The following is a 115,198-nucleotide window of genomic DNA, read 5'->3' on the forward strand; positions in this document are numbered from 1 at the left end:
TTATCACAGCAGTAAAATCTTACATACAAATAACATAGCTGCTCTTACACCGGAACAAATACATGTAAACCTAATTTACAAAAACCATGCAAATCATGTAAAAAAAATATATAATAAAATAAATCAACCACAGAACGACTCACAAGAAACCAAAAACAATAAGCAAATCAGAAAACATTAAACAGGGACATATCTTATATATGTAACATTAGAAACTTCTCCTAAAAAATGTTTAAAAGGTTCTACATTATGTGGAAGTGTAATATCATAAAGTTTGGTGTGACCAGTGACATGCGGTGAGGCAGAGCCACACTTGTTTCGATAGAACAAAAAAAAAAAATCAAACAAATGAATGATTTTTCATTAAACTGTGTTATAGTTTCTGGAAGTTTACAATCGTTCTTTAACATTTCTTTCAGTAAAAATCTCTAAATTTTTATGTTACCTTATCGTAAAGAGTGCAGGAAGCTGATATTGGGCTAAATCCAGTGGCGGGCCGTGCGGTTCCCACCTAGGCCTTCAGTGACATCCGACTTCAATGATTACCTCTCAAAATACCATAATTTATGTCACTACATGACCATTGCTGGAGAAATACTATACAGGAACACACTTACGTACTAATGGCCATTGAATCACCACCAACTGTGTATAAAACGGGTTATTTTCTGGCGCATTTAAAAATCACTAAACCCGCATCAACAGTTAAACCATATCTTATGTAGTACTGTCAAAATTAAAACTGAAAAAAACATATTAAACGGGAAAAAATAAAAAATAAATCTGATTTCACAATTAGTAGAACCCATTCGAGCTTCCTGGGTTGGCCGACATCGTCTCACAAGATGGAGTTACTCTTTAAATAGCCTTCCTGAAAATGGCCTTGCAAGAATATGTGTTGTCTTGTCTCATCATAAAAGATGCAGACGAGGCGTGTTGGCTGAGTTCTTAAGGTTTACTCCACAGCGTGCTCATCAAAAACATCCACTTGCCGGCATGGCTACATTCAACCTAAACGGGGCTACGTCGCATGCTCTTCAATATTGTGGCATGCTGGGTAATGAGTCCTTATGTTACTCAGCTCATAACATCACTATATATATCTGCCTTAGGCCATCTAGAAAGCCTTACTGACAACAACTTGTGATCTGATTGGCTATCGCAACTGTCTCTCAAATGTTTATGTCCGTTCACTTACAGTGCACGGACGCCAGCATTGTGGATTTTGAAGGCTTCGGGCAGATTTGGTACAGCATGGCAACATAAACTAGCTGAATTCTGATTGGATAGAAACTCTATAACCCAAAAACAACAGCACTGGAAGGACCATAATATGAAACGAAGAGAAAATGATTTAGGGAAAGTACATTTAAAAATACTTTTATCTTTAATTATGATCATGATTTCTGGTTATGTTAGGCCAGCAGATAAGGCCTTGCTGGCCCTGACGGCACCCTTATCCTTCCTTCCTTAGGCCTTAGTATTCCCCGAGGAACATAAGCCGTCGACGAAAGCCTTCCATCCATTCCGGTCTTGTGCCCTTCGGTCGAGTTGTTGCCATGACAGCCCCTGCTACTTCTCCAGGTTTTTCTTGCTCTCCCTCTGTTTCTTTTTCCCTGTGGGTTCCATGTTAGTGCCTGTTTGGTGATTGATTTATTGGGTTTTCTGAGTGTGTGGCCTATCCAGCTCCACTTCCTTCTCCTGATTTGGTGAGTTCCCACAGGTTGGCATTGGTGATGGTGTCTGGCCAGTAGACTCCTAGGACCCGACGGAGGCAACGGTTTATGAATGTCTGTAATTTAGTGAGTATGCTATTGGTGGTTTTCCATGTTTCTGATCCGTACAGCAGGATGGATTTGACATTTGAGTTAAAGATTTTCAGTTTGGTTTTGAGAGAAATGTTTTTTGCTCTCCAGATTTTGTTTAGTATGTTGAATGATGTTCTTGCTTGCCCTATTCTGGATTTGACATCTTCATCTGCCCCTCCATCTACACTTATTATGCCCCCCCATGTATGTAAATCTGACGGCACACCACTGGCTAAATCCCTTATTGAAAGCCACATGAGCTAATGAAGCAGAAGCCCACCAAATTTTTTTTGCAATTGTTTGGTGACTTTTTTTTTAAATTAAAAATGTCAAATTACAAATTTACCATCTTTTTTCTGGTGTTATTGGAGACTGTACTCGTGTTTGGAGCCTCTTAACGTCTGTGAACTAAAGTGTGCCTGACGAGCAGGAGTGAGTGCTGCTGCGAGCCTCCACCGCACGCAAAACACTCACAGACGCTCACACAAACACTAACTGACGTCACACAAACAGCTCCATCCTAGTCATGCCCGTTGTGTCCTTGGGCAAGACACTTCACCCTTCCTCCTAAAGCAGGGGTGCTCATTACGTCGATTGCGAGCTACCGGTCGATCTCGGAGGGTGTGTCAGTCGATCACCAGCCAGGCATTAAAAAAATAGTCCTAAAAATGAGCGATCATAAATCTTCACTATGACGTCACTTTCGTCACTTGATTGACATTCACGGCACCCGAGGGTCTTCTGAGATGACGCTGGCTGCTGCCAGCTCATTAAAATTACCGACTGGAAGGCGAGAAACACTTTATTTCAACAGACTCTGGCGCCGTACCTGTCGTCAAAACTCCAAAGACCGACTGCACAGTTGCACAGTTGCGCTAACAAAATAAGAGTCTCAGAAAGCTGGCGTGCACAAGCTAGCAAGCTACAGAGTTTGCCGACAATGTATTTCTTGTAAAGTGTATACAAAGGAGTACGGAAGCTGGACAAATAAGATGCCAAAAACCAACCACTTTCATGTGGTATTGGACAGAAAGGAGGACTTTTTTTCTCCTCCATTCGAAAATGTGGACATTGTCAGCACCACTGTCTGATTCCTATCAATGCAAGTCATCAGAATCAGGTAATACACCAACTTATATTCTTGTCTTCATGAAAGAAAGGAATCTATATGTGTTAAACATGCTTGTATTATCTTTAAACACATTTAACTTACGGTATTAACAATATTAGCTATATGTGTTAAACATGCTTGCATTATCTTTAAACACCTTTAACTTGTTAACAATATTAACTATATGTATTAAACATACTTGTATTATCATTAAACACCTTTAATTTTTTAACAATATTAACTATATGTGTTAAACATGCTTGCATTATCATTAAACACCTTTAACTTGTTAACAAAAACATATATTTCATAAATAAGTAAATATAAATTATATATATGAATGAGGTAGATCCCCACGACTTGATCAATTGAAAAGTAGCTCGCCTGCAGAAAAAGTGTGAGCACCCCTGTCCTAAAGGGTCGTGGTTAGGGCCTTGCATGGCAACTCCCGCCATCAGTGTGTGAATGTGTGTGTGAATGTGGAAATAGTGTCAAAGCGCTTTGAGTACCTTGAAGGTAGAAAATCACTATACAAGTATAAGCCATTTACATTTACTAACTGAGGTCACAAAAACACTAATTGAGGATATAGGAGCGCTTGATATGTTCACCCTAACCCACCTAAAGCACAGTATTTGTAATCTCTCCTCATTAAAGTGTTAGTCTCTTCATTTGAGCTATTTATTAATGCTATCAGATTTACCTGTGTGACGTCACACTTCTTAACATAGCTCGATAACACCCCTCCTGTGAACGTTTGTACATATAATATGTATTTTATGTGACTTGTTTATTCTTGCTGCTGGGGTTAGGGGGAGGTGACGATAAGGGTTTAACTTTATGGTCTACTTAACCCAGTGCTTTTTATAGTGCATATTATTGTTGTTATTTTTGTGAACAAATACAAAATCTACTTAATTTCCATAGCCAAATATTTTACTTTCACAATTTGACGATGCTCCTCCACTCAATAAAGTAATTACAAGTGTTTTTTCATGTTAATAATCAAATATAAAGTTAGTAAATGAACGTTTGTACATATAATATGTATTTTATTTGACTTGTTTATTCTTGCTGCTGGGGTTAGGGGGAGGTGACGATAAGGGTTTAACTTTAGGGTCTACTTAACCCAGTGCTTTTTATAGTGCATAATATTGTTGTTATTTTTGTAAACAGAAACAAAATCTATTTGATTTCCATAGCCAACTGTTTTACTCTCATTGACTGATTGAGACTTTTATTAGTAGATTGCCCAGTACAGTACATATTCCGTACAATTGACCACTAAATGGCAACACCCGAATAAGTTTTTCAACTTGTTTAAGTCGGGGGTCCACGATAATCAATTCATGGTACAAATATATACTATCAGCATAATACAGTCATCACACAAGTTAATCATCAGAGTATATACATTGAATTATTTACATTATTTACAATCCGGGAGGTGGGATGTGGAGGGGGTTGGGGCTGGGGGGTTAGGTTTGGTTGATATCAGCACTTCAGTCATCAACAATTATATCATCTGAGAAATGGACATTGAAACAGTGTAGGTCTGACTTCATAGGATATGTACAGTGAGTGCAGAAAGCATAAGAACAAGTATATACATTTGATTATTCGGCTTCCTCCCACCTCCAAAGACATGCACCTGGGGATAAGTTGATTGGCAACACTAAATTGGCCCTAGTGTGTGGATGTGAGTGTGTATGTTGTCTGTCTATCTGTGTTGGCCCTGCGATGAGGTGGCGACTTGTCCAGGGTGTACCCAGCTTTCCGCCCGATTGTAGCTGAGATAGGCTCCAGCGCCCCCCGCGACCCCAAAGGGAATAAGCGGTAGAAAATGGATGGATGGATTTACAATCCGGGGAGGTGGGATGTGGTGGGGGAGGGTGTTAGTCTAGGGTTGTAGTTGCCTGGAGGTGTTCTTTCACAGCAGTTTTGAAGGAGGGTAGAGATGCACTTTCTTTTACACCTGTTGGGAGTGCATTCCATATTGATGTGGCATAGAAGGAGAATGAGCTAAGACCTTTGTTAGATCGGAATCTGGGTTTAACGTGGTTTGTGGAGCTCCCCATGGTGTTGTGGTTATGGCGGTCATTTACGTTCTGGAAGTAGTTTGATATGTACTTCGGTATCAGGGAGGTGTAGCGAATTTTATCGACTAGGCTCAGTGCAAGTTGTTTTACTCTGTCCTCCACCCTGAGCCAGCCCACTTTGTAGAAGTGGGTAGGAGTGAGGTGTGATCTGGGGTGGAGGTCTAGAAGTAACCTGACTAGCTTGTTCTGGGATGTTTGGAGTCTAGATTTGAGGGTTTTGGAGGTGCTAGGGTACCAGGAGGTGCATGCGTAATCAAAAAAGGGTTGAATGAGAGTTCCCGCTAGAATCTTCATGGTGCTTTGCTGACCATAGAGGAGATTCTGTAGAGAAATCTTGTTCGTTGGTTGACATTTTTTATTACATTGGTTGCCATTTTATCACAGGAAAGACTAGCCTCTAGAATGGAACCTAGGTAGGTGACCTCATCTTTCCTGGTGATAACAATGTCACCCACTTTAATAGTGAAGTCACTGCCTTTCTTAAGGTTGATTTTCTTACAATTTGACGATGCTCCTCCACTCAGTAAAGCCATTACAAGTGTTCTTTCATGTCAACAATCAAATGTAAAGTTAGTGAACACGTGAGAGTAAGAAGTAAACAAACCTCTTCTGTGTAACACAACTTGATGTTTCTTGAAAACAGCGTCCAGTAGTTGATGTTGTCGCTCCTTCTCCTCTTTTGTGGGACAAAGTTCCTCCTCGTACTCTGCGATCGTTCTTTCGCACATTTTCACACAATCCACACACACTTGATCTCTGCTTAGCGATGTGTTGATAACTTCCGCGTCTCTTTGTTAGAAGCTAACAAGCTAAGCTAACTAGCAACCTAAGCTAGCACGAGGAGCTTCAAAGTGCCCTTAGACTAATGTATCCGAATATAAACAATTATTAACGACGTGTACTCTATTAAACGACATATATGTGTACATGTACATACAGATTAAGATCAAGTAACATTAATAACCACAATAACGTCTTCTCCATCAAACGCCATCTTGTTTTTTTGTCCCTCCTGTTTTGACGTCTTCGAGGGGCTCTCAAACCTGGAACAAATGTTCACCAGCGTGTGTTTCGCTGGGACATTAATGATTGGTGCACAACTACTTCGCCAAGCCACATAACAAAAAGTCACATTTAGGAGTTGCTTGTTGTAAAAAATTTAAAAAATATATTTGACTCCTCTCTACTAAAAGCGTCTAATGAGGTAATTTAAATGATATATTTTTGCATTATTTCCGTTATTTAACTGAGATGTTGTTCGAAGCTGACGTGCTATCGTTAGCACGCTAAGCAGGCCTATGTAGAAAATGCAAGCGTTATTTTAACAGTTCTGTATGATTATATTGTGTTATTTAATAATTTAAAACTATGTTTTCTTTATTGTACAGTCATGCATACTATTATTAGATATCTGTTGCTAGAAAGGAACATTTTCGTTTCGTAATTTTAGACTGAAGAAGTAACATTGTGTTACACATACATTGTAGTAGTCTACTTTGGTTACTTCAGTGTTTTTCAACCACTGTGCCGCGGCACACTAGTGGGAGATTATGTCATTTTACCTATTTGGGTTAAAAATATTTTTTTTGCAAACCAGTAATTATAGTCTGCAAATGATGTGTTGTTGTTGAGCTCGGCAGAGTAATCGTGTAATACTCTTCCGTACCAGTAGGTGGCAGCCGGTAGCTAATTGCTTTGTAGATGTTGCAAACAGCGGGAGGCTGTGTGCAGGTAAAAAGGTGTCTAATGCTTAAACCAAAAATAAACAAAGGGTGAGTGCCTCTAAGAAAAGGCATTGAAGCTTAGGGAAGGCTATGCAGAACGAAACTACAACTGAACTGGCTACAAAGTAAACAAAAACAGAATGCTGGACGACAGCAAAGACTTACTGCGGAGCAGAGACTGCGTCCACAATGTACATCCGAACATGACATGACAATCTACAATGTCCCCACGAAGAAGGATAAAAACAACTGAAATATTCTTGATTGCTAAAACAAAGTAGATGCGGGTAATATCGCTCAAAGGAAGACATGGAACTGCTACAGGGAAATACAAAAAAAAGAGAAAAAGCCACCAAAATAGGAGCGCAAGACAAGAACTAAAACACTACACACAGGAAAACAGCAAAAAAGTCCAAATAAGTCAGGGGGTGATGTGACAGGTGGTGACAGTACACCTACTTTGAGACAATAGCTATATTGATGAATGCTTGGTTATGCTTTAAAGTCATATCCAACAATTGCGACAACGACTTTTTACTGTCAACTGAGTTTCCTTTTTTAATGATTTCTGCTGGTGGTGTACCTCCGGATTTTTGTCAACGCAAAAATTGTGCCTTGGCTCAAAAAAGGTTGAAAAACACTGGGTTACTTCATTAACATTGAAAATAAATTATACGATTCCTAATAGGCTAACTTTACATTATACCTTTCTCACAATAGACTATGAATAAATATGAACTATTTCGTTTTTTATTACACTTTACATAAAATGTTAAATGGCTAAAAATTGCGTTATTTGCCTTGGCCGACTTCCAAAATATACAGTATTAATCATATATTTGGTTTAGTGCTGCATCAACAGTAAAAACACAAAGGCTTCATTATGTTTCAGTATTAGTCAGCCTCCTTGTTGTGGCCTCCTTTGCAGAACTGTGAGATTGTTCTTAATGCTGAAGTGGAGAAAATGTGAATTTCTTAGAAGTTTTAACATTTCCTACAGTCTGTAGTTAGGATGAGCAGAAAGGCTGTTTTTTGTTTTTGTTATATTGATTACTGTATTGCACACATTTGGTTATTTTTCCCCAAAATGTGTGTCAAGACACATTTTTATTAATTCAATATACTTATTACTTATGGCTATATACCAAAAAGTAACGGTCATGTTTGCACATTTTCATTACTTTGATCACATATAATGGACATTTGATGGCAAGTGATCGATGCTTATTCAGTGAGACAAAAATTGTAATTGAATAAATGTTAAATATGAAAAAGTGCTTCAATATACTGAACACAAATTGAACATGCATCAATAATTGTTTTGTAATAAAATCATGAGGTGCCCAAAGATTCTGCCTGGGGCGGTATAGCTCGGTTGGTAGAGTGGCCGTGCCAGCAACTTGAGGGTTCCAGGTTCGATTCCCGCTTCCGCCATCCTAGTCACTGCCGTTGTGTCCTTGGGCAAGACACTTTACCCACCTGCTCCCAGTGCCACCCACACTGGTTTAAATGTAACTTAGATTTTGGGCTTCACTATGTAAAGCGCTTTGAGTCAGTAGAGAAAAAAGTGCTATATAAATATAATTCACTTCACTTCACACTTCTGTTTGCTTTCTGTTGATTTAAAAATGTTGCTTTCGGAAACGGGAACGGAAAAGCCAACCAATCGCAGCTCTACAGTCCTTGCCACCGTTGACGCAAGGTTAGAGTTTTTTTTAGAGGTTCTCATCAAACTCGGCTGGAAGGTTGGGAGTGGGAAAAGCGAGCTGGCGTCACTTCCACCAACGCTGCAGCACAATGCAACTTGTATATGTGCAGACTGACTTAATGGAGTCATGAAGATATTACAATCCCAGCAGGAAGTTTTCTATATGTTGTAAAAAGATGGTCTGTGCGGCCACTGCTCATCTTGTATCAATAATTACTACAGTTGTAGAAAACAAGATCAATTACACAATCCATTATAATGACTAAATTATGTTAATTCCATGTGTAGAAGAACATTATAACCTCTGTCAGTTCATTTGTAAAATACTATATTTGATGGACTAAATAATATTTGACATGCCTGAGCTAAAGTTTGTTTGTGTTGTCTTGCAAATGTCTAACAGATGAACGGTTGTCAAAAAGAAGGTCCCCTTCAGCAGAGAGGAGGCTCATCTTTGAAGCAGAAGGAGCCACAGCCCCCCTGTGTTAAGGAGGAAGAGGAGGAAGTGTGGATCAGTCAGGAGGGAGAGTGTCTTCTGGGGCAGGAGGAGCCTGATCTCACCAAGTTTCCACTGACTGTTGTCTCTGTGAAGACTGAAGAACATGAAGACAAACCACCGGAGTCCTCACATCTTCATCACAGTCCAAGTAAGCACAACATCCACATATCATCTAATACAATGTTTCTTAACCACTCCTATGGAGGACCGCCCAAAAATATCTGTGTCGAACTCAGTTGTAATAGAATTTTCCACCACTTGTGGCAGTAATGGCAATATCAATCGAACAGAGGGAGTCTGGCGCCAAAGCGCAAAAATTATGACTAAAGTGGTGGAGCTGTATTTTCTTTTGCACCTACATTTTATTGAGAGTTTATTCAAAAAAACATATATTTTTATTTAGTCAGAATGTATTTTAGTACTACATAATTGTATGTACATGTATTTTTCATCAGTTTGTATGAGTCTCTTCTTTTGCAGTAAATGTGATGATATTTGTTTTTGTAATCAGCCTGGCCTCAGCCTTGAAAATACTCGTTGTGATGAACACATGCTTTCATATCATTTATCCTGTTTAACTGTAAGTAGTTATAATTATTAAATATAATTAAAATCGGGTAAGATGACTAATTCGGTGGTAATATTTGAGTGGGCTGCGGGGCCCTGTGTAGTGGAAAAGTTGACCCTGAGGTCAAAAAAGTTAAGAAACCCTGATGTAGATAAAATGTTTGTTACAAATTTTTAATCAAGGGTTTAACATTCTCTCTCAGGATGAAGATGTAAACATGCTTTTCCCCAAATAATATACATTCTTTATTAAAAAGGAATTGCACTTTTTTTTTTTTTATTGTTTTGCCCATTCTTTACAATTTTTATGTGAGACACGTCTTTCTCTTTTATGTGCATTCTAAATAGTAAAAAACTGCTTGTAGAAGGTGGCTAACATTACAGGTAATAGGAGTTCTCTATTGCATCCACAAAGCCCTCTAAAAAACACCCCAAAAGCACCAATAATACTTGGTAAGAGTTTGTGCGAGATTATAAATCATGCCTCACACTTGTATAGTAAAAGGTTGTGACTATAAACCGACACGTTTGTCAAATTCAATTTAAACCCAAAGACATCGCTAGTAAGAAATGGCAAGATGCTCGTTTCATCCATTTTACCAAAGGAGTGAAAATTAAACTGAATTAACCATCTAAACTGAGTTTTGTGCTGAAGGGGGAGAGGTGCAATGTCACTTCCTGGTCAAAAATGTAGGGGTGTGGCTAAAATCTAGAATCAGCCATGCCTCTAAAACTCCTGTGTTTTGGTCGTGACATTAAAACTAGTAACATTATTTTTTTTTAGCATAGTTTTTCAATTTAAAACTTAAACCCATAACACATTTGTCTTTCAACCTCTGTTCAAACTTAATCATAACGATCCTTTAAATTACACCATTGAAGCAAATCTAAAAAGTGATTTAAGTGGTATTTTCATAAATTGAAATTTAGGGGTCAGCATTGGGGACAGCTACGTCTCAATAGAAAGTAGTCTATAAAATGTGATTTAGTATTTATGTATATTATCACTATCTCAATTAATGCTCTGGGTTTAAACAAATCATAACATGATCTCAGTAAAATCCATGTCTGAATTCTTAGTTGTTTTGCTAAACCGTTTTATTTTTAGTAATGGGATAGCACTTGTAATTAATTCGACAGAATGCTCCATATACATACAGCGTGTATACTGTATAAAATATAAATGGAGGTGTTTGGATGTTTTTTTAAGCGCTTTATAGACCGACTCTCATAGGCTCCATTGTAAGCGGACTTTTGTTTACTAGTTAGAATGCATAAACAAGAAATACATATGTGTGCTTGTCTTACATAAGGATTGTGAATAATAGGCAAAAATCCCCCAAAAAGTGCACTTCCCCTTTAAGTAGCTTCTTACGAGTTCTAGACCAACCCTCCGATTCCATACTGTTCTAATTTATGGATTAAGGTGTTATGATTAATTGTGTCAAATGCTTTTGTTAGATCAATAAACACTGCAGCTGCACATTGTTTACCATCTATTGCAATGATGAATGCCATTGATGTTGAAATGTTGGCTCTGTAACTATTGGTTGTCCGCAAGTGTTCCACTTTTACGAATGAATATGTCCAATCTGTTGTTTAACAATTTTTCAATAATTTCCAAAAATTGTTGAAGTAAAGAAATAAATAGGTACAACTTTTGATTTTTTCATTTTGTTTGGGAATTTGCCTGTTTTAAAAGATATGTTGCTGATAAATACACTGTATTGCCAAAAGTATTTGGCCACCCATTACAATGATGAGAAACAGGTGTCCTAATTACTTGTGTATAAAATCAAGCACTTAGACATGGAGACTGTTTCTACAAACATTTGTGAAAGAATGGGCCGCTCTCAGTGATTTCCAGCGTGGAACTGTCATAAGATGCCACCTGTGCAACAAATCCAGTCGTGAAATTTCCTAGCTCCTAAATATTCCAAAGTCAACTTTATTATAAGAAAAATGAAGAGTTTGGGAACAACAGCAACTCAGCCACCAAGCGGTAGGCCACGTAAACTGACAGAGAGGGGTCAGCAGATGCTGAAGCGCACAGTGCAAAGACGTTCTGCACAGTCAGTTGCTACAGAGCTCCAAACTTCATGTGACCTTCCAATTAGCCCACGTACAGTACGCAGAGAGCTTCATGGAATGGGTTTCCATGGCCAAGCAGCTGCATCTAAGCCATACATCACCAAGTCCAATGCAAAGCGTGGGATGCAGTGGTGTAAAGCACCTTGCCACTGGACTCTAGAGCAGTGGAGACGCCTTCTCTGGACTGATGAATCACACTTTTCCATCTGGCAATCTGATGGCCCAATCTGGGTTTGGAGGTTGCCAGGAGAACGCTACATTTCGGACTGCATTGTACCGAGTGTGGAATTTGGTGGAGTAGCAATTTTGGTGTGGGGTTGTTTTTTCAGGAGTTGGGCTTGGCCCCTTAGTTCCAGTGAAAGGAGCTTTGAATGCTCCAGGATACCAAAACATTTTGGACAATTCCATGGGATGGCACTTCGAGTTCATAAGTGAGTAAAGGCAGGTGGCCAAGTAATTTTGGCAATATAGTGTATGTTAAAGGTTCTGAAATGTCTTCAATAACAGTTTTAATTGTTTCCATATCCAATCCGTTACCATCAGTTCAGTTCATATAAAAAGTCTAAATTTGATTTAATTTACAGCAACATAAGCACTGTCTAGTGTTTCGGAGGCACACAGCGTACGGCCAACGATTTCAAAATGGAAGATACCTTTTTATTTGTGGGATCCAACTAAGTTAGTGCATGCAAACATAGTGTTTGTCTCATCTTGACACCTTTAACTCACCAAATACTCGCTCATGGTTCTCAGACCACCCTATGCATGGAAGTTATTTTATTTACACTCAGTGAATGTGTTAAAATACAAGAATGAAAGCCTGCAAACATTAAAAAAAAATGTGTGGGACCTACAAAATTACATGATTTATACATTTTACCATTACGCTGTCCCTTGTTTATATTACATGCACTATATAATAGTTGACATGTCAGAGTTAAAATGTGTTTGTTTTGTTTGTGTTCAGACATCCAACAGCTGATTGGACGTCAGGAAGAACGTGTCCCTCAACCGCAGAAGGAGAGCTTCACTTTAAAGCAGAAGGAGCCACAGCCTCTCCATTTTAAAGAGGAAGAGCCACAACTCCCTCATATTAAAGAGGATAACAGCAAACTGCCCCCTCGTTTAAAAGGGGGTGAGCCAAAGCCTCTTCATGTTAAAAAGGAAGAGTTGGAGCCAAAGCCCCCACATGTTAAAGAGGAAGAGGAGGAAGTGTGGATAAGTCAGGAGGAAGAGTGTCTTCTAGGGCAGGAGGAGGCTGATCTCACCGAGTTTCCACTGACTGTTGTCTCTGTGAAGACTGAAGACCATGAAGTCAAACCACCTGAGTCCTCACAGCTTCATCACAATCCAAGTGAGGAGAACATAGAGGTGGGACCTTCAAGCAGCAGCTCACCAAAACACATGACAACAGAAGCTGATGGAGACCACTGTGGAGGATCACAAGCAGACAAGATCTTAGCTCCGCTATCAGATAGTGACGACACAACATCACACTCTAATGTAAATATGGAATCACACCTGAGAACACACATAGAAGAAAAACCTTTCAGTTGTTCATTTTGCGGTAAAGGATTCATGAACAAAGGTCATATGCATGCACACATGAGAACACACACAGGAGAAAAACCCTTTGGTTGTTCAGTTTGTGCAAAAGGCTTTGTTGTAAAATCTAATTTGACTCGACATATGAAAATACACACAGGAGAAAAACCTTTCAGTTGTTCAGTTTGCTGTAAAACATTCTCTGTCAAAGGTCATATGCAAACACACATGAGTACACACACAGGAGAAAATTATTTCAGTTGTTCAGTGTGTGGTAAAAAATTTGTTTACAAATCTAATATGCTAATACACGCAAGTAAACACGCAGGAGAAAAACCTTTTGCATGTTCAGTGTGCGGTAAAAGTTTCTTTACCAAACATCATATGGAAAGACACAAGACAACACACACAGGTGAAAAACCTTTCAGTTGTTCAGAGTGTGGTAAAAGATTCTCTCACAGAAGTAATATTCAAAGACACAAGAGAAGACACACAGAAGAACAAGCTTTTAGTTGTTCAGTGTGCGCCAAAAGATTCTCTCACAAAAGTAGCATGCAAAGACACATGGGGACACACACAGGAGAAAAACCTTTCAATTGCTCAGTGTGTGCTAAACGATTCTCTCACAAAAGTAGCATGCAAAGACACATGGGAACACACACAGGGGAATAACTGTTCCTATTTGAAAGTCATCCATGAATGAACCTAATAGTCACTGAATGTCTGTTGCAGGGCTTCTCTAAAGTCCAGATTTCGGTCCAGATTTGCCAATTCGCACCCAGCCAGCCCACCTGTTCAAACTATGTGTAATGTCACAGTGACCAGAAATATTAAATATGTGTGTTAAATATAACCTCTGCCTTGTTTTTAAGTACATATATTAAGGCCTACAGTAGGCTACTGTAATTTAATGTTGGTCATTATGGGGTCTCCACATCTGCGGTCCCCTCCAAGGTTTATCATTGTATCCCATTGGGTTGAGTTTTTTCTTGCCCTGATGTGGGATCTGAGCCGAGTGGTGTAAGACTGGAAAGTGCCCTGTTGTGTTAAATATTGTGTAAACAAAGGTGGTTTAGCGCACAAGTCACAATTTCACGTCTTAAATAGATGAATATTTTTTCTGTCATGGGAGAGTCAATTGGACTAAAGTACATCTTCAAGTAGTGGCAGTAATGCACCCTAAGTTGGTTTGCCAACCGCCAATAAAACACAAAAAAGAAGAATGCAAATAAAGTTCTGGGGGGAAAAAATGGACAGGAAGTGTTCTTGCGCACGCGCGGAGCGTGTGTCTGCCAGTACCAATCGTGTTGTGAAACGCAACATAGCAGCGTTTTCTTTAAGTCTGCGTCGATTCCTTCATTTTTGTTTTTTTACTTATTCGAAAAAAAACCTGAACTTTATTAATTGTTCGTGTCAGGACTAACTCAACTCGTCTCCGTGCACTCTGAAGCTTCTCAGGCTTAGCTGCTCGCTAGTTTAGCTCGCTATAGCTATCGTAGCTTGTTAGCCGCTAACAAAGAGACGTGGAAGTTATCAACACATCGCTAAGCAGAGATCAAGTGTGAGTATAAAGTGTTGTGATTGTGTGAAAATGTGTAACAGAGCAACGATGAATCAGTTGGTGAATGAGCGAGAAGGGCCTAGCTGCAGCCGCAAACACTCCCAAGTTGCGCACACAAGCGTGACGACAACTGAAGTTAAGCTGGAGAGACAATATGTAATTCAGAAAACAGAAAAAAAATATTGCTTAAAAGAAGTTAAGACTGCGGTGAGGTTTGGGTTAGTGTGCATATAACATACTTGCCAACCTTGAGACCTCCGATTTCGGGAGATAGGGGTGGGGGGCGTGGTTAAGATATATATATATATATATATATATAAGAAATACTTGACTTTCAGTGAATTCTAGCTATATATGTATATATATATATATTGTATATATATATATAAATAAATAAAATAAATACTTGAATTTCAGTGTTCATTTATTTACACATATACACACACAACACTCATCTACTCATTGTTGAGTTAAGGGTTGAATTGTCCATCCTTGTTCTATTCTCTGTCACTATTTCAGAACACACACATTATACAAATATACATTATAAAATCAATAAGAAAACGGGAGCTCTAATTTGGGAGTCTGAATTAGGATCAGAAGTTCCTACATAAACATTGCGTACTCACGTCGCCATTTTGTATTGATTACTGCAGCTGTGCACTGGATTCATTCACAAATACAAACTACAACTCACAAACACTTTAGAGTTAAACTTACTTAAACTTATAAAGATCACATGGATATTATTCAGTGAGTTGATTCACCAAAACTAACCTGTTATACAGGAGGAAAAAGCACACAGGACGTTTCAATTGTTCACAGACTGGTCGCTCTCATCAGAATGACAAGACACTTCCGGTCTGCAGGTGATAGCATTCAATTGGGAAGAAACGCCCTACTGCCCCCTACTGACCAATGTGAATACTGATAAATGTGTAATGACAGCTCCAAAAACGAATTCAAACCACAAAATAAAATAAATAAATCAACACAAAAATATGACACATTATGGGTGGGTCACATATGCATTTACAGTAGATGGCAGTATTGTCCTGTTTAAAAGTGTCACAACATTGCTGTTTACGGCAGACAAACTGCTTTACGGTAGACGAAAACTTGACTGCTGTTGTTGTGTGTTGTTACCGCACTGGGAGGACGTTAATGAAACTGCCTAACAATAAACCCACATAAGAAACCAAGAACTTGCCCTCCATCATTCTACAGTTATAACGTGATTGGCAGGCATGCTTTATATTGTGGGAAAGCGGACGTGAGAACAGGCTGTCAACACGTCACTCAGGTCCACATGAAGCTGGATGGGGCGTGGCCTCCAGTTCCGCCTGAATTTCGGGAGATTTTCGGGAGAAAATTTGTCCCGGGAGGTTTTCGGGAGAGGCGCTGAATTTCGGGAGTCTCCCGGAAAATCCGGGAGGGTTGGCAAGTATGGCATATAATCAGCCGTAAAAGCAACACAGTCAACAACCGAAATAACAACAACGTTGCATTAGCCATTGATTGATTGAAACTTTTAAGTTAAGTTAAAGTTAAAGTAGCAATGATTGTCACACACACACTAGGTGTGGCGAAATTATTCTCTGCATTTGACCCATCCCCCTTGATCACCCCCTGGGAGGTGAGGGGAGCAGTGGGCAGCAGCGGTGGCCGCGCCCGGGAATCATTTTGGTGATTTAACGCCCAATTCCAACCCTTGATGCTGAGTGCCAAGCAGGGAGGTAATGGGTCCCATTTTTATAGTCTTTGGTATGACTCGGCCGGGGTTTGAACTCACAACCTACCGATCTCAGGACGGACTTTTATTAGTATATTGCACAGTACAGTACATATTCCGTACAAATGACCACTAAATGGTAACACCCGAACAGTGTTGGGTTAGTTACTGAAAACCAGTAACTAGTTACAGTTACTAGTTACTTTATTTCAAAAGTAACTCAGTTACTAACTCAGTTACTTACACCAAAAAGTAATGCGTTACTGTGAAAAGTAACTATTTAGTTACTTCTTTTTTCCCCCTTTTTTTAAGGCTCCCATTAATGCCCTTTTAGCCTTAATTTCAGTACTGTTATTGCACTGGAGAATAATACAATGTGTTGATCAACTTGACATGCATTTGCATCACTGAACTCAGAAAGCAATGTGGTCTACATACAACACACAAAGACAAAGATATGTTTCAAAGGGCCAATTTATTTCAGGCCAGAACAAATTGACAAAACTATTTTAAATAGCTGCAACATAATGGCACTTTAACTTTAACTTTAAGTAGATAGGATCTTTTATCCAAGACACAACTTACATTTAACTAAAATTTTATTTTCTTTGTGCTCGACAAAAGAAAAGTATTGAGAATGTCTCCATGTTAAAAAACTCGACTTCTGGCTTCGCCATGATGTCTTGTTAGTTGTTATGAGAGTAGCGTTTGTGTGTGTGTGGCCCTTTAGATATGACAGCATGTGAGGTGAGTGAGCAGCGACAGTGAGTGCGTGCAGGTGCTCTAGCTTGGTGGATGGCTGCGTCCAATAAAGTCACAAAGTTGCAACAAACCACCGGTCTCGTCATTCACCCTCAGCTGTAAAGACCCACTGCCGGGTAAAGTGAAGGTTGTTAGCCCCGAAGACGTACATAGGCCCTGGAGGAACGTCTCCCCTGCGCTCCTCAACTGCGGTATGGGAGTCCCCCCCGCCCGCACCCACACAAAGCACGCCTTTTCTTTTCCACCGCAGCGCTGCAATAAAACACACTCAGATCTTCTGTTTCTAGCCGATACTACATGAAAAATAACGTAAAATAACGCAGTAACGCATCATGTAGTAACGGTAACTGAGTTACTGAATATAAAAAATAACGCGTTAGATTACTAGTTACCGCCGAAACTAACGGCGTTACAGTAGTCCCAACACTGCACCCGAATACGTTTTTCAACTTGTTTAAGTCGGGGTCCACGTTAATCAACTCATGGATCTTGTTACAAACCAAGTGTCCACTCTCGCCTTGCCATGTCTTTTTTTTATTCAACATAAAAAACAAGACATATTGAACATTTACAGACACATTGAGACTCTTCAATGTATTACAATAATTCAAACAAAAAGGTTAAACAATTGCACTGTGGCCATGTCCCCCCCCCAAAAAAAACAAAAAAAAACTTGATTTAAATCAATCAATCAATCAATGTTTATTTATATAGCCCTAAATCACAAGTGTCTCAAAGGACTGCACAAGCCACAACGACATCCTCGGTTCAGATCCCACATCAGGGCAAGGTTAAACTCAACCCAGTGAGATGACAATGAGAAACCTTGGAGAGGACCGCAGATGTGGGACCATAATAGCTGAATAGACAACCTAACCCCCCTTCCCCCCCTCTAGGGCGACCGGTGCAATGGACGTCGAGTGGATCTAGCATAATATTGTGAAAGTTCAGTCCATAGTGGATCTAACATAATAGTGAGAGTCCAGCAGAGACAGGTCAGCAGCAATGTACAGGCGAGCGGTCCACCCCGGGTCCCGACTCTGGACAGCCAGCACTTCATCCGTGGCCACCGGACCTGTGCCCCCCCCCCCCCCCCCCCCCTCCACGAGGGAAAGGGGGGCAGAGCAGAAAAGAAAAGAAGCGGCAGATCAACTGGTCTAAAAGGGGGTGTCTATTTAAAGGCTAGAGTATACAAATGAGTTTTAAGATGGGACTTAAATGCTTCTACAATAACAATATAATACAAACATTTAACGATTAAAAGAACAATGATCAAGTATTTTGTACATTAAAAGGAGAAGTATGTAAAAATCTGGCCAGAAATGGTACTGCAATCACGGTCAAAATTCTGTAGTCCCCTATCCCTGACGGATGTTGCCAGATATGCAGCTGAATCCAGCTCGATCGACCGGGCTACTCCAAGGAACTTCAAACTTCCACTGCCTCTTACTAGGGCTGATGTTCTGGGACCATAATAGCTGAATAGACACGCATTTTGTCAATAACAAATCTCTAACCAACACATTTTACGAAGAAATTAGGCTATTTTCAGGAAGAGGTACATCATGCCTGCGTACAATATCACAACAAATGGCAATCGTATGGTTATTGTCAGTACTATCAGAAAACAAAGACTAAAACGAACTACAACCAACGCTAGCAATGTTTATACTGGTGAAAATAAGTAGAGCATGCTTAGCATCCTAATGTACGCCCGAATCTAAAGAGGAGACATTTTACCAAGGTATGCCTATAGGCTACTGTTTGAAAAGTTTCAGATTACCATATAATTTGTTACATGTTCGAATGAGGAATTATTTTATCATGTGATTTGGCTGTCTCCATATGTTTCACATTGCCATGATGACAGCCGTGCTAATGTTGGAACCCATTTCCTCAGCGTATCAGCATATTTAGAACGAAATAGGCACTGACACTACCCATATCCACATAGGTTTTATTTGTCGAAAAGATTGTTTGCCTTGTCAGTTCAAATACACATTGACATATAGGCGATTAGCCGTTAGCCTATGTGTCCTTGACCGGGCTAGCATGCTAAGCATTACACTAGGAGCTAAGCACCATCACACTAAGCATTCGTTGCACGAACATACTAGCTTTGTTAGACAAGATCATAGACTGTATTGGACAATATAGTTTACATACAAAATGTCCATTTCCATTTATTACAAGTAATAAGAAAACGTAAATGCCTTACTTACCTATCAAGGAGGAAATTAGCAAGTTTGGCGTCAGATGAAAAAATCTTCTCCGCCTTCAATCCTCTCCATCTTTCAAAGGCATCCCCGATACAAATCCTAGTTTTCTTCCTGGCTTTGTCATGTTGAGAATCGCAACGACGCATTTCAGGTTTACTAAGGTCTGACATGTTTAGTAACTTTACCAGTGGCAGTAGTTAGGCGAAGATGGCAGTGTGTAACTGGCAACCTGGATGTGACACACTCACAGACGTTCTAATTGGTCAAACTGTAGAGAGCGGGACATCGAAATAAAAGCAATGACAATATTTTGGGGATGTAAATCTAATTTTGAAATCAGCATATCCCGGCTGAACTGCTGTTTTCAGTTCAATCAATCAATCAATCAATGTTTATTATATAGCCCTAAATCACACGTGTCTCAAAGGGCTGCACAAGCCACAACGACCTCCTCGGTACAGAGCCCACATAAGGGCAAGGAAAACTCACCCCAGTGGGACGTCGATGTGAATGACTATGAGAAACCTTGGAGAGGACCGCATATGTGGGTAAACACCCCCCCTCTAGGGGAGACCGAATGCAATGGATGTCGAGTGGGTCTAACATAATATTGTGAGAGTCCAGTCCATAGTGGATCCAACATAATAGTAAGAGTCCAGTCCACAGTGGATCTAACACATTTGGAGTTCTAGTCAGTTATAGAGGTATTCGAAAAGAACATGATTTATTAATGCCTTTTGATGACTTGACATGAAATTATTACATATGGCTCTTTCAACAGGAAGTTGTGACACACAAACATAAAGGAGAAACAAATAACAGAAAAAAACAAGAAACAATCATGTGCGAGGGATAGCACTACAATAAAATACAAGCAAATAAAAGTATCTGGCTAGCCTTCTCCTCAGTAGCGCCGACTGTCACTACCACAGACATTATATATATATATAGTGTGGTGTGTTTGTCCCCCTCATAGATTTCAAGCCAGCTCATACAATAACTTGGTTTTCTTTATTGCATTCAAATGCATTGAATTTCTCATGTGACTTAGCAAAATTGGATTTTTCTAAAACATGTGTTTTGTCTTCTTGTGTCCGCAGACGTCAGTGAAGAACATCTTCTCCCTGAGCAGCACGATTGGAGCTACAGGATGGAGCAGGAGGAGCCACAAACCTTCCACGTTAAAGAGGAAGAGGATGAACCACAGCCCTGCTATATTAAAGCGGAAGAGGAGGACCACAACATCGGTCGGGAGGAGTTTGAAGGACTAGAGGATAACCAAGTAATCCGTGTTGTCGTGAAGAGTGAAGATGATGAGGTCAAAGATGAGAGTGAAGAGAAGAGAGTGGTAGAGCCTCCAAGCATCAGCTCAAGACAACACATGACAACAGAAGCTGATGGAGACCACTGTGGAGGATCACAAGCAGACAAGCTCTTAGCGCCAGTATCAGATAGTGACAATGTAAATATGGGCTCACACTTGAGAACACACACAGGAGAAAAAACCTTTGCTTGTTCAGTTTGTGCAAAAGTGTTTCTTAAAAGCTCTCATTTGAATCGACACATGAGGACACACACAGGAGAAAAACCTTTCAGTTGTTCAGTTTGTTGTCAAAGATTCTCCAACAAAAGTAACATGCAATCACACATGAGAACGCACACCGGAGAAAAACCTTTCATTTGCGCAAACTGTGGCAAAATGTTTTCCCAAAGTGGAGCGATGCTGTCACACATGAGACGACACACAGGAGAAAAACCCTTCAGTTGTTCAGTTTGCGATAAAACATTCTCTGACAGAAGTAATATGCAAACACACATGAGAACACACACAGGAGAAAGACATTTCAATTGTTCAGTTTGTGCAAAAGGATTTGTTAGAAACTGTGATTTGACTCAACACATGCGGACGCACACAGGAGAAAAACCTTTTATTTGCTCAAACTGTGGCAAAAGTTTCTCCCGCAAATGTCATATGCAAACACACATGAGAACACACACAAGAAAATAACCTTGCAGATGTTCAGTTTGTGGTAAAAAATAAAAATAACTCAAATAGGTCTTATGGAAACATGAAAATACACTGATGGAAGAAACATTTCAGATCGGTTTGTGCAAAAAGCTTTGTTAGAAATTGTAATTTGACTTGACACTTGGGTTGCCTAAAGATGCAGCGACAAATAATAGGCCTCAATTAATTTCCAGTAGATTTGAGACGTAAAGATGAAAGCTATCAAGCACAAAAAAACTTGTAATTTATCATCCTGTGTCTAATAGTCTGGTTGACAGATTAGTCCAGAACTTCCAAAAGTTCCTGCAGTGGGTGGCATGATTTTGCAAATTTCTGGTTTAGTTACTGAACCATGTCACACGCGACTACCAAGAAAACTTCAACAGAGTTGTTTTTGACAAAGACCGGCCTGTGGTAAAGCCACTAAACACTTCACTCGTCCAACCAAATAGTTGGCCAACTAGTCACAAACCAGAAAAAAATATCAGATTTTTCAGGACTGGTCAGTCAATGCTGATAAAAAACTACAGGGGAGGAGAGAAGTGTTTAAATTGTGTCCTGTAACATATCCTTCCATCTGTCATCTTCCGCTTATTAGGGGTTGTGTCGCGGGGGCAGCAGCCTAAGCATAGAAGCTATGACTTCCCTCTACCCAGATACATTGTCCAAGTATTTAAGGCGTAGTCACTCCGTGTCCTGGGTGACCTCCTACCGGTTGGACGTGCCCTGAATACCTCCCCATGAAGGCGTCCGGGGGGCATTCTGACCATATGCCCAACCCACCGTATCTGGCTCCTCTTGATGTGGAGGAGCAGTGACTTTACTCTAAGCTCCTCCACTATCCCTAAGACGGAAGAACCTAATTTCGGTCGCTTGTACTCGTGGTCTTGTCCTTGTGGTCATAACCTAAAGCGCATTACAATAGGAGAGGATAGGAACGTAGACCGACCGGTAAATTAAGAGCTTTCCCTTCCGGCTCAGCTTCTCCCTTGCCAAGACTGATCGATACAGGGTCCGCATCACTGCAGACGCCGCACCGAGCCACCTGTCGATCTCACGATCCACTCTTCCCTCATTCGTGAACAAGACCCCAAGGTACTTGAACTCCTACCCTTTGGGCAGGATCTTGTGCCCAACCCGGGTTGGCATCGCACCCTTTTCTGGGAAAGAACCATGGACTCAGACTTGGAAGTGCTGATTTTGATAAGCCGGGCAAAATCTTCTGGATGAGGAAAAGAGGTACGTGGAAACCTGGTTGCGCTGACGGAACGTTCGCTGCTAGGTACGTGAGGGACTCGTGGGAGAAATGGAGAGTCGTGTGCCTCTCAGTGCTTTCCGTTGAGGACATAGAAGACTTCTATCTATTTGGAACTGTGTTCGCAGGGCATCTGCTGAGTGGGCTGGGCATTGCTTTGGTGTATCGTCAAATACGCTTGAACCCTTTCAGGGCGATGAACGGCTGAGCAGCACTTTAGATAACAGCAGTCAGCCACCGTAGACCCCCAACCCCCGTTGCAAGTTTTGTGGATTCTGTGTAACATGTTTATGTGTGCTTATGGCTACCAAGTTTTTTTTCTTGGCTTCAGTCTGCGCCCTCTCCCCAAGTGCCCAGTCTAAAACCAACCTTTTTTTACTCAACCATTTGACTGTCTCCCTTTGGATGTCCTGTAGAGAGTGCTTAGAGAGTATGGGGTACCCGACTGCCTGATTGTAGCGGTCTGTTTCCTGTATGATCATTGTCAGAGCTTGGGTCCGCATTGCCAGAAGTAAGTCAGGAATTCTTGCGGGGAGTGCTCTGGGAACATAAAGTATGGACCGTCTGATTGTGGCGGCGTTCTCCCTGTATGTTCGGTGTCAGTTCTTAGACCGTAGGTCGGACCCATTTCCAGTGAGGGTTGGACTCTTGTCAGGGCTGGCTTTTGTCACATATACTGTAACATATCTTGTGTCATAAGGAACATGAATAAAAACTGTTTAACTTCAGAGCAAACTGATACCAACACCGAAGGAACCTGGGACTATAATGATGTTCCAGAAGAGGAAGTGAATAACAGACTGCAGATGATTCTCACAGCTCAGAGGAGACAAATCGAGCTTTGGAAAGCGTTTCATGTTGAGGATGTCAACGTTTGGACTCATAACACTCAAATGATGGTGACATAGTTTGAGATCACATGTGTAAGAATGTAACTATGTTGCCTGAAAGTTTTTTATTTAATTTATCATTGTTTGTTTACAAATGACTGAAATGGTATTAAGTTGACTTTGTGAGAAAAGTAAGAATTAAACGTTTGCAGTTTAATGTTTCGGAAGTGGAAATGTGGTGTTTAATAAGTAAACAAGTATTAATGCTTTAAATATTATGATATTATGATCACTGTCATAAGGAACCGATAAGTTGGTTTATTTCTTCCGGGCTGTGGGTTTTACACATTAATGCCAATAGAGGGCCAAAAGCCAGGGGGAAAGTTGTTCGAAAAGCCAGTGAGAGCAGAAACGGAAAATAAAAGCTGAACTTTGTCAGCATCTTTTTCCTTTGTCATTTTTAACTTGGGATTACTAAAACATAATAGAGAGGGTGGATGCGAAAATGTTTAAAGTGCTTCTAGAATACAAGGATGGACAACTTGTTAGAAACGTAGAGCTGACTGATGTCTTCCTGAAAGTAAAGATGACGTAATGATGTAAAAGTGAAGGTCAAAGAGAACAGGCGCTAAAACTCACAAACACGTACGAACAAAGTTTTAGATGTCATCTTTGTGCCTCTCCACTTTTGTCGGATTTCAAGTGGATTTTCATTCAGTAACTGAGATTCAGAAAGGAGCAAGAGTTGGGTCAGTTAGTGACAGGAAGGAAGTGCAAAGGCAAGAAACATATTTTTTCCATGGGGCTAATATATTTATGCAAATGCAGTAATATTTTAATAATTAAGTACATATTGCCTGCTTTCTTTTCTTAATTCGGCTCGCGGTAGTAGGGATGAGTCATTGAACGAGTTACTGAGAGAACCTGTGAGTCCCGAGTCAGTAAAGAAGGTTGATTCGTTCATGACTCGCCCATCACTAGTGAGCACACACAAAAGTTGTTGAAAATAAGAATAGTTATGAAATAATATTTTGCTGAACAGCTCCAAGGACCAGGTCTTTAGTCAGGGTTCACAGACTTTTGTCCTTCAAGGTCACATGTCAAAGTTGCAGCGCTGCTCTCAATTTGCAAGTACAAACAAGGTCAATATTACAACATGATCTTTAGATACGGCCAGCTCATAAACTCTCAGAAGTAGAGAAGCACACATTTCTTACATTTTCAAGTTAAACTAGCCAACTGGATGATACACAACAGGACGTTCAATGTTTACGATTGTGACAATTGACTGTTTGGAACAAAGTATCGTGACTAATTCCCTATTAACCCACCACAGACCTCAGGAGAATCTTATAAGACATAAAATAATCAATTGTTTGCCGTCTTTGGTCAGAAGGGAAAATGGTGACAGAAACAACCCAATTGTCTTTGTGTGTGTAACCACTTTAGACAAGCAGGCTCCAGACAAGGGGAGTCACACTTTCCAACCTCTTGTGACTGCAGAAGATGGTAAAACACACTCACTACGTTTCCATGCACTAAATTAGTTTGATTTCTCAAATAGTTCGTTTTTTTGTATTTTCACACCGACATGTTAAGTCCCAGTATCCATCCATTCTCTCTAATACGACTGTTGGTCATACACCATGTGTCTCCCGTACACTGGGGGGGCGCTTATTTTCTTTTAGCACGGATTGATTGATTGAAACTTTTATTAGTAGATTGCACAGTACAGTACATATTCCGTACAATTGACCACTAAATGGTAACACCCGAATAAGTTTTTCAACTTGTTTAAGTCGGGGTCCACGTTAATCAATTTATGGTACAAATATATACTATCAGCATAATACAGTCATCACACAAGTTAATCATCAGAGTATATACATTGAATTATTTACAATCTGGGGGGTGGAATGCAGAGGGGGTTGGGGCGGAGGGTTAGGTTGGGTTGCTATCAGCATACTTCAGTCATCAACAATTATATTATCTGAGAAATGGACATTGTAACAGTGTAGGTATCACTTTGTAGGATATGTACAGCGAGCGGTGAACATAGTGAGCTCAGAAAGCATAAGCACAAGTATATACATTTGATTATTTACAATCCGGGGAGGTGGGATGTGGTGGGGAGGGGGGGTTAGGCTAGGGTTGTAGCTGCCTGGAGGTGTTCTTTTAGTGCAGTTTTGAAGGACGATAGAGATGCACTTCTGCGGTCCTCTCCAAGGTTTCTCATTGTAATGTTGTAGCAAATAATATTTCTATTAAATAGGCTTTACTTTGCATTTTAATTAACGTGGGATTATTTTTTGTATTTAGAAATAATAGTACCAACATTTTTTTATTTATTTTTTTCTCCAACATTTGTGGCACTGGCGTGGCGCCCCCTGATGGACGGCGCCCTTAGCATTTGCCTATACGGCCTATGCCACGGGCCGGCCCTGGATGGATGGATGGATATACAAAAGTGTATTATAGACATTATTATTATGAGTTTTATATTACAAATCAATCAGATAGTGTTATGATGCGACTTCAGTGTGAACTCTTCCTCGCCCCGGTCACATAATGGCGAATACTGAGGACGCTTATCATAAACGTCATCATTACTCACCGAAATAGATGGTTAAAAAATAAATAGTTGACAAATTAGCAGAAACAAGCGAAAATAATGTTTAAAGTACTCACGTCAATCAATGTTCCACCGCTGATTGCCAACACGCTCTTCAGAGCAGACCTCGATCGGGCAAATGTTCCCAAAACTGAGGGAGACATCTTCTGTCATTATCTTCTCCGCGGTTCAGAAAATGTTGACTTTTATTGCACAGAATCCTTGAAATTGCCACAAATGCGCCAGTATTGATACGACAAGAATTGAAGCATGTTTACTTTCGGGTTTACTTCCGTGAACACTGCAGGACGTGCAAAGTCATGACGCCATGTCTGTATTCGGGTCAGTTTGCATTCACATTGGAGTCTGGACACATTTTTTTTGTGATGTGAACGACTGCATAAAAAGATCAGATTTGACCAAAAAAAAAATCAGAATTGGACATCCTACCCTGCAGTGTTGTGAACGCACTGAATGTAGCCTTAATGCTGCTGTGGTCTGGATCCACCTTGCTATAATGTTGTGTCGTTCGCGAACGATTCGTTCGAACGAACGAATCTTTTGAGTGAACGTACTGAATCGAATCACTTCATGAACTGATTCGTTCCTTTCTCAGTTCAGTTGAGCTCCGCCGCGACCATGCTGGTATGAGTGGAACTGGCGCATTCTGTGACTCACTGAACCCTCGACGTCGGCGAACGACGCAGCCAGCTACTCATCATGGGGGCGGGGGGAGGGACTGAGCGAACGATTCGTTCACCGCGGACTAACGACATGAATCACTCAGTGAACGACAACGCTCTCTGCTCTGCTTGCCCCAATACCGCGAGTGATTCTCCTCCCGTCGCGGGGATATGTTTCATGCCTTTGGCATCCGTTCTCCATTCATTCTCCAAGCTAACGGCTAATGTTGACTCAAGCCACATGAAAACAAACACACACACGGCCGTCCCTATTATCTCAACACATAAAGTTATGAGAGTAGAGGAGACAGAAAGAAAGTCAGTGCAGGGCAAGGCTGAGCAGCAGCGACGCGAGGGGGAGGGGCGGGGGGTAAAGTGTAGGGCAGGCTGTTTTGAGAAGATTTAAAATAAATATAATAACTAATGTATGTACACATACATAGGCTATTATTTACACAGTTATTGTAACAAAAATAATCGGCTCAGCTCATCCAAATCCAGCCAGCTTGTATTTTTAAATGCAAATCTGGAGTAGGGGCAAGATCGCTTTGGACGAAAATACCTTGAAAGAGAACATAATGTGCAAGAACAATCTTTCCTTTGTTTGACACTTTTGGTGTGTGTGTGTGTGTGTGTGTGTGTGTGTGTGTGTGTGTGTGTGTGTGTTTAGTTTCTTGATTTTTATATTATTTAAGCTATTTATTTTCTTTTTTTATTGCATATTTAAGTTGATATTTCCATTTTTATATTTTTAAATGTAAGCTACAGAAATTTTAGTTTTAATGTTGGCATTTCTGGCACTTGGTTTAATATTTGTTTTGTTTTATTTAAGGTAGCCTATTTATTTTCTTTTTGTTTGCACATTTAAGTTGATATTTTCTTTGTTATATTTTTAAACGTAGGCTACAAACATTTAGATTTTATGTTGGCATTTCTGGCTCTTAATTTATTTGTTTTATTTTGAAGGTATTTATTTTCTTTTTGTTTGCATATTTAAGTTTACATTTTCTTGGCTACAGAGCATTTAGTTTTTATGTTGGCATTTGTTAAGGGTTTCTTAATTTAATATTTGTTTTTGCACTAAACAAACGAGGCCTATTTATTTAACTGTTGATTGCAAGCATTTTAGTAGGCTATTACTATTTTTTTTATTTCCCACTTTTATTTACTTCTTATTTTCATTTCAGTGCAATAAAACATATTTAACAACCAAGACATTTAGTCACACTTTGTTTATTGGACAGGCCGGAAACGCACACACAGTGTTTTTAAAAGTAACAGAATCTCTACTACAGCTGCAATGTCTGTTTGCGAACGTCAAGGGGAGTCTGTCAGGGCAGAGAACGAATTGTTTGAACGAATCAATTTAAGGAACTGATTCTAGTGATTCAGTACAGTCAAAAGAACTGCCGATCCCATCACTACCTTGCTAAGGTAACAGTGAAATCGTGGACTGGAGTTTTAGTCTAGTAATAAGGGCGGTACTGATGGAACGGATTGAATTGGATAATAAGCGCTGACAAAGGGTCTTCGGATGGTTTATAATTAGGGATGTCCGATAATGGCTTTTTGCCGATATTCCGAAATTGACCAAACCCTTAATTACCGATACCGATATCAACCGATACCGATATCAACCAATATATACAGTCGTGAAATTAACACATTATTATACATAATTTGGACAACCAGGTATGGTGAAGATAAGGTCCTTTTAAAAATAAATAAAAAAATAAAATAAGATAAATACATTTAAAAAAAATTCTTGAATAAAAAAGAAAGTAAAACTATATAAAAACAGTTACATAGACTCTAGTAATTAATGAAAATGAGTCAAATTAACTGTTAAAGGTTAGTACTATTAGTGGAACAGCAGCACGCACAATCATGTGTGCTTACGGTCTGTATCCTTTGCAGACTGTATTGATATATATTGATATATAACGTAGGAACCAGAATATTAATAACAGAAAGAAATAACCCTTTTGTGTGAATGATTGTAAATGGGGGAGGAAGGTGTTTTGGGTTGGTGTATTAATTGTAAGTGTATCTTGTGTTTTTTATGTTGATTTAATACAACATTTTTTAAATTTTTTTTTAAACAAAAAAAAACAAAAAAAACGATACCGATAATTTCCGATATTACATTTTAAAGCATTTAGACATCTCTATTTATAATTATGGTGAATAATGACAGGTTATGTTAATTTTTATTTAAACTCATATTCCTGCATATGTCTATTACATTTTGTGTGTTTTTTTTGTAAAAAAAAAAAAAAAAAAGTCACACCAAATTATTTAGGGGGGCTTAAGAATATTATTTCCCCCGACCTATTTATAAAAAAATTAATAGGCCTAACGATGCCAAAGGCAACATGTGCATGGACAACATTTATTTAATGTGATCATAATTCGGATTAGAATGTTACGGTCTACATGGACCCTGAAAAAATGATTACGACGACCATTTTCATGAATCACACCTTACATTGGATTACGTTGTCATGCGCAGTACATATCGTAAACGGAAAGGTGTTATTGTTTGTGCTCTGGCGCCATCTTTGGATGAGTCTGCAAACTGCAGGTGCTGTAGAAGAAGAAGAAGCAGTGACTTCCACCGTAAACAAACATGGCTCTGTGCATTTCTGCTTGTCTGAGTTGTCACTTTATTTATTTATTAATTTTTCATTCAGTTTGCTACTTTTGTTTTGCCTCTCTTTTTGAAAAGAAGCTGATCTGTGCCCTCCATGTTGTAGGAGTCAAACTTTCACATACTCTTAATATCCAATTATTTTAATTATATATCCATCATATAAATATAATATGTGCACATGTACATGTATACGATGTATATACATGGAAATATATATATATATATATATATATATATATATATATATATATATATATACTGTATAAATATATATACTGTATAAATATATATATATATATATATATATATATATATATATATATATATATATATATATATATATATATTAGAGATGCGCGGTTTGCGGGCACAACCGCGGAGTCCGCGGATTATCCGCGAATCGGGCGGATGAAATTTAAAAAATTAGATTTTATCAGCGGGTCGGGTCGGGTCGGGTCGGGAGATTGAAATTTAAAAAAATTAGATTTTAAATAGATTCAGGCGGGTGGCAGTTAAACCAATTCGGAAATATGATGTAGCGGCTAGCTACGGGGTGTTAGCCAATGGCTTTGGCTGGGGGGCGGGACTTCCGGGCAAGTTAGGGAAGTGACGTTGTTGACAGGAAGTGTTAGTTCGAGTTTTGCCGGGGGCGCGTAACAGGGGTCACTCCGCACGCAGTGCGCTCACGAAAGGGGTGGGGCTCACCCTGGTTGATATAGACAGCAGCTAGGACGGTGGCCATGGAAGTTGGAACCCGCTAAGGAGTGTGTAACAACCCACCTGCCGAATCAACTAGCCCTGAAAATGGATGGCGCTGGAGCGTCGGGCCCATATACCCGGCCGTCGCCGGCAGCGAGACGCGCTTGGAGGTGCGCTCAGCGCGGCTCCCATATGATTGCGCACTGGTGTGCGTCTGGGTCGTGACAGCGTGGCACGTGAATGTCTGTGCTGCGTTGGATCAGTCTCCTTTCTTTAACAGGCAAAAGCTTTATAACCTCACTAATGCCTTGCATCGTCTATATTAGATATATAACAACGGGCGGGTGCGGGCGGATGGCGGGCGGATGCAGTTCTGATCAAATGTTAGATCGGGTGGATTGCGGATGGTTGACGACTTTCTGATGCGGTTGCGGATGAAATAATTGCCTATCCGCGCATCTCTAATATATATATATATATATATAGTTACTTTACATGCAATCGTCTTTCAGCCGTCTATCAATTTTTTTTAGCCCAATGCGGCCGCCAAGTCAAAAGGTTTAGACACCCCTTTGATAGAATATACATTCAATGATAGCTAACACGAGCTATCCAAATTGCAATTATTAGCTAACAACACTTAAAGATAATGCCATGCATGTGTTACGTACGTACGTAATTATGGATGAGAAGCCATGAGGGCGAGATATACTGTATAAAATACATTGGAAAGTTGCCGCCCTCTAGGCAATTGTTTAAAGGTTGCAAACAGCCCCTTTAATTCTTCATCTAAACAGGAGGAATACACACATTCCGTCAGTCGGCATTCCAGTGAGAGCAAACATTGTACAGTAAGTGATTTCTTAGTGATTACTGTTTGTTGTCTCTCATGAAGTCTGCCATGATTAGTAGTGTTGTTGAAGGAAATAGTGAACATTGCAATACGCCTGTCAAATTAATGTGCTGCCACATGCTCAACATTTCACCAAAAGATATAAATATTGCATGTTATTATGAATGTTACTACAAACCCCTTTTCCATATGACTTGGGAAATTGTGTTAGATGTAAATATAAACGGAATACAATGATTTGCAAATCATTTTCAACCCATATTCAGTTGAATATGCTACAAAGACAACATATTTGATGTTCAAACTGATAAACTTTTTTTTTTTTCAAATAATCATTAACTTTAGAATTTGATGCCAGCAACACGTGACAAAGAAGTTGGGAAAGGTGGCAATAAATACTGATAAAGTTGAGGAATGCTCATCAAACACTTATTTCACTTATCCCACAAGTGAACAGGCAAATTGGGAACAGGTGGGTGCCATGATTGGGTATAAAAGTAGATTCCATGAAATGCTCAGTCATTCACAAACAAGGATGGGGCGAGGGTCACCACTTTGTCAACAAATGCGTGAGCAAATTGTTGAACAGTTTAAGAAAAACCTTTCTCAACCAGCTATTGCAAGGAATTTAGGGATTTCACCATCTACGGTCCGTAATATCATCAAAGGGTTCAGAGAATCTGGAGAAATCACTGCACGTAAGCAGCTAAGCCCGTGACCTTCAATGCCTCAGGCTGTACTGCATCAACAAGCGACATCAGTGTGTAAAGGATATCACCACATGGGCTCAGGAACACTTCAGAAACCCACTGTCAGTAACTACAGTTGGTCGCTACATCTGTAAGTGCAAGTTAAAACTCTCCTATGCAAGGCGAAAACCGTTTATCAACAACACCCAGAAACGCCGTCGGCTTCGCTGGGCCTGAGCTCATCTAAGATGGACTGATACAAAGTGGAAAATGTTCTGTGGTCTGACGAGTCCACATTTCAAATTGTTTTTGGAAACTGTGGACGTCGTGTCCTCCGGACCAAAGAGGAAAAGAACCATCCGGATTGTTATAGGCGCAAAGTTGAAAAGCCAGCATCTGTGATGGTATGGGGGTGTATTAGTGCCCAAGACATGGGTAACTTACACATCTGTGTAATGCTGAAAGGTACATACAGGTTTTGGAGCAACATATGTTGCCATCCAAGCAACGTTACCATGGACGCCCCTGCTTATTTCAGCAAGACAATGCCAAGCCACGTGTTACATCGACGTGGCTTCATAGTAAAAGAGTGTGGGTACTAGACTGGCCTGCCTGTAGTCCAGACCTGTCTCCCATTGAAAATGTGTGGCGCATTATGAAACCTAAAATACCACAACGGAGACCCCCGGACTGTTGAACAACTTAAGCTGTACATCAAGCAAGAATGGGAAAGAATTCCACCTGAGAAGCTTAAAAAATGTGTCTCCTCAGTTCCCAAACGTTTACTGAGTATTGTTAAAAGGAAAGGCTATGTACCACAGTGGTGAACATGCCCTTTCCCAACTACTTTGGCACGTGTTGCAGCCATGAAATTCTAAGTTAATTATTATTCGCAAAAAAAAAAAAAGTTTATGAGTTTGAACATCAAATATGTTGTCTTTGTAGCATATTCAACTGAATATGGGTTGAAAATGATTTGCAAATCCTTGTATTCCGTTTATATTCACATCTAACACAATTTCCTAACTCATATGGAAACGGGGTTTGTATATTACATATTTATTTACATCATGTATGTAACATATTGGAGGTGTTTGGAAATTTGTAGAGCACTTCATATGCAGAAAGACTCCTATTGACTCCAATGTTTCAGTAGCTGACTTTTATTTATGAGTTAAAATGCAAAAAAATAAAATAAAGAGCAATGTTTTCTTGTCTTACATAACGATTGTGAATGATAGGCAAAATTACCCCCAAAAAGTGCAGTTCCCCTCTAAAGGTTTGACAGTTGATTCCAAATCCTGCAGTTTTATTTACTGCTACTGTTCTCACCAGGACACTTGTGTTCCTTACACTGGTACTTATAAGAGAATCCTTCACCACACACACTGCAATTAAACACTTTTTCACCTGTGTGTGTTCTCATGTGTTTTACACATGCTGATCGGTAACAGAAGCTTTTGTTACAACATGAACAGGAAAATGGTTTTTCACCAGTGTGTTGTCTCATGTGTCTTACAAGTGTTGAGTGGTCAGCAAAGCTTTTGTTGCAGCTTGAACAGGAATATAGTTTTTCACCAGTGTGCGTTCTCATGTGTACTTTCAAACATTTATTTTTTGCAAAACCTTTACCACAGACTGAACATGAAAAAGGTTTTTCACCCGTGTGTATTCTTTTGTGTCTAACAAGTGCTGATTGGTCAGCAAAGTTTTTGTTGCAGCTTGAACAGAAATACGTTTCTTCACAAGTGTGTGTTCTCGTGTGTTTTTTCAAATTACTTTTATGTGTAAAACCTCTACCACAGATTGAACAGGAAAACGGTTTTTCTCCAGTGTGTATTCTTGTGTGCGTTATCAAATGTGCCTTCTGGGAAAATCTTTTACTACAAATTGAGCACATGAATGGTTTGTCTCCAGTGTGTGTTCTCATGTGTACTTTTAAATCAGTATTTTGTGGAAAACTTTTACCACAGATTGAACAGGAAAACGTTTTTTCTCCAGTGTGCATGCTTGTGTGTGCTATCAAATGTACCTTCTGGGAGAATCTTTTACCGCAAACTGAGCACATGAATGATTTTTCACCAGTGTGTATTATCATGTGTACTTTCAAATCAGTATTTCGTATAAAACCTTTAGCACAGATTGAACAGAAAAATGTTTTTTTACCAGTGTGTATTCTTTGGTGTATTGTCAAATTACGACGGTGTTTAAAAGTTTTGTCACAGTGAGAACATGTAAAGTGTGTGTTGTCAGTGTGACATGTCTTATCAGCTTTAGAGTCTTCATCATTAGTGTCAAGAGAGTGTGACGTTGTGTCGTCATTATCTGATAGTGGAGCTAAGATCTTGTCTGCTTGTGATCCTCCACAGTGGTCTCCATCAGCTTCTGTTGTCATGTGTTGACTTGAGCTGCTGCTTGGAGGCTCCACCTCTCTCTTGTCCTCACTTTCATCTTTGACCTCATCATCTTCACTCTTCACAATCACACCAGTTAATGGCATCTTGGTGACATCAACCTCCTCCAGTCCTTCAAGATAGTCGCTGTGTTCCTCTTCTTCCTCTTTAATGTGGGGCGGCTGTGAGTTCTCGTACTCTCTAATATAGGGGGGCCGTGGATCCTCCTGTTCCATCCTGGAGGTCCACTCCGGCTGTTCAGGGAGAAGATGTTTTTCACAGACGTCTGACGGACACAAGAAGGCAAACACATGCTTTAGAAAAGTCCAACTTCTCTCACTCACATGAGACATTGTCCTGCACCAGCATGTGTTCTGATAATGTCATCAGTCACCACGTTGACATTCAAGCTGTCATAACCATACCGTACATCAGGGAATAACAGAAGCAATATAACAAATTATGTAAAAAAAAAAACTAAATAAACAGAGCAGTAAAACCTTACATACAAACGAGACGACTGCTCGTGCACGCAAAGGACATAGTACAGGGGTCGGCAACCCGCGGCTCTTTGATCACTCTGATGCGGCTCAGCAGCTTACTTGCTGAACCCCCCAATTTTCCCGTGAGACTTCCTGATGCGGCTCAGCAGCTTACTTGCTGAACCCCCCAATTTTCCCGTGAGACTTCCGGATTTCAGTGCCTCTCGCAGATAACTCCCGGGATATATATTAACCGATTATCACCCTTACAACTATAATAAGGGCGTGCCATGATGGTACAACATTTGGCGCCCTCTACAGTCTGTATTAACAGCGTGCCAGCCCAACACTTGTTATACAATATACATCTTCTGCTTGCACACGTACGTGACAGCAAAGCATACTTGTTCAACAGCCACACAGGTTACACTGACGGTGGCCATATAAAACAACTTTAACACTCTTACTAATAATGCGCCACAATTTGAACCAAAACCAAACAAGAATGACAAACACATTTCGGGAGAACATCTGCACCTTAACACAACATAAACACAACATAACAAACACCCAGAATCCCATGCAGCCCTGACTCTTCCGGGCTACATTATACACCCCCGCTACCACCAAACCCCGCCACCACCCCAACCCTGCTCCCTCACACATCACCCCCCCCCCCCCTCTCTCTCTGTACGTCGGTTGAGGTGGGCGGGGTTAGGTAGCGGGGGTGTATAATGTATCCCAGAAGAGTTAGGGCTGCATGGGATTCTGGGTATTTGTCCTGTTGTGTTTATGTTGTGTTACGGTGCAGATGTTCTCCCGAAATGTGTTTGTCATTCTTGTTTGGTGTGGGTTCACAGTGTGGCGCATTATTAGTAAGAGTGTTAAAGTTTTTTTTATACCGCCACCGTCAGTGTAACCTGTGTGGTTGTTGAACAAGTATGCTTTGCTGTCACCTACGTGAGCATGCGAAAGCCCATACGACGTGTGGCTGATCAGGCACGCTGTTGGTAGTAGTTGCTAAATGCTGTACCATCACGGTACGCATGACGCTGACAAGCGCCAATCGATCAAAATCCGCGTGCCGCACCAGCTATCAAAATTCCATATAAAGGTGTGGGCAGCGTGTCTAAGACACCTAGTTTATACAACACAAAGCAAAAAAAAAACTTTGTATGCAGTGTTATTTCATTTAAAATTTCAAAATATTTTTGCGGCTCCCATTGTTTTCTTTAATTTGTGAAACTGGTCAAAATGGCTCTTTGACTTGTAAAGGTTGCCGACCCCTGACATAGTAGAACATGAAAAAAAAGTTAAATTTACAAAATTCAGTTCAGGTTTGTTCTTGCTTTTAGAGTCCTGTCTTTTGTGTTGCGTTTATTGACGATGTGCAGGGTGACATCTACTGAATTGAATTATTGCAGTGGTATTCTGTGAGGCCAAGGAGCTGTTTTATTATTTCAATGAGCGCTTTTGATAATTGATATGTAACGGAACCTATACTGTCTGCTATTGGACATAGTGGAGAATCTTTTTTTGTCAATGTTGGGGGTGCCGAAAATTCTTAGGCTGATATTTGCTGTGGATATCAAAACATCTTTTTTATTTTTATTTTTTGCTTTCGACTAATGGTGTGAGGAGAGTCTTGAGCATTTTTTTCTTTTCCTTTGTGTTTACTATCTCATGTGTGTTGTAATCTCTCAGAATTGTTTCCATTTGTTTTTCATATGCATCCGTGTCCATTATTACTGTAGTTCTTCCTTTGTCTGCTGGTATAATGGTGATAGTTTCGTATTTTTGAGTCTAACGATAGCCTGTCTTTCCTTTTCTTTAAAGTTGCATTGTGGGAGTTTTGCCGGTTGGCCACGCCTATAAAAACAGCTGATAGGCAACACGTCACAGTGGTCAGGTGACCCTTTTGAAGAAGACGAAGAGGAAGTTTGAGGTGAACCAGGATTTTACTCTAAATAAGCAGGAGGTGAGGGAAAAGGGTGGAAGTGTGGCATCGGGCTTGGTAGAGAGGTAGAGCTGGGTGTCATCAGCATAGCAGTGAAAGTGGATGTTAAAGGGGAACATTATCACCAGACCTATGTAAGCGTCAATATATACCTTGATGTTGCAGAAAAAAGACCATATATTTTTTTAACCGATTTCCGAACTCTAAATGGGTGAATTTTGGCGAATTAAACGCCTTTCTATTATTCGCTCTCGGAGCGATGACGTCACAACGTGACGTCACATCGGGAAGCAATCCGCCATTTTCTCAAACACATTACAAACACCGAGTCAAATCAGCTCTGTTATTTTCCGTTTTTTCGACTGTTTTCCGTATCTTGGAGACATCATGCCTCGTCGGTGTGTTGTCGGAGGGTGTAACAACACGAACAGGGACGGATTCAAGATGCACCAGTGGCCCAAAGATGCGAAAGTGGCAAGAAATTGGATGAAATTTGTTCAAAATACGAGGGTGTGGGGAAAGCCGACGAAATGGCCAGTCGTTTGTTCCGCACACTTTACCGACGAAAGCTATGCTACAACAGAGATGGCAAGAATGTGTGGATATCCTGCGACACTCAAAGCAGATGCATACAAAGAAATCTGCCGCCAGACCCCCATTGAATCTGCCGGAGTGTGTGAGGGACAAAGGACCTCGGTAGCACGGCAAGCAATGGCGGCAGTTTGTTCCCGCAGACGAGCGAGACGATGCTCACACCGCTTCTACCGTCCCTTATACCACCGAAGATAATCAAGAGAAGAATATCGACCCTAGCTTCCCTGGCCTGCTGACATCAACTCCAAAACTGGACAGATCAGCTTTAAGGAAAAGAGAGCGGATGAAGGTATGTCTACAGTATATATTAATTGATGAAAACTTTATTCATTACTCGCGGTTTTACGTAAATTATTATACATAAACAGTGTTTACCAATAATTTAGCTTATGATGATTTAGCTTATGAATTTAGCTCATAATGGTGCCAGTGATGCCAGAAAAACAGATAGTTAGTTTCAGGGATGAAGGGATGCCATTTTTTCCAGTGAAGATTGATTGCACATGGAAAAATGACAAAAAATAGTTAAAATCTTTTTAATCGGTCACTTCAGCTGTAACTGTAGGCTAGTATGTATCTTACTGGACAAAAACAGCACATTTAAAATGCTGAAATCGTGGAAAAATATATGTTCTTAGCGCGCCTGAAATGGGCTGTCTGCACTCTCAAAGTGCATGTTGTTGCCAAATGTATTTCATATGCTGTAAACCTAGTTCATAGTTGTTAGTTTCTTTTAATGCCAAACAAACACACACCAATCGTTGGTTAGATCGTCCTCGCTTTCTCCCGTGTCGCTGGCTGTCGTGTCGTTTTCGTCGGTTTCGCTTGCATTCGGTTCAAACCGATATGGCTCAATAGCTTCAGTTTCTTCTTCAATTTCGTTTTCGCTACCTGCCTCCACACTACAACCATCCGTTTCAATACATGCGTAATCTGTTGAATCGCTTAAGCCGCTGAAATCCGAGTCTGAATCCGAGCTAATGTCGCTATAGCTTGCTGTTCTATGCGCCATGTTTGTTTGTATTGGCATCACTATGTGACGTCACAGGAAAATGGACGGGTGTATATAACGATGGTTAAAATCAGGCACTTTGAAGCTTTTTTTAGGGATATTGCGTGATGGGTAAAATTTTGAAAAAAACTTCGAAAAATAAAATAAGCCACTGGGAACTGATTTTTAATGGTTTTAACCATTCTGAAATTGTGATAATGTTCCCCTTTAAATTTACAAAAGATATGGCCAAGGGGGGAGGTAAGTGATGAAGAGAAGGGGGTACAAGACAGATCCCTGTTGTGACTGCGGAATGTTCGGATTTAAAGGATTTGATCTGTAGGAACAGTGTTGATGATGCCAATGGACAAGAGTCTATTGAGGAGGATCGGATTAAAACAAACAAAAAAAAACTGATTCATAACGGCGGTGTCCCCGCACGTCAACAAAAAATGGTTCAAACCGAGGTTTTTTTTTTGTCCACCTGTTATCAGATGTCTGAGTTGGATCAGTAATTATATCACTAATCGTTTCATTCTGACACAATTTGCGTTGTTCATTTAGCATTTGCTGTATTGTAAGATCTGAATTGTCACGCTCTGCATTGGCAAATATAGCAGCATTGCTCATTGAGCTCTTATGTTACGTGAATGTGGAGATAAAAAGCAGGTATATCTACACCTTTAGTCATAACTGTGGTCCCTGAATGAACATGTGTTACAAACACTGTATTAGATGATATGTGGATGTTGTGCCTACTTGAACTGTGATGAAGCTGTGAGGACTCAGGTGGTTTGTCTTCATGGTCTTCAGTCTTCACAGAGACAACAGTCAGTGGAAACTTGGTGAGATCAGCCTCCTCCTGCCCTAGAGGAGACTCTACCTCCTGACTGATCCACACTTCCTCTTCTTCTTTAAAGTGGGATGGCTGTGGCTCCTCCTCTTCCTGTTTTACATTAAGGCGATGTGGATCTTCCTCCTTAATGTGGGGGGGCTGCTGGACATCTGTTGGGTAAATAAGTAAATAAGATTAAGCAAGAATATAAATAGTTTTTGACTGACACTGTTAACCCAATGAGATTAGTTGTCTTCTTGTGTGTGTTGTGTTAAATGTGTGTAACTAAACAACTAATAAAAACATGGGAAATAGTTTATTTTGTCCCAGAAATAAGTGATTTTAGGGACTAGCCAGCATAGTTTAAAACATTCCTAAAAGACAAATCAGAAGTAAGTGAGTAACCATTTTTTTTTTCTGTATACATGTTTGTCTAATACACCTAAGCCTTATTTCTAACTTTAACATTGCAATGGTATAGTCCTCACCATTAGTTAAATATCATGGAAATAAAATAAAATTCTCAAAAATGCTTAAAAACATTCCTAACATGTTTTTGTCATACAGTCAAGTTTATCGTCTAAGTGATTTTCTTGGCTGGGCCAAAAGAAACTCTTACAAATCATGTTTTACTAAGTGGTGTTTTTATGGAGTATGTCCATTTAGAGCACAGCTCCCACATTCACTTGGAGACCATCTACGACACGCTGAAGGAAAGTCATTCACCTTTATGTTCTTTTCATAAATCAACTGTTGACTACTTTGCTTATTGAAAAATGATTGACAATAAATGTTTACTTTCACTTATTGATGCATGTAGGTCAGAATCAGGAAGTGAAATTCGCCATGAAACTATGAATTATATTGATTACAATGTCAAATATATTTGGTGACTGTGTGAGTTTTGTGTAAACATGTTGATACAAACAGAGGAACATCAACCTCTCATAAATACTGTGTAAAAACAAGCAGTCCATCATATTCACTGCCTTTTTGGCAGAATAGGAACGCTTTAAGAAATGGCTTACAGTCTGCCAGAAGGAGATAAACACAATGAATACATGTTGAAGAGGTTCATTTATCCTACTGATGTGTATTAATTAGGGATGTCCGATAATGGCTTTTTGCCAATATCCGATATTCCGATATTGTACAACTCTTTAATTACCGATACCAATATCAACCGATACCGATATCAACCGATATATACAGTCGTGGAATTAACATATTATTATGCCTAATTTGGACAACCAGGTATGGTGAAGATAAGGTACTTTTAAACATTTTTAATAAAATAAGATAAATAAATTGAAAACATTTTCTTGAATAAAAAAGAAAGTAAAACAATATAAAAACAGTTACATAGAAACTAGTAATTAATGAAAATTAGTCATATTAACTGTTAAAGGTTAGTACTATTAGTGGACTAGCAGCACGCACAATCATGTGTGCTTACGGACTGTATCCCTTGCAGACTGTATTGATATATATTGATATATAATGTAGGAACCAGAATATTAATAACAGAAAGAAACAACCCTTTTGTGTGAATGAGTGTAAATGGGGGAGGGAGGTTTTTTGGGTTGGTGCACTAATTGTAAGTGTATCTTGTGTTTTTTATGTTGATTTAATTTAAAAAATAATAAAAAAAAAAAAATAAATAAAAAAACGATACCGATAATAAAAAAACGATACAGATAATTTCCGATATTACATTTTAACGCATTTATCGACATCTCTAATATTTATAAATGGTTAATTTATATAGGCTAGTAAGGTAAAGTTTTGTACCTGACAAGTCTCGGCTACCTTGCTTCTGCAGCCTTCATCAGTGGTGTCACGTTTGGTAAACATCCAGACGACAGGTGGCGCCCCGCCCTACCCCCCGGTGCACACCAGGTGTTATAAGGATTTTTCCATTCCACCTGAGGTGGTGGAATGGAAAAATCCATATAACACATCACAGACGACATCACGCTAACATCACGTGACACCTCTGATGAAGGCTGCAGAAGCAAGGTAGCCGAAACTTGTCCGGTACAAAACTTTACCTTACTAGCCTATATAAATTATCCATCCATCCATTTTCTACCGCTTGTTCGGGGTCGCGGGGGGTCGCTGGAGCCTATCTCAGATGCATTCGGGCAGAAGGCGGGGTACACCCTGGACAAGTCGCCACCTCATCGCAAGGCCAACACAGATAGACAGACAACATTCACACTCACATTCACACACTAGGGCCAATTTTAGTGTTGCCAATCAACCTTTCCCCAGGTGCATGTTTTTGGAGGTGGGAGGAAGCCAGAGTACCTGGAGGGAACCCACGCAGTCACAGGGAGAACATGCAAACTCCACACAGAAAGATCCAGAGCCCGGGATTGAACTCAGGACCTTCGTATTGTGAAGCAGACACACTAACCCCTCTACCACCATGCTGCCCCCCTATACAAATTAACCATTTATAAATACACAATGAATACACCGTGAGAGCGTTGGACAACTGGACCGAAATAAGTGATTTAAAGTTGGGTCACGGCAAGTTCATGGACTGTGTGAAGTGAAGTGAATTATATTTATATAGCGCTTTTCTCTAGTGACTCAAAGTGCTTTTCATTGTGGAAACAAATATCTAAGTTACATTTTTAAACCAGTGTGGGTGGCACTGGGAGCAGGTGGGTAAAGTGTCTTGCCCAAGGACACAACGGCAGTGACTAGGCTGGCGGAAGCAGGGATCGAACCTGCAACCCTGAAGTTGCTGGCACGGCCGCTCTACCAACCAAACCTGGACTGTTTGGTTTGTCTTAAAATACATTTCGCCTCTAATCAGAGTAGGCTTAATCAATTCAGGCTCATAGATTTAGATTGGTCGGATTGACTTGAATAAAAACACAAAGAGTCCGCCGGCGCGCATGAGCCGGTCCGCGGCCCTTCCGCATTCAGTGGAAATTCGGGGCATTTCAAGACAATTCACCTTCCTACAGACAACATATTTGATAATAGTGTTAATAATCAAATATAAAGTTAGTAAACATGTGAGAGTACACAACATCCTGAAGGACAGATACCACCCAGCACATGGCTTCTTCAACCTGCTACCCTCTGGAAGAAGGTATAGATCGATTCGCGCCAGGACTACCAGAATGTCTCACAGTCTGTATCCCCAGGCTGTGAGACTGCTAAATGAACAGCCTGCCCCTTTGCTGCCCCGGACCATCTTATTACCTTACTCTTCACCACCTCAATAATTGTGCTCTGGACATTGCATTACTGCAACATCAACGTAACACCCATGGTTTGCCCTGCGCGAAACCATTGATAGTATAGCACCGCTAAAACAAAAAAGGGCCCCTAAAAGGCGCACCCCATGGTTTACAGAAGAAACTAGAGCTCATAAATTATCATGTAGAAAGTTGGAACGCAAATGGCGCGCAATTAAGCTTGAGGTTTTCCACCAAGCATGGAGTGATAGTTTAATATCGTATAAACGCATGCTTACCTTAGCTAAAGCTAAATATTACTCAAATCTCATCCGCCTCAACAAAAACGACCCTAAATTTTTGTTTAGTACAGTAGCATCGCTAACCCAACAAGGGACTCCTCTCAATAGCTCCACCCACTCGGCAGATGACTTTATGAATTTATTTAATAAGAAAATTGAACTCATTAGAAAGGAGATTAAAGACAACGCATCCCAGCTACAACTGGGTTCTATTAACACAGATACAAGTGTATATACGACGGATACTGCAATACAAAATAGTCTCTCTCTTTTTGATGAAATAACATTAGAGGAACTATTACGGCGTGTAAGTGGGATAAAACAAACAACATGTTTACTTGACCCACTTCCTGGGAAACTTATCAAGGAGCTTTTTGTATTATTAGGTCCATCAAACGTATCACTTTCCTCCGGCACTGTTCCCCTAGCATTCAAGAAAGCGGTTATTCATCCTCTGCTCAAAAGACCTAACCTCAATCCTGACCTCATGGTAAACTACCGACCGGTGTCCCACCTTCCCTTTATTTTGAAAATCCTCGAAAAAATTGCCGCACAGCAGCTAAATGAACACTTAGTGTCTAACAATCTCTGTGAACCTTTTCAATCCGATTTCAGGGAAAATCACTCTACGGAGACAGCCCTCGCAAAAATGACTAATGATCTACTGCTAATGATGGATTCTGATGCGTCATCTATGTTGCTGCTTCTTGATCTTAGCGCTGCTTTCGATACCGTCGATCATAATATTTTATTAGAGCGTATCAAAACACGTATTGGTATGTCAGACTTAGCCTTGTCGTGGTTTAACTCTTATCTTACTGACAGGATGCAGTGCGTCTCCCTTAATAATGTGACCTCGGACTATGTTAAGGTAACGTGCGGAGCTCCTCAGGGTTCGGTTCTTGGCCCTGCACTCTTTAGTATTTACATGCTGCCGCTAGGTGACATCATACGCAAATACGGTGTTAGCTTTCACTGTTATGCTGATGACACCCAACTCTACATGCCCCTAAAGCTGACCAACACGCCGGATTGTAGTCAGCTGGAGGCGTGTCTTAATGAAATTAAACACTGGATGTCTGCTAACTTCTTGCAACTCAACGCCAAGAAAACGGAAATGCTGATTATCGGTCCTGCTAAACACCAACATTTATTTAATAATACCTGTTAGAGCCATTTACTGTTTCTGTCCGTCAAATGTATGACGTCATTAAAGGGGTTGGCTCAAGGCCAAGTTCCAGTCTACTTAGGGAGGGGCTGGGATCTTGCTCAGGTGTTGCTGAGTGGAGGCGCAACAGTTTTTGACTGTGCCAGGCTATGATTTGTTTGTTCCCGTTTATTTTCCGTTTTTGTTACCAAGTGAGTTTGATTTACGTGACTGTATATTAATAAATATGTGTGTTAAACATGGACACAATTCTGGACATCAATTATTAGCCAGCTGCACACGTCTAAACTAGCTTCAGTTATATTCGGCAACCAGTAGCAGTAATAGTATAGGACTTTACCGCTACACTTAGTCAAAAACTGCCTCATCGGAACGCGAGTTGTTGATTGGGAAGCAACAAGCTACGAGGCTCGTTTTGGAAGAGGAACGCACGGGCCGCTGTCAGCGTTTGTTTGGTGATCGGCGGCGGAGGAAACGGATCGGCGAAGCGGCGGAGACCTTCTGCAATCAAGCTCTGCATCGACAGCTACGAGTCCCACTGGAGAGCTACAGGGTCGCTCATTGGGGACAGCAGCCAGCAGCAGCAGCAGATCATCCCACCGAGCCAAGCCTCGCGCATGCGTGCTGTGCGTAAAGGAGGACGCGGAGCAGCGTTGACTTGAGCCCGTCCTACACCTGTGTGGTATGTTTTAGCGGCGCGCCGACATAAACAAAAACAAAACGGCCATTGTTAAAATGTGTGCACACAAATATTGAAAAAATCCAATGCATTGGTGACTATTTGACTTGACTTGCGCGCGGTTCGAAAAACTTTGACTTTTCCAAATGGAGGAGGAGGGAGCACAAATGTGCGCTGACGAACATAAAAAGCCACAGGAGGACAATGTGGCTGAACGTGACAATGTTGGGCAAGGGGTTGAAGGGAAAAAACGTGTGGTAAAAATGGCACCCAAAGCTCTAGGTCACAAAATTGAAAGTTTGCAGGGGGAAAGAAAATCAAAGTTGCAAAGACTATCAACGCTGAAAGAGGGGGCCATTGCCCTGTTAAATGACGAAACACGTTCACATGAGCTAAGGGAGGAATTTAGCAGGTTTATGGGTTTTTATCATGAAACCAGAAAAGTGCACAAAACTTTGTTGTCTCTGTTGCCAGATGATGAGTGTACTAAACATGAGACATGGTACAAAGTAAAAATGTTGAATTTTGATGGTTTTATTGACAAGGTTGACAGGTTGATGTATTCTCAAAATGATGAAGTTGAAAATGATGGTTCTGCTGTTGATGGTTTTGAAAATGAAAGTGTACAACCCCATGACAGCATTTCAAATGTTCAATCCAATGTCTTATCAAAGCTCAATAATTCCACAGCCTCAAACAAAAGCAAAATGTCTTCCACTTCTTCTGCTCGCATAATAGCACAGGCAGATAAGGCAGCACTTATTGCCCGTGCTATTGCTTTAAAAGACATTCATGCATTGGAGGCGCAGGCAGCAGCTCTAAAGAGGAGACAAGATGAGCACGCAGCAGCTCTAAAGAGGAGACAAGATGAGCAGGCAGCAGCTCTAAAGAGGGAACAGGAGGAACAAACAGAGGCCTTAAGGAGGAAAAGGGAGCAAATGGAGTTGGATGCTGAAATAGCAGCCCACAATGCTAAATTGTCTGTCCTCCATGAAGCCAGTGTTTCTGGCAGGAGCAAAAAGTCTGATGAAATGGAGTCCTATTATAGGCAAGGGACAACATTGAGAAAAGTGCCTGTACAACAACTTCATCAGTCTGTTAAAGCTGCTCCTTCAGAGCTTCACACAGCCAAGAATGCCCCAAACAAGGTTCATTCACACCCTCAACCAAACAAAACACTTCGCTCATCAACTTTGGATCCTGTGGAAAACCAATCAAGGCAACATTTACCTCAAGCAGCTCAATCATTTCAAGGCAATAACACAATACCAGGTGAATTCCACACTATATTACAAAGGCAAAATGAAATGATGGCACTCCTGGTTCAAGCACAAACCTCCCAATTACTTCCACACAGACACATTCCGGTTTTTGAAGGTGACCCATTGCAGTTTCAGGCTTTCATAAAAGCATTTGAGCATTGTGTAGAGGCAAAAACCAATGATTGTGGTGACTGCTTATATTATCTGGAGCAGTTTACCAAAGGACAGCCGAGAGATTTGGTGCGCAGTTGCCTCTATATGCCTACAGAGAGAGGCTATGCTACAGCAAAATGCCTACTAAGGGAACACTTCGGAAATCCTTCAAAAATAACAGCAGCCTACCTGGACAAAATCATGGTTTGGCCAAACATCAAATCTGAGGATGTAAAAAATCTCCAAGCTTTTGCACTCTACTTGCGAGAATGCTCCAATGCGATGGAAGAGCTGCAATACTTGGACGAGCTCAATATTCCAGCTAGCATGAAGATGCTCATACAAAAGCTTCCTTACAAATTAAGGGACCAGTGGAGAGGAAAAGCAGCTGACATTGTTGACACACAAAAGCGACGTGCTTGTTTCATAGACATTGTGAAATTTATTGAACAGCAGGTCAGAATTGCTTCAGATCCTGTCTTTGGTGACATTCAGGACATTCCTCAAAAATAAAACAATAACCAAACCCAAGCCTATGCATCAAAGAAAATCACAGTTCAGAAGAAGCAGTTTCGCAACTCAGGTGGCAGTTGCCACTGAACCTAAATCGGATACACACCTGGATAAGTTTGTTAACAGAGGCATCTACTTCTCCAAGACAAACTCTATTTCCTGTCTTTATTGTAAAAGAGAACATGCATTGGAGCACTGTCCAATACTGGGAAAGAAGGCGCACAGGGAAAAGCTGAACTTTTTAAAAGAAAAAGGCTTGTGTTTTGGTTGCCTGTGCACAGGGCACCTGAGCAAGAGTTGCGACAGGCGCATCACTTGCTCTTACTGCAACAAGACACATCCCGAAGTGCTACATATTGAAAGGAGGCATCTGGAAAGTGGAGGAAATAGCCATCTGCCAAAAATAGAAGCAAAGATTTGCACTACATCATCAACTTGTGGCCATACAGGGGCTGGCAACTATGGAATTTTACCTATCCTGCCCGTTCAAGTGAAGTGCTCAAAGGGCAGCAAGATAGTCCAGACATACGCTTTCCTAGATCCAGGAAGCACAGGGACCTTCTGTTCTGAACAACTACTGAACAGGCTGAATACAGAAGGCCGAAGAACAAGAGTCCACTTGCGCACCATGGGGCACAGTAAGGCGGTCCCTGGCAGCGTTGTAAATGGCCTGAAAATCTCTAATCTTGCTGGCAGTAAGTTTTTTGAGCTTCCCGATATGTTCACTCAAATGCAGATGCCTGTGGGTACTAACAATCTGATCAGTGAAGCAGAGCTAGATAAGTGGCCTTACCTCAAAGGCATCAAAATCCCTCGACTAACTGCCAACGTGGATCTGTTAATTGGTACTAACGCTTCCAAGTTAATGGAACCATGGGAGGTGATTAACAGCCATGGAGACGGACCCTATGCTGTCAGAACCCTACTGGGGTGGGTAATTAATGGGCCAATACAAGGCAACAACCAGCATAATGGGAGCCCCACAGTTACTGTTAACCACACCATCGTTAACAGGTTGGAGGAACCGCTTACCAACCAGAGCATTGGCGGAACACGATCAGCCCAAAAGTCCTATGAGTGGACTCAAAGCTTCCGCATTGAAAAAGAGGAGCAAGAAAAGCTTTGCAGTGGGAGAAAAAACTTGCTTTGGAAAAGGAGAGGCAGGAGAGAACATGGCTTGGCCAAAAAGCAGGAAGAGCGAGAGCAAGCTCTGGCCAGAGAGAGATCTCTAGAGCTAGAAAGACAAAGAGGCTTGGAGCAAGCACTTCTCCAGCAGCAACACGAGGAGAAGGAAAAGAGAGAAATGGAAAAAGCAAGACTCAAAGTTTGGAAGCAGAAAGAAAAAAAGGATCTGTACTCAAAGAGAAGATGGAGGCAGAGTCTATATCGCTGACCTTTTTTGGAAAAGGTGGATTCGCGAGTATTTACCGTTGCTACAAGAGCGACAAACGTGGACAAATGAAAAAGGATGCTTCAGCACCAAGAGGAAGTTGGATACTTAGAAGAATACTGGTAACCTTTCCTGATAGGAAAGGCCTTGTACGCTCAGTCTGCAAACCAAAACGAGCATAATCGAAAGACCAATAACGATATGCCTTCTATGTGAAGGTATGGAGTAAAATAATTGCATTATTGCAAAAGGGAACATGAAAACCAAAGAAAAAAGGTTTTGTTTTGGTGTTATGGCTCTATTTGTATGTATTTATTTTTAATTCAATTGCTCTGTTCATCACGCCAGTAGCAATTAGGGGCTGGTGTGTTAGAGCCATTTACTGTTTTTGTCCGTCAAATGTATGACGTCATTAAAGGGGTTGGCTCAAGGCCAAGTTCCAGTCTACTTAGGGAGGGGCTGGGATCTTGCTCAGGTGTTGCTGAGTGGAGGCGCAACAGTTTTTGACTGTGCCAGGCTATGATTTGTTTGTTCCCGTTTATTTTCCGTTTTTGTTACCAAGTGAGTTTGATTTACGTGACTGTATATTAATAAATATGTGTGTTAAACATGGACACAATTCTGGACATCAATTATTAGCCAGCTGCACACGTCTAAACTAGCTTCAGTTATATTCGGCAACCAGTAGCAGTAATAGTATAGGACTTTACCGCTACAATACCACCTTAACATTTGACAACCAAACAATTACACAAGGCGACTCAGTAAAGAATCTGGGTATTATCTTCGACCCAACTCTCTCGTTTGAGTCACACATTAAGAGTGTTACTAAAACGGCCTTCTTTCATCTCCGTAATATCGCTAAAATTCGTTCTATTTTATCCACTAGCGACGCTGAGATCATTATTCATACGTTCGTTACGTCTCGTCTCGACTACTGTAACGTATTATTTTCGGGTCTCCCTATGTCTAGCATTAAAAGATTACAATTGGTACAAAATGCGGCTGCTAGACTTTTGACAAGAACAAGAAAGTTTGATCATATTACGCCTATACTGGCTCACCTGCACTGGCTTCCTGTGCACTTAAGATGCGACTTTAAGGTTTTACTACTTACGTATAAAATACTACACGGTCTAGCTCCGTCCTATCTTGTTGATTGTATTGTACCATATGTCCCGGCAAGAAATCTGCGTTCAAAGAACTCCGGCTTATTAGTGATTCCCAGAGCCCCAAAAAAGTCTGTGGGCTATAGAGCGTTTTGTATTCGAGCTCCAGTACTATGGAATGCCCTCCCGGTAACAGTTAGAGATGCTACCTCAGTAGAAGCATTTAAGTCCCATCTTAAAACTCATTTGTATACTCTAGCCTTTAAATAGACCCCCCTTTTAGACCAATTGATCTGCCGTTTCTTTTCTTTTCTCCTCTGCTCCCCTCTCCCTTGTGGAGGGGGGGGGGGGGGGGGGGGGGGGGGGGAGAGACACAGGTCCGGTGGCCATGGATGAAGTGCTGGCTGTCCAGAGTCGGGACCCGGGGTGGACCGCTCGCCTGTGCATCGGTTGGGAACATCTCTGCGCTGCTGACTCGTCTCCGCTCGGGATGGTGTCCTGCTGGCCCCACTATGGACTGGACTCTTACTATTATGTTGGATCCACTATGGACTGGACTCTCAAAATATTATGTCAGACCCACTCGACATCCATTGCATTCGGTCTCCCCTAGAGGGGGGGGGGGGGGGGTTACCCACAAATGCGGTCCTCTCCAAGGTTTCTCATAGTCATTCACATCGACGTCCCACTGGAGTGAGTTTTTCCTTGCCCTTATGTGGGCTCTGTACCGAGGATGTCGTTGTGGCTTGTGCAGCCCTTTGAGACACTTGTGATTTAGGGCTATACAAATAAACATTGATTGACATTGATTGATCAGACATCTGACTGTTCCCACCCCCACGTCCCTCTTATCGCGATCTTCCTGCCAATGCTACAATGCTATAATGTAAACTATTGTCAACCTGCACATCAATGCAGTTTCTATGCCGCTGGACAAAGCTCAAACAAAATCTTGTTGTTCATGTATGACTTAAGTGTTATTATGACAATGACAATAAAGGAATTGATTGATTGATTGATTGAGAGTAAGAAGTAAACAAACCGGTTCTGTGTAACACAACTTGATGTTTCTTGAAAACAGCGTCCAGTAGTTGATGTTGTCGCTCCTTCTCCTCTGGACGAAGTTCCTCCTCGTACTCTGCTATCGTTCTTTCGCACATGTTCACACAATCACAACACTTTACACTCACACTTGATCTCTGCTTAGCGATGCATTGATAACTTCCACGTCTCTCTGATAGCAGCTAACAAGCTAAACTAACTAGCACGCTAGGATAGACTACGAAGCTTCAAAGTTCACTGAGACGAGTCAGGATTATCCTGACATGACGAATTAATCGATTGTAGTTTTTCATACGATAAACAACTAAATAAAAATGTAGAAATTAAAGATTAACGCAGACTAAAACCAAAATGCACTGTATGCTGTCAGAAGACCCGATAAATCCACGCATGCGCAACATGGGACTTCCGGTCAACTTTTTTTTTTTCTTTCTCTTTACCAGACATTTATTTGCATATAAACATGTATATATCATATATAACATATCAGTGCAATCACTGTACAAAATGGGAGCAATATTAAAGCATACATACGAGAAAAAGAGGACAATATATGAGAATGTTTTAAGCCTTTGAATGAGATTCACAAAGAGTAGGACGTTTCCTTATATTTCTTTTAAGACAAAAATAATACATATAAATGGTGTCTTGTACAGGTACTTATCACCGTTTACACTATGATTTTTTTTTTTTTAATTAAGACCTCTACAAGCTCTGCAGGTCAGTTCTGTGTCTCATATGTTTACAATTCTTCATCTCTCCTCTCAATTGCGTGTCTTCATTCCATTTATTGAAAGTCATAACAAGAGCGAGCAGAACAAACGTTTTTAATAAGTTAGTCTTCTGAAGAGATGAAAAAAATGACATGAACTTATGATGATCTGGGCTGCACGGTGGCCTATAACAGGCCTGGGCAATTATTTTGACTCGGGGGGCCAAATTTAGAGGTAAAAAAATGTGTCTGGGGGCCGGTACATCTGATTTTTAGAAACACTAATCCGAAACCTCACAATAATGTCTGATTTGAATGCGAAAAACGTTATGACAGACCGCCTTTAAAAACGGAATGGAATTTTAATTTTTTTTACTGAATGAGACACCCAGAATGTACATGAAAATAAAGAATGTGGGTTTTACAATATTAACTATGAACAATAAAATACTGAATATTGACAACATATGAACGTCACACAACCTCTCGATTGACAATGCAACAAAAAATGCAACATACACAGCGAAATCTGAACGTGAAAAAAACTAAAAAAAAACCACCTACAATCTGATACATCACTAAGCTTTGGAACTTTGTTGTAAACATCTCCTTCCGCGTCTGTCCCTGACACCCGCATTTCAGGCTGGCCGCTCTGGAAACACTCTGTGGAAACGCTCCCCACCCACACTGCTTGGTGCCTCATCTGAGCTGCTGTGACTTAGATGACCATAGTAACTAGTACATCATGCAAAAGTGCAGATTGCAACCATTTAAATAACTTCACACAGGTGGCTGACACCCATTTTTGGGCCTCCCAAAAATATCTCTTTCTCCGCTGTGGTCTGTATGGTACTGAGCTGTAACACACTTTTCCACCACTTGTGGCAGTAATGGCAATATGAAACAAACAGAAGAAGTCTGGAGCTAAAGTTTCTTAAGCGCAAAAATTATGACTAAAGTGGTGAAGCTGTATTTTTATTTAAACTTTAATTTTGACAGTTTACTTAAGAAGGATTTGTTATTAATTCAGTTTATTTATTTTAGGACAACATACTTATATGCACATTTATTTTGTCAGTTATTTGAGTCCCTTCTTAAATTTGGTTAGTACCTTTTTTTAGTACCGGGTAAGTTCCTGTTAAAGTTTCTGAGGTGGAAACGAGCCTATTAGTTGTCAATGCAGTGAAATGTTAGTCGATAGGTGTCCCACAAGGTTCTGTTTTAGGTCCACTTCTTTTCTCTGTTTTCAATCAATCAATCAAAGATGATCAATTTAGCCTTAATCACAGGTGCCTCGAAGGGCTGCACAAACCACAATGACATCATTGGTCTGACATCCTAGTCACGTCTGTTGTGTCCTTGGGCAAGACACTTCACCCTTGCTCCTGATGGCTGCTGGTTAGCGCCTTGCATGGCAGCTCCCGCCATCAGTGTGTGAATGTGTGTGTGAATGGGTGAATGTGGAAATACTGTCAAAGCGCTTTGAGTACCTTGAAGGTAGAAAAGCGCTATACAAGTATAACCCATTTATCATTTATTATAACCCACATCCTGGGTGCCCGGCTGCAATGGATGCCAAGTGGGGACAGTTAATGCAAATTATTATGATTAAATAATTGTGTGAATGCATATGGTTTTCTACACCAAAATTCATCTATTTATTAAACTTCTTCAACTTCTTCTTCTTCTCCAGATTTTGGCGTGCTCTACCTTCCACATTTTTCACCCGATTCAAACCGTTCCTACTTCAAACTGTTCAGTCTATTCAGGAATTGCGGGCTTTCCCTTGACCAATTCCAAAAATTCCCAGATTTCCCAGAATTCCAGGTTTTCCGGGACATTTTTCCCATTCAAAATGAATTGGCCATATTTTAGACTTCTGTCATCTCCACATTTTTCAACCGATTCAAATCATTCCACCTTTAACACATTACACCATCCTGGAAATTTAAACTCCTTTTTTTTTCAAGTTACAAAAATTCCAGGATTTTCCAGAATTCTTGGTTTTCCAAAGCCTTATTTCCACCCTTTTTTCTGGCAACTACTCCTTTCACATTTTTCAATGCATTCCACTGTCCAAACATTCCTCTTAATCAGGACAAAAAACAATGTTGTTTTTTGAACTGGAAAAATTCCCGGTTTTCCCGAAATTCCAGGAATTTCGTAATACCATTTCCCAATTTAACATGTTACTACTTCAACATTTCTTGACGGATTTGGAAAAATTCCAAGACCAACCATTTCAACTCATTCAGAGTTTTTTTTTTTTACAATTGTTAAGATTGATCTGCGCTCTTACTCTGTGTGGCTTTATTGTGTAGGTTGGCCGTTATAGCGCATGTTCCCCACTTGGGGCGCTCTGCTGTGTTGTGTGTTGTGTTCAAGAAGAAGAAGAATAATAAAGTCTCCTCGTGTGAGAGGACGTTGATCAGACTCGATGAAAGTGTCATTCTTGTGCACGCCCAAAGAACTCCACGAAGCTCAAACACCTTAACAGGTTATGGTGCCCAGGAACCCCAGAGATTCCAGCCAACTCAAGCAAACAAGGCCAGGTAGCGTTGAGTCGACGCACGGACAGAGAAGCCAAGAAAGTTTGCAGGTGTGGACTTGAGCTAACAGAGGAGAACTGCTTGACCAAGGATAAAGGTATTGCAAACGTGAAGTATTACACGGAGCATAAAAGTGACTTTAGCCAATAAAGTAGCGTGTACCCTCGAAGAAGAAGTAACCGCGGTAAAGTTTGCGCTAATTAGCATAGCATAGTGCTAAAGTGCGGAGCTTAAACAAATATGGCGGCTCGTATTACTGGAGCAGTATCCCCGCAACTGTACTTTGATGGATCCGAAAGCAAGTATGACCTTTGGGAAGCAAGATTTTTGGGACACTTACATATTTTAAAGTTGAAAGACACTGTTCTAAATGAACCAGTAGGAGAAGAGCAAGCAGCAGCGGACAGAATAAAGAATCCAGACTGCTATGCAGAGCTTATCAGGTTGATCGATGATAAAAGCTTGTCTTTAATCAGACATGATGCTGCATACGATGGCAGGAAAGCACTGAAAATACTGAGGGACCATTACTCAGGAAAAAGCAAGCCACGAATAATCAACCTGTACACGTCCTTGACAAAACTACGGAACGCAGACAGAGAGTCAACTACGGACTACATCATCAGAGCAGAAAACCTGATTACAGCACTTTGTGATGCCGGTGAGACTCTCAGTGATAGTCTGATCATAGCCATGATTCTTGGAGGCCTACCTGACTCTTACAAGCCATTAGCTGTACATGTAACGCAAAATGAAGACAATGTGACATTTACAGATTTCAAAAGAAGATTACGTATTTACGAAGAGTCAGAGAAAATTAGTACTGCTGAGCCAACAGACAATGTGATGAAAACGTTCACAAAACAGGATAGAAATATCCAGAAGAAGTACACCAGCAGCACTAAAAGTAGAAGTGAAGATGGAGATCTGACATGTTTCAAATGTGGATTAAAAGGACACAGAGCAAGAATGTGTATCCGAAAAGTGTGGTGCAACTTTTGTAAGAGCAACACACACCAAGAAACCATATGCAAAAAGAAAGATAAACGAGACAATGTCAGAAAGGTTACTGATGAACAATCCAGTGATTACCTCTTCAAAGCAGCACAAGAAGAAAGTGAGTCAGCACCCAAAATAAAGATGAAAGGCATTATGGTGGATGCAGGAGCGACATCCCACATTGTAAATGATGTAAATAACTTTACAAGCTTTGACAACACTTTTCAACCAGAGACTCATTCAGTGGAACTAGCTGATGGGACAAGATGCAGTGGAATGGCCCAAGGAAGAGGAACAGCAACGATACATCTAGTGGACAGCGATGGACGACAGCACAGGGCACAACTACGAAATGCTCTGTACATGCCCTCATATCCCCACAACATCTTTTCAGTGGCGAGAGCAGCCGACAGAGGAGCAACCATAACTTTCAAGAAAGGAGAGAGCCACATGATCACTAAAGATGGTAACAGATTTAACATAAACGAAAATGAGAAGCTATATTATCTACCAACTGTTGATGCAAATGAAGATCAGTGTAAAGTTTGTCATGACGTACAAACATGGCACGAGATTCTAGGGCACTGCAACTATGATGATGTAATCAAACTCCAAACTGTGGTCAAAGGTATGGTAATTAAGGGAAATGTTGTTAAGCCAGATCAGATGTGTGAATTATGTACAAAAGGCAAGTTTACCCAAACGAGAAATAGGGAGCTAGATGCTAAAGCAAATAAACCCCTGGAGTTAATCCATACAGACCTAGCAGGGCCAATGAAAACTGAGAGCATAGAAGGACACAAATACGCACAATGTTTCACAGATGACTATTCAGGTGCTGTATTAGTATATTTTCTTAAGTCAAAAAGTGATGCAGTAGCTGCAACAGAAAAGTTCTTAGCAGATGTAGCACCCTATGGAGATGTGAAGTGTATACATTCAGACAACGGCACTGAGTTTACAAACAGAGAGTTCCAAATGTTACTAACAAAGAACAAAATAAGACATGAGACGTCAGCGCCTTATTCGCCACACCAAAATGGCACAGCAGAGAGAGAATGGCGAACACTGTTTGACATGGCTAGATGCTTACTGATAGAAAGCAAACTACCAAACTATTTGTGGAACTATGCCATTCAAACAGCAGCTCATGTTAGAAACAGGTGTTACAATAGACGGACAAAGAAAACAGCATATGAGTTACTTACAGGAAAAGTACCAAATGTGTCACAAATGCAAAAGTTTGGGTCTACATGTTTTAGTTACAAACAAGAAAAAGGAAAACTAGACTCCAAAAGTGAGCAGGGCATTTTCATAGGATATGATAAAAACAGCCCAGCCTTCCTTGTATATTATCCAGAAATGGAAAAGGTCCAAAAGATCAGATTGGTGAGATTTGCAACCAAAACAAGTGTAGAGAGAGAGACACAAACTTTGGAGCCATACGCAGGACATGAAATTGGCAACAGAGACAATGCAGTCTGTGACAGTGACCAGAAGGATGAGGACAGAGTTCAACCTGAAAACAGAACTGAGGATTTAAATGAGCAGGAAGATGTGGAACAGTCAGCGGCAAATGCCGAAACAGAAATCAGAAAGAATCCATTCAGGATAAAACAAAAGCCAGTTTAGTTACAAGATTTTGAGACTGATGATTCATTGGACAAATTACAAACATGCGTTGATTTCTGTTATCGAGCAGTTTGTGACATTCCAGAAACTTATCAGGAAGCCGTGTTATCATCCAAGTCAATGCACTGGAAAAACGCCATGGATGAGGAGATGAACTCACTAGTGGAAAATGACACATTCCAGTTGACTGACTTACCACCAGGTAAGCGAGCTTTAAAAGCAAAGTGGGTTTATGCACTCAAAACAGACACAGATGGATCTAATAAATATAAGGCGAGATTTGTTGCCAAAGGATACGACCAGAAAGTAGGAACTGATTACGAAGAGACGTTTTCACCGACAGCTGACATATTAAGTGTAAGAATTCTCATGCAGAAGGCGGCACAGGAGGACCTAATCTTACATCAGATGGACGTGAAGACCGCGTATCTGCACGCACCCATAGACTGTGAAATCTATTTAGAACAACCACAAGGATACGAGAAAAACTCTAACACTGGTGAAAAACTGGTATGTAAACTGAACAAATCATTGTATGGACTCAAACAGTCGGGCAGAAACTGGAATACAGTGTTACACACCCATTTATGTGAAAATGACTTTGTGCAAAATGAAGCAGATCATTGTGTGTACACAAGAGAAAAATATGGTCAAAAGGTAATACTTATTATTTGGGTAGATGACCTTATTTTAGCTGCTTCAAGTGAAAAATCAATGCAGGATGTAAAAAGAATGTTAACTCAGAGATTCAAAATGAAGGATTTGGGAATCCTAAAACATTTCTTAGGAATAGACTTTGAACAAACAAATGGACTAGTCAAAATGTCACAAGAGAGATATGTGAAAAGGGTTTTACAAAGGTTTGATATGGAAAATTGTAAACCAAGAGAAACTCCTTGTGAACCAAAACTTGATTACGCAGAAAATGCTGAAAAGTTGAAACAACCAAGACAGTACAGAGAAGCAGTGGGAAGTTTAATTTACTTATCAACATGCACTCGACCTGACATAAGCTTTGTTGTGAGTAAACTATCTCAACACTTTAATGAACCTACTATGGAACATTGGAATACAGTGAAACATGTATTCAGATACCTAAAAGGTACATCAGAACAAGGACTTAACTTCAAGAAGAATGTAACTGAAAGACTCGGTCTGACAGTTTACTGTGATGCAAGTTGGGCATCAAATGAAACAGACAGACGTAGCACATCAGGCTATTGTGCAACTTTGTGTGAAGGCAGTTCATTCATTTCATGGAAGATGTTCTTGAAATATTGTTTAAAAATTGGTTTAACACAGTGAGCTAATAGCGAGTGGGGGTGTTAAGATTGATCTGCGCTCTTACTCTGTGTGGCTTTATTGTGTAGGTTGGCCGTTATAGCGCATGTTCCCCACTTGGGGCGCTCTGCTGTGTTGTGTGTTGTGTTCAAGAAGAAGAAGAATAATAAAGTCTCCTCGTGTGAGAGGACGTTGATCAGACTCGATGAAAGTGTCATTCTTGTGCACGCCCAAAGAACTCCACGAAGCTCAAACACCTTAACAACAATTTTCAAAAAAATTCCAGATTTTCCCGAAATTCCCAAATTTTTTGGAGATACCCATTGAAATCAATGGGACATTTTTCAAAGTTCCACAACTCCCACATTTTTCATCTGATTCAAACTGTTCCAACTTCAAAATATTCAGCCTGTTTTGGAATTGTGTGCTCTACTTCAACAATTCGAAAAAAATTCCAGGATTTCAGTCAACTTCAGCATTGGAGCATTCAATGTCAATAAAACAGAAGAAATATGGTTCAACCCCCCCTCACCTCAGTACCCCATCATCACACATCATCATCACACAAACACACTTTTAAATACCTGGGAGTAACCTTGGACAATAAACTCACCTTTGATCAGCAAACCACGGACATTCAAAAAAGAAGTCAACAAAGACTGTCAGCCATCCGTACACTTAAAGGACTATACGTTGCACCTCACCTCCTGTTATTACTGTACCAAAGCATCGTTCAACCATCCTTCTGTACTGTTTCACATGTTTTTTCACTATGCTTTCTGTAACCAACCGGACCAAACTCACACACATTACAAACATAGCAGCTAAAATCATCGGCCTACCCACACTCAACATCTCAGATCTAAACCACAGGTCCATCATTCGACTGGCAAACACAATAGTCCAGGATATGACTCACCCACTACACCAATACATCATCCCACTACCATCAGGGCGCAGGTACAGAACAATCAAATTCCGGAGGGCCCACCTCGGGAAAAGCCTTATCCCTGCAACTATAGCCGCCCTAAACAGCAGGCCCGGCCGACCTGTCTGACAAGCTTGTAAATGTGTTGGTCATGTATGATGTCTTTTTGTTATTTTTGTTCGTGATGTGTAATGTCTATTGTTTAAATGTACGGCAGTGAAAATGAATTTCCCCAACGGGGACCAATAAATCTAAATCTAAAAAAAAAAAATTCACACGTAATTCCTTCAGGAATTGCCTCATCTACTGAATAAATGAATTCATGATTTACCTCAAATGGGACTGTGCAGTGGCAGATCTTTGACAATGAATCAAGAGATAGGTTTGTTCAATTGGCACTTATATATCAATCAATCAATCAATCTTTATTTATATAGCCCTAAATCACAAGTGTCTCAAAGGGCTGCACAAGCCACAACAACATTCTCGGTACAGAGCCCACATAAGGGCAAGGAAAAACTCACCCCAGTGGGACGTCGATGTGAATGACTATGAGAAACCTTGGAGAGGACCGCATATGTGGGTAACCCCCCCTCCCCTCTAGGGGAGACCAAATGCAATGGATGTCGAGTGGGTCTGACATAATATTGTGAGAGTCCAGTCCATAGTGGATCCAACATAATAGTAAGAGTCCAGTCCATAGTGGGGCCAGCAGGACACCATCCCGAGCGGAGACGAGTCAGCAGCGCAGAGATGTTCCCAACCGATGCACAGGCGAGCGGTCCACCCCGGGTCCCGACTCTGGACAGCCAGCACTTCATCCATGGCCACCGAACCTGTGTCCCCCCTCCACAAGGGACAGGGGGGAGCAGAGGAGAAAATAAAATAAACGGCAGATCAACTGGTCAAAAAAAGGGGGGCTATTTAAAGGCTAGAGTATACAAATGAGTTTTAAGATGGGACTTAAATGCTTCTACTGAGGTAGCATCTCTAATTGTTACCGGGAGGGCATTCCATAGTACTGGAGCCCGAATACAAAACGCTCTATAGCCCGCAGACTTTTTTTGGGCTCTGGGAATCACTAATAAGCCTCACTAATAATCTCTCTCGTTTTCCATGTATTAAACTTGTGTATGTGACTAATACAAGCAAGCATCTGTGCAAGAATGACACATATTAGTGTTAATGATAAGACATGAGATCAACTTGTTTAATGTTTAACTGCTTCATGCTTTATGCAAACAGACTCTTTAGTATCGCTTATTAGACACAAGAGCCTCCTGAATGTTCACCTTTGGGTTCTGGGTGTTATCCCAGTGACTGCACCCAGGAGCTGATAAGCTAAGAGACAAAATCGATACGGGGAAATCACCACTCACCACTCGGCAGCTATGAGTGAAGAAATGGAGGCAGGCGATGAGACAGACTGGACGCAGTTGGAACCCAAGGACTCGGTCAAAATCTTCTTGACTGTCTTGTACAGTCTTCTTCTGGTCACAGGAATCCTGGGCAATTGTGTCACCATCCGAGTGACACAAGTGCTGAAGCGAAACGGTTACCTGCAGAAGAATGTGACCGACCACATGGTCAGCCTGGCTTGCTCGGACTTGTTGGTGCTCCTCGTCGGAATGCCAGTGGAGCTCTACAGCGCCATCTGGTTCCCCTTTACGTCGGCGTCAGGCGACGCCGCATGTAAGATCTACAACTTTGTTTTCGAGGCTTGCAGTTATGCTACCATCCTCAATGTGGCCACTCTTAGCTTTGAGCGCTACGTGGCCATCTGTCACCCTTTTCATTTCAAAGCCTTGGGCTGCAAACGTACGTCGGCCCTCATCGCCTTCGCCTGGCTGGCGTCGGTACTCGTGGCACTGCCGTTGCTGGTTGCTACGGGAACACAAGGCCACATTCCTTTTTTGGCAGACACGCCTGTCCAGAACTTGACTTTCTGCACAAACCTGAGGGAACGCTGGTTGATGTACCAAGTCAGCATATTTGTGGCTTTTATCGTCTACATGCTGGTTTTGGTCTGCGTGGCCTTCATGTGTCGTGCAATGATCCTGGTTCTACGGGGACACCCAGGTTCTTTAGATAACGGAATCCCAAGATCGTCGAAGCATGAAAGCTCGAAGGTCAAGATAGCCAGGAAGCAGAGCATTATTTTCCTTGGTAGGTTCCAGCTTTTAAATAAATGTATTATTATTTTTATTGCAGTGATTTATATACACAGTATATAAATATATATACAGAACATTTTCCATTTTATTTATCAAATGTACAATATTCTGTATTGTCTCAAGAAGCTAGAAGGAGCTCAGTTGCGTTCTTCTTTTCCGCAAATTGTCTGCTAGTTTATGCAATATTTTTTTTATTTAAGTCAGCTCTTTTGAAAATGTCTGATGAATCTTTTAATGACATATTCGTGTCCCATCTGGACCATCTTTATCCGTGCTTGGTTTGGCAACGCTGAAATAGACAACTCAGCAAAAAAGATGTACGTACATTTTAAAGCATGACGTCAGTAAGGGCGCGCTCAGTCGCCGTTTGAACGCAGCATTGGCAGTCCGGAGACTGGAAGGAGTAGTCCACGTAGTAGTAGTAGTAGTAGTAGTAGTAGTAGTAGTAGCAGTAGATGTATTGATGGCAGCACTTGTGGAATGTTTTCACCTGTCCACAAACAATATTGTAGGATTATTATTGTTGATGATTGTCACTTTATTTAATGTTCATTATTCCCACGTAGTAGTAGTGGGTTTGTGCGTGCTTGCCTGCGTGTGTGTGTGTGTGTGTGTGTGTGTGTGTGTGTGTGTGTGTGTGTGTGTGTGTGTGTGTGTGTGTGTGTGTGTGTGTGTGTGTGTGTGTGTAATTTCAGACACAAAGGTTGGTCTTATGTTATGTTTGCAGTTAGAGAAGTTAATGATTGATCATTTCAGCACTAACTTGTAATCGTTTAGATCAGAGGTTCTTTACCCTTTTCACCTCAGGGCCCGCTCAAATAATAACACTGAATTATTAATCCCACTCTGGATTTTACTGCTATTCAATAATTCTATCCAACCTATTTAGGGCCTGATTGACTAAAGGTTGGCTTCACGGTGGCAGAGGGGTTAGTGCATCTGCCTCACAATACGAAGGTCCTGAGTAGTCTTGGGTTCAATCCCGGGCTCGGGATCTTTCTGTGTGGAGTTTGCATGTCCTCCCCGTGACTGCGTGGGTTCCCTCCGGGTACTCCGGCTTCCTCCCACTTCCAAAGACATGCACCTGGGGATAAGTTGATTGGCAACACTAAATTGGCCTTAGTGTGTGGATGTGAGTGTGAATGTTGTCTGTCTATCTGTGTTGGCCCTGCGATGAGGTGGCGACTTGTCCAGGGTGTACCCCGCCTTCCGCCCGATTGTAGCTGAGATAGGCTCCAGCACCCCCCGCGACCCCAAAGGGAATAAGCGGTAGAAATGGATGGATGGATGGATGACTAAAGGTTTGCGCATACTAAAACTTGTGCTAACCTGATAGCACACACTGAGCTGATCTACTAAAGTTAAAGTTAAAGTTAGACTTAAAGTCCCAACGATAGTCACACACACACTAGGTGTAGTGAAATTATCCTCTGCATTTGACCAATCCTGGGAGGTGAGGGGAGCAGTGAGCAGCAGCGGTGGCCGCGCTCGGGAATCATTTTGGTGATTTAACCCCCAATTCCAACCCTTGATGCTGAGTGCCAAGCAGGGAGGCAACGGGTCCCATTTTTATAGTCTTTGGTATGACTCGGCCGGGATTTGAACTCACGACGTCCCAGTCTCAGGGCGAACACTCTAACCACACGGGGTGTGCTGAGTGGATTGTGTCTCTTAAAGGAGCTGAATAAGGAGCGCAATCCTTTGCATCTCTGTCTTTATTAACACGCAAAATATATGCTGATCATCAAAAACGCCCACAAAAGGCCCTTTTCCATCGCAGGAACTTTTACAGGAAATTTCCCATTTACCCAGGTAAATAAAGTTCCCCCTGTGTTTCCACCAAAAACTACCCGGGTAGATTTAGTTCTTCAGGAACTTTTCGGAGTTCTTTCCAGCTAGGTGGGATTTCTAGAAGGTTCCTGGAACGTTATCGGGGGGTGCCCTGTGTTGTCGAACGCTGATTGGTTGAACAACTTTGGGGGCGTTTCTAAATCGTATTTTTCAAAAGCACAAACTTTTGACTTGCAGGAACTTTTGTGGGACATCTTTATGCTGAAGAACGCTGATCAGTGGAACTATCTTGCAGTGTTTTTACTCAGCTGTACTTTAAACTATATGCAGTTTATTTTTGTTTATTATTTTTACAAACTTCATTTCGATACACGAAGCTACGAGAAGTGAACAGACTCTTTTAAACGTATTTACGAAGGAGTATGAAGCCGGACTCAAAGCAACGATCTCAGCTGCTTACTACTCTGACTTTGTTGGATTAATGTGAAATAAAGGAGACAGCACACACGTGGAACGAAGGTAAATAACATTAAAATTCCAGCTATTTACTTTATTACATGTTGTAAAAGTAGTCAGTGACACTCCATATGTGTAATTATTAACCTCAACTCGAGTGAACAGAATGCCAATGCTAACAAGCAAACGCCAAAGTTGATGTGTTTGTGTTGTCGGCGTGAGATAAACACTGACATTTATTATTTATATATTGTTATTTACAGATAAACACTGACATTTATTATTTATATATTGTTTTTACAGATAAACACTGACATTTATTATTTATATATTGTTCTTTACAGATAAACACTGACATTTATTATTTATATATTGTTATTTACAGATAAACACTGACATTTATTATTTACATATTGTTATTTACAGATAAACACTGACTAATATTATTTATATATTGTTATTTACAGATAAACACTGATATTTATTATTTATATACTGTTATTTACAGATAAACACTGACATTTATTATTTATATATTGTTATTTACAGATAAATACTGACATTTATTATTTATATATTGTTATTTACAGATAAACACTGACATTTATTATTTACATATTGTTATTTACAGATAAACACTGACATTTATTATTTATATATTGTTATTTACAGATAAACACTGATATTTATTATTTATATACAGTTATTTACAGATAAACACTGACATTTATTATTTATATATCGTTATTTACAGATAAACACTGACATTTATTATTTATATATTGTTATTTACAGATAAACACTGACATTTATTATTTATATATTGTTATTTACAGATAAACACTGACATTTATTATGTATATATTATTTACAGATAAACACTGACATTTATTATATATATATATATATATATATATATATATTGTTATTTACAGATAAACACTGACATTTATTATTTATATATTGTTATTTACAGATAAACACTGACATTTATTATTTATATATTGTTATTTACAGATAAACACTGACATTTATTATTTATATATTGTTATTTAGATAAACACTGACATTTATTATTTATATATTGTTATTTACAGATAACCACTGACATTTATTATTTATATATTGTTATTTACAGATAAACACTGACATTTATTATGTCTATATTATTTACGGATAAACACTGACATTTATTATATATATTGTTATTTACAGATAAACACTGACATTTATTATTTATATATTGTTATTTACAGATAAACACTGACATTTACTATGTATATATTGTTATTTACAGATAAACACTGACATTTATTATATATATTGTTATTTACAGATAAACACTGACATTTATTATGTATATTTTATTTACAGATAAACACTGACATGGATTATTTATATATTGTTTCCAGATAAACACTGACATGTATTATTTATATATTGTTATTTACAGATCATCACTGACATCTATTATTTATATACTGTTATTTACAGATAAACACTGACATTTATTATTTATATATTGTTATTTACAGATCATCACTGACATCTATTATTTATATATTGTTATTTACAGATAAACACTGACATCTATTATTTATATATTGTTATTTACATATCATCACTGACATCTATTATTTATATATTGTTATTTACAGATAAACACTGACATCTATTATTTATATATTGTTATTTACAGAGAAACACTGACATTTATTTTTATATATATTGTTATTTAGAGATATACACTGACATCTATTATTTATATATTATTATTTACAGTAGAAATGGACCAAAGGGAATCACCTGACCCTCATGAATTCATAATTTACTCAGAGAATGACTTTCTGACTGTTGGACATTGCGGTTAAAAGCCTGACTTTTTATGAACAATTCGGTACACTTTATTTTATAAATCATATTGTTTTGTATATTTTTGCTTTGTATTTCATTTACTTTTTAGTAAAATAAGTGTGACCTAATATTGTGTGTTTATTTACATGGTATCAGTGTAGGAATATAGTAAACCACTCCTCCATACGTCATCAGCCTGATTCGTATAAACTACCTGAACTGTGAAATGCGCTGGGAACACAAACCACACACTTCTACAGGAACCTTTAGATCCAGGAACTAGAGCTTCTCAGGAACTAGAGGTTCCAGAAACCTTTTGAACTTTTGGTGGAAAAGGGCCTAATACTTGGCGGGGAGAAGACGCAAAAATAATTATTTAGCATGCGCAGTGTGATTTATCAACACTTATCAACGTTTTGCAAGAAATACTTTGCATTTTATTTAGCTTGTGGGAAAAGGACACGCAAACTGACACAGACGCACACGGCTGTGAGAAAAGAGGTGCTCGCCCTGCACAGACAGACCGACGACAATTCTCTGTCCTACGTGTGTGTGTCAACATATTTGACTGACAGAAATACAAATATTAGACATATCGTCTATTCAGCAATTTCCTTTTATAATTATATAGCTGCTAAATGACTTAAGGGACTGATTCAATTGAATTCAATTGATGCGTTTTGGTATCTGCTGGCTTTTTTTTTTAACTAATGTTTTTTTTATTCAGGAAATATGTTACTGTAACATATCCGCATACATGAAAAGTAGTTTGTTATAGTGCATTTTCTTGCGTTTGAGTCCTTCCAGACGCACAAACGTGCTGGTGATGCAATCCACAGCTTGGCGCACTGTATAAAGCGTCAGTGTGTTTGTGTTGTCTAGACCAGTGTTTTTCAACCACTGTGCCGCAGCACACTAGTGTGCCGTGAGATACAGTCTGGTGTGCCGTGGGAGATTATGTAATTTCACCTATTTGGGTTAAAAATATTTTTTGCAAACCAGTAATTATAGTCTGCAAAATGATGTGTTGTTTTTGAGTGGTCGGTGCTGTCTAGAGCTCGGCAGAGTAACCGTGTATACTCTTCCATATCAGTAGGTGGCAGCCGGTAGCTAATTGCTTTGTAGATGTCGGAAACAGCGGGAGTTAACGTGCAAGTCAAAAGGTGTCTAATGCTTAAACCAAAAACAAACAAAAGGTGAGTGCCCCTAAGAAAAGGCATTGAAGCTTAGGGAAGGTTATGCAGAACCAAACTAAGACTGAACTGGCTACAAAGTAAACAAAAACAGAATGCTGGACGACAGCAAAGACTTACTGTGGAGCAAAAACGGCGTCCACGATGTACATCTGAACATGACATGACAATCAACAATGTCTCCACAAAGAAGGATAAAAACAACTGAAATATTATTGATTGTTAAAACAAAGTAGATGCAGGAAAAATCGCTCAAAGGAAGACATGAAACTGCTACAGGAAAATACCAAAAAAAGAGAAAAGCCACCAATATAGGAGCACAAGACAAGAACTAAAACACTACACACAGGAAAACAGCAAAAAACTCAAAATAAGTCAGGGCGTGATGTGACAGGTGGTGACAGTACACCTACTTTGAGACAAGAGCTATATTGATGCATGCTTGGTTATAGTTTAAAGTCATATCCAACAATTGCGACAACAACTTTTTACTGTCAACTGAGTTGAGTTTTTTAATGATTTGTGCTGGTGGTGTGCCACCGGATTTTTTCAACGCAAAAAAATGTGCCTTGGCTCAAAAAAGGTTGAAAAACCCTGGTTTAGACTGCGACTGAGAAAAGGTGTTACAGATTACAGATGTGTGCTGCTGGTTCAATACCTGGCACACAGGTAGGAGCATGTTGACACGATTGTGCAGAAAATTATCATCTCCGTGGTAAAAGCAAAAGTATAGTACACGCAAAATCATCATTTAAATAGGGCGATCTGCACCACTTTTCACACACACGCAGTCTTAATAGATCACACGCGACACGCTCACTAATAGTACATGCCATTTCATTTTTTGCATACGTTGTTTTGCATGTGGTATTTGGAGCTTAGTTAATCAAACCCTTAGAGTTGTAGTAGCTCTTTACTAGTGCAAGTGGCAGCCACCACACACACACACACACACACATGCACGCACACGCACGCACACAAGAGACCTCCGAAAAATGCCTACCTCTTTAGGACCACCCTTTCTAGATATATAAACTATGCAAATATGTAAAAGGTAAGCTTTCAGTAATTTTTGTTTTCGTTTTTTTTGTTTGTAATTGGTTTTTAATCTTCATTATTTACTTCAACTTATTACAGTAGGTCTCTATAAACATATTTATTTTTATATTTTTTAATTAATAAGGGGTGCAGATTTCAATTTCTTGCACACACTTGTTATTAGATATGTTGGCCAGACAAGAAGCACTTCAAATTTTTACCCACACTTGTTATTTCATATGTTGACCAGAGGGGTGCACTTTTGAAAAATCCCTCATTTTGGGACCACCCTAATTTTGATAGAATTTACCACCAGGGGTGCAAATGAGACATTCTCTATTAGATGCAATGGTTTTCTGTATTGGGACCATGATTTATGTCCTGACTTGTTCACCGATCGTCATATGGAAGGTACTTTTCCTTGTTGATGTCTCAAGAAGGGTAGAAATACAAGAACACACACACACACGCACGCACACAATCACACACACCTTTTAGGGGTTCACTTGTGCACATTTTCTCTGGTAAAATTCCACTGACGGAAGGACAAACAGGTGGATGGATGGATCAAAGCTTAATTGTCGTTGAAAATATATGAAAGGAAATTGAGGTTCTCTCAAAGAATGTGTTTAAAAAGTAATAAGTTACTAAAACACTGGCAATAAATCTCAATGTTTGAATACAATGTATACTATGGGTCTCATGTACTAAATATCTTACTGACCTGATCACTGACGTACAACAGCGCACCTGTCAGTTAAACATACACAGTTATGTTAAAAACGCATTTTGGATCTAAGAAAATTGCATGAATCTTTATACATGAATAATGCCACTGTTATTTAATCACATGCGTTAACTCATATACTCGATTATAAATATGTGTATAAATGTATGTATGTATGTATATTGTACATACAATCACAATTCACTGCACTCTGAAATGACCCCTGATTTGACCTCTTGTCTATTGAAAAATGTATTTTTACTGACTGAGTCTAGTGTATTTCTGTCACCTTTTGAAAAGTGTTTCATGTGGGTTTCTCTTGTCTTTCTGACCCTTTAGGTTTGATTGTTGGCTCCCTGATGGTGTGTTGGTTCCCCAATCAAATCCGTCGTCTTATGATGGCCGCCGTTCCTAAATCCCGCTGGACTGCAGCCTACTTTTGGAGCTACGTCACCCTCCACCCGGTGGCCGACACCTTCTTTTATCTCAGCTCAGTCCTCAACCCGTTCCTGTACAACGTGTCCTCCAGGCAGTTCAGGGACGTCTTTGTCCAGGTGTTGCGGTGCCGCCTTACGGTCCAACACGTCAACAAGCGGACCTTGAATTACTCCGGCGTGGCTTCAGCAAGCTCCCTCTAGCCTCTGCTGCTCAAGTCCTTGCGTCGCAGTCAGAAGATCTGCTGCACTTTAGCAAAAGGTTCCTCTCAGGACCAAAGTGGCTCAGGGATGCGTTTGGATGGTCTGACAGTCCCAAAGGAGGCTCTCACAACAAAGACATGTTAAAAACAAGAACTATGTAAATACTAAACGACTTTATTCATGTAGAATTCAGTGTTAATTAATTTTGAGAGCCTTGACAAAAAACTACTTTCTAATTTTAGTCTTTTAAATTGTTTTAGTCGACTAAATTCCTCGATATTTTAGTCAACGATATTTACAGTAAATTGTCGCCCAAAATATAAAGTATTTTGCATATTTGAAGTAGCCTTGAAACCACTTTTATTAAAGTTATTGCAGGGCATCTCAAAAACTAACTTCACCAGAATTGTATCAATAAGTACATTTCTCACTAACCTCAATGTTATTATTTTAGATTAAATTAAGCATTTTTTTTTAAAATGCTGAATACTATAGGACTAAAATTGTCATATCAAGAAACAAACTAGTTTTGTTCTATGTTGTATACAGCAACCAGTGGCGTGTATAAATATATATATATATATATATATATATATATATATATATATATATATATAGTATTTCCCCCAGAAAATTTGTTAGTTAAGGTGGTGTCTCTCCAGGGGGAAGGGGGTGGGTGGGTGTAAGGAACAGCGTAACTCGGCCTGTCGCCATCACGTCTCCATCTCATCGCTGCCACCACAGCCTGGGGGGAATAGACTACAGACTGCGGTGAAGTAGGCCGGCTTCGTCGTGTGAGGAAGCCTACAATTTTTGGCTGTGTTTTCCGCTCCATACGCTGAATGCCGATATACTATAATAATGCTTATTATATCAAGTATCAGAGACAGCTTCAGGAAACTCTTCATTTAACATAATGTCCTTTTTTGCTGCTTCAACACAGCTCAATCAACACAGAAAAAGGTAAAGTGAAATAACTTAGTTGTTAACTGTAGGTCAATAATGCTTGTCTTTCTCTCAGACACACACACACACATGCACACACACGCACCCAATGCACAGTGAGCTAACGTTACGCTAAAAGCTAATTAGCCTTCACCTCAAGGACTGCGAGCGAGCTTAACTGCCGCTTATGTTTCTAGAACGTCAACGGGCTCATAGTGATGTTACTAGTAGTTGACTGGGAGGTGTTTATTATAATTTGGGGAGAGTCCGCTGTCTTATGCTTACCTGCTAAACACCTTTCTGCTAACCCCACCACAAGAGCACTGACTCCATAACAAAAACAACAATATGATTAGGTTATATATACATGCGTATATCCTACATAAACAATGTATGAATACATTAGATATCTATATATCTTAGGGACCTATAGACTCTATCTCTGTTGCTGAAGAAACAGAGAGTTTATTCTGTCTTGACACTTTGTATTGATATTTTGTATTACATTCTTCCCTTAAATTATGCTAAAGATTGATACACAAACAAAATAAACATTTTCATGAAGTAATTTACTTTAAACATATGCAGTCTTAGCCACTTACTAAAATAAAACATCAGGTCAATATAAAATGCTAAAGTTATCAACACATTACAAAACAATAAATACACTTTTTTGACGAATACAAAAGCAATTTTTCAACATGAAACTTGTTGATTTCTATGTAAGATCAAATGTTCAAAAGAGACCCATCATAAAAAACATTTTGCATCATAACATAAAGTGATGATGAATAAAGAAGCAATCACTTCTAGTAGGCTCCAGTGCACAAAGCTGCAATTATCAATCAATCAAAGTTGACTTATATACTCGTTAATCACAAGTGTCTCAAAGGGCTGCACAAACCACAACGACATCCGATCCCAGATCCCACATCAGGGCAAGAAAAAAGCTTTTGCTGCATTCCAGTTACCTCGAAAGTTGGAGCTGGGAAAGACGTCACAGCCGAGTTGAAAATCAAGATGACCACATCCACGAAAGGTATTTTTGCGCTCGCATTATCTGAATATAAACAATTTATGGAAAATTATGGACACTTTCTACAACTTTCAAGCACGGTGGATGAGGAGGAAACGGAAGCTATTGCTAGCGACTGGCAGCGTATAAATCACCTGAAATAAATGTAGTTTACACTGCAGTGACGTTACAAGATAAATCAATCGAATATGGATGGTTTACTGCAACAAAAACTCATCAGAAGTGCCAATATAGGATATTATAGAAGCTAAGCAGCCAACTTTAAAACAAACTCGGGGGTGGTGAGAATGCTCCGACTTTCCCAGTTAAAAATCTGACCTCGAGGGGCGTTCCAGTTAAAATTCCGACGAGGAGCTCGGAAATTCCAATTCCCCAGTACAGATGAGACACACCATATGTGTTTTGTTAACTAATCATAGCATTTTGGATGGCTAACATGAGCTATCATTGTTTATACATTAGATCTTAATAACAACATGACTGCAATTTTCAAGTTGCTTCTCTTGGATTGCTTTTGTGTATGTGTTTTATTATTTATCATTATTAGGTAATTGGGAAAAAAATATGCATTTGATAAATATATATATTATGTTAAACCACTAATGGTGGTGTTCTTGATATATTACTTGGTTAGAAACATTTTACTTTGAGGAAGTCTTAAATCGCTGAGAATCATCATTAAAAACAATGAATATAAAATAGAAAAATATATTACTGATTTATTTTTAATGAGTACTTCATAGTAACTTGAAAGTGTTATGTCATTCATAGCATAAACTGGGCTGGCTAATCTAAACCTAAATCCAGACTTTAGAGAAGCACTCCAATAGACCTGTAGTCACTATTGGGTCCATTCAAAGAGGACTTCCAAATAAGAAAAGTTATTTTCCTTTGTGTGTTCCCATGTGTGTTTGCATGTTACTACTGTCAGAAAATCTTTTATTACACACTGAACAACTGAAAGGTTTTTCTCCGGTGTGTATTCTCATGTGTCTTTGCATGCTACTATTGACAGAGAATCTTTTCGCGCACACTGAACAACTGAAAGGTTTTTCTCCGGTGTGTCCTCTCATGTGTGTTTGCATGTTACTTTTAGTAGAGAATTTTTTATCACAAACTGAACAACTGAATGGTTTTTCTCCCGTGTGCGTTCTCATGTGTATTTCCATACTATATTTGTAAGAAACTCTCCTACCACAAACTGAACAACTGAAAGGTTTTTCTCCGGTATGTTTTCTCATGTGTATTTGCAAACAATATTTGTGAGAAAATAATCTACCGCAAACAGAACAACTGAAACGTTTTTCTCCAGTGTGTTTTCTCATGTGCATGTGCATACTATATTTGTGAGTAAATCTCCTACCGCAAACTGAACAACTAAAACGTTTTTCTATTGTGCGCGTTTCCATGTTCGTAGTCAAGTCATTGTTTCTGATAAAGCCTTTTGCCCAAACTGAACAACTATAGTGGGTTTGCACATTATGTGTGTCTTTAACTCTTTTACCACGAACTGAACAACGGAAAGGTTTTTTGCCTGTGTGTGTTCTCATGTGTTTTTGCATTTTACGTTTTTCAGAAAATATTTTATTGCAAACTGAACAACTGAAAGATTTTTCTCCTTTGTGTGTTCTCATATGTCTAGTCAAATTAGAATTTACAACAAACCTTTTTGCACAAACCGAACAACCAAAGGGTTTTTCTCCTGTGTGTGTTCTTATGTGTATTTGCATTTTACTTTTGGAGGAAAATATTTTACCACAAAATGAACAACTGAAAGGTTTTTCTCCTGTGTGTGTTCTCACGTGTAATTCCATATTTACATCAACGTCTGATGTTATGTCGTCACTATCTGATAGTGGAGCTAAGAGCTTGTCTGCTTGTGATCCTCCACAGTGGTCTCCATCAGCTTCTGTTGTCATGTCTTGTCTTGAGCTGCTGCTTGAAGGTTCCATCTCTCTCTTCTCCTCACTTGGACTGTGATGAAGCTGTGAGGACTCAGGTGTTTTGTCTTCATGGTCTTCAGTCTTCACAGAGACAACAGTCAGTGGAAACTTGGTGAGATCAGCCTCCTCTTGCCCTAGAACACACTCTTCCTTCTGACTAATCCACACTTCCATCTCTTCCTCTTTATAATGAGGGGGCTGTGGTTCTTCATCTTTCTCTTTAAAGTTAGGGGCATGTGGCTCCTCCTCTTCCTCTTTAACACATACAGGCTGGGACTCCTTGTCCTCTTTATCATGAGGGAGCAGTGACTTCTTCTCTTTAATTTGAGGCGACTGTGGCTCCTCGAGGTGCTGTGGAGCCTTCTGCTCCAAAGTGAAGCCCCCCCCCTGCGGTTGAGGCACACTATCTTCTTGACATCCAATCAGCTGGTGAACATCTGTAGAACAAAACAGCGAAACAAACACATTTTAACTCAGACATGTCAAATAATAAGAGGGACAGTGTGATGTTCAAATATATAACTTATTTCATCTTGTGAGTCAAAGTAAGGCACTTTTTACTTCACGTTATTTGTATCGGTTAAAGCAAATCAACAACAGAGCATTTTCTTCATTGTGTATAATGTATAAGAACAAAGCCTGACGAAGGACAATACTTTGAACTCACCAAATAAAATGGTACTCAGACCAGACCCTGCAGGGAAGTTTATTTTGTTACATTCAGTGAAAGTGTTCAAATACAAGAATCAAACACCATCGCCTGAAACCCAGATGTGCTTCTAGGTCACATGATTGCAACCCAGCGATTATGTTTATACAGAACTTTTTTCTCTAGAGACTCAAAGAGCTTTACATAGTGAAACCCATTATCTACATTTGAGCTACAATTAAACCAGTGTGAGTGGCACTGGGAGAAGGGTTAAAGTGTCTTGCCCAAGGACACAACGGCAGTGACTCGGATGGGGGGAAGCTGGAATCGAACCTGAAACCCTTAAGTTGCTGGTATGGCCGCTCTACTAACTGAGCCACAACAGCCTCATTTCTAATTGTAAATGATTCCATATATGAAAACCCTTATATGATAAACATATTTGTTTAACATTTGTTCATAGTCATACCTTTGCTTTTGAGTACACTTCAATCCCTCTTAGTTCATATTTACTAGTTCACTTCTGAAACATCTTCTGGAAGCATATTATTATTTACTTTATACACCATTTGAGCAGTTGTGTTTTATACAAGATCATTTACTTTTAAAATGTGTGACTTTATGAATCATTTGTTGGGTCTTGATAATCAATTCCATTAATGATTTGTATTACTGTCTTTTTGTAGTATGAATATTGTTTTGTGATTGTTTATATGTATGTCCCCAGACCTTTACAAAGTAGGTAATGTATGCTTCAACTAAAGTTGGTTACAATAAATGCAGTTAATATTTGTTATGGTTGTATTTTGTTCTATTTAATATTTTGTTGTGTTCTTTATATGATTTTGATTTTAGCTTTACTTCAATAACTCATTTTACTTTTACTCTTTTAATTTCAATTTTATCCATCATAATTTGTGTTTTACATTTTTGCAATATACAAATATGATATATTTAGTTTTATTGAAGTTTAGTGACAGTAAATTAATGTCAGCCATCTTTTTATGGTCAAGTTCTCTCTGGATAAAATAAGATGAGAGCTAAATCAAGCAGTATTGAAGATTAAGAATGGAAGGTTATTATATACATAATTATATATAATTACACTCGGTGGCGACAATTAAAGACCACTTTCATCCAGTTCATTTGAGCAAAAGAAATGAGGAAAGTGAAATGCTTATTGATTGTAATCACTGCGCTATGTGTATGTGCTTTTACTCTTATTTAATGTGAAAAACATGTAGAGTACAGTATGAGATTGCACAGGGTTAGGATTATTGCCAGTGTTTTCAATTACTTTCTTGCAAAAACTACAAAATTTACATTACATATTTTCATTAATCAGATATTACTTTAGATTCTTGGTGACACGCGCAGACAGAAAAGGTGCAATTTTGAAGCAAGGTTTTGTCAGGCCGAGTGTTACTGAGAGTGGAATTACCACGTTTGCTCACACAAGATACTGTTGTTGTTGGATCTCTCGGCCTCCCGCATAATCTTTACTTCCGACACTCGTCTTTTTTCTGGGTCGTGGGGAAACTGTTGCAAATGTTTCACGCAATTTTGGCGAGCGGAGCATCCCCATGCCACACAACATGGAATGTTTACTTGGCAAAAAACTCTTCAATTCAAAGAGATGTCGAGTAAGGAAGTGCAGTGTAAGCTTAGCAGTGTCTTCAACGTGGTCTCCAATGTGGCGCGCCGTAGTCACGTGAGGGCTTTTGACAAATCATTCAGGAGATTGACCATACCCTCTCAATATACGGATCTGGTGAAAGTTGGAAAAAGACTTGTCTGCCTGCACTCACACTCGTGTTGGCGTAGAAGCCAAGAACAATGGACTAACCATTAATAAAAGTTCATGTTTTAGCAGTAATTTAGTTGTCAGAAGTATTTGGTACTCAAGTAAGTTATCAGTAATTTTATGACATATAACGGCCAAAATTATCGCGTTTCCTGTGTTGGGAGAGTAAGAAGTTGTGGTATTCGGAAGGACTTAAGAGTAAAGCCGCTACATTGAGAGGAGTCAGATGGGGTGGTTCGGGAATCTGGTCCGAATGCCCCCAGGACGCCACTCCTTGAGAAGATGTTTAGGGCACGTCCAACCGGTAGGAGGCCACAGGGAAGACCGTGGGTCTCACAATCACTCTTTTCACTAAGGGAGCCCCGCCCCCTAAAGCAGGAAAAGCGATCATAACATTACTGATAACTTATTTGAGTACCAAATACTTCTGACAACTACGTTACTGCTAAAACGTTTATTCAAGTAAAGTGACGATAAGTCCATTGGTCTTGGCTTCAACGCCAACACCAATGTGTTGTGAGGACGGCGGAAAAGATCATCAGGACTCCTCTTCCTCCTATCCATGAAATCGCAAAAAGCCGCTGCCTGACCAGGGCTCAGAATATCTGCGGAGACTCCTCCCACCCCCACCAAGGACAGTTTTCACTGCTGGACTCTAGAAAGAGGTTCCGCAGCCTCCGAGGTTCTGTAACAGCTTCTTCCCTCAGGCCATAAGACTCTTGAACGCATCATAATAATCCCCTCAATTACCCCAAAAACGGATTAACTTGCTGGAATATAAAGACAATATAACATACATCCATAAACGTGGATGCATATGCAAAAGTGCAATATATTTATCTGTACAGTAATCAATGTATTTATATCTGCACCTTATTGCTCTTTTATCCTGCACTACAACGAGCTAAAGCAACAAAATTTCGGTCTTATCTGTACTGTAAAGTTCAAATTTGAATGACAATAAAAGGAAGTCTAAGTCTAACACGAGTGTGAGTGCAGGCAGACAAGTCTTTTTACAACTACGAATCGCTGCACGGACAAACAAATCTTACACGGCAGAAATCACGTATAAAAAGACAGCCAATCAGGCTTCCTGCTTCACACAAATCTGATTACAGACACACACATTTTTTAAAACACACGCACACAACTCTTGAGTACGGACACACAGATTGTATTACGCACACACAACTCTTGCAAAAGTCACATGTAAAAATACAATATGTACAATCAAAGTTTCCTGGTTCACACAAATTTGAATACAGACACACATTTTTACACACACACACACACACATAAAAATAAGGACAAATATATTTTTACCCACATATAAATCATAAATCGTAATACAGACAGACAACTTAAAACACACGGCTCTTATTACACACACACATTGAGATACAGACACACACATTAGTACACCGACACGTGAAGAACAAAGATGCGCAGATTGAGAGATCCGTTTGCAAATACTTTTGCTATAATCATAATTCCATATTCCACAGCCAAGCAGGCTAAACTGTCAATCATGGACGCCAAAATGTGACAGAAAAGCAGCGACTAAACTGGATTGCTTAACGAGCAGATCAGAAATAAAACAAAACATGAATAATTTTTTGTTACTACTATACTCGGCTCACACGTACAATTTTTCCAGTTTTTGAATATTTTGAAAATTCCAATCATCCAGAGATGTTTGGTCATGTAACCTAAGCCCCCATAACCACTTATATATTGTCTCTATATCATTATTATAGTTAGCTATACCATTGGTTTTATTTTTAAGTCATCTAACCACTAATAGTTTTTTAGCCATGTGACCAAGAACCCCAAAACCACGTTCATATTATTGTTGTTGTTATTTTATTTTTATTTTTTTGCAATGTTATACTCAGCTTATGTATTGGTTTTTCCAGTTTGTGATTTTTTTTTTGTATTTTCATTTATTTATTATAATCGTCAATAGCATTTTAGTCATGTGACCGAGAACCCCAAAACCACTGATACACTTGTCAGCTACGATATTCTCTTATGTTATGTGAATGTGGAGTAAAAAGCAAGTATATCTCCACCTTTAGTCATAACTGTGAACATCTGTTACAAACATTGTATTGGATGATATATGGATGTTATGCTTACTTTGAGTGTGATGAAGATGTGAGGACTCAGGTGGTTTGTCTCCATGGTCTTCAGTCTTCACAGAGACAACAGTCAGTGGAAACTTGGTGAGATCAGCCTCCTCCTGCCCTAGAAGACACCCTCTCTCCTGACTGAGCCACACTTCCTCCTCTTCCTCTTTAATGTGGGATGGCTCTGCCTCCTCCTCTTTTACACAAGGGGGATGTAAATATTCCTCTTCAATGTGGGGGGGCTGCTGGATGTCTGTTGGTTAAATAAGTACAGATTAGAAGTAGTTTTTGACTGAAACTGCTGGCACAATGAGATTTGTGTTCTCGTGTGTTGTGATAAAGGTGTGTGATTAAACAACCAATAAAACATGGAAAATAGTTTATTTTGTCCTAGCCACTAAAATGAGTTCAAAAGCAGTCCAGTAAATAAAAAATAAAAAATAAAAACGGGCTGAGAAATATGGGGGGCGGGCAGCATTGATCAAAACATTTCTAAAAGACAAATCTGAACTTTTTAATCCTCCGGTGTAAAGTGATTAACCATTTGTTTTCTGTATACATGTCGGCCTATTACACCTGAGCATTATCTATACCCTTAAATGGGAACATTATCACAATTTCAGAAGGGTTAAAACCATTAAAAATCAGTTCCCAGTGGCTTATTTTATTTTTCGAAGTTTTTTTCAAAATTTTACCCATCACGCAATATCCCTAAAAAAAGCTTTAAAGTGCCTGATTTTAACCATCGTTATATACACCCGTCCATTTTCCTGTGACGTCACACAGTGATGCCAATACAAACAAACATGGCGCATAGAACAGCAAGCTATAGCGACATTAGCTCGGATTCAGACTCGGATTTCAGCGGCTTAAGCGATTCAACAGATTACGCATGTATTGAAACGGATGGTTGTAGTGTGGAGGCAGGTAGCGAAAACGAAATTGAAGAAGAAACTGAAGCTATTGAGCCATATCGGTTTGAACCGTATGCAAGCGAAACCGACAAAAACGACACGACAGCCAGCGACACGGGAGAAAGCGAGGACGAATTCGGCGATCGCCTTCTAACCAACGATTGGTATGTGTTTGTTTGGCATTAAAGGAAACTAACAACTATGAACTCGGTTTACAGCATATGAAATACATTTGGCAACAACATGCACTTTGAGAGTGCAGACAGCCCAGTTTTCATCAATTAATATATTCTGTAGACATACCCTCATCCGCTCTCTTTTCCTGAAAGCTGATCTGTCCAGTCCAGTTGGAAATGCATCTGCTTTGAGTGTCGCAGGATATCCACACATTCTTGCCATCTCTGTCGTAGCATAGCTTTCGTCGGTAAAGTGTGCGGAACAAACGTCCAATTTCTTGCCACTTTCGCATCTTTGGGCCACTGGTGCAACTTGAATCCGTCCCTGTTCGTGTTGTTACACCCTCCGACAACACACCGACGAGGCATGATGTCTCCAAGGTACGGAAAACAGTCGAAAAAACGGAAAATAACAGAGCTGATTTGACTCGGTGTTTGTAATGTGTTTGAGAAAATGGCGGATTGCTTCCCGATGTGACGTCACAACGTGACGTCATCGCTCCCAGAGCGAATAATAGAAAGGCGTTTAATTCGCCAAAATTCACCCATTTAGAGTTCGAAAATCGTTTAAAAAATATATGGTCTTTTTTCTGCAACATCAAGGTATATATTGACGCTTACATAGGTCTGGTGATAATGTTCCCCTTTAACCTTGTAAAGGTATAGTCCTAACCATATGTTAAATATCATGGATATAAAAAAACATTGTCACTAAAGTATTCACAATATGTTTTTGTCATCAATTAAAAATATTTTTTTCTCTTTTTAGGGATTTTGTAAGCCATATTGATTACAATGTCAAATGTATTTTTTGTGTAAACATGTTGATACACATTGTTACAAACTGAGAGGAACATCAACCTCTCATAAATATTGTTTCTGAAACAGTCTACTTTTCATGATTAATATAAAAACAAAGCCGTGCATCATCCTCACAAGACAATTCACCTTCCTAAAAACAATATAGTTAAGAATAGTGTTAATAATCAAATATAAAGTGAGTAAACACGTGAGAGTAAGAAGTAAACAAACCTGTTCTGTGTAACACGACTTGATGTTTCTTGAAAACAGCGTCCAATAGTTGATGTTGTCGCTCCTTCTCCTCTTTTGTTGGACAACGTTCCTCCTCGTACTCTGCTATCGTTCTTTCGCACATTTTCACACAATCACACTCACACTTGATCTCTGCTTAGCGATGTGTTGATAACTTCCGCCTCTCTTTGTTAGCAGCTAACAAGCTAAACTAACTAGCAAGCTAAGCTAGCACGAACATCGACAAAGTGCGCTCAGACTAATGTATCTGAATACAAACCATTCATATTTACATATTTAATCTATTACACGACATGTGTGTGCATGTACGTACTGATTAAGAACCCAGTATTACAATAACCATATAATAAGACCTCTTCTCCGTCAAACGCCATCTTGTTTTTCCTCGTCTTTGTTTAGTTCACGCGCAGTGTTGTCAGATCTCGCGAGAGAAACAACAACCAACATTTTCTTCTTTCTTTTCTTTTCTTGATTTTCGTGTTATGCAAAATGACGATTAAAGTATCGGTTCATATCCGGAACACTGGCATTAAACGTACAACGGTGTGGCTCGGCGAAGTAAGTGTGCATCAATTATTAATGTCCCAGTGAAACACACGTTGGCCAACATTCATTCCAGGTTTGAGAGCGTTTGAGACCTCGTAGACGCCAAAACAGGAGGAAGAAAAAACAAGATGGTGTTTGATGGAGAAGACGTTATTGTGGTTATTAACGTTACTTAAAATAGTCAGTGCATACATGTACACATATATGTCGTTTAATATAGTACACTTCGTTAATATTTGTTTATATCCGGATACATTAGTCTGAGAGCACTTCTCGTGCTAGCCTGCTAGCTAGCTTAGCTTAGCTTAGCTCGTTAGCTGCTAACAAAGAGAGGCGGAAGTTATCAACACGTCGCTAAGCAAAGATCAAGTGTGAGTGTAAAGTGTTGTGATTGTGTGAAAATGTGCGAAAGAACGATCGCAGAGTACGAGGAGGAACTTTGTCCAACAAAAGAGGAGAAGGAGCTACTGGACGCTGTTATCAAGAAACATCACATTGTTTTACACAGAACAGGTTTGTTTACTTCTTACTCTCACATGTTTACTAATTTTATATTTTATTGTTAACAGTATTCTTAAATATGTTGTTTTTAGGAAGGTGAATTGTGTTATGAGGATGATGTACTGCTTTGTTTTTATATTGTTCATAAAAATGAGACAGTTTCAGACACACAATATTATTGAAAGGTTGATGTTCCTCTCAGTTTGTAACAATTTGTATCAACATGTTTACACAAAACTCACACACTCACCAAATATATTTGACATTGTAATCAATAGATTTTATAGTTTCATGGCTAATGTCACTTCCTGATTCTGACCTACATGCATCAATAGGTAAAATCATCTTTCAATAAGCAAAGTAGTCAACAGTCGATTTATGAAAACAACATAAAGGTGACTGACTTTCCTTCAGCGTGTTGTAGATGGTCTCCAAGTGAATGTGCTCTAAAGAGGAATTGTTGATGGACATACTCCATAAAAACACCACTTACTAAAATATGTTTTGTAAGAGTTCCTTTTGGCCCAGCCACAAAATGACCATAAAGAAAATTATTTTATAAGATGATAAAAACATAGAATGACTGTGATTGATTGAGACTTTTATTAGTAGATTGCACAGTACAGTACATATTCCGTACAATTGACCACTAAATGGTAACACCCGAATAAGTCGGGGTCCACCTTAATCAATTCATAGTGTTTAAGTAGATTTGGAATTTCATTTTTTTTCAATGATCTTTCAATAAATGTAACGACTATACCATTACAGGTTTATGAGGTTTAGGTGGACATGTTTACAGAATAAAATGGTTACTCACTTTACACCGGAGGTTAAAAATGTTTTAATATGCATTTTAGGAATGTTTAATCACTGCTGACTCATCTTTCTAAACACTTTTCAAATTGCCCCTACCTCCAAATTCCAAGTCCTATTTCTACCTACCTCACCAAACTTACTGTACTACTTTTGGGGTGTTTTCGTGGTGAGGACAAAAGGAACTCTTTCCAATGTTTTATTTGGTTGTTTAGTTACACACTTTTTAACACAACACACAACATAACACAACTAATCTAATTGGGTCACAGTGTCAGTCAAAAACTCATTATATTCTCACTTAATCTTATTTACTTATATACCCAACAGACGTCCAGCAGCACCCCCACATTAAAGAGGAAGATCCACATAGCCTTCATGTAAAACAGGAAGAGGAGGAGCCACAGCCTTTCCACTTTAAAGAAGAAGAGGAGGATCTCTGGATCACTCAGGAGGAAGAGTGTCTTCTAGGGCAGGAGGGGGCTGATCTCACCAAGTTTCCACTGATTGTTGTCTCTGTGAAGACTGAAGACAATGAAGACAAACCTCCTGAGTCCTCACAGCTTCATCACAGTCCAAGTAAGCACAACATCCACATATCATCTAATACAATGTTTGTAACTGATGTTCACAGTTATGACTAAAGGTGGAGATATACTTGCTTTTTACTCCACATTCACATAACATAAGAGAATATTGCAGCTGACACGTGTATCAATGATTAACATCCAGGCACCACAGTTATGACTAAAGGTGGAGATATACTTGCTTTTTATCTCCCCATTCACGTAACATAAGAGCATATCATATCGCAGCTGACAAGTGTGTCTACTGTGTAGTTAAAATTAGAAGGTCAGCCATCACACTGACTTCCAGTCCCTATTAATGTGTGTGCTGTAGCGTGAGGAAAATATGTATGCAGGTGGGGACTATTGATGCAATTAAAATTGGGGCATATCAGTGGCATGGTGGGTCCATACCATGCCGAGACCCCCAAACCCTAAGTGTCTAACATGCAGTTAAAATTGAGGGATGGACGAACAGGGGCCAAGTCAGACGGACTGGAGCCCCATAGAAGCATCCTCATCCCCATGTCACGCCTTTCCGCAGTTCAACCCCTCAAAGTCTTACAGGTGTGTGTGTGCTGTAAGTAGGAGGAGCTGGGAGCCCACAGAAAGCCCCCCCAGCCGATGCAGAAGGCAACCGAAACATACTGCCAGGAGGTCATCCCCCACAACCCAAGACCCTGGAGGCGTCCCGAGGCAAGCAGAATCCCACAACTATACAAAAAACACAACCAAAATTAAAAAACAGCCCCGCTGTCAGGTTCAAACACCTATGACATCTATTAAACAGACAAGAAGCAAGGAATTAAACAGAGGCAGGATTCAATTTGGCTCAATGAGGAGAAACGTCTGGGCTGTACTCTTTGTACAGGCTTCCACCACGCTCTGGCAAGAGGATTGCACGCCTCCTCTTTTATTTGGAATTTCCCTGATTACATGGCAACAGCTGTTTCTAAGGGTAAAGGGGGGTCATAAACAGCCGTTGCCCTCGGTCATTAAACAGTTCAAAGAAAAGATGCCTGGAGCTTGCGTCAGGTCCCGCTTCCTCTCCGCTTTGTAGATCTTGGGTCAAGACAAGATCTTCCTGTGGATTACAATAGATCAAAGAAACTGAACCCCTCCTGTCTCCTCCCATCGTACACAGTGGAGTTTTACAAGCCTTCTGCTTGGTAAGATCAAAGACAGCTTTTGTCCTCTCGCCGGGAACTCATGGCAACACAAAGTTTTGTGATAACTTAGATACAATTATTGTGACACCCGCCCCCTGGCAGGGGATCCCCTAATACACACAACTAAAACAAAAAACAAAACGACCAAACCAAGCCACTGCCAGCAAAACCATCAATGCGCACAAAAAGTACCATACACACGCCAAAATCCCCCAACCAAGCTGCACTTCTCCTAACAACCAAAATAAATAGCAGCACAATATGCCGTCCCAGCAGAGGAAACACCAAAGACCGTCCCTTTCCTACAAGAGCCACACCATCCCCATATGCGTGTCCAAACATGCCTTTCCTTCCCCACTTCAATCCACAAACGCTCCAGAACTTTCCCGACAAAATGCAAACCGGGCAGACAATCGTTCCACCCCCAGCCCACGCGAGTCCGCCCGCCGCCAAACAAATCCCGCGCTCGCCCGCCTCATCACGACTGTGCAGAGTCTACACTGACAACTTTATGCAAAAACTGCACAGCCCCCTTGCTCAATGCGAACACCGCATCCAAGCTGCACAGACCGCAATGCGCTTACACAAGTCCAGACCGGAGAACGATGCCTCCCAACAGGGAAAGACGCCAACACATCCCGCCCACATGCCGGCACCCAAGCCAGCCAGCAAGCTAACGCCAGCTGGCCCCCAATTACGGCCCCCCGATCACTCCAATACAACACAGTAACGACAACCATAGGTAGCTTCATAGCGGCCACCACCGCCCGTCTTCAGCACAAACACCCATAGTTAAAAGCACACCAACTCATGATATGACATTTTTACATAATTTAGGACAATAGTTTAAAGGCCTACTGAAATGAATTTTTTTTATTTAAACGGGGATAGCAGATCCATTCTATGTGTCATACTTGATCATTTCGCGATATTGCCATATTTTTGCTGAAAGGATTTAGTATAGAACGACGACGTTAAAGTTCGCAACTTTTGGTCGCTGATAAAAAAAAGCCTTGCCTGTACCGGAAGTAGCGTGATGTCACAAGTTGAAAGTCTCCTCACATTTCCCCATTGTTTACACCAGCAGCGAGAGCGATTGGGAGCGAGAAAGCGACGATTACCCCATTAATTTGAGCCAGGATGAAAGATTCGTGGATGAGGAACGTGAGAGTGAAGGACTAGAGTGCAGTGCAGGACGCATCTTTTTTCGCTCTGACCGTAACTTAGGTACAAGGGCTCATTGGATTCCACACTCTCTCCTTTTTCTATTGTGGATCACGGATTTGTATTTTAAACCACCTCGGATACTATATCCTCTTGAAAATGAGAGTCGAGAACGCGAAATGGACATTCACAGTGACTTTTATCTCCACGACAATACATCGGCGAAGCACTTTAGCTACGGAGCTAACGTGATAGCATCGGGCTTAACTGCAGATAGAAACAAAATAAATAAACCCCTGACTGGAAGGATAGACAGAATATCAACAATACTACCAAACTCTGGACCTGTAACTACACGGTTAATGCTTTCCAGCCTGGCGAAGCTTAACAATGCTGTTGCTAACGACGCCATTGAATCTAACTTAGCTACGGACCTCGACAGAGCTATGATAAAAACATTAGCTCTCCACCTACGCCAACCCTCATCTGCTCATCAACACCGAAGCTCACCTGCGTTCCAGCGATCGACGGAGCGACGAAGGACTTCACCCGATCATCGATGCGGTCGGCGGCTAGCGTCGTATAGCGCGTCTGCTATCCAAGTCAAAGTCCTCCTGGTTGTGTTGCTGTAGCCAGACGCTAATACACCGATCGCATCGACAGCTTTCTTCTTTGCAGTCTCCATTGTTCATTAAACAAATTGCAAAAGATTCACCAACACAGATGTCCAGAATACTGTGGCATTTTGCGATGAAAACTGAGCTTTTTGTATTGAATACAATGGCGTCCCAATAGTTCCGTTTCAACCATCGACGTCACGCGCATACGTCATCATACATAGACGTTTTCAACCGGAAGTTTCGCAGGAAATTTAATATTGCACTTTATAAGTTAACCCGGCCGTATTGGCATGTGTTGCAATGTTAAGATTTCATCATTGATATATAAACTATCAGACTGCGTGGTCGGTAGTAGTGGGTTTCAGTAGGCCTTTAAAAATTCAAACATAATCATACATTTCAAAAGTAACAAATATAAGATGTCTCTTTAACGTTTTCTCATTTACTTTATTTGTGGTTTCCTGTTTTTCGTTCCTTTTGCTTGTCGAACGATGTTTTTATTTCTCCTGTTTACGGTTCAATTCTATTATCTGTGAGCAGCTGTGTAAGATTTTACTGCTGTTTTTTTTTCTAATACTCATACTCAAATTGCTTCTGATTTCCCTGATGAACGACATGGTGAGCATCTTGAATGTCAACGTGGTGACTGATAACATTATCAGAACACGTGCTGGTGCAGGACAAGGTTTCATGTGACTGAGCAAAGCTGGAATACTTGTGTTTATCTTCTTGTGTCCTGCAGACATCTGTGACGAACATCTTCTCCCTGAGCAGCAAGAATGGACCTCCAGGATGGAGCAGAAAAAACAGCTTCCCCCCCACATTAAAGAAGAGGAGGAGTCTCGGCCACCCCACTTTAAAGAGGAAGAGGAGGAACACAGCATCAGTCAGGAGGGAGAGTATCTTGAAAAACTGGAGGAGGTTGATGTCACCAAGATGCCATTGACTGGTGTGATTGTGAAGAGTGAATATGATGAAGTCAAAGGTGAAAGTGAAGAGACGAGAGAGGTGGAGCCTCCAAGCAGCAGCTCAACTCAACACATGACAACAGAAGCTGATGGAAACCACTGTGGAGGATCACATGCCGACAAGATCTTAGCTTCACTATCAGATAGTGACGACACAACGTCACACTCTCCTGACACTGATGATGAAGACTCTAAAGCTGATAAGACATGTCACACTGACAACACACACTTTAAATGTTCTCACTGTGACAAAACTTTTAAATACCGTTGTGATCTGAAAGTGCACATGAGAATACATACTGGAGACAAACCTTTTTCCTGCTCAGTGTGTGGTAAAGGTTTTGCACGAAAACATGTATTGAAAGAACACATGCAAACACACACTGGAGAAAAACCTTTTTCTTGCTCACTGTGTGGAAAAGGTTTTGCACGAAATAATGTGTTGAAAGAACACATGAGAACACACACTGGAGAAAAACCTTTTTCCTGTTCAATCTGTGGCAAAGATTTCGTAAAAAGACAGTATTTAAAAGCACACACAATAATGCACACCGGAGAAAAACCTTTTTCTTGTTCAATCTGTGGAAAAGCTTTTGTACAAAGTCAATATTTGAATATACACATGAGAACACACACCGGAGAAAACAATTGTACCTGTTCAATCTGTGGTAAAGGTTTTGTACGAAGTCAATATTTGAAAGTACACATGAGAGCGCATATCGGAGAAAAACCTTTTATCTGTTCAGTCTGCGGTAAAGGTTTTGTACAAAGTAACAATTTGAAAAAACACATGAAAATACACACTAGAGAAAAACTCTTCACCTGTTCAATCTGTGGTAAAGATTTTGTACAAAGACCGCATTTAAAAGTACACATGAGAAAGCACACTGGTGAAAAACCTTTTTCTTGTTCAATCTGCGGTAAATGTTTTACACAAAGTCAGAGTTTGAAAAGACACGTAAGATTGCACACTGGAGAAAAACCTTTTACCTGTTCAATATGTGGCAAAGGTTTTGTACAAGGTCAAAATTTGAAGGTACACATGAAAATACATACTGGTGAAAACACCTGTCCTGTTCAAACTGCAACAAACTTTTCTGAGAGATCAAAACGGATAACACACATGAGAACACACACAGATGAGAAAGTGTTTAGTTGCAGTGTGTGTGATGAAATATTCTCTTATAAGTACCAGTGTAAGAAACACAAGTGTACTGGTAAAAACAGCAGCAAATGAAGCTGCAGGATTTTCAATCAACCATCAAGACTTTGATAACTTTGACTTTCTAATAACATCAGCACAAATTAAATGTGTGACATTGTTGTGTATGTAACACAATGTTGTCAGTATGCTTCCATCATTAATAGATTATATATTTTAGATGAGTGGTTTTTCAATCAAGTACATGCATTAAAATGCAACATTGTTTACATTTATTTAAAAAGGAACAGCAGAATTTGACTGAAAATGTGAGAGTAAACAGTACAAAACATGTGTTACACACAATGAACATTGAGTGTATATATATATATATATATATATATATATATATATATATATTCATAATGCACTTTTATACTTACTTATAGAAGTGTGTTTGTATGGGTTTTTGATTTAATAAAGTGTTACATATTTTAGTTTGTTTATTTCATTTGTAAATGATTCAATAGATGAACTCTTAAATTTCCAGCCAATGCAATAAGTCTGTTTCCCATTCAAATGTTTACTCATTTCTTCAGAGCTGATGTTGAAAGTGTATGAAATCTTCTTTCGTGAGTTATCCAAGACCTGTGGATTACAGCCAAAAAGCAACAGCCTCGACCACCTTCCAGTTAAAGTGGAGATCATCGGAGAAGGTATGTGCAATAATCGATAAAAGGTGGGATTTGAACCCCACCCAACGCATTTGTTGTGGCATGGCAGCAATCAGTCTATCTATAGGTCGTGTACTCGGCTCTTCATGAGATGCTCAGGTATGTTGCAAAATATTTCATGATGAAGCACAGGACCTATACTATTTCCTTGCTTATATATAGAGGTCAGAGGGAAGGCAAGACAACCTTGTTTCAAACAATGGACGTTTCGTGGGATGCAAATGTGATAACCACTACACTATGGAAACTGCTGCAATCAGCAGGACTTTAACAAGACCGGCAAATTAGTCCCAGTCTGAATGGAGAAAACAGACTTTCTTTCCTCTTGTGCCCCATCGTCTCTTTTGTCTAGTGTGGATTTAGGGTGAGGTTTTCAAACCGAGTCAGCAAACTGGCCAACTCCCACCTAGAAGGGGCTTTGTTCTGGCCAGTAATATAATATCGCTGCGGTATCATTTGAGTAAAGGAAGAAATAAATGTAGGCTATATTGTCCAAAGTGATCACTTTGGGTGGATTCCATACATTTAGGTTGGAAACCAGCCTGAGGCACAAAAAAGTGTTTAAATGTATTTGTCTGTATTCAGGCCCACACCAAACATGACAAAACCACCTTTTGTCGCATTCTCTCTTTTTTCCACATCTTTAAGAGATTATTGTTCCCCAGTCTTGGTGCAATCAGTCAAAGTGAAGATCTCCAGCGATCTCCACTTAGACTGTAAGGTGATCGAGACGGTTGCTTTTCGGCTGTAATCCAGAGGTCTTGCATTTCCCACAAAAACGGATTTTGAACTTTTCCCATCATCAGCTTGGAAGAAAAGTGTAAAAACTCCAAATAAAACAGCTAAGAATCAGACCCAGGTCTCTCGCATGGCAAGCAGGTATGCCACTGATGTGTATTACTGGTCTTGTCATCCTCGTCTGGACAGAAGGATGACACGGCAGTGCGGCTGGATCAAAAGAGACGTCGGAGACGCTTTACTGAACTAAAAGTTGCTTTATTACAAGCGAGCGTCACTATACAGGACTGCAGTTCCTGGAGGAGGTCAAGTAAAAAATAAATAAGGCACTCCTGACTTGGAGAAGCCAAACCCTCAGTTTTTATACTCCCAAAGTAGAGATGTTTGTTTCCTCCTGGTACTGGACTGCCAACACTATAGGTACGGACACAGTGGACGTAAAATGACTAAATGCTGAGAAATTTGTCAGGAATGAAGGGTTAGAATCCCACCTAATTGTTTTAACTTTTTCGCCATTTAAAATTCACCCGCAATCCTTATTTTGAGTCACTGACTGACGAATGATTTTCAATTTGGAAACACTTGCATCTGAATTTTGAGTTGTGCAACAAACAGTACTAAAGTACTGTGTTTTACTTCTGCGGGACCATGCAGCATTACTGAGTCCACACTTCACAACATTCAGAGAAGAATGCTGTGATTACTTCTCAAAGTTCAACAAGATGATAACTGATGAAACAAGAGGTACATAAATAATCTTCCCATTATGAGATTGAACCCCGGTCTTCGGCTTGACAGGCGTAGATACAGTCCCGGTTGCATCTAGAATAAAAGAGGGCATTTTCTTTGAGTCATCAGGCCTCCGTCAGTTGTAACAACTATGGAAACTTCTTTGAGTAAAACATTGAAATAAACATCATGGAATCAAAAAAAAAATTGAATAATTCTCCAATGGATCTGGGATGATTCCCCTTTCATGGTGGTTCCACAGGAACTCCCATTTTCCCTGGAAAACAATTTTGGTCAGCAAATGGGTCCATCTTAAAGGGGAACATTATCACAATTTCAGAAGGGTTAAAACCATTAAAAATCAGTTCCCAGTGGCTTATTTTATTTTTCGAAGTTTTTTTTCAAAAGTTTACCCATCACGCAATATCCCTAAAAAAAAGCTTCAAAGTGCCTGATTTTAACCATCGTTATATACACCCGTCCATTTTCCTGTGACGTCACATAGTGATGCCAACACAAACAAACATGGCGCATAGAACAGCAAGCTATAGCGACATTAGCTCGGATTCAGACTCGGATTTCAGCGGCTTAAGCGATTCAACAGATTACGCATGTATTGAAACGGATGGTTGTAGTGTGGAGGCAGGTAGCGAAAACGAAATTGAAGAAGAAACTGAAGCTATTGAGCCATATCGGTTTGAACCGTATGCAAGCGAAACCGACGAAAACGACACGACAGCCAGCGACACGGGAGAAAGCGAGGAAAAATTTGGCGATCGCCTTCTAACCAACGATTGGTATGTGTTTGTTTGGCTTTAAAGGAAACTAACAACTATGAACTAGGTTTACAGCATATGAAATGAAGAGTTTTTCCTTGCCCGTATGTGGGCTTTGTACCGAGGATGTCGTTGTGGCTTGTGCAGCCCTTTGAGACACTTGTGATTTAGGGCTATATAAATAAACATTGATTGATTGATTGATGAAATGCATTTGGCAACAACATGCACTTTGAGAGTGCAGACAGCCCAATTTTCATCAATTAATATATTCTGTAGACATACCCTCATCCGCGCTCTTTTCCTGAAAGCTGATCTGTCCAGTTTTGGAGTTATAGGGACGGCGTGGCGCGGTGGGAGAATGGCCGTGCACGACCCGAGGGTCCCTGGTTCAATCCCCACCTAGTACCAACCTCGTCATGTCCGTTGTGTCCTGAGCAAGACACTTCACCCTTGCTCCTGATGGGTGCTGGTTAGCGCCTTGCATGGCAGCTCCCTCCATCAGTGTGTGAATGTGTGTGTGAATGGGTAAATGTGGAAGTAGTGTCAAAGCGCTTTGAGTACCTTGAAGGTAGAAAAAGCACTATACAAGTACAACCCATTTATCATTATGTCAGCAGGCCAGGGAAGCTAGGGTCGATATTCTTCTCTTGATCATCTTCAGTTGCATAAGGGACAGTGTGAGCCAAGACATCCAGGGGGTTTAGCTCGCTCGTCTGCGGGAACAAACTGCCGCCATTGTCCACCAAACCCCCCCCCCCCCCCAAACGACGCACGGGGGGGGGGGGGTTGATGTGTGAGCGATTAACTTAGAATTTAATGGCAGCAACACAATGCAAAAAAGTTGGCACAAGGGCATTTTTACCACTGTGTTGCATGGCCTTTCCTTTTAACAACACTCAGTAAATGTTTGGGAACTGAGGAGACCAATTTTTGAAGCTTTTCAGGTGGAATTCTTTTCCATTCTTGCTTGATGTACAGCTTAAGTTGTTCAACAGTCCGGGGTTCTCCGTTGTGGTATTTTAGGCTTCAGAATGCGCCACACATTTTCAATGGGAGACAGGTCTGGACTACAGGCAGGCCAGTCTAGTACCCGCACTCTTTTACTATGAAGCCACAGTGTTGTAACACGTGGCTTGGCATTGTCTTGCTGAAATAAGCAAGATAACATTGCTTGGATGGCAACATATGTTGCTCCAAAACGTGTATGTACCTTTCAGCATTAATGGTGCCTTCACAGATGTGTAAGTTACCCACACCTTGGGCACTAATACACCCCCATACCATCACAAATGCTGGCTTTTGAACTTTGCATATATAATAATCCGGATGGTTCTTTTCCTCTTTGTTCCGGAGGACATGACATCCACAGTTTCCAAAAACAATTTGAAATGTGGACTCGTCAGACCACAGAACACTTTTCCACTTTGCATCAGTCCATCTTAGATGAGCTCGGGCCCAGCGAAGCCGGCGGCGTGGGTGTTGTTGATAAATGGCTTTCGCTTTGCATAGTAGAGTTTTAACTTGCACTTACAGATGTAGCGACAAACTGTAGTTATTGACAGTGGTTTCCTGAAGTGTTCCTGAGCCCATGTAATGATATTCTTTACACACTGATGTCGCTTTTTGATGCAGTACCGCCTGAGGGATCGAAGGTCCATAAGATCATCGCTTACGTGCAGTGATTTCTCCAGATTCTCTGAACCTTTTGATGATATTACGGAGCGTAGATGGTGAAATCCCTAAATTCCTTGCAATAGCTAATTGAGAAATGTTGTTCTTAAACTGTTGGACAATTTGCTCACGCATTTGTTCACAAAGTGGTGACTCTCGCCCCATCCTTGTTTCTAAAAGACTGAGCATTTCATGGAAGCTGCTTTTATACCCAATCATGGCACCCACCTGTTCCCAATTAGCCTGTTCACCTGTGGGATGTTCCAAATAAGTGTTTGATGAGCATTTCTCAACTTTTTCAGTCTTTTTTACCACTTGTGCCAGCTTTTTTGAAACATGTTGCAGGCATCAAATTCCAAATGAGCTAATATTTGCAAAAAATAACAAAGTTTTCCAGTTCGAACATGAAGTATCTTGTCTTTGCAGTCTATTCAATTGAATATAAGTTGAAAAGGATTTGCAAATCATTGTATTCTGTTTTAATTTACAATTTACACAACGTGCCAACTTCACTGGCTTTGGGTTTTGTATTAAATGACATGTGGATGTTGTGCTTACTTGGACTGTGATGAAAATGTGAGGACTCAGGTGGTTTGTCTTCATGGTCTTCAGGCTTCACAGAGACAACAGTCAGTGAAAACTTGGTGAGATCAGCCTCCTCCTGCCCGAAAAGACACTATCCCTCCTGACTGATCCACACTTCCTCCTCCTCTTCTTCTTTAAAGTGGAAGGGCTCTGGGTCCTCCTCTTCCTGTTTTACATGAAGGAGATGTAGATCTTCCTCTTTAATATAGAGTGGCTGCTGGGTGAATTAGTAAATAATATTAATAGAACATAGAAGTAGTTTTTGACTGACACTTAACGCAATGAGATAATTTGTGTTCTCTTGTGTGATGTGTTTAAAGTATGTAACTGAACAACCAATAAAAACATAAGAAATAGTCAAAGCCACTAAAATTGCTTCAAAATCAGTTCAGTGAGTGAGAAATAGGGCTTAAAATTTTGAGGGCGGGCAGTTAGCAAAACCTCTGTTTAGGACGAGGCAGCATTGATCATAATATTTCTGAAAGACAAATCAGAACTTTATAAATACCAGGTGTAAAGTAAGTAATAATTGTTTTTCTGTATACATGTTGACTTTAAGCCTTATCTCTATCCTCAACCTTGTAATGATATAGTCCTACCATTAGTTAAATATAATTGACATTTTTTTAAAGTATTCTCAAAACTGATTAAAAACATTCCTAATGTGTTTTTGTCATAAAATCTAATAATATTCTCCCCTTTTTAGTGATTTTGGTGGCGAATACAAAAGGAACTCTTACAAAACATGTTTTACTAAGTGTTTTTTTTATAGTGTATATCCATCAACATTCCTTTTCAGAGTCCAGCTCTCACATTCACTTGGAGACCATCTATGACACGCTGAGGGAAAGTCAGTCAACTGTATGTTCTTTCAAAAGGGGTCATATCATTATTTTCTTCTATTTTTAAAACATTTGATTTTGGTCTACATAACATGAAATGGTGGTTCTTTGGTCAAGCTTTTGCATAGATTTGCAAATGCTGTAAATGAATGAAGCCCTTCTTAGGGACGGCGTAGCGGAGTTGGGAGAGTGGCCGTGCCAGCAACCTGAGGTTTCCTAGTTCGATCGCCAGCTTCTACCAACCTAGTCACGTCCGTTGTGTCCTTGAGCAAGACACTTCACCCTTGCTCCTGATGTGTCGTGGTTAGCCTTGCATGGCAGCTCCCGCCATCAGTGTGTGAATGTCTGTGTGAATGGGTGAATGTGGAAATAGTGTCAAAGCGCTTTGAGTACCTTGAAGGTAGAAAAGTGCGATACAACTAGAACCTATTTACCATGTAGCACGCCCTCTCACACTGACTACACGTTTGACCCCGCTCCACAGCTATGTTAAGTAGCTGTTTTTGTTTTGCTAAGACCGTATGGAATATAGACACCGGTGATCCCCACCAGCCATCTAATTCTTACTTAAATTTCACCACAGCACAACATCCCGGATGATATAGCAAGACCTGCGGCTCACTGTGGTTTGTTGTCGGGTCAAAGAGGAGAGGAAATTTGACAACTTGCTGACTTCTACTAAATCATAATCTCTCCAATACTAAATCCTGGCTGTATAGATTACATATCGTTTCATTGTCTCCTCCTTTGCCATAAATAGTTGTTGTTGTTATTGAAAAATCCATCTTTATATTGCCGGAAGACTGCGATGCCATCGTTAGCTAACATTGCTAATGTGTCATTTTCACATTACTAACCCATTGTTATTACTTACAGTTTCATTGTCTCCTCCATTGCTATAAATAGTAGTCAACAAGCCCGCCATTAAAATTAGTTTTTTGGAAAATCTATCTTTTTGTGAAAGGTTGTGGGTGGAGCAGGACTCTTCTTTGCACACACTCAAAGCGACTTCTCCACAGTTGAATTCACATGGCGACAAATCATAAACGTTAAGAGTAAGGCACTTTTTACTTCAGATGAGGCTGAACGTTTGTGTAGTGACTTTTACTGGTTAAAGGAAATAAACAGATCATTTTCTTCATTGGGTTATTATTGTGGAGATGTTGTGGCACAGTCAGATTTAAATAAATAAAAAAATACATTGACTTGCGCAAGGATGTTTAAGTAAATGTATATCATATATGGATAATTCGCTGATGTCACATTTGAACAAAATTCCAAACGGACCGTTTGGAGGAAGTATGAAGGAAGGCACGATTGTTTTATAGATATCTCTGCAGTGCCTCCATGTAAGGATGGGAATAGGAAAACAGGTCCTTGTTCAGAACCCTTTCCCAGTGTATCAATTCCTTGGAATCGCTTGCCATTTAAAAAAAATAATTCTCCTAACATTTCAAGCGGGCGGTAATGACATCATTACGCAACGTGCGTAATGCTGCTAATCCACCCATGTTGTTCTTTTCCCCCCCAAAAAAAGTATCAATAAGAGAACCGATAAAGAACCACATTCTTAAGCAAAATTGAAATTGGAATCAGAAAAATAGAATCATCCTAACATCCATGGTTTGATTTCAGATTTTTGGGACTTATACGGATCCCAATTAGTAAGAAAAATGGGTTTTGCACCACAGGGCCCTTTTAATAACTCAAGTTTGACTACTTTGTTTATTAAAATCTGATTGACAAAAAAATATTTACTTTCACTTATTGATGCATGTAAGTCAGAATCAGGAAGTGAAATTAGCCATGAAACTATGAATGATCCATCCATCCATTTTCTACCGCTTGTCCCTTTTGGGGTCGCAGGGGGTGCTGGAACCTATCTCAGCTGCATTGATTAGAAAAGGGGTAGGGAACCTTTGGCTCTAGAGCCAGATGTGGCTCTTTTGATGACTGCATCTGGCTCGCAGATAAATCTTAGCTGACATTACTTAACACGATAAGTAATGAATAATTCCGCTGGTAATCACAGTGTTAAAAATAACGTTCAAAATATAAAACATTCTCATGCATTTTAATCCATCCGTTTTCTACCGCACCTGTTCAAGAAGTCGCTTTAATGGTAAGAAATATTGTATTTATTACTGGTTAGCTGTGACGACGTGGTCGCATAGTGATGCGGGTGTGGTTCTCCCAAGGATGCAGACGGCTTCGGACACAGCTTGCAGGTAGGAAAAATGATTTATTTTAAATATAAATAATATGATAAATAAACAAAAGGGCTAGCGTGGGAGCTAGCAAACCAAAAGAGCCTAGCGTGAGAACTAGTAGCTAAGAAACAGTAAATAATCGTCGTCATCAGTTGTGTGAGAACAAACTACGAAGCCAGACAGAGTGAGGCCAGAGCAAAGACTAAATAGCCCTCTGATTAGTGCCCGGGCAACAGGTGCGCGTCCCGAACACTAACCAGAGGCAGGTGAAAGTAATCAGCTGACATGGCAACTGAACACAAACAAAATCAAATGTGCTGAAAACATATGTGACGAGAAACATAAACAAACTATGATCCGTGCAGCGGATCGTAACAGTACCCCCCCTTAAAGGACAGATTCCAGATGTCCCTTGACACTAAATAAAACTACAACCCAAAAAACAAGAAATAGTTCGAGAGTCAAGGGAGGGTGGAGGGAGGATTTGGTGGTGGGTCGCCAGGCCACGTGTCCCCGAATCCACCGGGGAAGAGTCAGGTGGCGGCGGCGAGTGGAACGCCGCTGCCGCAGGCGAGGCGGGCGACCACGGAAAGGCCACATTCGTGGCTGCCGAGAAGGTGGGCGTGAGTGGCGCCAGAAGTTCAGCAGCCGGAGAGTTCTACGACTACGTCTCGGGTGTCGCTGCTGTTTGCGCCACTGGCGTCCATAAACAAACCTCCGAGAGCGCCGCTTGCGCAGCCAGACCACTCGAGGTCGCTGAGACGAAGACGAGGAGAGAGCAGACGTCGCCGTGGAAACAGGAGGAGCCGACGTCGCCGTGGAAGCAGGAGGAGCCGACGTCGCCGTGGAAGCAGGAGGAGCCGACGTCGCCGTGGAAGCAGGAGGAGCCGACGTCGCCGTGGAGGCAGGAGGAGCCGACGTCGCCGTGGAGGCAGGAGGAGCCGACGTCGCCGTGGAGGCAGGAGGAGACGTCGTCGCCGTGGAGGCAGGTGCAGGTTCTGGTACCAGCCGTGGAGCAGGTGCAGGTTCTGGTACCAGCCGTGGAGCCGGCGCTGGTGTGGGTACCAGCCGTGGAGCCGGCGCTGGTGGGGGTACCAGCCGTGGAGCCGGCGCTGGTGTGGGTACCAGCCGTGGAGCCGGCGCTGGTGTGGGTACCAGCCGTGGAGCCGGCGCTGGTGTGGGTACCAGCCGTGGAGCCGGCGCTGGTGTGGGTACCAGCCGTGGAGCCGGCGCTGGTGTGGGAACCAGCCTTGGAGCCGGCGCTGGTGTGGGAACCAGCCTTGGAGCCGGCGCTGGTGTGAGAACCAGCCTTGGAGCCGGCGCTGGTGTGAGAACCAGCCTTGGAGCCGGCGCTGGTGTGGGAACCAGCCTTGGAGCCGGCGCTGGTGTGGGAACCAGCCTTGGAGCCGGCGCTGGTGTGGGAACCAGCCGAGGAACTTGGCATGGTGGAGCTTGGCGTGGTGGAGGTACTGGAGACGAAGCTTGGTGTGTCAGCCGAGGTGCAGGAACAGGTGCTAGCCGAGGTGCAGCTGGAGGTGGCCTAGCTGGCGGTTGTGGCTTAGCAGGACGAAGGACTGGTGGCGGTGGCCGTGCAGGAGGTTGCGGTTTAGCACGCCGAAAGACTGGTGGCGGTGGCCTTACAGGAGGTTGCGGTTTAGCACGCCGAAAGACTGGTGGCGGTGGCCGTGCAGGGGGTTGCGGCTTAGCACGCCGAAAAACTGGTGGCGGTGGCCGTGCAGGAGGTTGCGGCTTAGCACGCCGAAAAACTGGTGGCGGTGGCCGTGCAGGAGGTTGCGGCTTAGCACGCCGAAGTTGTGCCACCGCACTAGCACAGTTCCCAGTACTAGCCCCCCCCTCAAGACGCGGATACCAGACGCGCTCTTTGCGGTTTGGAACCGTCTTCAAGGGTGGGTGGGGGGAGGTATGGAGGGGGGTATACTCCTCTTTAAATTGTCCAAATTGACTATTATCACTCCTCACTTGAGATTGGGTGGGAGCACAGGGGGGAAAAATATGTGCAGTGGGCGGAGCAATAGTCACTGGGGGCGGAACCAAATTCACTGGAGGTGGAGTCTGAAAATCAGAATGTGACTGACTAGACTTACACTTAATAAAAATGTCCTGATAATGTCTTATCTTACAATGAAAGTCATTTGGTATTGGCTGACAGAAAGAATTAGAAGATGGAAAAAAAAAATCTTGTTCAATGATGTCATCAGAAGTGGGCGGAGTTACCTCTTCGGGAGGCGCCAATGACATGACATTACTGTTGCAACTGTCCATGTGACTTACAGCCCAATCGGAGAACTTTTTGGCGAAGTGGTCGATGGGGTTGCCAAACATCTGAGGAGGGGAAGTTTGGCGTGGCGTGGCGCAGTGGAAGAGTGGCCGTGCGCGACCCGAGGGTCCCTGGTTCAATCCCCACCTAGTACCAACCTCGTCATGTCCGTTGTGTTCTGAGCAAGACACTTCACCCTTGCTCCTGATGGGTGCTGGTAGCGCCTTGCATGGCAGCTCCCTCCATCAGTGTGTGAATGTGTGTGTGAATGGGTAAATGTGGAAGTAGTGTCAAAGCGCTTTGAGTACCTTGAAGGGAGAAAAGCGCTATACAAGTACAACCCATTTATCATTTAAGTTTGAGCTGCATATAGCTTGCTTCGGTCCGGGGGAGGAGTTTGCAGGAGCGGCGCGTCTTGGCGGCGAGGGAAAGACCTCCTGGCCGGCTTCCGTCTTTGACGGCGCGCACGGTACTGCGGTGTAGCGGCGATGTCTTCCGACCAGAGGGAATCGATGGGGATAAGAGAGCCTCCAGGTCCCCACATGAGATTCGACCTCTCCTCCGTCGAATAGCGAAGCGTCTCGGCTTCCATCGCTCGCAACACCATGAGCGTACCTTCGTCCAACTCCTCGTTAGCCAGTGCGGGAGAATTGTTTTCTGCTGGCTTCGTACTGTGACGACGTGGTCGCATAGTGATGCGGGTGTGGTTCTCCCAAGGATGCAGACGGCTTCGGACACAGCTTGCAGGTAGGAAAAATGATTTATTTTAAATATAAATAATATGATAAATAACAAAAGGGCTAGCGTGGGAGCTAGCAAACCAAAAGAGCCTAGCGTGAGAACTAGTAGCTAAGAAACAGTAAATAATCGTCGTCATCAGTTGTGTGAGAACAAACTACGAAGCCAGACAGAGTGAGGCCAGAGCAAAGACTAAATAGCCCTCTGATTAGTGCCCGGGCAACAGGTGCGCGTCCCGAACACTAACCAGAGGCAGGTGAAAGTAATCAGCTGACATGGCAACTGAACACAAACAAAATCAAATGTGCTGAAAACATATGTGACGAGAAACATAAACAAACTATGATCCGTGCAGCGGATCGTAACAGTACCCCCCCTTAAAGGACAGATTCCAGATGTCCCTTGACACTAAATAAAACTAGAACCCAAAAAACAAGAAATAGTTCGAGAGTCAAGGGAGGGTGGAGGGAGGATTTGGTGGTGGGTCGCCAGGCCACGTGTCCCCGAATCCACCGGGGAAGAGTCAGGTGGCGGCGGCGAGTGGAACGCCGCTGCCGCAGGCGAGGCGGGCGACCACGGAAAGGCCACATTCGTGGCTGCCGAGAAGGTGGGCGTGAGTGGCGCCAGAAGTTCAGCAGCCGGAGAGTTCTACGACTACGTCTCGGGTGTCGCTGCTGTTTGCGCCACTGGCGTCCATAAACAAACCTCCGAGAGCGCCGCTTGCGCAGCCAGACCACTCGAGGTCGCTGAGACGAAGACGAGGAGAGAGCAGACGTCGCCGTGGAAACAGGAGGAGCCGACGTCGCCGTGGAAGCAGGAGGAGCCGACGTCGCCGTGGAAGCAGGAGGAGCCGACGTCGCCGTGGAAGCAGGAGGAGCCGACGTCGCCGTGGAGGCAGGAGGAGCCGACGTCGCCGTGGAGGCAGGAGGAGCCGACGTCGCCGTGGAGGCAGGAGGAGACGTCGTCGCCGTGGAGGCAGGTGCAGGTTCTGGTACCAGCCGTGGAGCAGGTGCAGGTTCTGGTACCAGCCGTGGAGCCGGCGCTGGTGTGGGTACCAGCCGTGGAGCCGGCGCTGGTGGGGGTACCAGCCGTGGAGCCGGCGCTGGTGTGGGTACCAGCCGTGGAGCCGGCGCTGGTGTGGGTACCAGCCGTGGAGCCGGCGCTGGTGTGGGTACCAGCCGTGGAGCCGGCGCTGGTGTGGGTACCAGCCGTGGAGCCGGCGCTGGTGTGGGAACCAGCCTTGGAGCCGGCGCTGGTGTGGGAACCAGCCTTGGAGCCGGCGCTGGTGTGAGAACCAGCCTTGGAGCCGGCGCTGGTGTGAGAACCAGCCTTGGAGCCGGCGCTGGTGTGGGAACCAGCCTTGGAGCCGGCGCTGGTGTGGGAACCAGCCTTGGAGCCGGCGCTGGTGTGGGAACCAGCCGAGGAACTTGGCATGGTGGAGCTTGGCGTGGTGGAGGTACTGGAGACGAAGCTTGGTGTGTCAGCCGAGGTGCAGGAACAGGTGCTAGCCGAGGTGCAGCTGGAGGTGGCCTAGCTGGCGGTTGTGGCTTAGCAGGACGAAGGACTGGTGGCGGTGGCCGTGCAGGAGGTTGCGGTTTAGCACGCCGAAAGACTGGTGGCGGTGGCCTTACAGGAGGTTGCGGTTTAGCACGCCGAAAGACTGGTGGCGGTGGCCGTGCAGGGGGTTGCGGCTTAGCACGCCGAAAAACTGGTGGCGGTGGCCGTGCAGGAGGTTGCGGCTTAGCACGCCGAAAAACTGGTGGCGGTGGCCGTGCAGGAGGTTGCGGCTTAGCACGCCGAAGTTGTGCCACCGCACTAGCACAGTTCCCAGTACTAGCCCCCCCCTCAAGACGCGGATACCAGACGCGCTCTTTGCGGTTTGGAACCGTCTTCAAGGGTGGGTGGGGGGAGGTATGGAGGGGGGTATACTCCTCTTTAAATTGTCCAAATTGACTATTATCACTCCTCACTTGAGATTGGGTGGGAGCACAGGGGGGAAAAATATGTGCAGTGGGCGGAGCAATAGTCACTGGGGGCGGAACCAAATTCACTGGAGGTGGAGTCTGAAAATCAGAATGTGACTGACTAGACTTACACTTAATAAAAATGTCCTGATAATGTCTTATCTTACAATGAAAGTCATTTGGTATTGGCTGACAGAAAGAATTAGAAGATGGAAAAAAAAAATCTTGTTCAATGATGTCATCAGAAGTGGGCGGAGTTACCTCTTCGGGAGGCGCCAATGACATGACATTACTGTTGCAACTGTCCATGTGACTTACAGCCCAATCGGAGAACTTTTTGGCGAAGTGGTCGATGGGGTTGCCAAACATCTGAGGAGGGGAAGTTTGGCGTGGCGTGGCGCAGTGGAAGAGTGGCCGTGCGCGACCCGAGGGTCCCTGGTTCAATCCCCACCTAGTACCAACCTCGTCATGTCCGTTGTGTTCTGAGCAAGACACTTCACCCTTGCTCCTGATGGGTGCTGGTAGCGCCTTGCATGGCAGCTCCCTCCATCAGTGTGTGAATGTGTGTGTGAATGGGTAAATGTGGAAGTAGTGTCAAAGCGCTTTGAGTACCTTGAAGGGAGAAAAGCGCTATACAAGTACAACCCATTTATCATTTAAGTTTGAGCTGCATATAGCTTGCTTCGGTCCGGGGGAGGAGTTTGCAGGAGCGGCGCGTCTTGGCGGCGAGGGAAAGACCTCCTGGCCGGCTTCCGTCTTTGACGGCGCGCACGGTACTGCGGTGTAGCGGCGATGTCTTCCGACCAGAGGGAATCGATGGGGATAAGAGAGCCTCCAGGTCCCCACATGAGATTCGACCTCTCCTCCGTCGAATAGCGAAGCGTCTCGGCTTCCATCGCTCGCAACACCATGAGCGTACCTTCGTCCAACTCCTCGTTAGCCAGTGCGGGAGAATTGTTTTCTGCTGGCTTCGTACTGTGACGACGTGGTCGCATAGTGATGCGGGTGTGGTTCTCCCAAGGATGCAGACGGCTTCGGACACAGCTTGCAGGTAGGAAAAATGATTTATTTTAAATATAAATAATATGATAAATAACAAAAGGGCTAGCGTGGGAGCTAGCAAACCAAAAGAGCCTAGCGTGAGAACTAGTAGCTAAGAAACAGTAAATAATCGTCGTCATCAGTTGTGTGAGAACAAACTACGAAGCCAGACAGAGTGAGGCCAGAGCAAAGACTAAATAGCCCTCTGATTAGTGCCCGGGCAACAGGTGCGCGTCCCGAACACTAACCAGAGGCAGGTGAAAGTAATCAGCTGACATGGCAACTGAACACAAACAAAATCAAATGTGCTGAAAACATGTGACGAGAAACATAAACAAACTATGATCCGTGCAGCGGATCGTAACATTAGCTTCAGAATAACAATGTTATTAAAAAGAATGAGAGACGTATTATACTCTAAAAATGTTGGTCTTACTTAAAAATGCACGCATTTAGTTGTATTCAGTGTTAAAAAAAATATTATATGGCTCTCACGGAAATACATTTTTAAATATCTGGCTTTCATGGCTCTCTCAGCCAAAAAGGTTCCCGACCCCTGGATTAGAATGTCAAATATATTTGGTGACTGTGTGAGTTTTGTGTAAACATGTTGATACAAGTTGTTACATACTGAGAGGAACATCAACCTCTCATAAATATTGTGTGTCTGAAACGCTCTGTATTTTCGTGTTAATAATCAGATATAAAGTTAGTAAACATGTGAGAGTAAGAAGTAAACAAACCTGTTCTGTGTAACACAACTTGATGTTTCTTGAAAACAGCGTCCAGTAGTTGACGTCGTCGCTCCTTCTCCTCTTTTGTTGGACAACATTCATCCTCGTACTCTGCTATCGTTCTTTCGCACATTTTCACACAATCACAACACTTTACACTCACCCTTGATCTCTGCTTGGCGATATGTTGGTAACTTCCGCGTCTCTTTGTTAGCAGCTAACAAGCTAAGCTAACTAGCAAGCTAAGCTAGCACGAGAAGCGTCAAAGTGCACTCAAACTAATGTATCCGAATACAAAACAATTGTTAACGTTGTTTACTCTATTAAACAACATATACGTGTACATGTACGAACTGGTTAAGAACAACAAACTCTAATGACTACGAACACGTCCTCTCCGTCAAACGCCATTTTGTTACTTCTTCCTACTTGTGGTTTTGTTCCGTGTCGTAATGTGGGGGAGAGGAAAATAACTTTAGAACGAATGTTCGCCAACACGTGTTTCCCGGGCACATCCATGATTAGTGCACTACTACTTGACCAAACGGAAAGGGTATAACAATAGATATTTTGTATATAAATATATATGGAAACAAGCAACCAGCTCTATTTCTTCTTCGTTTTACTGTCAGTTTGCAGCTTGAAATGTTCATAGCACCCCTAGTGTTCTGTAGAATGTAGTGTGGGCCATAGGACAGAACCAGGAAATCCCGTTAAGAACCCGTGGAGCAAAAATTGATTGATTGATTGATTGAAACTTTTATTAGTAGATTGCATAGTACATATTCCGTACAATTGACCACTAAATGGTAACACCCGAACAAGTTTTTCAACTTGTTTATGTCGGGGTTCACTCATTCTTGCCAACCTTGAGGCCTCCGATTTCGGGAGGTGGGGGGAGGGGGCGTGGTCGGGGTGGGACGGGGGCGTGGTTGGGGGCGTGGCTAAATATATATATATATATAATAAATGATAAATGGGTTATACTTGTATAGCGCTTTTCTACCTTCAAGGTACTCAAAGCACTTTTGACAGTATTACCACATTCACCCATTCACACACTGATGGCGGGAGCTGCCATGCAAGGCGCTAACCAGCAGCCATCAGGAGCAAGGGGTGAAGTGTCTTGCCCAAGGACACAACGGACGTGACTAGGATGGTAGAAGGTGGGGATTGAACCCCAGTAATCAGCAACCCTCCGATTGCTGGCACGGCCACTCTACCAACTTCGCCACGCCGTCCCCATATATATATATAAATAAAAGAAATACTTGAATTTCAGTGTTCATTTATTTACACATATACACACACATAAGACTCATCTACTCATTGTTGAGTTAAGGGTTGAATTGTCCATCCTTGTCACTATTTTTCTAACCATGCTGAACACCCTCTCTGATGATGCATTGCTGTGTGGCACGCACGAAAGTGCTTTTATCAAATGCACTAGAGTCTGGAATCTTCCATCTCTCCCTAGCATGGCCCAAAACCGGTCAATCTTTGCTTCCTGAGGAAGATCTTCACTGCCAAGCACTTGGTAGTCCACTACTTCTTCCCGGAGGCTATCCAGGTCCAATCGCAGCTGCGGCTTGGAACTTACAAGCATATATCTTCATCTTACTCGTCGTCGGCGTCGCCATGGCTGTATCTTCCTCGTTCTTCTGCTTCGTCTCCTTGTTGTGTGCCCAGTTGTGCACTGCACTCTCTAAAAGCCGTAGATGTTATTGTCACATATGCATGTACAATGGATGGCAGTATTGTCCTGTTTAAGAGTGTCACAACTGTAATAGAGTGATCTATCAATCAATCTATCTATCTATCAAGAGGGACAGAGATAGCGCACAGTGCATGTGGATCACATGTTACCATGGCGAGAAAACATGGAGAGACTGCCAGTTATCTTGTCTCAGTTGCAGAAAATGTGCCATCAGTACAACTGGACAGTGCTGTTTCAGTTCCATCATCAGGACCATCAGTGAGTCAGACACAAACTAGTCTCATCATTGAACCAGATTCAATGGCTGCTGAGTTACCATCATCAGAACCCAGATCAGCCACAACAAAAACCCCACCAGTGATCCGCAGGTACCCAGAAAGGTTTCGAGTACCACCAAAAAAACGGAATCTCTGAAGACAGTATAAAAATCTGTGTTAAAGGTGTACAAATACTGTTTGTATAATAAGCATGTTATTGTTTACAAATGAGGGTTAAGAGTTCAGTACTAAAAAAAAAAAAAGGATGTGGCTTAAGTACAGTTTTTTAATTGAGCTGCTGCATTTTTTGGTTGGGTTGTTTATTTCTTTTGAGTAACTTCTACATTTCTAAAAGGGAAGGAATGTAATAGAGTGATCTCTGTTTGTCTGTTGCCATCTCCTGGTGAATGTTGGCTAGAGCGTACTGGGGTTACTTTTTGGTTGGCCAACGATTTACGTGGTGTTGCGCACCTGACGTCAAGTGTGTGAGTCTGTTCTGAAGTCTACAGTAAAGAGACGTACTTCATCAACTCGCCTGTTTATTGCCTCCAACTCAATATAATACAACAACATTGCTGTTTACGGCAGACGAACTGCTTTAAGGTAGATGAAAACGTGACTGCTGTTGTTGTGTGTTGTTACCGCACTGGGAGGACGTTAATGAAACTGCCTAAAAATAAACCCACATAAGAAACCAACAACTCGCCCTCGATCATTCTACAGTTATAACGTGATTGGGCAGGCACGCTGTTTATATCGTGGGAAAGCGGACGTTAAAACAGTCTGTTGACACGTCACTCAGGTCCGCATGGAGCTGGAGGGGGCGTGGCCTCCAGCTCCGCCTGAATTTCGGGAGATTTTTGGGAGAAAATTTGTCCCGGGAGGTTTTCAGGAGAGGCGCTGAATTTCGGGAGTCTCCCGGAAAATCCGGGAGGGTTGGCAAGTATGGGGTCCACGTTAAATATCCATCCATCCATTTTCTACCGCTTATTCCCTTCGGGGTCGCGGGGGGCGCTGGAGTCTATTTCAGCTACAATCGGGCGGAAGGCGGTGCACACCCTGGACAAGTCGCCACCTCATCAAAGGGCCAACACATATAGACAGACAACATTCACACTCACATTCACACACTCGGGCCAATTTAGTGTTGCCAATCAACATATCTGTTAATCAATTCATGGTAAAACAGCAACCAATACAAATTAGATTGATGTAAACATTAAGTTATCTGAGAGGGAAGGCAAAAGCATAATTGGGCAAAGGGCAATGGCACGTAATTTGGGAAAATGAGGAAAAAGGAAGGCAGTTGTTTTCTGTTGAAAACCAGGTCATGGGTTCCAAGATGGAGAGGGACTGTAAGGAAAGGCCAAGTAATAATGAGCATAATTAGGATTGGGCATAGCTATTTAAATGATAAATTGTTTTTAATTGGGAAACACCCTACAGGAATGTGTGAATATGTAGAGTATTAGAAACAGTAGAACACGATTTTTAATGGAATGTACTAAATATAATATAGAAAGACTGACTATAACGACTGAGGGTACTGGGACGCAGAAGAGCCTGATAAATCTTGCAGACACTGAAAATGGAAGGGATCTTGTCTTCCTTCATACTTCCTCCAAACGGTCCATTTGGAATTTTGTTCAAGTGTGACGTCAGCGAATTATCCATAAATTAAAGACATTTACCCAACCATCCTTGCGCTGTGCCACATCTCAACAATAAAACTCCCCAAAAATAATATGGGAGTTTTTGAATAATACTGCACTGAAGGGGAGACTATCCTGCACTATAACAAATTAATGCAACGAAATTTCGTTGTTATCTGTACTGTAAAGCTCAAATTTGAATGACAATAAAATTAAGTCTAAGTCTAATGTAATTATAAAATAAAACTGAGGATGACAGTAATGCAACACATATGGATGCCCACTGCCGTGAAACTGTAAAGAAGAAGAATAACCTGTGAAGGGCAGCAACACGCCAAATGTGCTCTACTGGTCTGCTGGAAATTGAAAGAAGAAGAAGAAAAACGAGGAAAAAGCAAGATGGCGTTTGATAAGAAGGCCCAAACGTTGGCATTATAGTTCTGTATTTTTAATTAGTGCATACATGACGTTTAGTGAAGCAAACATTGTTTACAGTTGTTTGTATTCTGATACATTAGTCTGGCGCACTTTGATGCTTCTTCCTGTACTATTTTAGCTGGCAAATGAGCTAACCTTGCTAGTTAGCTTAGCTTGTTAGCTGCTAACAAAGAGACGTGGAAGTTATCAACACATCGCTAAGCAGAGATCAAGTGTGAGTGTAAAGTGTTGTGATTGTGTGAAAATGTGCGAGAGAACGATAGCAGAGTACGAGGAGGAACTTTGTCCAACAAACGAGGGGAAGGAGCGACAACATCAACTACTGGACGCCTACTATAGGAAACATCATCAGATTGTTTCGCAAACAGGTTTGTTTACTTCCTACTCTCACATGTTTATATTTGATTATCAACACTATTCTTAAATATATTGTATATAGGAAGGTTAATTATCTTATGAGGATGATGCACTGCTTTGTTTTTATATTACTATATTATTTTTATATTCAACCCTAAATAAACACCCTCCCTTCCTCATCATACCTCTTCGGATTGTAAATAATCAAATGTAAACAATCAAATGTAGTCACTTTTTCTTATAATTTCTGATCTCTCTCTCTGTGTCCAATACTTGCTGTGAATATGTACCAAGTCAGACCTACACTGTTCCAATGTCATTTTCTCTGATGATGCAATTGTTGATGACTGAAGTGTTGATTCCAACCAAACTTAACACCCCCCCCCCCCCCCCCCCCCCCCTCCATATCCCACACCCCGGATTGTAAATAATGTAAATAATTCATTTTATATACTGTGATGATTATCTTGTGTGATGACTGTATTATGAAAATAGTATATATCTGTATCATGACTCAATTTAAGTGGACCCTGACTTAAACAAGTTGAAAAACTTATTCGGGTGTTACCATTTAGTGGTCAATTGTACGGAATATGTACTTCACTGTGCAATCTACTAATAAAAGTTTCAATCAATCAATCAATCAATGTTCATAACAACGAGACAGTTTCAGACATGAGAGGTTGGCGATCCTCTCAGTTTCTAACATTGTGTATCAACATGTTAACACAAAACTCACAGTCACCAAATATATTTGACATTGTAACCAATATAATTCATAGTTTCATGGCTAATTTCACTTCCTGATTTTGACCTACATGCACCAATAAGTGAAAGTTAAAGTTAAAGTACCAATGATTGTCACACACGCACTAGGTGTGAATTATTCTCTGCATTTGACCCATCACCCTTGATCACCCCCTGGGAGGTGAGGGGAGCAGTGGGCTGCAGCGGTGGCTGTGCCCGGGAATCATTTTTGGTGATTTAACCCCCAATTCCAACCCTTGATGCTGAGTGCCAAGCAGGGAGGTAATGGGTCCCATATTTATAGTCTTTGGTATGACTCGGCCGGGGTTTGAACTCACCTACCGATCTCAGGGTGGACACTCTAACCACTAGGCCACCGAGTAGGTAAACATGTATTGTCAATAATTTTTCAATAGGCAAAGTAGTCAACAGTTGTTTTATTAAAAGAAGATAAAGGTGTCTGACTTTCCTTCAGCGTGTCGTAGATGGTCTCCAAGTGAATGTGGGAGCTGTGCTCTAAAGAGGAATTGTTGATGGACATACTCCATAAAAACACCACTTAGTAAAACATGTTTTGTAAGAGTTCCTTTTGGCCCAGCCAACAAAATGACCTTATAGAAAAGTATTCTGTATAATGACAAAAACATTGTATTACTGTTTTAAGTAATTATGGAATGAGAAGTGTTTTATTATTTTCCATTATATTTAATTTATGGTTAGGAAATTACCATAACAAGTTTATGGTTAAAATTAGAGGTAAGGTTTAGGTGTAATAGGCGGACATGTATCCAAAAAAATGGTTACAAAACACTTTACACCAGTGGTTAAGAATGCCCGCCACCCCCAACAAAATTCCCAAGCTTGTTTTTACTCCCTGTACCAATTTAGAAGTAATTTTAGTGGCTGGGACAAAAGGAAGTCTTTCCTGTGTTTTTAATGGTTGTTTAGCTACACACTTTTAACACAACACACAAAGAACACAAATAATCTCACTGTGTTAACAGTGTCAGTCAAAAACAATATATATTCTCTAATATTCGTATTTACTTATTTACCCAACAGATGTCCAGCAGCCCCCGCACATTAAAGAGGAATATTTACATCCCCCTTGTGTAAAAGAGGAGGAGGCAGAGCCATCCCACATTAAAGAGGAAGAGGAGGAAGTGTGGAGCAGTCAGGAGGGAGAGTGTCCTCTCGGGCAGGAGGAGACTGATCTCACTGTGAAGACTGAAGACCATGAAAACAAACCACCTAAGTCCTCACAGCGTCATCACAGTCCAAGTAAGCACAACATCAAGATATCATTTTATTCTCAGGGCATTCAATCCATCACAACTGGATTGTTCAGTTTGTCTTAGAAGACGTTTGGCCTCTCATCCAAGTAGGCTTCATCACTTCATGCTCACAGACGTAAAGTCTTAAATCTAATCCTTTCAATTTAAGACCTTGGGATGTCTTAAGTTATATCACAATCTTCTAAAAAATCCAAAATAGGTCCTGGAAATGTCTAAAAAATTATAATGATATATATATTTTAAATAAATACATAAACTAATTATCTGTTCAGCCCGGTCAAAATTCTGGAGCAGGACGAGTGTGCGGTGCTGTGTATGTTACAACAGAGTTTAGCTCGCAGCGGATATTAGGAAAGCCCACAGCAAAGCAGAGTTATTTGTGCAAGATTGTAAGTGCAAGTTCAACCATTTGTGGGTGTAGAACAAATCATGTGGAGGACAACGTTTGTAAACATTGTGGTCAAAGGGAAAGATGATGAAAAGGTCGAAAATCCTTGACAAGTTTGTGTCCAATGATGCTTAAACATCTGCACATTATACATTATACTTGATATCGCTACTGTCGTTCTATGTATCGATTGGCCCACCTTTGTTTACATCCAAGAGCTTGAAGTTACCATTTCTCCCTACGGTGTGCTATCCATACACTTGGGTAAAACGGAATCCATCCTGTTTGGGTCCCACATCAACCTTAAGAAAGTCAATGACTTCACTATTAAAGTGGGTGACATTGTTATCACCAGGAAAGATGAGGTCACCTACCTAGGTTCCATTCCAGAGGCTAATCTTTCCTGTGATAAAATGGCAACCAAGGTAATCAAAAAGGTCAACCAACGAACGAGATTTCTCTATAGAATCTCCTCTCTGGTTAACAAAAGCACAATGAGGATTCTGGCGGGAACTCTCGTTCAACCCTTTTTCGATTACGCATGCACCTCCTGGTACCCTAGCACCTCCAAAACCCTCAAATCTAAACTCCAAACATCCCAAAACAAGCTAGTCAGATTACTTCTAGACCTCCACCCCAGATCCCACCTCACTCCTACCCACTTCTCCAAAGTGGGCTGGCTCAGGGTGGAGGACAGAGTAAAACAACTTGCACTGAGCCTAGTCTATAAAATCCGCTACACCTCCCTGATACCGAAGTACATGTCAAACTACTTCCTTAACGTAAATGACCGCCATAACCACAACACCATGGGGAGCTCCACTAACCACGTTAAACCCAGATTCCGATCTAACAAAGATCTTAACTCATTCTCTTTCTATGCCACATCAATGTGGAATGCGGTCCCAACAGGTATAAAAGAAAGGGCATCTCTACCCTCCTTCAAAACCGCAATTAAAGTACACCTCCAGGCAACTTCAACCCTAAACTAAGACCCTCCCCGGATTGTTAATACCGGTAATCAAATGTAAACAATCAAATGTAGATACTTTTCTTATGCCTTCTGATCTCTCGATCTCTCTCTCTCTCTCTCTCTCTCTCTCTCTCTCTCTCTCTCTCTCTCTCTCTCTCTCTCTCTCTCTCTCTCTCTCTCTCTCTCTCTCTCTATGTCCACTACTTGCTGTACATATCCTACCAAGTCAGACCTACACTGTTTCAATATCCATTTCTCTGTTCTCAATTGTTGATGACTGATGATAACAACCAAACCTAATCCCCCCCCACACACACACACCCCGAATTGTAAATAATGTAAATAATTCAATGTATACACCCTGATGATTATCTTGTGTGATGACTGTATTATGATGATAGTATATATGATAGTATATATCTGTATCATGAATCAATTTAAGTGGACCCCGACTTAAACAAGTTGAAAAACTTATTCGGGTGTTACCATTTAGTGGTCAATTGTAAGGAATATGTACTTCACTGTGCAACCTACTAATAAAAGTCTCAATCAATCAATCAATCAATCAATCAATCAATCAATGAAACAATCAAAGTGTAGTGTAACATGTTTAACTGCGTAAGCCGCTAGCAAGGACGATACTTTGTGTTGAGGATGCATTAGTTGGATTGTCACTGTCAAATTTGCAGACACAGCTAGAATGATCTAGGCAAGGGTCATCCACATGACCCTTGCCTAGGATAGGCTGTGTACAAAACACTAAAATTGAACGTTTTAGTTAGGGCTGTGCGTCTGTACCTTAAATGGCAATCTGATATGAATCTCGATACATGGGTTACGATATGTTTCACTAACAATATTTTTAAAACATTAAAACTTCACATTAGTGCATCTGCCTCACAATACGAAGGTCCTGAGTAGTCTTGGGTTCAATCCCGGGCTCGGGATCTTTCTGTGTGGAGTTTGCATGTTCTCCCCGTGACTGCGTGGGTTCCCTCCGGGTACTCCGGCTTCCTCCCACTTCCAAAGACATGCACCTGGGGATAAGTTGATTGGCAACACTAAATTGGCCCTAGTGTGTGGATGTGAGTGTGAATGTTGTCTGTCTATCTGTGTTGGCCCTGCGATGAGGTGGCGACTTGTCCAGGGTGTACCCTGCCTTCCGCCCGATTGTAGCTGAGATAGGCTCCAGCGACCCCAAAGGGAATAAGCGGTAGAAAATGGATGGATGGATGGATGATTCGATGCGATACGATTCGATGCAGATGGAAGCTTTGCACGGTGAGAAGAAAGTCAATTGTATCATGTCAGAACAATGTCATATGTTTATTTTTTTATATAGACACATACAAAACAAGCAGTCTGCATTAATTATGAGCAAATAGTATAAGTATCAATTAAGGCATTGCAATCCATAAACTTAAAGAAAAGATGTGTGAGTTAAAAATAAAAATTATAATTACAACTGTAAATTAATTTTCTTCTATAAATTTTAGTTTAGTTGTATTTTTATTTGTTATACATTTGTTAAATGTTAGAGTGTCAAATTTGATCAAAAGACTGACAGGTTGGGATGTTCACAAACAAACCAGATCTATCGACTGGTCCATTAACATGAACGATAGGTTTGTTTTTATTTGAAGCCTGACAGTGACGAAACATTTACATCTCAACCAAGGCAGAAACAGCGGGAGCTATGCACAGAGTGGGTGTGGTCTCCTCTCTGCTCTAACTATAATGGAATGAACTTAATTGTCATTGCACTTAAAAGTGCAAGGAAATGTGTGTTCAGTACAAGTTGTGCAAGAGCAGACACTCAGTAGACAGGACCGCCTGTGAGGAAAAGGCTTATAACAACGTTGAGGATATTAAGAGTGTTACGCACTTTTATGTCTCCAAACATCCCAAAAAAAGTTGCTAGATTTGTCGCTTGTCGCTTTTGAGAAAGAAAGTCAGTAAGAGGAGTTGGAAAGGTTCTAGATTGAGTCAGAAAGTCGCCAAGTTGACAACACTGCACTGAAGTGTGTGTGTGGAAAATAAAGACGCGAAAAACCCGCCATAGGTTGCTTTTGATTGGTTTATACTTCATGGAGCTTTCTGTGGTTGGCTAGATTTAGGTACAATAACTTATGGATTGATCTGTGATTGGTTCCTTCAGTAAGTCAATCAGAATTACTGTCTGTCTGTCACATACACACTCATATACACACATATGCGACTATACGAACAAATTAATGCATGGTTGAGTACAGAGGAGATATGTGAGTAAACACTATCACAGGAGCCATCTGCAAGAGGAGGTCACCAGACCATGGCCACTAGGACGCTGACACAAATCGCCCCCACAGCAAGGCTGACAACCCCTGAAGCAGATGGCTCCCTCTGAGGAACGTTAGAAAGTAAAAATAATAAAACCTGTAAAATAGTAAGAACCATGAGTAGAGATAAAGTATAAAATACAAGTAAGAAATATGAAGAAAAAAAAAAAAGGAAAAAAGTTAATATACAGTAAATATAAAATAATCTAATATAACTAAATAAAATCTTGCATAACTAATAATGTAAAAAATAAAGTATGAATGACTCCAATAACATTAATTAATATTAAGTAAAAGCCAAATCAACAAGGTGGGTCTTAAGCCTGCTCTTAAAACATGAACGTTCTCCACAGCCCTGAGGTCCTCCGGCAAGCTTGTCCCATAGACGAGGGCCATAATGGTGGAAAGATGCCATCCCGTGACTTTGTGTCCTGGCTTTTGGAATAATTAGGAGATGAGTGCCGCAGGATCTCAGGGCACGTGAAGGTTGGTAGGGTAAAAGCAAATCTGAAAGATAAGAAGGCCCAATACCATAAAAAACATTTATAAACCATAAGAATAACCTTAAAATTGATCCTGAAACACACAGAGAGCTAATACAGAGATTTTAAAACTGGTGTAATGTGAGCCCGCCTTCTGGTGTTCGTCAAGACACGTGCCACTGAATTTTGGAGTAATTGCAAATATGCAATAATCTTTTAGGAAGACCAGAAAGCAGGGCATTACAATTATCTATACGACTTGTAATAAAAGCATGCATTAGCGTCTGCGTGTTGCCCTGAGAGAGAATTGGGCAAACTCTGGCTATATTCTTACAGTGATAAAAAAACAATTGTTGTTTTATATGTGGTATAAAACTATGGTCAGAGTCGAAAACAATGCCGAGATTTTTTTACTTGTAGTGATGAAGTTAAAGACAATGATTGTAGTTTTGATGTGTGTTTCTTCCTCAGGGCCAATGACTAAAACTTCAGTATTGTCCTAGTTAAGATGTAAACAAATATCTGCTATCCAGGACATATCTGAAATGCAATTAAAAAGAGTATAATTTGATCTTGTGTCATCAGGAGACATGGAAATGTATAGCTGTGTGTCATCAGCATAACTGTGGAAATTAATTACATGTCTCCTGATGACACTGCCAAGTGGAATCATGTAAATATTACAAAACCCAAAACCAGTGAAGTTGGCACGTTGTCCATCCATCCATTTTCTACCACTTGTCCCTTACGGGGTCACAGTGGGTGCTGGAGCCTATCTCAGCTGCATTCGGGCGGAAAGCTGGGTACACCCTGGACAAGTCGTCCACCTCATAGCAGGGCCAACACAGATGGACAACATTCACACTCACATTCACACACTAAGGCCAATTTAGTGTTGCCAATCAACCTATCCCCAGGTGCCTGTCTTTGGAGTTGGGAGGATGCCAGAGTACCTGAAGGGAACCCACGCAGTCACAGGGAGAACATGCAAACTCCACACAGAAAGATCCGAGCACAGGATCGATCCCAGGACCTTCGTATTGTGAGGCACACGTACTAACACGTACTAACGCCTGTTCCACCGTGCTTCCCCCCGTTGGCACGTTGTGTAATTCGTAAATAAAAACAGATTACAATGATTTGCAAATCCTTTTCAACTAATATTCAATTGAATGTACTGCAAAGACAATATATTTAATGTTCAATTTTTTTGGGGGGGAAATAATCTTTAACTTAGTATTTAATGGCAGCAACACATTGCAAAAAAGTTGGCAGAGGGGCATTTTTACCACTGTGTTACATGGCCTTTCATTTTAGCCGGCGGCATTTTTGGGTGTTGTTGATAAATGGATTTCGCTTTGCATAGTAGAGTTTTAACTTGCACTTACAGATGTAGCGACAAACTGTAGTTACTGACAGTGTTTTTCTGAAGTGTTCCTGAGCCCATGTGGTGATATCCTTTGCACACTGGTGTCAGTTTTTGATGCAGTACCGCCTGAGGGTGTTGTTCCCAGGACAATACCCTCAGAAACACCGCCGGCTTCGCTGGGCCCGAGCTCATCTGAGATGGACTGATGCAAAGTGTAAAAGTGTTCTGTGGTCTGACGAATTCACATTTCAAATTGTTTTTAGAAACTGTGGACATTGTGTCCTCCGGAACAAAGAGGAAAAGAACCATCCGGGTTGTTATAGGCGCAAAGTTGGAAAGCCAGCATCTATGATGTCATGGGGGTGTATTAGTGCCCAAGGCATGGGTAACTTACACATCTGTGATGGCACCATTAATGCTCAAAGGTACATACAGGTTTTGGAGCAACATATGTTGCCATCCAAGCAACGTTATCATGGACGCCCCTGCTTATTTCAGCAAGACAATACCAAGCCACGTGTTACAACAGTGTGGTTTCTTAGTAAAAGAGTGCGGGTACTAGACTGGCCTGTCTGTAGTCCAGACCTGTCTCCCATTGAAAATGTGTGGCTCAATATGAAGCCTAAAATACCACAACGGAGCCTGCTGAACAACTTTAAGCTGTACATCAAGCAAGAATGGGAAATAATTCCACCTGAAAAGCTTCAAAAATCGGTCTCCTCAGTTCCCAAACGTTTACTGAGTGTTGTTAAAAGGAAAGGCCATATAACACAGTGGTAAAAATGCCCCTGTGCCAACTTTTTTGCAATGTGTTGCTGCCATTAAATTCTAAGTTAATGATTATTTGCAACAAAAAAAATATGTTTCTCAGTTCGAACATTAAATATCTTGTCTTTGCAGTCTATTCAATTGAATATATGCTGAAAATGATTTGCAAATCATTGTATTCTGTTTTTATTTACAAATTACACAACGTGCCAACTTCACTGGTTTGGGGATTTGTAGGTTTTGAGCCATATTGCCCGTCCATACTAAAAAGTCCACCCGCCTTGGTTTTATTTTACTGTGAATAATGTTTTAAAGAGCGTCTTTTTTTGTCCCCCACAGAAATTTCAGGCCAGTTCATAAAATAACTTGGTTTTCCTCAGTACATGTACGTAAATGTTCTGAATGCCTCATGTGACTGAATAACGTTTCTAAAGTATGTGTTTGTCTTCTTGTGTTCTGCAGACGTCTGTAAAGAACATCATCTCCCTCTGCAGCAGGAAGACAGCTTCAAGATAGAGCAGGAGGAACTACAAATCTACCACAGTCATGAGGAAGAGAAGGCACCACCGACCTCACACTTTAAAAAGAGAGATGTTGACGCACTAACCCCCAACATTAAAGAGAAAAAGGAAGTGACACAGCCCCACCACTTAAAAAAGGAAGAACAATACCCACTGACCCTGCATGTTAAAGAGGAAGAGGAGGAACAGAGCATCAGTCGGGAGGAGGGAAAGCATCTTGAATGGTCGGAGGAGTTCCCAGTGATTGGTGTGATTGTGAAGAGTGAAGATGATGAGATCAAAGATGAAAGTGAGGAGAAGAGAGTGGTGGAGCCTCCAAGCAGCAGCTCAACTCAACACATAACAACAGAAGCTGATGGAGACCACTGTGGAGGATCACAAGCAGACAAGCTCTTAGCGCCACTATCAGATAGTGACGACACAACGTCACACTCTCCTGACACTGATGATGAAGACTCTAAAGCCGACAAGACATGTCACACTGACAACACACGCTTTAAATGTTCTCACTGTGACAAAACTTGTAAATACCGTTGTGATCTTAAAATACACATGAGAAAACACACTGGAGAAAAACCTTTCACCTGTTCAATCTGTAGTAAAGGTTTTGCAGAAAGTCAAAATTTGAAAGTACACATGAGAATACACACGGGAGAAAAACCATTCGTGTGCTCAGTTTGCAGTAAAAGATTCTCTCTGAAGCAAGCTATGATTAGACACACAAGAATACACACTGGAGAAAAAACTTTTTTCTGCTCAGAATGTGGTAAAGGTTTTATACAAAATAGTGATTTGAAAATACATATGAGAACACACACTGAAGAAAAATCTTTTTCCTGCTCAGAATGTGGTAAATATTTTCTCCAAAGACAGTATTTAAAAAAACACATGAGAATACACACTGGAGAAAACCAGTTTAACTGTTCAATCTGTGGTAAAGATTTTGTAAAACGTCAATATTTAACAG

At 41.0% G+C, this 115,198-nt stretch overlaps 6 protein-coding genes and 1 long non-coding RNA gene across 11 annotated transcripts in view; 5 read left to right on the top strand and 2 right to left on the bottom strand.

Moving 5' to 3' along the window:
* The first annotated feature begins 6,092 nt into the window (after nt 1-6,092).
* LOC133620983 (uncharacterized) lies at nt 6,093-13,994 on the top strand. 2 transcript variants are annotated; one of them, XM_061982718.1, is made up of 4 exons: nt 6,093-6,222; nt 8,854-9,097; nt 12,575-13,110; nt 13,885-13,994. In XM_061982718.1, the coding sequence occupies exons 2-4, from the start codon at nt 8,854-8,856 to the stop codon at nt 13,960-13,962; spliced, it is 858 nt and encodes a 285-aa protein (XP_061838702.1). In that variant the 5' UTR covers nt 6,093-6,222; the 3' UTR covers nt 13,963-13,994. The 2 variants fall into 2 exon arrangements, with proteins under 2 accessions (XP_061838702.1, XP_061838701.1); XM_061982717.1 differs by having other exon boundaries at nt 12,575-13,989.
* Nucleotides 13,995-14,429: 435 nt separating this feature from the next.
* On the top strand, nt 14,430-23,919 carry LOC140679679 (uncharacterized). Its single transcript, XM_072915577.1, has 2 exons — nt 14,430-14,713; nt 20,527-23,919. The coding sequence occupies exon 2, from the start codon at nt 20,577-20,579 to the stop codon at nt 21,432-21,434; it is 858 nt and encodes a 285-aa protein (XP_072771678.1). The 5' UTR covers nt 14,430-14,713; nt 20,527-20,576; the 3' UTR covers nt 21,435-23,919.
* An 8,949-nt stretch (nt 23,920-32,868) lies between these two features.
* LOC133620981 (uncharacterized) lies at nt 32,869-50,194 on the bottom strand. The gene is made up of 3 exons (XM_061982709.1): nt 49,775-50,194; nt 38,884-39,129; nt 32,869-34,386 (listed from the first exon to the last, which is right to left on the bottom strand). Exons 1-3 carry the CDS (start codon nt 49,890-49,892, stop codon nt 33,017-33,019), a joined length of 1,734 nt encoding a protein of 577 aa, XP_061838693.1. The 5' UTR covers nt 49,893-50,194; the 3' UTR covers nt 32,869-33,016.
* A 9,092-nt stretch (nt 50,195-59,286) lies between these two features.
* gpr39 (G protein-coupled receptor 39) lies at nt 59,287-72,910 on the top strand. The gene is made up of 4 exons (XM_072915575.1): nt 59,287-60,061; nt 67,468-67,592; nt 71,641-71,802; nt 72,020-72,910. Exons 1-3 carry the CDS (start codon nt 59,287-59,289, stop codon nt 71,725-71,727), a joined length of 987 nt encoding a protein of 328 aa, XP_072771676.1. The 3' UTR covers nt 71,728-71,802; nt 72,020-72,910.
* On the bottom strand, nt 69,268-78,986 carry LOC140679681 (uncharacterized). Its single transcript, XR_012051050.1, has 3 exons — nt 78,395-78,986; nt 76,283-76,525; nt 69,268-72,127 (listed from the first exon to the last, which is right to left on the bottom strand). It is a non-coding gene; the product is annotated as an uncharacterized lncRNA (long non-coding RNA).
* LOC133620978 (uncharacterized) lies at nt 78,889-86,277 on the top strand. 3 transcript variants are annotated; one of them, XM_072915569.1, is made up of 4 exons: nt 78,937-78,973; nt 79,374-79,474; nt 80,609-80,857; nt 84,540-86,277. In XM_072915569.1, exon 4 carries the CDS (start codon nt 84,590-84,592, stop codon nt 86,000-86,002), a length of 1,413 nt encoding a protein of 470 aa, XP_072771670.1. In that variant the 5' UTR covers nt 78,937-78,973; nt 79,374-79,474; nt 80,609-80,857; nt 84,540-84,589; the 3' UTR covers nt 86,003-86,277. The 3 variants fall into 3 exon arrangements, with proteins under 3 accessions (XP_072771669.1, XP_072771670.1, XP_061838691.1); XM_072915568.1 differs by lacking the exon at nt 79,374-79,474 and having other exon boundaries at nt 78,889-78,973; XM_061982707.1 differs by lacking the exon at nt 78,937-78,973 and having other exon boundaries at nt 79,009-79,474.
* Nucleotides 86,278-104,919: 18,642 nt separating this feature from the next.
* LOC133621363 (uncharacterized) overlaps nt 104,920-115,198 on the top strand; it is an 11,322-nt gene continuing 1,043 nt past the window's right edge. The window contains exons 1-4 of one of the 2 annotated variants that reach the window (XM_072915571.1): nt 104,920-105,381; nt 107,180-107,398; nt 114,050-114,095; nt 114,173-115,198. The exon at nt 114,173-115,198 is cut by the window's right edge and continues 1,043 nt beyond it. In XM_072915571.1, coding sequence (XP_072771672.1) covers nt 105,258-105,381; nt 107,180-107,398; nt 114,050-114,075 — 369 coding nt within the window. In that variant the 5' untranslated portion in view covers nt 104,920-105,257 and the 3' untranslated portion in view covers nt 114,076-114,095; nt 114,173-115,198. The remainder of the gene's footprint in view (nt 105,382-107,179; nt 107,399-114,049; nt 114,096-114,172) is intronic. The other variant, XM_061983398.2, reaches the window with a different exon arrangement.

Source organism: Nerophis lumbriciformis, linkage group LG21 (genome assembly GCF_033978685.3).
Source record: "Nerophis lumbriciformis linkage group LG21, RoL_Nlum_v2.1, whole genome shotgun sequence".
Lineage (NCBI taxonomy): Eukaryota > Metazoa > Chordata > Actinopteri > Syngnathiformes > Syngnathidae > Nerophis > Nerophis lumbriciformis.

Bases quoted from the DNA above. Each gene is read 5' to 3' on its own strand.
- LOC133620983 (XM_061982717.1), top strand. From the start codon at position 8,854: ATGAACGGTTGTCAAAAAGAAGGTCCCCTTCAGCAGAGAGGAGGCTCA. The intron at 9,098-12,574 runs GTAAGCACAACA...GTTTGTGTTCAG, and splicing joins ACATCTTCATCACAGTCCAA to ACATCCAACAGCTGATTGGA.
- LOC140679679 (XM_072915577.1), top strand. From the start codon at position 20,577: ATGGAGCAGGAGGAGCCACAAACCTTCCACGTTAAAGAGGAAGAGGAT.
- LOC133620981 (XM_061982709.1), bottom strand. From the start codon at position 49,892: ATGTGCGAAAGAACGATAGCAGAGTACGAGGAGGAACTTCGTCCAGAG. The intron at 39,130-49,774 runs GTTTGTTTACTT...TTTACCCAACAG, and splicing joins AGTTGTGTTACACAGAACCG to ATGTCCAGCAGCCCCCCCAC. The intron at 34,387-38,883 runs GTAGGCACAACA...TGTGTCCGTCAG, and splicing joins ACAGCTTCATCACAGTTCAA to ACGTCTGTGAAAAACATCTT.
- gpr39 (XM_072915575.1), top strand. From the start codon at position 59,287: ATGAGTGAAGAAATGGAGGCAGGCGATGAGACAGACTGGACGCAGTTG. The intron at 60,062-67,467 runs GTAGGTTCCAGC...CTGACCCTTTAG, and splicing joins GCAGAGCATTATTTTCCTTG to GTTTGATTGTTGGCTCCCTG. The intron at 67,593-71,640 runs GTGGCCGACACC...GATCCTCCACAG, and splicing joins GCTACGTCACCCTCCACCCG to TGGTCTCCATCAGCTTCTGT.
- LOC133620978 (XM_061982707.1), top strand. From the start codon at position 79,363: ATGTGCGAAAGAACGATCGCAGAGTACGAGGAGGAACTTTGTCCAACA. The intron at 79,475-80,608 runs GTTTGTTTACTT...TATACCCAACAG, and splicing joins CATTGTTTTACACAGAACAG to ACGTCCAGCAGCACCCCCAC. The intron at 80,858-84,539 runs GTAAGCACAACA...TGTGTCCTGCAG, and splicing joins ACAGCTTCATCACAGTCCAA to ACATCTGTGACGAACATCTT.